We start from the raw sequence: 144179 nt of genomic DNA, 5'->3' as shown, positions 1-144179 counted from the left end.
TGCCTCTAGAAATCAGTCATATCTGCCCAAAGAGAAAAATGTTCAAAGCAGAGCCACCAAGTGATTTATAGCTGGTGGCATTACTTCATTTAAATAAAACACTCATTTAACATCCCAACAGTGATTCTTTCAAGCTGAACTTACTTTTCTGTAAGAATTATTAACCAGAGAAAACATTTTCCCCCCTTTAACCATACTGCCTCAATCCACTTTTTTTATTTGTATTTCGTTTCTGGTGGGAAAGAAAAATCTCCTATAGACTAAAATTGTAGGAAAATAGAAATTTTCCTATAGAAAAAATATTGTATCAGCAAAATACCAGCTATCAGGTAATGATAGGAGAAGAACTCAAGAGGAACATTAACCTTCACTGTCTCTGAGAGTAGGTTTCAGAAGACATTTACCTTCCATCTGTTATGGTGTTACCTTAGCACCAGAGACAAGGCAAAACAACAGATTATTCAGATTATTATGAATAACTAGAAAACAAGAAGCTGTGCATAGGAGTTTCATAGAGTTTAGGAGAGTGTGGTACAATACACTAGGAAAAAAAAAATCACATTCCCATCAGAGTATTATTTCTTCCACATTAATGAACGTGGATAAAAAGTTTCCAAGTTGAATCCTTGCTAGTGCAAGTGAAAATTGAATTTGGGGGCAGGAGAAGGCACACAGGGAGTGTTTTTTGTAAAGTGGACTTTTGTCACATTGGAAGTGGCCCAAAAGGCCAAGTACAAGCTGTAAGGAATGGCTATGGCTCATGTCCCTGCTTGCCAGAGGATGCCAGGCTCTGAGGGAAGAGTTCAGTGGGAAGAATTCAGTGCTGGGATCACCATTTTCCATCCAGGGGTTAAAACAGAATTTGCCTTATGGGACTGTGAGTTCTGCATTTTCTCCTGTTTTTTCTGAACCCAATCTGAGAAAAGTTTGACCAGAATTCTCTTTAGTCACTCACAGTGTGAGCCAGGATCACAAACACAGCAAAACAGCTCAGCTCTCTCAATTACAGAGGCAAGAGACTGAGGATCAGGTGAGTGTGCACTGCAGAACCTTTTCAACCACAGCATCTGGAAGGCCTCAGAGCGCTGCCATCGATTCATTTCTTCTCAGAAAGGTTCTGAGGAGGGGAAGGAGTCAGCACACAAACCCTACACAGGCAGCATAGGTTTTGCTGGAGAAAATCCAAGTGCAGAGAAGGGAGCAAAATGCCTGTCGTGGCACCTGTAACACTGACCCCATATTCCACCCGAGCTCTGACCCTGTGCATAACATGGGTGCCTTCAACAGCTGCCACAAGCCTCAGCACTCGGGCACTGTAGGCAGCACTGGGAGAATTTTCTTTCTGAAAAAACCTTTTCATGAGAAATTTGCCACTTGAACTCCCTCAGACTTCTGCTATACCTGACTGCTTTATCTGGACCAGCTCCAACAGGGCTGACAATCCACACTGAGCAATCTGAGGTGAAGCATTACCCCAGGAAACAGAATGTGGGGGGTTTATGCCTCCTTTGAAGAAGCTGAAGCAGTAAACTTTATTCCAGGCAAGCCCCAGGTTTATAAAAACACCAAGAAAAACTAACGAGCAGCCTGTTAACACAAACCACTGCTGCAGTCCAAAGGCACAGAGCACTCATTTGGAGAATGGAGCAGCTGAGAGGAGCTGAGCCCCAGGAAATGCACTATATCCTTCATTCCTTCTTGTGCACAGCCCAGCAAACACAGAGCACTGCAGGTGCTGCTGGCCACGGAGATCCAACCCTCCACACACTCCGTGGATGGGGACAATTATTCAAATAGGTCTGCAAGAAAATGACAGAAGGGGCTGAGCAGTTCCCATATACAAACAAATCTCATTCTCTCCAGTCACTCTCCCCAGGATCAGACTTTTAAAACTCATCTGCACTATGGCAGCTCTTCATTTTCCCTGTGCTTTGTCACTCCCTCACGAAGCTCCAGCAGTGGCACATGCTGCACCTGGTGTTAGAGCCCACAAATCAACACACATCCCCCTAAATAAGAAAATAACAACTCACTGTTTAAAGAAAACACACGTGCAGCCAAATTAGGAGAGTATTTTCCATATTCCCATTGCAGCCCTCTTGCAATAATTGTATTTCACGTACTGCAGGACCCTAAGGAAACTGAGCTCCTTATCTATAAAAACTACTGTACTTCTTTTCTCAAAGATTTGTCTCCAACAACAACCAAACGTCACATGAGTGAAAGTCTGAATGATATTGTGCTCATGTGATTCTGTTTCTATGCAGGCTAAACCTCTCTTTTCTGTTTTGCATGACTCCACAAGCTTTTTTGAGATTTAAGAACTAATCCTATTTCACCAAAACTTTTTTTTTTTTTTTTTTTTTTTTTGCCTCAGATCCAGTTCTCCCCTCTCTCCTTTATTGGCAGTGAAATTTTGGATTCTTTTCAGTTTGCAGGCAGAGGAATATGGGGAAATGCATTTACATTTTTCAAGAACTTTTGGAGAATAAGTAAAGGACATTGGTTAAAGCTCTTATGAGAATTTTAAGTCTTTAAATCTGTCTCTGTAGGTGTTGTGTTTTGGAGATGAGGCATTTCCAGCAGTGTGGCACATTAGAGGAGGGTTATTTCCAATATTCATGAAAAAGAAGTGTACCAGCATTTACTAGAGCAAGCACTCACTGCCCACCACACACTCGTGCCAGGGATTTTTTCTGACAGCTTCCACTTCCAGTGTTTGACTGTGGGGTTTGGGAAGATTATACAACTCCTCTACACTTCCCTTACAATCCTGTTGCTCCATTCTTTGTAATTCCCTTCCACCACAGAGGCGATGACAGCAGCATTTTGCCATAGCATTTTCTGGGTTATCTGATAGAGCTGGTAGTCACCCCTTCTCTCTGTAAGGCCTAGAGGTGTCTGGGAAATATTTCCTGAGGTAAATTCTAATTCAATCTTCTAGATAAGTCATTTCTCCTTTGCCTTTCTTGTGATAGTTCAAATATGAAAAAACAAAAATCCTTTTTCTTTTGGATCTTGGTGTAAAACATACCTGCAGAGTCTGAAGGTACCAGCAGAACTCTGATTTCTCCCATGTATGACTGGGAGGCAAAGTTAATTGGATGGCTGGGTAAAAAAGCCCTGATAGACAATATTGATCATCTGCAGGAGTTAGCCAGTGGGCTTCAAGGGGTGTGGAGAATTCTCAGCAGAACTTTCTCTATACCATTTAAACTATTTCTCCTTTCTTTCATATTTGGAGACCTTGAGCTGATCCAAGGATGAATCATTCTTAGAGTTGCAGCTACATTACAAAACTGTGGCAATCAGTGATGCCATTTCAGTGATTTACACAGGCAATTCTTCTCCAGAAGGAACAGGCAGAGGAAAAGTGCTGTGATGAGCTCATTGCACAGCAGAAGATTTTAATGAAAGGAAAAGAACGAGAAGCCCAGGCTGAGCCAGGAATATGCCCAGATGAATATGCAAATGAGAAACTTGTGGGCAGACATTTTCTCTTGATTTTTTGACAAATAGTATCTGGCCTGTGAAAAGCCTGCTTAAGAGCAATGTTAGGCAGGGCTGTGGGAGAGCTTGGAGATCAAAGCAGGCAGATTTTGCATTTAAAACCAGGAATGATGATTAACATTAACAGATGAGCATTAACAGACACAGAAGTCTCCAGAGCAAATAACAGAAATGCCACTGAGCACCATGGTGCACCACTGGTGTGCAAGAGGAGACTGAAGCTCTGTACATGCACCTCTTCTCATCCTCTACCACCTGAAATTTAATTCCAGCCACTCTTCATAAAGTATTTCAAAATTAGGCAATTTTAATCCAAGTCTGCAACAGCAGAATTTCTAACTACTGTAAAACAAACAAACAAAGAAACCTTTAAGACTTTATCAGATAAAAGCATATATGTTGCTTTTCTGTACACATCATAAATAGCATATACAGCTCCTGCAATAACCAGCTGGTGGGAAATGTCCTGGATGAAGAGATAGCTGCACTTATTTCAGATGAGAGCCCCTGCCACAGAGCACAGGTCTGCTCTAATCTGAATTATGGATGTGTGCTTTTCTTGATGAACCTAAAAATAATACACACTCTAGACTTTTAATCCATTTAGAGAATTAGAATATGAACAAACAAATTCAGACATCTTCGATTTTCCTCCTTTCACTACTTAGGAAAGGGGCTGTCCATATCACTTATCAAGCAGCATGCTGGAAGCAAATGGGCTGAGCTTTCTTGAGAAGTCCAACTGCAGCCGACTGCAAACCTCAGCAAAGAGCATGTCACTCCTCCAAATGGCATTCACTTAGCACAGGAACATTTTGCAGAAGTCAGTGGGATCAGTGATAATACAGCCAGCAGGAAAAAATAGGGTTGTCTTGGGGAGAGCTGGGCAGAGCAGGAGCAGGGGAGAGAGGTCATGACAAAAACCAATTCCCGTTTAAGTCGTATTTGAGCAAGAGGCTAAGCTGGAAAAAATGTGAGAGCAAAAGTCGCAGAATGTAAAAGATGTCATTTTGAAATCCAAGCAAAATGCTTCTTTTTTGACAATTTAATATTTCATGTTAAAATCTTATACGCTGTTAAGTTTTCATTTCAAAATTCACCTAAATTCAAGGAAATCTGGAAAACATTTAGTTTTAATTGAGCTGGTAAATATTTTAGGCTGAAAAGCAAATCCTTATGCAGTGTTTTGCCAACAATCTTGTAATTGTCGTTTCAGTTCAATTCTGGTTTTGTTTCTTTCAGAATTTTTGTTTCAATCACTATGAATATGAAAGCAAACAAAATTTACCAACTTTAGCTGAGGGATAATTCACAGGGATTTTAGTCCAGTGTGGAATGCAAGTCTGCTCCTCATAGCTGGGTAAATTCATCCACTGACATCCTGCAGAGTTAGCACAGGAACACAGTCAGTAGCTGGTACCTGTGGCAGGCAGAGCTGACAGGAATATCAGCAGGAATATCAACAAATAGACAGGTAAAAGTATATGCCAGGACTCAGGTGCATTCACCTTCTCAAACCCAAAGCTTCAGCAGGGATTACTAAGGCAAAGGACTTTCATTATTAAGAACAGTCATTCCTAAGTAGTGATAGTAGTGAAAGGGCAAAATATAAAGGCTTCAGCCTCTAAGCTTTTAGTGAGGAATCCAGAGAAAGCAAGGGCCAAGGAAAGGGCTAGAGAAGGGACAAGAAAATAACCAACATTGCTGTAGGTTTGCTTGGTATAGCGAGTTCAGAGCTCTTCTTTCACAGCCTCCTCCTTCCCCAACAATTAGCATTTGTACTTTGATTCCTTTGCGCATAGTTTGGAATGCTGGCGAGAATTAATATTTCAGCAAGGCTAAAAGGTTGTACAGCCTGCAGTCTCCCTCTTACCTAGAGCAGGGGCAGTCCCCAGAGGGCAGGGGTTCCACAAAGAGCCCTCCAGCCCAGGAGGGGAAGGGCCCCTTCCAAGGATGAGAAAGCAGCTCACTCATTATTCATTTTTATTGCAGTGGTACTCATGCAACACATAAATATTATTCTTGTCTCAGTAGTCTCTTGCTCAGCCTACAGGATGCCCATTAGTGATCACTTTCTAATATTATTTTTAGTTCTCTGCTTTAAACATCTATTTACTGGTAAACTGGCCAGGGTCCCTTTACCCACTGAATGGGGCCAACATTGCATTTCATAAGAGCTATATTATATTTATTCTTTCTGTTAATGGCCTTGAAACAAAAATGTGAAAACCCAAAACAGATAAGAAAAACAGAAATCTAGATACACATATACAAAAGTCTATGTCCACACGGAAACAATAAATGTGCACAGTATTTCTATAGTGTCTAGGCAAGATAACATTTTTAATCATGGTGCTGTATATATAAATGCCAAACACTTAGCAAGATGCAAGGGAGACACACAAATCAATCTCATACAAAACAAAAGATTTAAATTCTAACAAAGTGTAATGTATTGCTAATTTTCACAGTCACTTCCACTATGTTTTTTCTGTGCTCAGACATGAAATGACATCTTCCAGAAAAACACTTAGCCTACTGCCCCTAAAACAAACCAACAGAAGAAAACGTTCCTTTTGTGCCCCAGGGCACAGAAAACAGGAAGATTATTTGCTCTGGGTAGTAACTGGATGATACTAAGGACAGCATGTGTGTGTTTATGTGCATGTACACATTCACCACTTACCCCAAGTGTAGTTAAATGATTTCGTGTTTCTGTGCACACACACTTATTTGACCAAATCAAAGAGCCCTGAAAACCAGATCAAACAGACAGAAAATCAGCTAAGAGCAAGACCAAATGCATCAGGTTCTAGGCTTTCCTAAATCTGTCATGGTTGAAAAGTTTGCAATTAATACTTGGTAACTCTTCAAAAAACACAGTCCTGCCTTGGCAACTGTAATTCATGAGGCCTTTGGGTCATTTGAACACTTCCATAGAGGTTTATCCCCTCTGCTCATACAAGCCATAATTCTTCTCATTCACATCATTTCCTTGAAAACTTGGCATTTCTAAATTTGCCCGCGACGCCGTGAAACATTTTGAATCATTGACGTGGGGTTAACAGCAGGACTGGAGCAGCACTAAACCAAACTAAGGTTACAAACTTTGCTAAAAGGCACTGACAGATTTACAGCAACCCCTAAAGCTTTGCTGTGCTGGGACTGGTTGCACTTCTGAGCCAGTTACTCCTACCCAGAAAATCAATTTGAGAGTCAACACACAGCATCGAGTGACTCCATGGAGAATTCCTGTGTCTGTCTTCAAATCCATTTATTTATACAGCAATTAAACATCTCTATAATTACATTTTATAAATGTTTATAGCTCATCTTGCAAAACAGCTACATAAAAAGGAACTATACTGAAAATTAAAGGTACTTAATGCACACTAAACAGCAGAAATTGAAAGGAAAGTTTATTTTTTTGCAAGAACTGTTAAGGAAGGAGAAACAGGCTGTCCATCTGTACAGACCCAGAGATCAGGTCACCGTTAGAAATAAGATGTATGGAAAATTCCATTTACATAGTCAAGAGCTTGGAATTGCATTCAGCCATGATTGCCATGTTCCCACCCTACTGTTGTTGAATAACTGTCTTCTTCTCTGCTTCTTGGTGGGAACTACAGAAGATCACATCATCAGGAGGGTGGGCAAAAGGAGAACAACATACTGAATTTCCTAAAAACCATTTGTAATTAAGATGTGATTTTGACACACACTACTAATGTCTCTGCCTAACAATATCATGGTTCTTGGTAACAGTGCTTATTTTCAGGTAAGTGTTTTTCCCCATTGTATACTTTATATACTAATTATTTGTCAAAGGTAACATTTACTCGTATTACTTTTAATTAATGCAATAACATGGCAGTAGATTGTTAATTTAGGCTGCATATTGACCTTCTGATGACTTTATAAACTACCAGATTAGAAAAACACTTCTGCTGACAAAAAGCACTGATTTATCAGAAACATCAAAGCACGCAAAGCACATATTTCAGTGAGGAGATACCAAGCATGCCCACCCAGTTCAAAGGCACTTAGGAATGTGCCTTTATCTGCATTTTGCCTGCAGTTCCCAGAACACTGAAGAATAGGAAAAACCATACCTGGAGTGAGTCTGGAGACGCAGACAGGAGAGCAGCTGCAATGCACACATTTCAGCTCTGTTTGTCATTCTCCCCACAAAGGTCTCTTAAGCAGTTGCCCATCTTCAGTTACACAGGAAAAAGAAAACCCAGCACAAAAATAGCTGCAGATAAACCTCTGCCACTCCCCTCTGCTTCTGTGAGGGATTTTTGTGGAGTTTTAGGCATGATGGCCAGAGAAGGCTTTGCTTTGTCAGCTGCCTCTTCCTCTTATTCTTCTCAGAATTTACTCATGTCAACAATTCAATAAAGACATTTTCAAAAGGTTCTCAACATCTATGACCTTATTTTCTTTTATCCAGATCTTGGAGTAATTGGGCTATCTTCTATCTGAGTTGAGATTAAAAAAAAACCAACAACAACTAACATTTTCCACCTATCTTAACACCACCTACTTTCTCTTGGTCAGGGCATCTCCCTCACTTGCCCTGGCCTGGCTGCCTCGGGTAAATACTCAGCTCCTGTGGCCTATTCAGTCCCAGCTTTCTAAATCCTGATTTTTTCCCAGTTTGCAGTGCTGCAGGTCAGGGGCAGTGAAGCTGGATGCTGAGGGATGCAGACACTGAACATACTCCTCCACACCTGGGAGGAACTGCAGGCTCCAGGATTTCCCTGCACGCTCCTCCGAAGGAGCCCTGGGAACACAATTCATTTTTTATGCCTTCATCCCCTTCACACAGTCATCAGAGCTGAAACTTCTCCCAGTGCAAAGACCCCCAATGCACTGAGCTCTGCTGTCTGCAGACATCCTTGTCGTGCTTGGAGCACAAGCACACACAGAAATCATCCAGGCTGTGCTGCAAAACCAGCTCGGCTGGGATCCTGCCACCCTCGAGGCTGCCCAGAAGACAAACACTATAGGGACTATCTAATTTATACCCTTATTGCTCCCTAAAAAGTATTCTGCATATAGAAAATGTTATTTTTAAAAGGTGAATCCTTTGAAAGTTTAAGAGTTACTGTCAGGAGGATTTATTCCAACACCAGTTTCTGCTTGCCATAATCACACTGAAATTCCCTGTAACACAGCTGATAAGAATGGTTTATTCATGGGGCTTCAATACTAAGTTTGAGATTACCTAACAGAACTTGGGATTTAATTTCTATAGAAAAGAGCTCTTGTTTTTTCTTTTTAAACACAGGAAAATTCTGAATGCTCCTACATGATTTCTGTAATCTGCTCTAGTACAACAGCACCACAGAGCACACCAAGGATTCAACTTAATGTGCAGTTTCTTCCTTTTCAGCTACTTTTCTCAAGTTTATTAAATGATTCTGTGTCTGTAAACCTGCTGGCAACTGGATACTCCACCTTCCTGCACTTCCTGCCCCAGTGAGTTTAAATGCTATTTTTCACTCTCAATTGAACATTAAAAGGGCAATGATACACTCTAGGAATTTCATGCAGCTGTATTAATGCTGACTACTGTAGCAGAGAACTGGCTTCCAAAGCAGCTCCAGAATTATCTTGTAAAGACATTATTATCAAGAAATTAAAAAAAAAAATCCTAATCTGGTCATTCCTTATAAAAAGGAGGAAGAAGGAGGAAAAAATTGATGGTTTGTTTCTTTTTAAGTCAACATCTGAGGCATTTCAAAACATTTTTCTACACAATTACAAAGGATTTTCTAAAAGGAAAGTCAAAGAAATAAAAGAAAAATCTGTTTTTGCAGTATTATCTGATTCCAGGAACTACAGCTTACAGGAAAGCATCACATATGATGGAGATGATGCAGAGAAATTCTTGTGCCAGAAACAGAAAATTAATCAATTTAGTAATCTGTGTGTGTCATCAGGGCCAAATACTCATCTATAAAAAGCACCTCTTTGGTGCCTCATTGGCTCCAGAACTCCAGCACCATCCTCACTGAATCTGGTGTCTTCTAAGATCACATCTCCAGCCTGCCTTCCTATTTATAGCTGGACAGGGTTTCACAAATATTTATAGATAGGAAGTGCTTCACAGAAGTTCCTTGTAATTCCTGCTTCAACACACACAAAAACTTATCTGCCCTCAGAAAGCCAAGACATTATTGTGCATATTAATAAGCATCTTAGGAAGTATACATTTAATATATGATGTATTTAAATATGTCATGACCTTATAATGAGCTGACACAACTATTCATATGAATAACAAATGTTATTTATATGATTAGTTATTTAACAGCAACAGTGTTGTGTTATTTCTATGAATCCAGCAAAGATTTCCACAGCTGGACTAATCTGTGAAGAACTTCAATTCCAACCCTGGTGGTGCTAAAAATCATCTTGGATAACAAAATGGAAAAAAAAAACATTAAAGAGAGAAAGGAAAAAACCCAACTTGAAAACACACTGAGTTTCTCAGACCAAAGCTATTTTGAGCACTGTCACTGCACCTTCACCATCTACAAAGCTGCTGGGTGAGGATGAGGAAAGTGAGTACAAGCAGCTGCCATCCATCCTAAATCCTAAAGCACGAGCCCAGCACAGGCACACAGGAGCTGGCACGTGAGTGTGGCCAGAGGAAACCTGCCTTCCACACTCAGGAGGAATTGGAGATGAGCAAGAAAATTGCTCTGAGTTGACAGATCCATTTTTCCTCCCTCAGAACTCTCTTTGCCTGCTGTTGCCATGCACAGCCCTGTGTGTGCACTTCCATAGTCCCTTGTAGGTCGTCTGGGACAGAAGGGAGGGATGGAGGGAAAAGCCAGGGCCCTGGATTTGGGAGAGGGGGAGCGCTCATGACCAAGCTCCCAGGTCACCACTGCCTTGCAAGTTGATCACTGAACCCACCACTAATCTGCTGCACAATGCAATTTGACTTCAATTTCCCCAGGAGCTGGAGGAAGGGAGAGAGGAGAATGGATCCAGGTGATGAAGCCCTGCTTAGGTTAAAGTCTGCTGAAAGCTTTCTGCAGGTGAAAATGCACAGAAGACACTGCAAAGGAATTAATGACTGATCATATTTCCCCAGTACTTTTTCCTTTATTAAATATTTTTGTTAACGAAATAAGCATGACCATTTTGTTCAATTTGGTTCACAATACCCCCTTAACACATAAAAAATTCTGTCTTTGAAAAATGGGGGTTTTTTCCCTAAAAAGAACAGAAGGCAATTCCATTTCTTGGATAATTTTTCTTGATAAAAATTATGACCGCTTTTGTATTGAAAATTAGTAATGGTACTTTATATATAGCTTAAAATATTTTCCCTTCTCCTGGAGGCAAGACTTGAAGGCCTCTGGCACCACCATTGACCAAATAATGAAATAATTTATTTGCCATGCAGCTTTAACAAACCAGCTCCGGAACATTTAATTAAAAACGCCGCAGTTCTTTTCAGCAAAGAGGAAGCCTGACAGAGAGTTATACTTCGCAGAACTCCTTTGCTTCATTGCATGCACATTTCAACATCAGACCATCAAATACTTCATCGGTTTATTTCCATTCTAATCCGTCATTTCCCTGGCAATATCCTACTGGAAGTTACTCTCTCTGCATATTTCACAAAGAGCAGCTCATTAGTTTCTTGTCCACCAACCTGCTTAATTACATCCCATAGTGAAACTCCATTCATTTTAACAGAAGTTATGTGTCATTCTACAGCCTGATTTTGGTGTTTTGATCAGTTTCTAACAGACGTTTTGATCCTTGGTACAGAAAGTGTCACTCACACAGTTTGAGGCTCACAGAGATAAAGCCCATTTTGGGTAACTCAAAGTGCCAAGTGCAGCCCATGGAGTCAGAGCTCATCCTGACACTGGCCAGGATTTGTGTCAGCCCAAAATGGCCCTTCCTCAATCTGCCCTAATCAAACAGAATGCAAAGCAACAAGGGACTTTCACTCAAATATTTACAGAGGGGTGGTTTTAATTATAGAATTGAAAAATTTCAACTATTACACTGGGGAGATTTACATGAGCTTATTATGACTTTATAGACTTGATCTGGTTTAAATTATGAAAGCCTTTTATAACTTCCTACATAAGGATCCAGATTAGAATTTCTTTAATCAGCTCAAACATATAACATTTGAATTAACCGTTCTTACAGTGTGCTTTTCCTGGTAGAGATTTAGAGCACCCCCACAAAACAGGTACACAGATTTTCCCAACAGAGAAACAGTGAAGTAAACAAAGCCCCAGCACTGTGACTGACAATTAGCACCAGGTATGACTTGGGCTCTACAGACTTCCTTTTAAACAGCCACAATTCTTCAAAGAATAGTTTTGAAAGTGGTCTTTTAGATCCATTTGACAGATACGTGTGTGTTTGTGTGTGTGTGTATATATATATATATTTATATCCACTAAATCATCATGGTAACTCTGTTTCATCAAAACATCCGAACACTTTTTGGTCAAACATTTGCTTCATCAAAAGTCCAACCATTCATTAGTTCAACCAGATTTCCATTGGAAAGAAAATTTTTCAGAATTATCCCAGTTGTGAAGGTGAAAGATAACCAATATTCTGAAATGCATTTGGGGAATCTTGGGCTGATTAACTTTGAGTGATCTGAGATGTGAAAGCTGCACTGTCAGACAGAGCAGGGACTCAGGGCAGGTTTCTCAAAAGCCAATCTGTACCTCTGAATCCCTGATGAGGGACTGACACACTGAAGTTTCCATCTCAGGGGAAATAGAAGTTTTACCACCTTCATACTCCTACAAATGAAAAAAAATGTCTATTTCACTGTATATGTCCATGCGGTAAAGAAACAGGATATATTGTATTTTCATTATTTTCGCCTGATTGAGATACAGTTTCTAATTCTCACTTTCTGATGGATCCAGCCACAACAACCACTGTGGAATTTCTGTGGAGCCTTTCCAGAGATAAGCTGACTAAAAATAGCTGTCAACAGTCAGGATCCCTGTAGAATAGTTGTATAGTGGGCAATACTTTGAAAAACTGAAATGGTAAATTAGATTTCCTTAGAAGAAAATAGATGGTATTTTTTTAGAAATTAGGCCTTTATAAGAGATCTTATGTAAGCATCTCTAAAACTGAGATCCAAATGGTTTTTAGATGTACCTGAAGACTCCTTGAGGGTGTCAGCTGGGATCCCTGGATGGAGAAGCCCATGCTCTGAACTCCTGACTGCAGCTGCCTCGCTGATGTCAGGAGGAAAATCCTCATGCATCAGTTTCACAAAGAAAATGGAAATTCACTTCAGTGGATAATACAGGTCCTACTATCACAAAAGCAGCAGTTATCATTAAGCCTGATCAATTGGCAAACAACACAAGAACACAATTGTTGGAATATCAGAACACAAATGCTCTGCAACACTTCCATGCCCTGCAGTTCTCCAAGTTAATTGGTCAGTGCACAGCGTCAGAAATTTCCTATAAAACACTGCCCCACAAAGGCTCCCAGCACACCAGGGGCTGTGGGGGAAAGCACCCTTCTCTGGGGTCAGAAATGTCCTATAAAAGGCTCCCAGCACAGCAGGGGCTGTGCAGGAAGGCACCCTTCTCTGGGGTCTGCGTGTCCCCACAGCCCCTAATCCCACCCAGCACTCAGGCCTGATGCTCACTGCTTTATTCCAGCAGAATCCAAGTGCACATGTAAGTGCTTTGTTGAACAAGGAGGGATTTAGGCATGTGCTTAAGTACTTCACTGAGCTGGGACCAGGCTGCTATTTATAGCAAGCTTTTGGTTCCGGTTTTATTGTTCAACACTTAAAGCCATCCTATGGCTTTTCCTGCTGTATGCCCTCCCCTCACACAGCAAACCTTTTAGGGCTGCAGTCTCCTTCCAGAAGTCACAGGTTTCAAATCAGAATGGATATCATAAGCTCCTCCACAATTACTTCTTTTTTCCATCGTATTTACACAGAAATATGAAAAGAAAAAAAAAAAAGTTAAGCTGAATGGTAGGAAAATCATGAAGCCACAAGTTGCATGAATTAACAGGATGAAAAATCCCCTCCCACCCCACCCCACCCCCAGGACTGAAGCACCCACAGAGGAACCAAACACTAATGTGTGCACCCAGAACTCTTGATTTCAACTTCCCTAAGTGTCCTTCGCTGGGCAATCCTCTGTTCCACAGAGAAATCCAGGCAGAGTCACGTCTGAGGCATGGTTTTATTGAGCTTGAGAAGCCATCAGCGCTGAACAGCCCTTGCTGCTGCAGAGGCAGAGTGCTAGCAGGCGCTGAGTGCTGCTGGGAGGGTACAGAAACACTTCCAAATGACTTCCAGTGCAACACCAGCACCTCTGTGTTTTCACTTAGAAAAATAAATCTCACCACTGCAGAGGCATCTGGACCTATCGGCTCATCTTTCAGTGTTAATGAACATGTTTACACCAATCCTCGTTTTGATTAATTAATGTCTTTTCACAGATATTGGTAGAATAACAAAAAATCCACATCTCCTCAGAAATCCCACAATATTCCATCTGCTGTTTTAAAAATACCGCTGTTGTTTCACAGATCTTGCGTTCCCCATAAAAACGCACACGGGTCTTGTGTTTTCTGTCTTTGCACACAGATCACCCGGAGACAGCGCTGTGCTCCTGGGATTCCTGACAACCCGGCTGGAGAAAAGCGGCAGGGTCAGCTGGCAGCCCGGAACGGCCCGGCCTCCAGCCGGAGCGGCAGCGAACGGGAGCGTGTGGAGGAATGGAAGGGGTCACCGGGAAAGGATCGGTGCCGATGTGTGCAGAACGGAGGGAGACGGGAGAGGCGCACGGGGAGAAGGAGCGGAGCGAGCCGGCGGCGGCTGCGGCAGCGCCGTGCCGGGGAGCGGCTGCGGGGACGGGATGGGATGGGATGGGATGGGATGGGATGGGATGGGGATGCGGGGATGGGATGGGATGGGATGGGATGGGATGGGATGGGATGGGATGGGATGGGATGGGATGGGATGGGATGGGATGGGATGGGATGGGATGGGATGGGATGGGATGGGATGGGATGGGATGGGATGGGAGATGCGGGGCTGGGACGGGGGCAGGGGGATGCAGGGATGGGATGAGGGATGTGAGGGTGGGATGGGATGGGATGGGATGGGATGGGATGGGATGGGATGGGATGGGATGGGATGAGGGATGCAGGCTTGGGATGGAATGAGATGGGATGGGATGGGATGGGATGGGATGGGATGGGATGGGATGGGATGGGATGGGATGGGATGGGATGGGATGGGATGGGATGGGATGGGAGATGCGGGGCTGGGACGGGGGCAGGGGGATGCAGGGATGGGATGAGGGATGTGAGGGTGGGATGGGATGGGATGGGATGGGATGAGGGATGCAGGCTTGGGATGGAATGAGGGGATGGGATGACGGGGCAGGGGGATGCAGGGATGGGATGGGATGAGGGATGAGAGGATGGGATGGGATGAGGGATGTGGGAATGGGATGAGGGATGCGGGGATGGGATGAGGGATGCGGGGATGGGATGGGATGGGATGAGGGATGTGGGGATGGGATGAGGGATGCGGGGATGGGATGACGGGGCAGGGGGATGCAGGGATGGGATGGGATGAGGGATGTGGGGATGGGATGAGGGGGCAGGGGGATGCAGGGCTGGGATGGAGGGGCAGGAAGAAGGGGATGGAGGAAGAAGAGGGATTACAGGGAGCTACAGGGGGGATGCAGGGCCTGTGCTGCACAGCAGGAACAGCCACTTCCCACTTCCCAAGGAAATCCACTGCCGAGCTCTGCCTGTGGAAGTCTTCCACTGAGAAACTCACTTTGCCTGATTCCTCCTGAGCTCGGGAGGACAGGATCTTAGACATCCCTGAAAATACTGGCACATGAACAGCAATAAAGAAGGCTCCAGCATCCATTTCTCCTGTAATTCGTGACTTTCAGTTCTGACTGCCAAGATGCATTGAAAGGGGCAAAATCATCCCTCAAAAGCACATTATTTCATCAGTGTCCAATAACCCAAAGCCACTAAAATCACAGAGAGAAGCTTTTCACCATTTTCAGGAGGTACTGAGTCCAACTGCAATAACCTCCAGCTGAATTATTAATGGTAACTTGTAAGCCATTATCATGGAAAGATCTCTATTAGTCACCAATTTACAGGGTTATTTTCAAAAACATCCAGCTTAGGGATGCACAAATCCCATTGACAAGCCAACAGGACTTAAAATTCCATTTGGCTTCCATTCTTCCCCTTTTTAAAAATCCTGCCCTTAATACATTAAACCTTCCTACTGCATTATCTATAACTTATTTGACAATCAGGCCCTAAATGTTACTTGACAAGAGCACAACCCTTGGTGCTAAGCCTACGAATTCTCTCCCTAGGGCTGGATGGAATTTTAACTACAGTGCATTTGGTGCTAGGCAGGTTCTTCTACTTGAAATGCAAAGGTTCTCAGAAAGGTGTCCTCAAGAACAGCAGCAAAAAATCTCAATATTTTGATGTACAGGATAGACTTGGTTGGTTGTGTATGTGTAGAACATATCACACTCCACTTCTACATAAGTAAATGGCTTTAATGCTCTTATTGAATAACACTACAAATATCTTGCACGTACAAACAGAGCTTTGTGCTTACAGCAGCATTTCCTATCCAAAATTCCCAGCAGCTTTACAAGCAGTGATTAATTAACCCTTGAAGCAGGCAGGTTATGTGCACTCTGTAACAGCTAAATGGTGAATCTAAAGCAGCAGCCCACAAGGACAAGCAGTGTGTATGGAGGCACAAAACGTCCCCTAACAAAGCAGGTGACAACACACGATTTGTTCTCCCATCCCATGCCACAGCCCTCACACACCTGCATATTTTTAGTCTTTCCTTGAGGAGGAAACACGGGATATCATCGAGCTGGAGCTGTGCTAACGGGATAAAGGTATGAGCACGGAAGCGCTGCTAAGGCTGCAGCTGCATTTTATTCTGATTAATGGGAAAGCACTGGCTGGGATCTTAAGGGCAGCAATACATTTCAAGTAAGCATTGTCACAAGCCAAGGGAACTGACCAGTGACACGTTGAAAGGAAGATGTGAAGGAAGCACAAGAAAGAAGTGGAATTCAGGGCAGCAGCTTCAGCAAACTCAGTCAAATGATTTGTAACATTTCTTAAAGAGAGGATCGAGGAATTCAGGCAAACTGACAATTACCAATGAAAAGTGCATAAAATAGTGCAAGAGATTATCCCAGTGCAGGGGGAATACAGGAAACACTGGAAGAGACTGTTACACCCAGAATCTTCGAAGGCTTTGACTAGCAGAAGAGATTGTATAAAAGGTGAAACAAGAACATTTAACAAAGAACAAGAATTGGAATGGCACAAATGGCTCAGTTCTGATCCAGATGAGCCAACACACAAAAGGATCAACAGCTAATGAGGGACATAAAAAGGCAATAGGAAAAGGATCTATAAATACAACAGAAGTAAGTGGGAGAAAAAGATAAGCAGATTCTAGTATTTAATGGGGAAGGAGAGAAAATAACAGATGGCAAAGAGAAAGCTGAAGCATTCAGTACTTCCTTCATATTCTTTTATGTTTCCATCTAAAGGATAATGAAAAGCAAAAATGTTTCTAAAGTGATTTTCACTGAGAAGACAGGACCAGAGGCCTGAAGAAAAGAAAGAACAGGCTAAAAAGTATCAAAGGAAGCCAGACATACTCAGTGTGCTAGAGAATGATGAAGTTCACCACAGAGTGCTTAAGGAATTACCTAAAGCCATCCCCAAACATTAGCTATTATATTCAATAATGCACAAAGGGAGGGTAGAGTTCCCAAAGGACAGTGGAGATGCAAAAACAGTGTGCAGCTCCAAAAGGAGAAGCAAGGCTAAGCTGAAGGAACTGCAAACCCAGCCACCTCCCTTTTATACCACAGAGGACACTTGAACAAGTGAAATTACCATGTAGGTACCTCCAGGATTAAAAGTGCCTGAAAATAATCAGAACATCAAAGCAATGAAATTTCCTTTTTGATATGGTAACTGGGCTACTACAGGAGGAAACCCCAGCACCAGGCAGGTTCAACTGGCTACAGTAAGGCTTTCTGTAACAGGCCAACATGATATTTTCATGGGGTGGAAGGACTGATAGGAAATTGCAGTTTAGGGGGTGCAGTTTCTTCAAAAAAAAAATCAAAACCAAACAACCCCCCAAATTAAAAGTGATTACTAAAACTCATTGCCAGTGGAATTCATCTCACAACTCACCGCACACATTAGAAAATGCCAGGAGAGAAAAATGTGAAGGAAACAGGTAGGGCTCATATCACCTCCAGCTCACAAGCAAACAAGATCAAAATTCACACTAGAACTTGAAGCATTGAAGGACCTGTTGAAAAGTGAAGTGTAAACAGAGCAAGTGCAAATCTAGACATCAAGAAAAACACTAAATAGAGATCAGCTGAGCTCTGCTGGAAGGGTTCTAAAAGCCACAGTTGACTATAAGTAAAAGACAGTATAATGGTATTTTTAAAAAGGCACATTTCATGCCAGGATGTCTAACAGGACTGTCACTCAGACAATAACCTTTCCATTTTTCTCCACTGTCCAGAAACTTGCACAACATGAGTGGGGGAAAAAAATCACAAGAAAATTCACAGTAAATGCAACTCTGTCTTGTCATCCTATTTAGCTGGGGAGCAATAAATGTCAGCAGTGCCAAGGGGAAATATGAGGGGAGCAGTGCTGGGTCACACAAAAAGCAGTGTAATAGTGCATCTTTGCAGGGAACACACCCATCAGCACCAACCTTCTCAGGCCATAATGGCATTTTCGTGTTCCTGCTGCTCTCAAAGTCTTTAGCACTTGACACAGAACCACCAGGGCTGCTGTATATAACACATTAATTTTTCAGAGTATTTAACCTTTCTAGAAGAATCATTCTACATCTTCCAGATTGATTCTTGTGACATTTTCAAGCTTAGCTAAAAAATGGGCCTAGCTCTTGTCAGCGCTTTTGGACACTTTCTGTAATTAAGAAATACCCAATGATGTGGAATAGATCTTTTCCAGGTAAAATTTTAACACTTTTTTCTTCATGTAATTATTATCTACTGTTCATAGGCCAAAACTCATGCCAGCCTTCTATTTTTACTTCACATAAACTGATTTAAAGCTTGTAAAGCACTTCACATATGAGAAAAAATGCTGGTGAACATGCATCTGTAGACTAAAGCAATGCATTAACACTGCATTTGAACCTAAGGCCACAAATTCAATGCAGCAAAGCAGTTGTAAATACACCAAATAATGCTCCCAATTAGTTGTAAATAATGAAATTTCTTCTCAAAACTTCCACTGTGCTTTTCCTGTAACTGTAGGCCAGCACCTAAAAATGCACATATCCATTTCCTCAGATGGCAAAGAATGTAATTCTTAATTCTGCTGGAGTAATTACTTTAAGATTCAGCAATTTCAAAGAAATCTGATGATTAATCAAGCATATCTTGATTATCATAAATCTCCTCAATCACACTTCTGCTTAAAAATATTCTGAAATGCCTATTGGGGTACTTTCTAGGAACCCATCATCAATCTATTGGAAGTTTTCAGTATGGGTTACAGAGAACATTCCCTGAAAACACAATTCATATTATTTAAATCCCCTTAAACAGTACTAACCTCTTCAAATAATAACAACAGTACAAAAAAGTTTAAAATACCAAAAAATTACCTGAGTCACAAAAAATGGAATGCTGGATCATCTAAAACACGGCCCTATTTTGTCTTCTGTGCTGAATGCAATCATACCTTCCAGGAGGGAAGATTTCCCATCAGTGGGAATAACTGCCCCTAATGAAGAATGGCTGTTCAATAAGCAGGACAGAATACACAGGATCAGCAAATACTTTCAAGGTGACTTCTTCCGCACAGGAAAGCTATCCAGAGGCTTGGATTCTCCTGCTCATAATGAGATAACAAGAGGAATGTGCTGGGCATTGGGCTCACTGATAAACCATCAGGAGAAATCCTGTTCACCAGAAAACTCCTGAACCCCAAAGCATCCCATGAAGAGATGCATCTGGAGTGGACAGCAGCTGCAGTATCTTGGAGCAATCTTCACCCCTGGTGGATGATTTTAGAGGAGGTATAATTTTCATAAGTTCAATACAAGCTATTTGAGCCTTTTTAATAAATAAATCAGGCTAAAGGCAATTCCCCAAACACTGTGGAATTAATGATTTATCAATCTTAGAAATAGAAAAACTGAACAGAGACAGCTGCAATGTTCTGGCTTCACAACACACAAAAGGTTTTCAAAACTTGAAATGTGCATCCAAGGTCACTCTGCTGTGGAGAGTGAGGGGAAAATGTGATTCAGTCTTGCAGCTCCAAATCCCATCCCTTGAACAATTAACATCAATCCTTGATGAAGGTGAGAGCCCCTGTGACAGTTTCTGTGTTTACACACAGTGTTTACACAATCCCACGGGCTACGTGCAGGCAGAAATACCTCGGAGCACCAATGAAATCAGGCAGGTCTGCCTCTGAAAAACCTCCCTGCTGAGACCTTTTAAAGGCATTCCAACACCCAGGGAACAAACTCGCTGTGCAAACAGAGGTTCCTGTATTATGGCAACTGGAAAACCCAGCACACAGCCCCACTGCTGCTCTCTCATGGAGGTTCAGCTCTGGCACCACAACCTTGCCTTCCCAAGCCTTTGGCACCCCAAACGTGGCAGCCTCCGAAGCTGAGCAGTTCTTGGGATGTGAATAGGAGCAGGAGTGATGGAGGGACTGTAAAACCCAGCGGTGCAAGCCTTTGGATCAGGGGAGAGAAAGGCTGGAAGCAGATGAATAAGCATCCACAGGAGAATTGCTCTTGAGGTGCTGAGGGCACTGACCTGAGCAGGCTCTTCAGAAATGCCTTTTCTGCACAATTAAAGGTGTTCAGTGAACTCTCCAAAACACACTTTCTATTGCACTGATTAAAGATGTAGCAACCTCTGCCTCCTAGAAATATTTAAAGCTTTTTTGGTTTACATTCCAGTGCGTGGAGGGCATCCCTGCTGCACACCAGTTGTTTTATTTAGATGTTACAAAATACTCAAGAATTCTGAGCATAACTTCCAAAATAGGTGAAAACACAGCCTTTTACATAATAACCCTTAGATACAAGCCCATGCTGCTGGATCTGGGGTCATCAGCAATATGGGAGTCACACATCCCTGAGGAGGTGCTGTCTCAGATCACATAGATGTGAAAAATTGGTCACACCCATAAAATGGAAGTCTGAAATATTTCACTACTAAATAACTCTGTTTATGAAGATGAAACTCTTTCTCAAAGTAGGCTTTGGCAATAAACAAGTCATTCTGATTTAACTGATAATTTTGTAGCATGAATATACTGAGGCCAAACTGGATCTCAGTGACTGTGACACTCATTGCTGTCACCTCTGTCATCCTATTACACACAAATATTTCTTGTTCATTCTCACTTTTCCTTTCTCAAATATTTGATATTTTTCTTTTCCGATAATTAAAACTATTTATCCTTTTGCATTTGCCACTTCTGGTCATAAAATAATCTGCATTGTTATTTAATTTACTTTTTACAAACTTTTTCTTTCCAAGGACAGCTTAAGTTCCACTCTGAGCTTTGCAAATTGCAGCCATTTACTGCACAGTGTACATTAAATGTAAAGCTGTTTGGAAACAGAATTCTTATGTCTGACGCACACATTCCAAGGATAAGCATCACCAGAAGTTTGAACTTTGTTCAGATGTTTGTTTTAAAAGATTTCAGCAGCCACACAATTTTGTTTAAATGTAAACATTCATTCTGCTCCCAATTATCTCCTTCACTATCATCTCCCATCAGACTGCCACTAAAACAATCGCTTATCTCTTGTACAATTACTCTGCTTTTTCCTCTGGTCAACGCAGATGACTTTTCCCCAGCTGCAGTCCTGAACCTATCCTTAAGTTACAATCCAAGTTTTAGAGTGCTTTGAGTATCAGAATTTCCTTTTCAACCTCATGTGCTACCCTTCAAGCTGCCTACGATAACCAGAATGCACAGGTTTTGTTGGTGCAGATAAACTCCAAGCACTTAGAGGATTATCAATATTCAGGCAAACGTCCAACTTCCCAGTCACATCACTGAAGTTTCTGTGGCCTGAGGTGCTTTATTGTTGGATAACCAAGGATAAGGAGCCAGACAAATGCACCAGGTTTGACTCAGCCAGCTCCAAAAAGGCAGCAAACACTGCCAGAGGTACCTGGTACGTGACATGGGACACAGTGGAGACTCACAGCCCTCTGAAACAGAGACAAAGGCCAGGAGAGGAGCCCTGAGGCATCTCCAATAGCACCAAACACCTCTCTGGGGAAACCAAACCAAACCCAACCCAGCCCACTGGCTATGACAGTTCTTCATTCAGCCTCCTCCAAACCAAACCCATCAAGATGACAGCACCACAGGACACCATATAAATATCCCCATTATCTCCCCACAGAGCTTGGCAAAAACAGTAAAAATGTACTTTGCATGATCAGGAAATAGACAATTGAGTGGTTAAAAGGTGTGGTTGGGATAGTGTCACAGCTGAGATGGCCACCATACACAGAGTATCCCCCTGCCATTTCAGAAAGCTTCAACCCATACACAGTAACAGCATGTCTCTCCAGAAGGCTTCAGGCATCTGCCCATACAGAGTAACATCATTCCACTTCAGAAGGCTGCAAGCATCTGCTCCTCTTGTTCTTCAGCCCAGCCTTTTATCCCCTCCTGTTCCTGCAGTGCCCCTGTGTGCCCTCTGCTCCCGTTGGTGGTTGCTCAGTGCCCCCGGGCACTCCATGGCTCACTGCTGTCAGTGCTGCTCACCTGCTGCTCACAGCTCTGCCCACTGGGGATGAGGCTCAGCCCCATCCCAACCACCACAAACTATGTGCCTACGGGACAGAGAGACATGCCAGACATTTGGATCAATATCACACTCAATAGCCTGGATAATCAAGAGGTTGTGGTCCTGGATTTACGGCATGTGAGCAAAGGACAGTGCTGGTATCAAATAGGAATTCAAGGTAACAGAATACTCTGCATTCATTCCATTAAGTGTTAAAGTGACTATGTTAATATTGACACTAAACTGAACATTTAATCCATATTGTTTTGCTTTAGGAAGAGCTTGCAGCAACGTTCACTTTGAAAATGGAGCTTAACGTCAGACCATGAAGTCATTGCAGGGAATACAGAGCTGCTTTCCTAGCAAGATACCACAGAGCAACCACTTCTCCACAGAAGAGTCATGAAAATGCTGAATCCTGTTTGAGTCAGCACATGAAATTTAGTCACATGTAGGTGAGGGGACAGGGTCAGAAACAAAGTGGTGCTGAGAGCACGACAGCGTGCGTGCAGACCCGCTCAAAGAACTGCTTATGCAATCAGGGCTCACAGTATCTACCAGCCACACACAGAATTCCTTAAAAGATTCCCTTTTACTCTTTGGGAGTTGAGTTACAGCACTATCAACTTTCACACTGTTTAAAAACTTACATTTTAGCTTATTTTGGGAGCAGTTAAGTCCTACTCAACATTGCTTTCAGCTCGCCTATCTTCCCAGCACCTTATCTTGGTCCCCATGCTTCTCAAATAGCACTTTACTACAAAATACGCTTTAATTAAAAAGAAAGTAAAGAAAGTATTAGCACAGAATCGGGTTGGTGTAACGTGATAAAACTGCACAATAGATGGGGAAAAAAAAAAAAAAACACAAGCAAAAAGAATCAGCAAGAAATACACAGAAAGAAATAAACTTTTGGACAGTTTAATTCAGCAAAGGAGAGGTTTTCTCCACCTACAATACAGGAGGCCTTTCAAAGATACAGAACGGAAGACAGTGCCCCTCCTTTCACGTTTCTAGTACAGTCTCCAAACCAAGATTTTAGCAGAAGAACCCATTCTGTTCAGTGACGGTAGGAAAGCACATCTTGACGGCATCCGTGCCAGGGTGGTGGCGACCGCGACTACAGCGGCCGCCTCAGCGGCATCCCGGGCACCGGGGCTGGCGCACTGCGCGACCCGGGCAAAGTTCCCTCCCGCCGCATTCTGCTCGGGCTTTGAGCCGCTCCAAACGCTCCGCTGGAGTACTGCGAGGCTTTGGAAACTACTGCTTGTAAAACATTTCGATCCCCCCCGTGGAAAAGAAGAAAAGAAGAAAAAACCCAAAAAAGCCCCAACCCGGCCGCGGCGAAGCTGGGCGAGCGCCGGGGACGCCGCTCCCGGGAGGGCTTCTCTTCCATCAGCGCCGCCGGGGGAGCGGGGCTGCGGGCAACCACCTCCTTAGGACTCTCTGACATTAATATTTCCAGGAGGAGCGGCGCCCCGGGGCCGCGGGCGGGCAGCGCGGGGCTCCGCCGCCGCCTCCCAGCCCCCGGCCGGGGCAGAGCGCGGCCACCGCCGCCTCCCGACCCGATCGCGTCCCTGAGAGCCCTCCGGGCTCCAGCCGGGCTGCGATCAGAGGCTTCCCGCAGCCGCTGCCGCCGATCCGCCTGCCCCGCGGAGCCGCCTCCATCCCCCGCCCGAGCGCATCCTCCGGCCGCATCCCGCTGCCCCGGCACCGCGCCGGGATGGGCTCGGCCCCGGCAGCGCTCCCGCCCCCGCCGCCCCCCTCAAGGTCACCGGGCCGGCCCCGGGGTCGCCGCTGCCGCTCCTACCTGAGCCGGCGAGCGGAGCGGAGCCGCCGGGAGCGCGGAGCCGCCGCTGTCCCCCCGCCGGCGGCAGCGCCCGGGGACTCGGGCCGCGCACGGCGCCTCCTCCTGCGCCGGGGCCGCTGCGCTGCGCCGGGAGGCGGCGGCTCCGTCTGACTTAGCGGGGAAGCCCTGGGGGGGGCGGGCAGCGCCTCTCCCCACCCCGCGAGGTGCCGGAGCCGAGCCGAGCCTCCCCCGGCGGGGCTGGGGCTCCCCTCAGCGGGGAGAGGCTGCGCCGCGCCCCGCTCCGCTCCGCGGGCTCCCGCAGGGCTCCCGCAGGTGCGCGGACGCTCCGCGGGCTCGGGGGATGCGCGGCGGGGCCGGAACCGCGGGAGGCTCCGCGCAGGTGAGCGCGGCTCTGGGGCGCCTCGGCGAGACGGGGCTCGGCTGCGTCTGTTCAGCACCGAACGTTTAACACCACCGCCTTCCTTTTGCTTTTATTTTTCCTCAACACGCGGCAGTTTTCTGACAGAATTCCGCAAAAATCTCAAGGGGAAAGCCTGGCGCGCATTCTGAGAGATGAAGAGTCCCGCCCTGGGACACAGCGCCCGGGGAAGTACGAAAAACGGAATTATGATGTACGGGTGATGTGCATTACACAGACTGAGCATCAGCACTCAGATTTAGAAAATTGGTAATAAAACCCCACCCCGTGACTTAGATTTGAAGATACTACTTTTGTTCGCAAAGAGGATGGCATCTTTGAAATGTTGCCAGAGTAGTTAACGCCGGGTATTTAGCCAACACGTTCTGGTTTTACACATGGGCTTAAGTTAGATTTCATAACAGTTCTCTTGTGCAACAAAATCTTTTCACCTTGAGAGTTAAAACAGGTTAGCAGATGTCCCCAAAGCTGAACGGCGACAGAGGGGATTTTGAAGAGCAGAAAAGTGTATTTGGTAGGTGGGGTGGGGGTTGTGTGGTGTGAGGGATGCACACACATCGCACAGCACCTGCAGACTGCTACAGCGAGCAACACCAGCATTTTACTTGGAAAACTGGAAGTATTCCACCGCTTTCTATTGGTGAATAGCAGCACTGCCCAGCCCTGGTTGTTTGACAGATGATACACTGTTAATTATATTCTGATTATTATCTTGGCTTCTTCCTTAACACCATTTAAATTCCAGTTTTAACCTTATCTCAGCAAGGACTAAAGGAAAAAGTAGGACAGGTAACATGAAAGTACAAATCCTTCCACATCTTTTAAAACTCTTTTTAACTTATTGAAACCCAGGAGAAGATGTTACAGTATATTTGTAGAGCTTTCAGACAAGCTTGTTAACAGAATCCAGACTTGTAGGTCTCACCAAGTTCAGTTACCAGCTTTGGAAGAAAATCAGAAACCTGTAAGTATTCTGCAAATATCTAGATTGGTTTTCTCATCTGATCTTAAAGCACATGCCTACTGTCAAGTGAGAGTGAACAAGGGTGCTTTTCCCTGCTACATTTCCCTGGGTCATGAGGAAGATCAAACCAACTGAGAAAAACTAATCAAGAATAGCAGCATTTTTTGTTTTGACAATGCTTAGAAAGATGGCAGAGAAAGCCTGAATGAAAAGTTTACAAAAATAATCATGCAAACATTAGGTAAATGCGGTGCTATTTTCAGCTCGTGCTTATTAATCATTTAAAGCAGATGATTGGAGTGTCATTTGAAAAGCATTAGATGTGCATCCTTACTAGCTGCCTGCAAATGCATTTCACTGGTAATTCTGTGCTGCACAAAAACATTACATCCCCCAGACTGTTTTCACAGAAATACTGAATTCCACACACAGCTACACCTGTTAAACACCCAGGCTCACAGTGCAGAGCTCAGGGTTTAAATGTCACGCAGGAGGACAGTCTCCATCATGTGATTCTCACATCAGAACATCCTCAGCAGGTCGGCTACTGCAGCTGGAATTAACACCACCAGCAGCACAAACAAATGACTGCTTTCCTTGCTTCCTCTCCATCTTGAGATGCTTCGCTCCTACAAGTGATTTTGTCAATCATGGTGAAATAGCAGAAGTGTCTGGCTGTTTATCACTTCTGATAAGCAATGAATGACAGAGCAGATTTCTTCATTTTAAGATCTCCTGCCTATGAAAATCTCTCCCCATGCAGACAGTGGGGTAGAATTTCGTACATTTCAGCCAGCTTTAGAAGCTGTCCCCATGTTTCTGTAGAGTACATGACAGGGGTCTCAGCACGTCTTTTTTGTTACTACAGCATTTCTGGGAACTCAACCTCTTGCATACAGGTTTTGAAAACACTTAAAGTGTGATGTTAACAGTAACAACATCAACTAATGACTAAATTTAACACTTCTTATTATATTTTAGAGATTAGGACTGTTTGTGTTATGTTTTTCCCTAAGTTCATTGCACCTCCTCTCACCTAAGGTGATGCAGAGATTCCTTTAAATTCTGCTCATTTTCCTGGTTAAGTGGGGGATGTGTGCATAGTGGGGGTCATCTCCTTCACCAAAAGAATGCAAAGGAGCAGAGATCATGCAATCACTAAACTCTGGCACTATGCTTGCCTCAAGTTTGAATAACCCAACAGTGACTTATCCTTCCCAGACAGTTCTTCTCAGTTTTAGCTTCACATCATTTTCACAACCTGGAGCTTAATTTCCACACTAACAGAACAGGAGAGGATTTTCAAGGGAATTCCAGAAAGGAAGTGACAATGGATGCCAGTTCAGCAGCTCGGATTTTGGCTGCATTACGTCAGAACGGAGCAGCTATTTGTATTTCAGCCTCCTTTGGGAAATTTCTACAACTAGATGTGTGTGTGAAAGGACACAAGTATGATGTCTGGATACCATATAAACAGAACATCCTCCATCCCATGAGCCCTCCGGCACTCACAGAGTTTATCTTTGAACTGCTGCTGGTGCCAAGAGGCAACACTGAGAATGAAAGGGAAGAACACTGAGTCTGCCAAAACCAGCAGTTTGTGCAGCAAGAGAGCAAAGTGCAGCCCTAAAAGCTGTCCCCATCCTTCAGGCACAGAGGTGCTATCAGGAGTGCTATCACCCAGCCCTGAGTGAAACACAAGCATCAGGGAGGACATTTGGGGTGCCCACACTGGACTCCCAGCCACCAAACTGGGGCTTCTCCAATAAATTGGGACATTTCATTACCAGAAGGTTCAGACCCAGCCATGGCTTCTATTGAGGAAAAACTCCCATGGTATCAAATGCCACCAAAGCATGGCACAAGTCCAGCATCTGATAGAGTAGAAAATGTATCCCTGTGAATCGCCAGTGAGATCTCCTGCAGTAATTTCACACCCTCACACCAGCCTGCCAGTGAAAAGCCAACCAGCCCTAAATATCTGCTGGTTTTAAGAGCAAAAGTAATGCCAGACAAAGGCTGTGTCAGTAAAACGCTCTGTGATACTGCCATGATGTCTTATAGCAACCAGCGTGAGGAAATTGATTTTTGCATTTAATGGTTCAGCATCACATGCACTACAGAAGATAACAAAACCCTGCCCTCTGCTTTGTTTGGAAAAATACAGGTTGACCAGAGGATTATTAGGTATTCTGGGATATTCGGGATCCATCCTTTTGCTGTTCTAACTCAGTATCAAAGCAAGAAGAGCCAAGTGCAAGGGGCACATTTTGTTTGCACTCACATGAGATGACCTTGCTGTGGCCCAGCTCCAGCCCCACAAAAAGGAGAGGCACTTCCACTTCCACCTGATGTTCAGCAGTTCTTCAGGTCAGACACAGAGCTCCCATGCTGTTGTCACTGCTGACCCTGGCCAGAAACACGACTGACTAAACTTACCAATTGATTTCTCTACCAATGCTAACAAATATCAAAACAAATCTGGTGCTTCCCTGACAGAAGCAATTCTCAAGCTGTAATTTGTTAAACATGACATCAAGTTGATGCTCTTGCAACCAAAAGCAGGAGCAGCATAAAAGGCCATTTTCTCCCATATTTAGAACTCAAAAGATGGAGGTCTCCACAGCTCCTTTATTCTAAAAAAATTTAAAAATTAAATTAAATACCCTGAGCAGTCAACCTGAAACCACCACAACAAAAAAGTCAGAAGAATATGGTGAATAGTGACAACATGATATTACAATTATGTATTTTCTGAAAGGGCCACAAGTTAGTTTTGCCAGATGCATAATCTGACTCGGTTTGTCATAATCTGCTAATTATATGTACATAAAAGGGGACAGGATAACTTTTTTGACCCCTGCACTCCTTAGCAGCCACACAGTTCTTTTATATGCACAGGGTCAATTGTGCAAAAGAGCTTTTTGCAATATCCAAACCTTTTTGCCACACCTGGACAATCCTCTTAAGTGATGCAGTAAGACTGCTGTAAAAAAATCCCAAATTTTATATACCACCCATCCCACAGAGTATTGTGAGAAATCCATTGGCAAAAGCAAAAGCTTTAGAAAGGATGACATCACTTTGAGAACAACATAAATATTTTGTTTTATTTATTATTAACATTGAAGTACACGAGGGAAAATGCTCAAGTGGACCCAGTGTTGGATTAAAAACTCTGAAAACACTCTGAGAGCCAACAGTGGTGAATTTACCAAATGTGAAGTCCCAGCACTGTTATTTTACAGTTAAGAACAGAAAAGACAACTTCAAGTTGTATAATAATCACAAATAATCTCAAACATAGTCCTCTCCTTTTGATTTTTCAACTATTTTTTTACTTTGTTTTCCAAGAAAAACCCTGATAGATTGAAATAGGCACCAGTTTGCAAAATTAGTGCAAGTACCAAAGATCCTCAGAGTGGCAGAGCATTAAATCCTTGGACATGGGATGTAGGGCATTTCAGAAACAAGAGTAAAATCAAATTATTAAAAAAAAAAAAAAAAAAAAACACAAAAACCAGCAGTGAAAACAAAGCAGCAGCTAAAGGTCAGTGCTGGAAAACCAGCTGAGTATTGGCAAATTTGTCTCAACATTCCTATAAATTTAAAAGTCAGTCCTTGCTTTCTACAGCAGCTTCCCAAGGGGAAGCAGAATTTATTAAAATACTTGTTGTCATCAATGGTTACAGCAGAAGTTCCCAGGAAAAATACTACACAAAAATACCTAAAATATTTATCAATTACATAGAATTCATGCTGCAAATGAAGTGAATGTAGCAAGGCAAACCAACCTAGATGTGGTTCCAGTGGTCATTTAATAAATCCCAGATTTCACTTGCTGCTCTTTGGGTAAGAATAATTCACTTGCTTGGAGAGTAACAACATTTCACAATATCTCCTTTGGACTGAAGGCTGTAAATTACAATCCTGCTATTTTTTTAGGAAGCCCCTTTACCTTTCATTCTTCAAGTCTTAATTAACACCAGCACCAGGGCAAGGCAAATCTGTCAGCCTGCATTTTTAGTGATTGCTTCAAGCCCTAGATGCCAGGAAAAACAATCAGGAAGCCCTTGGATGCACTCAGGAGACCCATGCCACTGCAAAAGGAAGTTAACAATGCTGTTAGGCTGCTCTGCAATTTATCAACAGTGAAATCTGCTCCTTCACTTCTCCAGCTTCTGGCCAGAACTCCTGCTAATGAACCCAGTGCTTATTCTCACTGCATTTTATAAAAACTCACCTTGGCTCTCCTCACAGGCGCTGCAAGCCAGCCCTGAGGGGAGATGGACACATCAGACTCAGGTACAAAACATCCCCAAATTAACCCCAAAATCACCCAGCATTCCCAAATTAACCCCACAATCACCCAAGCCCTGGTGGGCTGAGCTGTCCCAGGGGTTGGTGAGGTTTAACTCATGTTACACAGCAGCAGAGGGGCCCTGCATGGCTCAGCAGGGGCAGACCTGGCATTTGTGTGGCCTCACCTGCAGCCTTCAGCTCTGAAAAGAGTGGGATTTATATTTATATTTATATTTATATTTATATTTATATTTATATTTATATTTATATTTATATTTATATTTATATTTATTTATATACATTTTGTGGTTTAATATTTATATTATTTATATTTATGCATACTCACAGACATAAACCAATGAAAAGATAAATAAGCACACCCAGATGGCAATTCCACATCTCCTTCAGTATCCTCCATTCCACCTCTCCATTATCTGGAGAGAGAATTCAAGGTGCCTACACACTTAAATTATGCACTTAAGGATTAATTAAGAATTAACCTCTGATATTGTTTTATAATTAAATCCATATATCTGTCTAATGATCCTGGGCATAAATTATAGTGATGAGTGCAAACAGCAGAAAGGCAAAAGTGTGCCTGTGGATGACATTACAGATGGATGAATTACAAACCTTCTCTTATTTTTCTTTCAGCCTTCTGCATTATAGCATTTCAGCAACATATTGATTTATATTGATCTAGAACTTTTAGACAAAAAAACTACTCCCAGCTAAAAAGCACTTGTCTTTTTTTTTTCCCTCGGCCAAAAAGTTCTGATTCTTTCCTATTCCTGTAAATATTAAAATTGTCATTTAAACCTTTAAACCTGAACTTTGTCAACAACAATATACTGACAGAGTGCATCCCAACCACAGTTTTTCTGTCAGTATAACTTTCTACACAACTTTTAATTAACCGTGGATAAACATTGGGATGAATTTTATTTTAAAATGTTTTTCTGGAGTGGCCTGAGTTTCTGCAGACTTCTTGATCTTGAAAACACTCCCTTATCTTTAGTGCTTCCCAATGATAGCTGGATCAAAATTACCTCAGGAATAGTGTTTGACACAGAATGCCAAGGCATTGTACAAAAATATTCCCCCAGCCCCTGAAGTTTTAAGATTTAATTACCTCTTAGAGATGGTTTCAACTTTTTTGTTCTATGTAAGTGAAATCCCAGGACAAACAAGTTCTTGGGAGAAGTGTTATTCTCTTACAATGGGATTATTTATATATACATATATATTTAAAATTATATTTCTATTTTAATATTTATATCTTATAAAATAAATATTTAATATAACATATAATACATATAAATTTACTATATTTATATATTTTATATATTTATTTTTATATATATATATATATATATATTTCAGGTTTCTCTGCAAAAGGTCTTGTCCTGCTGGGCTGCTCTCACTCCCAGGCTGATGCACACTCTGTGCTCATTCACAAACTCTTCCTAACGAGGCAGGTGTCACTTTTATAGATCATTTTACCATTTAAGACTCCCACCAAAATAAACAATAATTTTTGATTGAGTAGGAGGATTTAACAGTAAAGAAATAAACCTGATGTCCCATCTCTCCTGGATGTGGGAAGCAGAAAGGCTCCTGACACAGCCAGCTGTCCCAGAGATGCACGGGAAGCCTGGAGCTCAGCACAGCAGTGAGCTGGGATGTGCTGGGAACAAGAGCTGGAACACCGGGCTGCCAGCGCTCCCATGACCACTCTCCAGAACAGCTCTGGGGTGACTGCTCACACTGAAAAGTCCCTGGGTCTTTCAGAAATCCTCCCCCTTGCAGCTCCATCATTTGTTTTTGCCGGGAAAGAACAGGCTGGGATAAGCACCATCACTTTCTCCCCAGCAGCTCTGGTTTCTCCAGACTTTTTCCTTCTCTGTGAGGAAGAAGGGAGTGAGTTCTTTGCACAGAGGGAGGTCCCAAAGATGGACTGTGCTGTTCCCAGAGGAAGGAGGCAGCCAGGCCTTGGTCCTGGAAATTAAGTTGTCTCTGTTTCCTCTTTCAGTTCTCTCCTGTCTCTGGTTTATTTCTTGGTTAAACCAATGCTCATTAGTTGTGTCTGCATTTAGTCTTGAACAATTGGCAAAATTGAAAATACACATTTGAGTCAGCGTTAGGGGAGCTTCAGCAGGGAAAATCCAGGAATTTCTGCACTAAGGCAAATGTTCAAGGTTTAGATGAGGCAGCAAATGAACTCACAGAGTGCAGAGCAGCACCTGGCCAGAGGTCACACCCACCCTGTAACCTGCCTGTATGCACAGAGGACAGGCTTAAGGGTATATTCAGTTATTTCAGATAAAAGAAAGGGAACCAGGTATGAAGATACAATGTCTTTTAAAAGGTTGTTTTGTTATACAGAAGTAAACCCACATCAGAAAACAACCACCTTCCATAGCCCAGCAAAAAAAAACAAACAAAAAAAACAACCAAACAAAAACAAAGCCAACAAAGAAACCCCTAAAACCCCAAGAAACCCACGAAAAACAAGCCACCAAAAAACCAGGAAATCTTCATCTACTCCTGAAAACTTCTCTCAGACTACATACACACGTTACTTACTTTTAATGGTCTGCACTGACATATATTAATCAGAGAGTCTCTGCTAAAGCAGTAATTATTCCAGTTCTAAGGGGGTGTTGAGGTAGGTGTGCTTAGTACAGATTAATATTCCTTTAATGATGTAACTTACTGGGATCTGTGAGTTGCCAAGGCTGGTGGTTTCTCAGTGCTGGGCATACATGACGAAGCTTCACCAGTCTCTCATATTTTCCCCCCTCTCTCCTTTTCATTTATCATATGGCTAGATGCAAACAGCCAGGAAATGAATTATGCATGGTTTTTAGCACACTGAGAAGTTAATAAAAAGTTACATACAACTCACATGTGTGATTGCACAAAGCACTTCTGTGACCTTGCTAAGCTTGAGCAGGCACTCTAAGATTAGCCTGGCATGGATTTCAAGTGTATGAAAAACAGAAAATTGCTTCTCAAAACACTAGTACAGACTGTTTCATGCCTAAATCCTCGTTATGTGCAGTGTATTTATAGGACGTGACTCAACTTTGAAGTGTGCAAAGACAAGCAAAGTCTCCTTCCTCATGGCAAAGTGGGGCTCACGTTCAGATGCTCCTCGCCAGGCTGCAGCCTCCAGTAAATCCTGGTCTGCACTGGGAGGAGCAAAGACAAACAAAGGTTTCCAGATACAAATTTTTGTCATCATGATTGTGAAATATTGCAGCATTTTGTAGCTGAGCAAATGGGAGGGAGGGGACAGGAGGAGGTGAAAAATGGGAAGGAAAACCCCAACCCTCTGACCCTTCTCAGGTTGAGGGTTTGCACACAAACCTGAGGGTTCTCCTGCTCACTTTGCCTTTCCACCATTTGTTACAGCTCATTTTAATGTTAGGCCTGATCAGCCACAGGGCAAAGCAAAAAGTAAGTGAATAGAGATACCAAGGATAGAACAAAGGCCCATCCCAGCACCACAAAGAGAATGTTTTATTCCATCCTTCATTCCCTGTCCTTGCCTAGCAATGGAGAACGTGACAGTGCAAGATCTGACACACCAGGAACCAACCCTCCATGCCCACAAGGAACACCATGGTAAGAGTTGCTTCTGTTTATCCATTTGTGGAAGAGGCAATAGTTTAAGGAGTTGAAAAAAAAATCACATTCTTCTTTAGCAATACCTGAAAAAAATGCTGTGTTTCCAGTACTAAAAAGTGACTTCAGTAACGGAGCTCTGCTAACAACTCCTGGACAATGCTTCACCCTCAGCTGACAGAAGCAGATCAGGTTTAAGTTTTCCTTACAAATTGATGCAAACAATGAGGATGAAGGATGTTAGATGGTTGTCTCCCAAAATGGTAAATACAGGTAAGCTGTGGGAAGTGATTTTTAATACCATTCTTATATTGGGGAAAACAGACTATGGAACAGAAAACCATACATGACACTCAGACAAGTGCACACGTACCAGTAACCACTGCTCTCAAGTCCTGCACCTCTAATCACTAATTTTAAAATATTTTTAATTTGTGGAACTATTCATTTTCCTGGACTTAATGTCTCCTCAACTGTACAGTCTCTTTGTTTGTACGCATTACTGTGTTGTGTTGCATCATTACAGAGCTCCTGATTTCCAAAGGATAAACTCCTGGTCAACTTACGTAGGTCTGACCACCAGTTATAAAAAATTATTCCTCCAAATGCACCTCTTTGTATCCTGCTCTCTATTTTTGTCATGTCTGAATTAATATAACACATTGCAGCTTTTCCGTGCTTTTACTGCTGGGGAATAATGCATTTTTTCAAAGTGATTATGCCTTGCAAGAAAAGGCTTTAAACTGGCAATACTTTAGGCATGTTATTACAAAGGTGTAAAAAACCTGTTTGATATTATTGCCCCACATAAATTACTTTGGCCTCTTGCAACTCTTAATACCTTAAAAAAGGAGCTTAAGGAGACAACCTTGCAATGAAGAGACTCCATGCACTCTGTGTTTGGTGCCCTTATCTTCCCTTTCTCTTTGTTATATACACTTGCATGAAAATCTTTCACTTTGCCACCACTTCATTCCTTTTCCCTTCCCTCTCCTGTTGTGATGGAAATTATTCAAGAATTAACCTGCTGCCACTGACTCCCGGGTCAGTTTCTCTGTTGCTGTTTTTACATCATCTAACAAAGATTAATTTGGATACAGGCTCTGAACAGCAGCTCTGGGAGGATCCAGCAGCCAGAGCCTGCACTCTGCCACTGAGCTAAGGAGAAACAGGACAAGTCTCACAGGCTTCAAGTTCCTGTGTTCACTTCTGAAAGTGCAAACCTACAAAATAATCAGCGTATTTCTTTGCCTTAAAAGAAATCCTGGGTTTGGATTTTTCCCCCTCAATGAGTTCACTGTTTATGCATGATGTAATTAATGAGTTTATCAACTTTTTCTCTGCACATCACAAAGGAAATTTGAAAGTGGGAATTGCCTTGGGACAGACCAAGAGCCTGATCTTCAAGGAGACACTTCAATGTTTAAAAATACAAATACACATTATTGAACTGTCAGCTGCAGCAGGCCTTTCTGGAAAATAGCAAAGTAAAATAAGTACCAGCCTTAAGAAGTTCTAGGTGTGTCACTGATGGTGGGGAGAAAAAAACCAAGGTGTTAAAGCTGGACCCTCTGGCAGCAGTGACAACGTTTGTGCCTCTCTGTGTCAGGACAGGCAAGTCCTGCTTGGCAAATGAAGCTTTCAGTGAGAATCCCTGGAGTCCACACACAAGAAATTGGAATGGAAAGGCAGGAATGAAAATCCACTGTGCCAGAAGCAGCTCAAAGAACAGCATTCCCACGTGCAGCCAACCAGCCCAGAGAAACAGGGAAACGCTTTGGGATCCTTAGGGCTGTGCTGTGCAACCCCAGGTCAGCACATCTATCAGATCTACCCAAGACAGGCCTGTGCATCCACCAAGAGAGCAGAGTTTCACACAATAATCCAAGTCAAACTAAATATCTGAGAATTTTGTGCAGCTCTGTTTTCTGAGACTGCTCTTGCTCTTCCCAGCGAGCCGTTTGTGTCTCGTCCGTGATGGTACCCACAGCAAAATGGGATTTGGAAACAGACCATTAAGTCTCTATTTGCAGAATCTTTTTGTAGGTTTTTCCATTTTTAAAATGATGAATGTCACTGGTTCTTTGCTGTTTTCCTCAGGGGGAAGAAGGCATCTCTTTGGAATACGTATAGCCTGAAATAGCCAGTGTTTTTTGGCTAATATACACAAGTGCTAAAAGCTGATGCCTTAGCATTTTAGCTTGTCTATTTTTCATCTCTTTGTACTCCTGCAGTTCTTTAGTGCAGAACTCCAAGCCCCACACCCAGTGTCAACTGCAGCTTTGCCATTTTGGGCAGACACAACAATTCCTCTCCAGGCCTGGCAGTCAAGGACACCTCACTGCCTCAGGCCCAGAGATGGAAACAAAAGGGACTTGGGGGGAGCAACCTTGGGGTCAATGACTTCATCACCTGCAGCTGGAATTGGCAGATGAACCCCCAACATGCAAATGGACCAAACTTATAAAAGTGTAAAAACCATGACCTGTGGTCCATTTTGGGTGTAGGCAGGCCCTGGGGGATTTCATCTGCCCTAAATGTTGCTGCAGACCCTTCAATAAATAGAACTGCTTTTATTCCCTTAATTCTGGCTGGCCTCTGATTTTAGGTAGTCCCAAAAAGGCATCAAAGCAAAAGCACAGGTTTGCAGGGCAGTGGCTCAGCCATGGAGGGCAAGAGGTCCAAGGCATTCTGTAGAACTGAGATTCAGAATTCTGTATTGTAAAATTCAGGCAGTGGAGCAGCAAACAGAGGTGAGAAAAGAATCCAAGTGCTGCCCATCAACAGAGCTGGACCAAGTCAATAGAGATGTGCTGGTACCATGGCACCCGTGCTTCCAGCCCCCACCATCGCTGTGGCAGACACACTACACGGCTGCTTTGGGACTTTTTTCCTCAAAGAGATACTCAATTACTCCTTAATTTAATTTTAGGTGGAGGAAATAGAAACACCTGTGGCTATTTACCAGCTCATCTCCTCTGTTAGTATTGAACTGTGAGTTTATGTCCCTGAGATGAGGGCAAAGCAGCAGAAAGGCATTTTTTACAAAGACCATTAAAAAGGGGGAACCTGGGACACTTCTCTAATTAATTTGCAGAATTAAGATCAGGAGTAAGCTCCTGCCAAAAAACTAACTAGTATAATTTACAAACTAACAGTATCATCCAGGGATTTGCAGCATAAGGTAAATGTTCCAGTTTGGGTTTGTACCCTCCACTGCCCTTTGGGGCAAGCAGTCATCACACACAGGAATAAATATAACCTGTGTTGTTCTGGGGTTTTCATGCCCTTTCTGTGCTTTATTTCTGTTACTTTGATTCCTCTTACAGAGCTGGTCTAAGTTACATGGTGTTTAACACCAAGTGGCTGACAGAATCTTGAAGGTACCCAAACATTGCCAGCAAAATCTATTTTTGCAGCTGGCTTGTACGTCCAGTAGGATGATGAGGATGCCACAGGGTACCAGAGGTGTTCAGATATCAAAGTCATCAACACATTATCGTAGATCTCCAAACAAAACCACATTTTAGAACTAACAACCAGTTTCTTTCCTTGTATCCAGTAATTTTTATGGGTGAGCTAATGACAGGCTGAAATTTGTCAGGAATTTCTTTTTTTGCAATCCATCGTTTCCTTAAGTGACAAAATTAATTTTAAAAGTGAGTCAGAAAAATCCTGTCACTTTCTCAGGCCACCCATCCTAGGGAGATTAATTCTTAGGCTGCTTCCCCTCATGTGTGGCCTGAATTCCCATCCCATTTCACTGCATGCCTCTTGAAAACTTGTTCATCACTATTCTCTTTCCAATTAGTATTTATTTACTGGAAGACTCCTCACATCTCACCCTCAAACTTCCCTGCTGTAGAATAAATCTGCCAATTCTTGCAATCCTTCCCAAGACATCTTTGCCAGACCTTATTCCTGATTCTCCTCACGGGCCTCCCTCCAAATTGTCAACATCCTCCTCATGGCAGGACTCCCAAACTTGGACACAGGGCTGCAGGAGGAGCCTTATCAGCAACTGAGTGGAAAGATTACTTCACCATCTCCCAGACAATCCTGTTTGTGCAGCACAGCACTTGCTTTTTTTGGTACTTGTGTTCTTTGGCAAGAAGATGGAATTGTTGGTCCTTGTTTAATTACTAATCCGTGGCAACTCCCTTTGCTGTAAAGCTCTTGCTTTCCAAGAGCCTGAGCTTGGCTTTTGGCTCATTCAGCTGACACAGTGAGCAACTCCTCTTTTTCATCTTACAAACACTGCCTTCAGGAATATTCAGGAGCCTTCATTCTTGTTTAGATTGTATCAGCAGCAAGATTTGCAGTCTAAGATCTCAATTTTTCCAAGTTGCCTCATCTCCTCCCCCTTCACTGCCTGGCACACGACAGCCATAAGCAAAGCAGTCCCAAAGATCCCATGATTTTGGGGGGTGCCAGCACATTAATCACAGAACACATGTCCTAGGTCTACATTTTGATAGTCTTCACCTTTGCAAAACTGCTGACTTGAAAACTAAAGGATATTTGTCCCCTTCAGGCAGAGCACAAACGCTATCCCATGGCAGCACCCCCTGCACAGCTGTCCAGCTGTCACACTTGATCAAACACAGCAAATTTTAAGTGTCGGGGTACATTTTGCTTGTCTGCAAGGTCTCAGCTGTTTTCACTGTTTTGAACACTAAAGACAACTAGAACAAATTGCAGAATTAGGACAGTGTTTACAGAACTCCCAAAAAAGTCTTTAAAATTAAGTATCTTTAGGAACAGTTTTAATTCCATCCACAAGGATCTTCAGAAGTCTTCTGAGGAGCTTTGTGACCCCCTAATTAGAACTTTCTACAGACACAGACTGGAAATTAACTGAAATATCCAGACATATTGAAATAGGAACCTTTCTCCCCCCTCAATTACATAAAAGCTATAATTATATTTGTTACATAAACATTTTAACTGGGGAAAACATTAGATAATTGACGACAGTCCCTCCCTCCAACCCCAGCTGCCCACCACTCACAGCACAGCAAGAGTAAAATTAACTCAGCAAAGTTGTGTTCCCCCTGCAAAGCTGCTCCTGTGTGTGGATGGTGCTGTGCTGCTCGTGCTGGGGAAGAAAGATGTGAAAGGAAATTATCTGAGGCTATACTGCAGGCCAGCTTTTGTAATGCAGCTGCAGACAGTGTATTTTCAATCTGTTTCATCAGTGTTAAGAGTCCAGCTTGTAAGAAATCAGATAAAGAGTAAGAAATTATTTAACAGACTCAATAATTGCTTTGTACTTAACCAGTAATGACAAGGACACTGAACTCCACTGCTGCTGGCAGAAATCAGAAAGATTCTGAGCTGCAAAAGGGCTGAAAGGTTGATCAGCTGCCACTCAACTCATTGCAGGATGAGGAGAAACCCGTTTATTTTTTCGCTCCTTAAAACCATTCTTCTCTCTGGAAGTTACCTGCAGAAGGATACCCACAGTCACTGCCTTTCACTGCACCTGGGCAGGGCAGAAATGCAGCTCTGACTGCTGCATCCCACCCTGGGGAGGCAGGGCACCTGGGCAGGGCACCAATGCAGCTCTGACTGCTGCATCCCACCCTGGGGAGGCAGGGCACCTGGGCAGGGCAGAAATGCAGCTCTGACTGCTGCATCCCACCCTGGGGAGGCAGGGAGGTGACTCTGGCCAGAGCCAGCCTGGCCCACGCTCAGTGATGGGTCCTGAGGAGTGACAGGGACTGCAGTGACAGGGAGCAGTCCTGCTGCTCTCCTGCCACAGAACTTGGCTGGTTCAGCTCAGCCAAGCCCGAGCATTTCCCCTGTCCTCAGCCTTGCTCAGTGCCAGGCCCTCCCCTTGCCAAGGGTGCCAGTTGGGACCAGCTACAGAATCCCAGCCCGGTGGAATGGGGCAGAGCCAACCCCTTGGAGCTCAAACCAGCTCCCAGAGATTCAGTGGGGAGGGACACACCTCTGTGCATGTGTGGCGGGGGATGTCCCCATTTTGCTGAGCTCCAGCACTGATTTTTGGATATAACAATGGATCTGGGTTGTGTCGGTACCTCCTGCTCCCCAACAGCACAAAGCTGGCTCAGCAGCCCAGCTCCTGGAGGCTGCACACATTCCAGGCAGGAGGAGAGCTGGAATGCCAGCAGGTGAGAGGCAACATCAGGATTCAAGGCTCCAAACTCCTCCAGGGACAGCAAATGCTGTGACACAGCTCTGGGAGTGCCCTGGTCATGGCTTCTCTAGGCAGCAGTGGTCTGGGACCTCCTTTGTGTAACAAGCTGTTTAAGAGGGAAGCTAATTGAGGTACATAAATCCTCAAGAATATCACATCAAGCCAAGAGACTATTATTAGCCCAACCTAGATAATGTTATAGAAGTGCATTAAGAAACCTCAATAAAAAAATTACCAGGAAACATTCCCCACTTCAAGATCCCAAGAGATAAATTCTCTCATGCAATGATTAGATATTATCCAGAATAATAAAAAAGGTGTACTATAAATGGATGTGGAGAAGGAAGGTAGAGACAGCACAAGTTCACCCAAATGGGTCACAGCCTGTTCCTAACGTTCATGGCTGTGGAGGTAGGAGATCACAGCCATCTAACAGTGGCACCTGAAAGGAAAATTAAACCCTAATTCTGCCTCCAAATTATTTTTTTAATTATATGCTACTTATGTTGATGTAAATGTTGATGTAAAGTTAATGGACCCAGAAGCATTTCCAGCAGTGTCCTCTGATCAACTCTGGTCTTGTTCTTCCATTACATGTCCTAAGCATATTGAATTTTCCCCTCTGCCAGTTTCTACTGATCCTACCAGACAGAAAGAGCATCTATGGGCATTTCCATCCTTGTGATGTGAGCAGGCTGGAGCACGCCTGTGTTTCTGTCATCACAACCCAGGAAGACTGTGCTGATGTGGACAGAAAGCAGAGAGACTGAAAGCAACCAGGTTAAAACAAACAAACAAAACCAAAACAAACTACACATACACACAAAAAAAAAGGAAAAGGAAAGGAGAAAAAGGAAGAGTGACGTGGTGAAGTGTGTGCAGTGAAGAAAGGAGAGTGACATGAAACAGGACAAAAGGCTAAATCCCAAATAAGTCTTTAAAAATGCAAGCAGTGTTGTGACCTTAGACTGGGTCATTAATAATAAGGTTAGGTTGCCATCATTTACCATCTCCCTTTATTCTCCATCAATAATAAAGCAAAGTTACTTTAGGAACAGCAATCTTGCTTTCACAGAAGATGAAACCCGGACCTTTTTGATGTGACAAAGCAACCCCACAAACCAATACAAATTGGATTTCCATGTCAGTATGTCACTAAAACCCAGCTGACTTCCAGGTAAAAGTAGAGGGCAACATCCAGTATTCATTAACCTGAACAGGCCAGTGATTCAGGAGGCACAGCCATTTTTAACACTGATAAAATAGTTTTCTGTAAGCTGAGTGCCAGGAAGTTGGTTCACTTCAAAGGAGTACTTACAATTTTGGTACAGTCCACTAGTGCACAGGAGTTACACAGAACAGCTATTTATAGTTATTCCAACTAATACAGAGTTATCATGAACCAGCTCTGGGTTTTGCTCACAGTGTAAAGAGGAAACTCACAGAGCAATGGAAAAACGTGCTCAGAAGCCTCTGCTCTGCCAGGCTGTTGCTCCACTGTTTGCAGTGTGTGTCCTGCTGTTCCCAGCACTGCAGGCAGCAGCTCCTGCCCAGCACAGGGCCAGGACAGCCAAGGCTCACTCTGCCTGCCCCCAGGGAGGTGCAGAACCCCCAGGTGTGCTCAAACCTCCAGCTGCACCAGGCAGAAACACCCCAGCACTGCCAAAGGTGGGCTCTTCCTTCCCCTGCCAGCAGGTACACGAGTGAACACTGAAACACTGACAAGCTGTGCTGGGTATTACAACTAAAACCCCAACTGCTTTCTGTCTGAAACTGCTTCTGCACCAGGACAGCTCTCCCCCAAGCCCCAAAACCTGTCAGCACCACAATGCAAACAGCCACTGTCACATCTCAGGTGTCTCTGGCTGCTCGTGATCCACATGGAGCTCTACGAGGTGTCTTCTTCAGAAATCCTGAGGAAGCAAAGTACTCTGAACTCAGGGAAGCAAGAGTCAGGAGATGAAGCAAATTTATTGTTCCAAGTGTTGAAATTAGGGAGTATTAGAAATCAACAGCCACACACTTGATGAAAACCCAGCGAGTATGAATGAACAAATCCATTTAACCCTTAAATAAGTTACAAAGCTGTTGTGGGAGGGTGGGTTTATATCAGAGAGCCTTGTAGGTAAGCCATGGTTTAGAAAAGATGCCCTCTGCACAAAAGGACAGGCAGAGAACAGCATCACTGAGGTACGAGTCCCATTTCTCTCAGGCAAATTACTGCATAGATATCTAAGGTTTCTGAACAGCTTTTACAGCAGATTAAGATAACATAATGAAAATACATTGTATTTGAAACCAAAGAGCAGCATATTAGACATGCACTGGTAGAAAACATCCTGTGTGTGCCACTAGAGATGTTAAAATACCAAACACAACTTGGATGTTCATCTAAAAGCATAATAATTTCCTTTGACTTCATTTTTTGTGGAAAACAGTCTACATGGTCATAAATCTGGAATTCTCAACATTCAGCTGTGGTGGGTATGACATGAACATAGAGGGTCTTCATGTTCAGGTTCTTCATAGAAATGTCCTTTGTGATCTCTGAATGAAGGAAAGAAGAGAGAAACAACAGAGTTAGTGCTCTTACTTACCAGGAGAACTATAAACTTTTTTTTTTTTTTTAATTTGCTTTTATTCAGACATTTTTGCTGGTTTCATCACAGTGGGACTGGGACAGAAACTGCTCAGCTCAAAATTCCTTCCTGTTAAAGCCCAGGGCATGAAAGGAAGGGTCACCATATGTCTCCTGCAAGAGCAGGAGAACTGTTTTATGTTCCAAAGTAGAACTTTTTGGAAGTCTACATCAGCCCACAGCTCTCACCTTCATATCCTGACAGAGCAGCACCTAGTTCAGAAAACTGTAACACCGTGATATGAAGTCAATATGAACAGTACAACACAATGCACTGAAAGCCAGAGTCCCTCATAAACAGTTTATATGGAAAGCAAGGATTGTACCAGTACGTGCTGAAGAACTACTGCTGGAATCTTGCTGAGTATGCCTGAAGACTTTCTTACCATACAGGATAATTCCCTAAGTCTTCTCACAGCTACATGCCCAGAGTTTGGAAGAGGAACAGGATAAAGTCCCAACAAACCTCTGAAGGACAGAGCACGCTTCCAACAGGCTGACTCAGGGGTTGTAAGTACTCAAGAAACACAAACACAGAGTAATCCCACTTGTGTCTAGGGAAAGTTACCTGCAAAGCTTGCAGGACCTGGAAATCTTTCACTATTACATTGTGAAATGTGAATTTTTTCCCAAGAAGTCTGGTGCTTGCTGACTTGGCTTCCAGCATCCATCAGCTGCCCCAGTGAGAGCAGAGTGTTTGGAATACTGGGAGCTACAGCCTTGGAACAAAAGTCACCCCAGTACCAAACACCCCCGAGGCCTCTGCACTAAGAAAGCTCAGAGTGATAAGAAACTTGGCAGGTGTAAGCACGGAACACTGGTGAAACCCAGATTAACAAGGACTGACTGGGGTCACAGTGTCACTGTCACCCCGGAACCCCTGCAGACAACCCCAGCGAACGCAAGATAATATAAAAGATCTGGCACCAGTGTCAGCACAAAGGACACATTAATAACACCCAGACTTGGCTGGGGGTTTTCAGGACGAACCCTTTTGCAGTGTCCTGCCCCATCTTGCTTTGAAAAATGTTTCATTTTTAGACTAAACACACAGAATCTGCAGTGATTGTAAAAGCCATCTGTTAATTAGACAACTGAGAAGTCCTCATGGATCACAGTGTTTTTCAGGGGTTCTCTTCCATTGTAACACTACCCTTTAAGCAGCTGAATATCCATCCACAGAGCTATAATCCAATACAGCAATTAGGGCTTTATTCCCTCACTAACCTTCCTTCCCAGGAACATGTTCCATCAGGATGTAAAAGAGTCTGGTCTACAGAAGCAGCCAAACCAATTATGAACTTGGGTCTCCAAGTCTTTTAGTACATATTTATTTATAAGATCCTGAAAAATTAGGAACTTACATGAACCTATTTCCAACAGTATTTATCACAACAATTAGTTTTAAAAACTGGAAATTTGATTTATCAACAGACTGTAGGGACACCTTCCTTTCTGTGCCAATGACTCCAGGGAAAGGCTTTGCAGGGAGCACGTGAAGTGTCCCCACCCTCCCCAGTGAGGAACAATCAGGTACCTGGAACCTCTGTCTCTCCAGCTCAGGAATAAGCAACACTCACCACTTAAACATTTCTTTTTGGAATGTTTTCCAACATTACAAAGGGGGAGTGAAAACCACGCTTGTTTCTGAAAAGCTGGTGAGTTTCTGTGCAATTGACAGCAGATGCCCAACTGCCTAGACCGATAACATTTATAAAAATAACTCTTCAAAACCAATAACTCATTTTCCACCAAGTGATTGTTTTTCCTTTTTATTCAACAGGCAAAAACCTTCCAATTCCTGAGTTATTTTCATCAAACGTTTCAAACTGTTAACAGCAAATACATTTTTATTTTTAGAATAAACCACAGAAAACCTACTCAAGAGACTGAACTTTGTTGTTCTGAAGATAAGACCTTGAACAGATTGATCAGAAGATGAATGGGAGATTACAAAGCTGCAACAATATAGATAAACACTAATTGACCTAATGTTTTCTAGAGGCATCAAAGTATTTTATGTCACACAAAGATTTGTGAAGATAAAATACAGCTATGCCAGTGTTTAAAAAACGTTATTCAAAGAGGTGAATGCTGAGAATTAAATCTGAGATAGCAGAAGTGTGGCAACAAGGCATTAGCTGCACAGATAAACCTCTGGGACCAAGCTCTCAGTGTTCTGAGTTTAAAAGAGACCAAATCTGTTGTTTTGGCCTTGGAGGAGTTATCTTTCAAATCACTGTGAATTGTCACTTCATACACTTTAATTAAAGTTAAAACAGTTCTAGAGAATCCATGCTACAAATGTTACAGTGATTTAACCCATTTTCCTTAAAGGCATTTAAAAATCCTCACTTCAACTGAGCCTAAAAAGCTGTTTTACCAGTCTACATTTTCCTGTCCCGTCAGCTCCTTGCCTCTTCCAAAGCTCTGCAGTTTCCTACAGTGGTTATTTCAGTGTCTGAACAGAATCATCTGGTGCTAAACCAAAGAGGAACTGTGCCTAACATCTCTTGCTCCTGAGTGCCTGAATCCCCAGGTGGGCAAGGCTGCACACAAAAACACTTTTCAGTTTATGCAAACCAAGTGTGGTGCATCTTCTTGGTTTTTACCCCTTGTGCTGAAACACTCCAGGCTCCAGTTCTTTATTAACACTACTCAGCACATTATTTTTGGCATTTGCTCAAACTATCACTACAAAGTTTCATCAACATCTGAGATCCATTTGAATTACAAAAATGGCTTTTGAATAAATACACTCCAGGTCATATGAAGTAAAAAAAACAAAAAAAAACCCCAAAAAAACCCAAAACCAAAAAACAAACAACCCAAAAAACCAACAACAACAACAACACCCCAACAACAACAACCAAAAAACCCAACAAAACCAAACAGCCAAAAATCCACAACAACCCTCCCCCCACCGCTCCTTGCTCAGATTTCAATGTATCCCACCTGAATCCTCATGGGCAGCTGAGTGACCCCAGCTCTCAGCAGCTGCACCAGAGCTGCCCCCTCCTGCCCTCCCCCCAGTGACAGCACCTCCTGAGGAAGCTCAGCCCACACTGAGATGGGCAGTTTGAGCAGGATGTCCAGCTTCTGGACAGGTAATGTGTGATAAGCCAATAAATGTCATGGATCCCTCCCAAAGAGCCTGTAAACCACACCACTGTGACACACTGCAGACAGAACCCTGAGCACCATTTGACTCAGAGAGCTGAATTCTCCTGAACACAGGAATCCCTGTTTGGAGTTGTGTGGGTTTTTACCATGTAGCTTGCAATCCATTCTCTCTGTCAAATGAAGGCCTCAATCACTCTGGTCCAATTTTTCAGCACCACAGATGGCTCAAGCTTCACTCACACCTTCCTCATGAATCAGAGATTTTTGTTTCCCATCTGTCATTGGGTTTGGGGGGTTCTTTAGCATTTCAGACCTGTGAGCATGTGCTGAAGCTTCCTGGTTCCCAGGTATCCCATATGGCTGTGCCCTATGGAGTCTGACCTACCCACACTGCTCTAACAGAGATCCAACACTCTTTTCCACCCACTCCGATCCTCCAAAACAATGCAACAATTTGAATGTTACAAGTTTGAACAGATTCTTAAAATATTCCTACTGTAGACTCACTTCCAGGAGGAGACTCCCTGTTCAGTCTCTCAGCAGGGCACTGCCATTCCCACTGCTGACTGACCTTTACTGCAGGGGGAAAAAGCTTTCACAACAACTTGCCTTGGCCATTTCATGAAGGGAATGCATCACAGCTTAGAACTTCAACATCTGTATGTTTGCTTAAAGGATTTTGTTATGCTAATATTGAATTACTGGGCAAAATTACAAACCAGTGTGTGAATAGTGTGGATTTAGTAATTAAACTGGATCTCAGGTTATGTGAGCTGCTTCTCAACATCAAATTCCAAGGATCCTCAGATGAGGAAACTAAAGGTTTATGCTTACCATGAGTTAGTGCTTCATCCAGGAACAGTTTTAGCCTCCTGCTTCTGAGCCCAAAAACTTTTGCTGTCTCATGCAGAAGACCTTTGTAGGTTAATCCATTCTGACCAACAGGGTTTTCCATTAGGAGAGTTCCCACTGTTCCTTTCTGGCATTCTAGACAAGATAAAACAGCTGAGTCACTATTGGTGAGAAATGAAATTACTTCATTTATCTGGGTAAATTGAAATTTAGGATTTCTTCTTCCATTTCACCTCTACTTCTTTACGGTACTGAGAGACAAATTAGCAATACCAACCTACAGATATTCACTAAGTTTATGAACTATAGAGCCAGAATGTAAGTGATGGCTGACAGCTTGACCAACAGAAGAAAACTTCTTTACATGGGTCAACAGGATGACTCAGAATCTGGGAAACATGAAATATTTCAACAGGACATAGAAACCACTGTGTGCAGAAGCTCACCAAGCACGTACTGATGATCAAATTCCCTGAAAAAAACATGGTTTTGGCTCCTGCAAGCTCTCAGCAGTGTCAGAAAGGGCTCATACCAGGGCACAGGGTAAGAGCAAGTTACTGAAACAACTCAGCTGCTCCCACGTGAGCTTTAAGAGTGCCAGAATAGCAGGTGGGAAACAGAATTACACACACATATATTTATACTCCAGACCAGATGAATAATACAATTCACTTGGCTTTTAAATAGCACTAAGAAATGTTTCACAGGCTGTTTCCAATGTCCTGGTGAAGAGCTGGCTCTTCATTCAAACTTGGTCTGTTTCAGACTCAGCCTTTTACAATAAGCTGCACAGGTGAGCTGATGGTCAGAAACAGGGAAACAATGCCCAGGGGCTCATGTTTAACTGCTGCCCCTTATCTCAAACTGGCTCTCCTTTTTCTCGCAGGAGAAGAGGGAGAAAAGCTAAGTGCAAACATTGTTTTTATCAGAAAGCACACGCTAGGAAAAAAAAAAAAATAAACAAAATCACCATGTACCAATGAAAACATAGAGCTGTGCAGCAGAACCTGCCTGACAGCAAGGCCAGGCTGTGAAGGAGCAGCCCAGCAGCCCACATACCTTGTGGCTTGGCATTGATCAGCTGCAGGTTGATGTACTGGCAGAGCAGGGCACTGGGGGAGCTGGGCAGGGCAGGGGCTGACCCCGCTGTCACGTGCAGAGTCTTCCCACTGAGGCCCAGCAGGTCTGTCTGCTTCAGCAGCTCTGCAACACAAAGTGACACCAGTCAGGCCAGCCCAGGAGCTGACAAGGAGGCTGTCTCACTCCTGCCCCCACTGCCTCCTCTTTCACCATCCTGTGCTCCAGAAAGAGCTTCTCTGTTGGAAAAATGGGATTTGTGCAGAAATATTTGGTTCTCATAATAACACAAAGAGGGTGCTTCGTTTGCTGTGGAAATTAGCTCCTATATAACACTTCTTATGCACATAGTGACTTATGCAATAAAAATAGTTAGCTAACTTCAAACAAACAAGAAATTATTCACTAAGCCAACCTTTCAGTAGCCATTATGGGCTACTTCCATGAAAGTTGAGTGCAAGTCTACAAACTTCCCACACAAGAAGCTTAGAGAGTTTTCAGCAGTCTAGAGGACAAAAAAGTCACAGACAACTTTTTTTACCATCTGACTTGAGCCCAGCTTCTTCCCTTTGAATTTAATTTTTCTTTAATGTAGAAAGAGACAAATTTTATTTTCTAATTTCTATTCCTATCTCATTACATGAAAAGCTGTGATCTTTGCTTGCACCCAGATTTCCCTGGCTAAAGCAGAACTGGGAATGTGTTACTATGCAACATCATGATATTTATTAATATTAAATATATTAAACTCCAGAAAAAAAACAAACCAAAAAATTTCAAGTCATGGCTCATGAATAAAGCCCCCTAAACGAGTATCTGTGTGCAATGCCAGCACAGCTCATGATCCAACACAAAGCTCCAGCCAGGCAGATGGAGAGAATGGGGGAAGGCCAGGCCCAAACCAGGAGCCCTGTCTCCAAGGACATCAGAAGCAATCCCTGGAAGTGCTGGGAGGAGAAGCTGATGAGGTTTCTGTGACAAAAATGAATCCTGCAGCACTGCCTGAGCCTTGAGGTCAAACAGAGCCAATGATGGGCACGATATTAAAGATACACAGGAATAACATCACTCTGTGCTGCAAAAATCCAGAAATCAAATCCAGGGAGAGTTGATGCATTTAATTTCTTGTCAGAACTGTGTGTTCCTGTACATATGGAACAGGGACACCTGTCAGCTCCAGCCAACAGGTTTTGATTCCACAGCAGTCTTATTCACATGTCAGGGAGCCTAAGCTGTACAAAGCTCATTTTCTATAGTTCACCTGAAAATCTCAAGAGGAATAATTTATAAATGTATATTTTTTGCAGGTTTATAAACTTATAAATTAAAAAAACCCTAAACCGACCACCTTGCTCCCAAAAAAAGCCCCAAACTCCCAAAAAACCTAACCCCACAAAAAGATGAACAGCAATGACAAGCTACAAGCTCTCAAATTCTGTCAAGTGCCACAGAACAGAGTGAGATGCACTGGGAGCATTTACAAGATTGCTCAAGAAAGTAAAAAGAACTCAGGCTGCACCAAAGATTCTAAAATGTGTATTTTAAATATCAACTTTTATAAATTTGTATATAAATTTATAACAGTTTAAAGAAAAATGAACCAAAAGCCAAGCACTGGTCTGACCTGTCTCAAGCACAGGAAGATTTGATTTTGTTTTGTTTTCAGGAAAGCAAGGAAACAACTGAATTAACAAGTGGAGAGGAATTACCAAGATTCCATCCAATGGAAGGGAGCCATTTTCCTGAACCAGCACAATTTCAGGCCACAGGAAGAAAGAGCACAGGGGGTGACAGAGCTGGGAACACTCGGCCCCAGTAACTCCCAGTTTGCCATTGCCCAGCTGGCAGCATCCCTGTGGATCCACGCAGGGCAAGGAGGCACAAGCTGCAGTAATGGGGGTTTGCCCAATTAACAAATGAGCATTTAGCATTCCAGGAGCACTGACATTTCCCAGGGAAGAGCTCAGGCACAGGGCTGTCAGAGGAGTCTGTTCACAGAGCGCTCTCACAAGAGCAAGAAAAAATGGATCATTTCTTCCTAGATGTCAACAGACTTGAAGACAAGCAGGTATTACAAGTGCTCATCAAAATCACTTTAAAAGTCAGTTCTCCCTGCAGCTGGGGTTTAAGTGCTAATGCTCTCCCCTAAGGTACCTTACAGCCTCACAGCCTTTTAAAAATTGAAGATGAAAAAATTCAGCCATCTGAAAATCATGAAGATGAAATAAGGCATGGATCAAAAAGTTTATAGGGGGATTTTTGCCCCACCTTCCTTGCCCCTCCCTTTTTTTTAACCCCTACATGATCTACAGATGCATTTCTTCCCATAAACATATTGAAAGTGTTTTAAATAAATCTTTTTCATTATGGGCTACTTCCATGAAAGCTGAGTGCAAGTCTACAAGCTTCCCAAACAAGAAGCTTAGAGAGTTTTCAGCAGTCTAGAAGAAAAAAAAGTCACAGACAACTTTTTTTACCATCTGACTTGAGCCCAGCTTCTTCCCTTTGAATTTTATTTGTTTTTTTAATGTAGAAAGAGACAAATTCTGTGTTCAGTTTCTGAAGGTCAGTACAAGTCCCAGAGCCTTGTTTGGGGGGGTGCAGTTCCTCAAAATACATTGACCCAGTATTGGGGAGGAAATGTTTATCCCATTCTTCCAATGCTGCACTGCAAAGCAGGGACAGGACCCATCTGAGCCTCCCTTAATACAACTGCCTGATCCTGTTCCACAGCACAGCCCTAAGGAAATTGTCACTACAATTAGAGAACAAGATAATAAATTACTGCAAGTACAGTGGACAGCCCTAGAAACCACAGGAAGGGAATGAGGAGCCAGAAATATAGTTTTACTGGGTCCCAATTTTATTAACACACGTGGGAACTATTCAGAAATTGTTTGTCGGGAGTGCACAACCTTCCTCTGCAATTCCTCTTGGATACAGCAGCTGATTCCAAGCCCTGCTCACCTGCAGAGGCCCTGGAGTCACCATGAGACCTCACCCGAGGTTACCCACACCAAAGCAGATGGATTGTACCCAAAGCAAACACTGGAATTCTGGTTCTGTTCTCTGAAACCTTTCAGGACTGTTTTCCTGGCTGTGGCTCCCCGGGAAGTCACATGTGCTGACCAATACTTGTTTGAGATATGACAAACTGTGCAGTGACAAACTGCCACAAAAGCCAATTTGATGATCTACTCTTTCCAAGGGAATTTCCATATGGTTAATAAGTGGGCAGGGAAAACACCCTGCTCTGCCCAGACCACTGACCTCTGAACACTGACCATACTGAAAGGGGAAAATCAGCATGCCAAGATGAAGTCCCAAAATGATTCCTAAGGAGCAAAAGTGACATGGAAAGGGAAAGGAATAAAGCCTTTGTTACTCCAGCAGAGGAAGAGGGAAGGTTTCAACTTTCTCCACCACGTCCCTTCAAGACTTCAGCATTAATGGGCTTGTGCTGCGTCTTTTTGTCCTTTAAATGGCAAAAAAACTCCAAATATGGAGTCAAACTACTTCTAAACTTAATAAGATGGGAGTTTCCCAGCTCTTCTGGGCCTTTTGAAGGTCATCTCTTACTATCTGTGGTGACAATGAACAATACAGGTACAGACTCCCCTCTGCAGGCACAGACCACACTGTTATCCCTCCTACTTGGAAAAGGATTAAAAGGAAAACCATTTTCTTCTTCAAAACACAACTGGAACTGGAGGAAGATACTGAAGGATTTCCTCTAAATCCCCTCTGACTGAAAGCAAAGATTAATCCTTTTGTATGACAGGACTGAGGACTTTGTTCAGCTGAGCTGAGCACAACCTGAAAGATTGATCACAGGGAGCTAATGAATGACACCAGATGGGAAACCCCAAAAATCCTCCTAGAAATATTCTCAGGACAGGACAAGAAGGAAACTAAGGACTGCGATGGCAACAGTGGCACAAAGACTATTTCTTTATGGATCTCATTGGTGGACATGAACTGGTGATCCTCAGCAGCCCTGGGGCACCCCAAATCAGCCAACTCAAGTACCTCCCTCTCAGATGTGCTTTAGTAATATTTCCATGAAAAAAAAAAACACAAATAAAAGGTTTTGTAGCCATCCAATTAGCATTTTTATAGTGTTCTGGGGGTTTTCTTTACATTATTTTCCCTTAACAAAGTTCAATCTGCAAAAATATTCAATAGGTTTTTCTAAAAAAAGAAGAAATGCAGAGCTCCTCAAGGTTCTCCAGGGTGGAAAGGCAACATTTTTCTTCAACAGATCACAGTTTGCATTCAGTTTAAGTTCTCACCCTGCCTACTGAGCCATTAGGGAAAGCATGGAAAGGCTGATGGCAGCTCGCCATCAAGATCCAGCATAGCCTGGGCCCAGTGGAAACACTGAAATAAATCACATTTTGTCCTGATGAGAATTGCAATGGAAGCAAGATAACAGATGAGCACCATTTAGCAGCAGCTTTTGGAAACATGTTGATGTGACTATAAACACAGTCTCATAAGCTAAGTGCTATAAAATGGAATATTTCCTTACCCATTTTCTTGTCAATTTGATCTAGCTAGCTAGATAGATATAAATTACACAGTAAATAATTATACAGTAAATGACTCCTAGCTGGTGCTAGAAAGACTTTCAATTTTCCTTGTCATACTCCATTTACCTGTGTTTCCATTAAAAACTGTCAGTTTGGAATTTTTAAGACCAAAAATGCAGGAGACAGCATCTACAAGTCCAGTGAAGTTCAAGGTATTATCTCCCTTTGGATTTTCCAGCAGCAACACACCATCTAAAACCAAAATTAAGAAATTAAAATGCAGTTTGGAAGCAATATCCAAGTTCTAATGATTTTCTAATGATGCTAATTACTTCCAGTGAGTTTCTAAGCCAATTTAAAACTGGCAACACTGCATCTTTCCAAAATTTTTTAGTGGGAAAGGGAAAAAAAACCAGAGAAATGGACTGATGTGTACTTCAGATTTATGGTGCAGAAGTTCTATGTGCTTTTATTAACAAGGCAGTCCCATTTGTGTGTTACTAAGGTACAACCCAGTATTATATTGGTTAAAAGCTGAGACTGTGTTCTCTAGATGGTCACCAGCTTTTCCAGCTGGATTCCTTCTCACTCAGGGAGCAGCTCTGTGACCATGTCCAACAGGGAACACTTATTTCCATACATAAACTGGCAGTACATGCAAGAAAGGACCTCCCCAAGTGCATTTAGTTTTCTCCCTTCTTAATGTATAAGTCACCCTTGTAACAACATCACTGCACCCATGTCCACTGCCCAAGACACAGTCAGGCCATTATCTAGTTTTAAGTCTTCTTTTCATCTCTGCACTTCATATCTGAGCTTTTCAAACCATCTCCTCCACATCCAGGCCTCACCTCCTGCACAGTGCTACAGCAGGGATTACAAATTCTCAAGCACACCCCAAATCCAGAGAGTCACTCCCCACCAAGATACTGACACACAAACTCTCCCTGCAGCAGGAATAACAACTCCTGTGCACACGGGAGCGTTTCCCTCAGAAGAAATCATGGACAGGTGTGGTTTCACTTTGAATAAACTTATTTTCAAGAATTACTTAAAGCTCCTATTGGAGGGGAGGCTGCACCATCTTTCAAATGAATTCAGGCTCCAGCATTCACCACACCATTTCTGAACTCTCTCTTCCAGCAGCCCTGACAAACCCAGCTGGAGATGTTCATTCCTACCTTGCTCTGTCCCATTGACACAAACTTTGAGGTTGACGTAGGCACAGGCTGGGCCAGCAGACTGGCACACGCCCCCTCTGACCAGTGTGATTTCCAGCTCTGATCCCTTCAGCTGGGGAAAGACAGAGATTAGCATTACTTCAATGCAGCTTATTAAACAAACACAGCAAAATATTTTCCTTCAATAAACAACACTAAGATCTTGCCTTGTTATACTAAATGTGATTTACCATAAACAGGGATTGTTCCTACATCTGCCTTCGGACAGTGTTTCAGACATCAATCTGCCTGTACCAGATGTCAGGAAAGCAGGGAACAAACAGCCTGACTTTCACAAGTGATGAGCAGTGATGACACCCTCCCAAAATACAATCCCAAAGCCAATCTGCCTGAGAGGAATACTCTTCCAGAGAAATTCAGATTACTGACCGGGCCCTGCTCTCAGTCACTGCCTGGAGAAGCCTGCACTATCCCTGGGGACCACTGAGAACCCCTGGGTCACAGCTGCCTTGGTACCTCCGGCCGATGAGTATCTCCCCAGGAGGCACCAGTGACCCTGTCAGACCTGGAGGCACTCCAGGAAATCCAACATGGATCTTGCAAAAAAGATCCAGAAATCACCCATATGAACAATTGGTACTAAAAGACCATTTAAGCCATTTTGTTTTGTAAATTTAGAGATGGTCTTTGGCAAGAGACACAGTCCAAAGGGTGACAGACAAATTTGGAAGTGTCATTCTTTACTGAAGTCCTATTACAAAGTAGGGAAAAACACTTATGCAGCAACAAATGCCATTCTGTGTTTATCCATTCTACCAACAACTCAAAATTCATTTTTCAAGTACCTACTTTTCTCCCCCAATAGTTTCTGAGAAACTGCTTTTTTGTTGTTGTTGTTGTGGCTTGCAGCAAGTCTTTGGGAAAGGAGTTCAGAATTAAAGCCTTGTATCAAAAATTGATGCAGGATAATTTCCCAGAAGTAATGACTTGAATGCAATCACAATAAATGTAAAAAGAACAGAGTGCATTTAATTTTTGTTCCAGTCCTCACATATATTCAACATCATGCAGACTCCCGTGACTCCTCTGAATAAATTCCAGAAATTTGGTGCAATGATCCTGCCACAACTGACTTAACTCACACACTCACATGAAGGATTACTCAGGAAGGGCTTTCTCATGTCACTGCTCTCCATGTGACAAAGGAGCTGCAGGAGAACAGAGTCAAGCACCTGCCCTAAGCAATCCATCTCTGCAGGCCCAGCAACAGAAACTCCCAAGGAGCACTTGACAGTTGCACTGGAATCTCAGTCATCTGTTTCTCTCTGCAACATCTATTTTAAAGGCTAAGTGTGTGACAAACAGTTCAGAGGCACAGCCAGCCCGTAAGCACAGAAAAGGCTGCAGCAGGCACAGAGCTCCTCCACAAGGAGGTTCTCTGGGGTGACTGTCCCTGTCCATGGTAGGGGCTGGAACTACACGATCTTCAAGGTCCCCTCCCAAACCCAACCCAATCTGTGACCCTATAACTGAGACTCCTTAAAATAAAATAATAATAATGAACAAGGGCATTACTTCTGTTCTTCTGTGCCTCCATTTCCCACACACAGACTGCACTCCCTCAGCACTCAGGACTGGCAGCATTTCACAGAATCCTAAAGTGGCTTGGTTGGAAGGTGCTTTACCTTGGTGACCATCTCATTTCACTCTTCCTGCCATGGGCAGGGACACCTTCCACTGTCCCAGGCTGCTCCAAACGCCATCCAGCCTGGCCTTGGACACTGCCAGGGATCCAGGGGCAGCCCCGGCTGCTCTGGGAACCTGTGCCAGGGCCTCCCAACCCTCACAGGGAACAATTCCTGCCCAATATCCCATCCATCTCTGCCCTCTGGCAGTGGGAAGCCATTCCCTGTGTCCTGTCACTTCACCCCCTGCCTCAACTCCCTCTCCAGCCCTCCTGGAGCCCCTTTAGGCACTGGAAGAGGCTCTGAGCTCTCCCTGGAGCCTTCTCTCCTCCTGAGAAAACAACAAGCCCAATTCCCTGCTCACGGTTTTGTGTGAAACACTCCCTGCCAAGGTTTCAAGGTGGCAGGAGGGCCTCTCAGCTGGCTGCCCACAACTGCATTTCTCTAAACTGAGCTATCAACACCCCACAGAACTGGCTGGCAGAACAGTGCTATTTGGTGAAGATTTCTGTAGATTTTCTCTGTCTGAAATTCAACATTTGTGCAAATGCATGGCCTGACCTACAAACCTCTCCCAGGGTCACACACTAGCTCATCATCTCCACAACAGAAAGGACTGCCTGGTTTTTGCTGACATCCAGATGACAGCCATCAGTTCTATCCATGAAAACCAGGTCAGGTGCCTGCTGTCACGGGAGGATTTCATCTCTACACACAGAGCATTATTTATGACTAAACCAATACACCAATCTTTCCACAATGGTTTTCTTCACTGAAATATACTAAATTAGATTTAGGTAAGAGCAAAATAAGCATGTGGGTAACCATACTTGCACAAGCATTGAAGTTTTCGTGGAAAGCAACAGTGACCAGCACTAAAGCTCAGGTTCAGCTGATCTGAGGCAGGCAATCACACAGGTGATTCCCAGCACTGTATTTCCAGCTGCTTTTACATTCCAATTCAGATTTGATGTTGTCCATCAGAAGTATCATATAAATACTTAGAAGAAACTTAAAGATTTTCAGTGATTTCTCAACCACAGTATTTCATTAGTGTTTTCCCCCTGTCTGTCACTAGATGAAACTGATAGTTTTGAAAAAGGCCAAACAGGGCTTTGTTTCAAATCTGTACAACTTCAGAAGTGCCATTAATAACTATAAAACATTTCCTTTACACACACTATTAAGATGGATGAAATGTGCCCTTTCCTTTCAGCTATGCTCTGCCTTCCCAGCCATTCTGTAAATCAAATTTCAAGTCTGATGGATCCTACACTCTAGTGTGAATTAATCTTTGTGGTCCAGCAGGTTATTTATATTGTTCATTCACAGTTCTGCTAGGAATGTCTTTTGAATACAGCGAGTTTCAGTAAAACCATGGCAAAACTATCATCAAACATGTCAGAAGCAGCAATCAAAGAAAAGAAGAGAAATTGCTGCTGATTTGAAATATGAAACTATACTTTTACAACAGACAACTTCAGCAACACAGGGCAGAGGGAAAAACTTCCTTAAATATTAAACAAGTTGGTCGTAAGCCAAATTTAGCCTCGAAGGAGTAGTTCTAGTACAAAAGTCTATTAATCTAAGAAAATCAGAGCAACAACATTTTGGCTGTTCAAACAACACACTAATCCAAGTACAAATAACTGTGTATTAAGTTCAGACAAACAACTGCCTCAGTTATTTACTTTGGTATCCAAGCAGCTTGATTTCCAAAATCACCACACATACAGAATCCAACTCCTTTCTTTTATAAACCAAGAAAGGCTAATACAGAAAGTTATAAACAGAAAACACTATCTGCTCTATCCCACAAATAAATATTGACACCATTATTCTTTAATTGGAGCAGCTTGTTGGGTTAAAAGCAAATAAGATGAACTATGCAAGCAGTGCTTTTCCTCCTTACTTGTGTTGTTTCCTGGATGAGAACTTCCTTTGAGGTAGGCACCGGGTAAGGCTTCAGGTCTGCCTTTATTGTGGCAAAAATGAACTCAGCGTGCTGCTGGATGACAGTGTCCAGGTATTCCCCCTCTGGCAGGGCCCTGTAGTACACTGTGATCTCATCTGTGGGGACCAGGTTCCTCTGCAGGACACACGGACACCATTACTGACAGCAAAACCATACACCAAGAGAGCAATACTTGCCAAGTTAGAAAAAAAAGGTATTTATCAAGCAGTTGTTAAAAGCTTCCACAAAAGACTTAGAAAAAAACAATCCTTCTGCAAAAACACCAAGAATCTTAAAACATGCGAGTTTAGGTAAGATTAAGTATATTGATATTCATTATAGTGAAAATAAATTATGGTTTTATGTCATTACAGAACTGAATTTAAATCCAGTAATATATGGGAGAGTTTTCATGGCCACAATCCTTCCTGGTTATATTTTATACAGAAATAAATCCTCAAGTTTTTATATATGTAAAAAGCATTAAAACATATAAATCTACATAGGTGTAGATATATATATATGTATATATACATTTAAAACTACGACATAGGTGAGTGTATATGTGTGTGTGTGTATATATATATATATGTAAAATCTACAAAGATTTTTTTAAATGTACATAATGCAAAGAATCTATTTTGGTAAAATTTGTAATTTTTCAGTCTTATGCTGAAGAAAGGTCCTTTCCAACCCAGACTTTTCTATGAGTCTATGATTTATGCAGCCTTAACTGCACAGATATCGCTTCCAAAATAACATGTCCCATGAAAGTTTTCTCTACACATCTTTTAGAGTTCTTGCAAGGGAATCCAATCAGAAAGCCATACATGAGGAGTAAATGATACAGGCTTCATGTTTAATTAAAAATGCAGTCTCTGCATTTTGCCCAGACTGCTGGAAAGGGAATGGAAATGCCTTGTCCCACCCCACTGATTGCTCACCTTCTTGCGAAGCTTCTGGATGCGATTGATCACTTCCCGGGCCACTCCTTCATCCACCATGGACTGGTCTGGGGTCACATCCAGCAGCACCAAAACCTGACCAAATGCACAAAACATTGATGAACAGGTGACAAACTAGAAACAAGGTGGAAGTAACACTGTCAGGAGCTCAGGATGTCTTCAGAGAGCTCCTCACATACAAAATATGATGGTGGAGAGAGAGGTGAACAGCTCCAGGATTCACACACTCCTGGAATGTGCTGAACTACCTGAACTAACAAACCCAAGCCAGCTTTCACCTCACCATTTTCCTAATGCTTCCTGAGGAACTCTTCCCTTAATCAAAAAAAGAAAGAGAGGAAATAAACAATAAAGTACCTGAGCATCGGAGTGTGCCTCAAACTGGGCAGATCCCTCTGTCATCTGATACATGAGACGGAGATCTTCTCTATGGAGTTCGTGTCCTTCCACAACAATGCTGCCTGCAGGGTTGGCAGATAGAGAGCATCTCTTACCATCCATGTAAGACCCCCAATTTTAAATTCAGAAAGCTTTAACCAAGTATCAGCCTTCAAACATGTGCAATGTATATATTTGCAATGCAGTCAAACAGCAGTTAAGCACTAGTAAGCAGCACTGAATTATGCCACATTTCCATTTTTCACATAAGCACTTCTCCAGGCAGCAGAGCTCACTAAAACACAGGCACTTCAGCAACTGTTTGTGTGGAACCATCTGAATGGAATAAAACTTAAAAATAACCTGTATACTCCACCAACTCCAAATTTCCATTTAAGCAGTTTGCTAAACAGATATAGCTGCAAAATTCACACCCACTTGTAACTCTGGAATCAAAGGAATGCTTTTAGAATAAAAACTACTGCACAAATACTCAGTTCCAATCTGATTCAGTCTCACAGAAAGCTTATTCTCTGCTTCATCTTGGCTTTACAGCACCACTTAAAATCAGAGAACATCCTGAGCTGGAAAGGACCCAGAGGGATGACTGGATCCAAATCCTGCACAGACACCCCAACAATTCCACCCTGAGCATCCCTGGCAGCACTGTCCAAACTCTCCTGGTCTGGCAGCCTCTGGGCTGTGACCATTCCCTGAGGAACCTGGGCAGTGCCCAGCACCCTCTGGGGAAGAACTTCTTCCTGTTATCAACCCTAAACCTCCTCTGACAGGAAGGAAGAGTTTAACGGGAGAACACTTTAAATTCAGTGTCCATGACCATTTCTAAACTTTCTCTGTCCAAAAAATAAAAAACAGAAATAATAAACACAAATTTCCTCCTCATAACAGCTGAAGAGGGATAACAGAGGAAAGCAGGCCTTAAGCTTCCCTAAGGCCACAGAAGGATACCCCGCCATCCTTGAGGGGTCTGTCCCACTACAGACCTGTCTCCTGGAACCTCTCCAGCTGCTCGCTGCTGAGCTCCTTGATGGCAGCCATGAGGGGCTTGAAGGCGCCCTTGAGGCGGCGGCCCAGCACGGTGTGCTCGGGCTCGGCCCGCAGCCGCACGCCGTACTTGCCCTTGTCCGCAGACAGCGTCAGCGCCCGCACGTTCAGCTCCTGCAGGGACACACAGCGCACCGGCTCAGCAGCAGGGAAGATGCAGGTTCGAAGTGCAAGCTTTGTACGGCCAAACCAACCCCGAGCCCACCTTCAGCAGCAGAGCCCATCCCCACCCTCAGCCTCCAGGGCGTTCTTTGGTATTAGCAGGCAGCCCCCAGCTCAGCAGCCCTTTTGATTTCCCCCTCACAACCGCCCAAGAGCTAAACCCATTCCCTCTGTGTGCAGCAGTGGAGCCAACGGCCTGGCAGAGCTCAGGAGAGGAAATTCTGCTGGAACAGTCCTTTCAGAACACACAGAGCCAGGAAATCATTACCAACCATTTTACGGTTGAGGTTGTACAAAATGGCCTCATTTTGTCTCCTCCTTACCTGTTCATTCCAGCCCCTCGCTGCACAGAAAACCACCCTGCTCAGAAAAGCTTCTGGCTGTGTCCTGCAGCCAAAACAGCTTTATAAAACCCACATGGACTTTAGGAGGGGCCCCAGACACTGCAGGAAGGTGTGTGCCCATTTTTATGATTTGCACATGCAGATTTTGTTCCCATATCTGACACTGCAGGAAGGTGTGTGGCCATTTTTCTGAGTTGCACATGCAGATTTTGTTCCCATATCTGAAGGGAACATAGTGGTGCTGTGGGAAGTTTTACACAACTGATTGAGAGGACAATGTTGCTTTCATATGAGCAAAGACCATGGCTGGAAATCTTTGGAGAGAGGAAAGCTGAAGGGGGAGATGGCTGGGGTTGAAAAACATGAGGCACAGACCTACACATCCATTTCACTGCAATCCAGCAGGTTCTGTCTGCCAGGCTGCCCAATACTTGGAGCATTTGGTGTTTAATGCCCACTGGATGGTGGTGAGAGCTCCCATTACCATCCTACAGCATCACCAGGTGCACTTGGCAAACGAACAAGGCATTTAGGAAGCAGAAGTAAATGGCAGCATCAGCATGAGAGGACTAGCAAGTAGCCAAACATTTGGATTGAGAAATAATGCTTAAATACAACCTCTGAGCTGCAGCCTAATTCCCTAGGAAGTCCTACTGACATGAGGAGCCAAGAACACAACTGAATCTAATTTTATTTAATACATCTTTTAGGAAATCTAATGAAAATTACGCACTTCAGAAATTCAGTTTCAATGGGGTGCTGCTGGAAATGAGCCCACGAGTTGTAAATGACAACCTCGTGGGGGAAAAGAAATAATAATCCAAAAAATAGCACAAATTGAAAAATTACTTTGGGCCTGATTAGATAAATCAGAGAGGCCAAGTCCATCAGGACAAGTTTTCTGTACTAATTAGATTAGGAAATCATTCTTTTGTACACATTACCCATTTAAAAACCCAGAATGAGTCTTAGAAAAACAGGCAAATCTGTATCTCAGGTCTGTTTACATCAGAGATTTGACTTAAAATAATTCTTAAATTTATCTTCCTAATTACTCAAAATTAGCTCCCAAACACATCTTTCAAGTCTCATGGGGACATACTGAGGCAACTAGGTCTTCCCATGACCAGCTGAAGAGCTGAACATGGAATGCCTGAACACAGAAGAGCCTTCAGCTGGTGCCATGTGCCCCAGCTATGCCCAGTCCTCAGAACAGAGACAGAAATGTCAGAAATGCTGTGCTTCAGCTGGACTGGGCTCTCTAAGCAGGCAGCCTAAAAAGGAAAATAAGAACTCATTATGTAACAGTGTAAGAAATGAAAAACTGCTGGGCCCCCCAGCCACAGCTCCTGTCAGATAATTCAGCCCTGTCACAGGCTCGGTTGCTAGGTTTGATGGAGAAGTCAATTTTCTGTTTTACAGCAGCCCGACACAGGGCTGGGGGTTGGAGGGAATACAAAGGTTGGATGGAAACAAGATTCTGACTGTGCACAGAGTCAAATTTACACAGAGAAAACCTTTCCCTGGAAGCAGCTGGGAAGAAAAGTCCTGACCCAGGCTTGTAAAAGGCCTCAAATAGAAATGAATAAAATGCAACTGTGTCCAGTTGCTAAAAGCCTTCTGGGTTTATTTCATTTCATGAGCTTGGCTATTTTTGCATGACAACTCTATAATCTGGCAAGTTCTAATATTAAAATCCAGTTATTTAAATGACTTGCTGTGTTCTGAAGATGAGAGAGGAGCACTGCAGATCAAAGACTACAGCTCTTTCTGCAAAAGCGATGAATGAAATTTCTGAAGAATTGACAAGTATATTTTTCCCACTCTTTTGTCAGCAACTACACGAAATTAAATGGTGTAATTCTCCTTACCCATTACCTCTGGCATCTGCAAATTTACTCCTGGCAATCATTGAAGGTTCTAAAGCTCTGAACAGGCAGGAGGTTGATGAACAAAGCTGCAAATGCAGCCCGAGCAATGCTGCCCAGCCTGCCTGTAATCACTGACCTCTTTAGCTCTGCACCATCCAGTAAACAACAGGATTGATTGCCATGCAGTACAATAAAACACACACTAAGCTCCAGCAGCAGCTTGTTGAATTTTAAGACACATAATAAAACCAGGACAATAGACAGTACTTTGTGTTTGTGCTTCCACAAAGGCATCTGAGTTTGTTTTAACTCATCTCTTCAGAAGAGACACTTTTGTCTGCAGTAGCAAAGGAATACAAATCAAAACATACTAATGTACAATCCAATTAGGCAATAATTTTAAAATTGTTAGCTTCTTTTGTTACCTTTCATTAGCTGTAGAAGCTGACAACAAATTCCAGCAACCACTCTTTTGGAAGTAATTTGGGGAAGCAAACCTCATCTCCCTTAAAACTGGATTCTCTAGAATTTAAAATCCATTTTTCAGATCCAAAAAATGGGACAGACATTAGCCTAAATTTCAAAGAATTCTGCTATTGAAGAGACTCAGATATTGAGATTATTATAATTAATAATAACAGCAATTCTGAAGTGAGGGATCATAACTGCCAAGTCTAAGAGCAATAATCAATAATTTAACATGACAGAAAAGCTTTACAGTCCCACTTGCAAATCAATTATTATTTTTTGAATTAAAATTCCTCTAGTGAATAATTCTTAGGCATTTAACTTCCACAGTAACTAAAAGCAAGCAGCATACAGCACTGATGTAGAGGCCCTGTGCACTGAGCTGTGACTTCCTGAGCCAGCGCTCATTCCCCCAGCAGAATTTTTAGAGATTTTCATAGATGTGTATTTAGGCTTGGGGAAAGCTCATGTTGCTGGAATTATAAGTAACACAAGTTTCAGAGAGATGTGCTTCAGGAGATGTGCTGCATCTCCTGAATTCTCTGACTCACATGGCTACCCTCACCAAGACAAGTGAGCTGAGCTGATCCTCATTGGGAAGATGCACATTTTTTTGTTCTCTTTGTCAAGGTAAAGCAGCTGACCTTGGCAATGGCAACTTCAACCTCAACAGGATGGCATATTTTAAGCACATGAGCAGATATGCTGTTACAGATGCTTCACTGAAGGGAAGAAAGGATCCTTAAGCTGCCAAGAACAGGGACAGGATAAGGGTCACACTATTTGTACAAGGGAAAACCCCCTCAGATACTGTACTGCCAGTATTCAGTGGGAACAGAACAAGAATTTTATGTCACTGATCCTTGAAGATGGATTTCATGGCTTTAGAGAATGCAAACAGGTGAGATTCTAACAGCCTCTCAGTCCAGTGTGGTCAGTTTGTAGGATTAAATATTTCTCAACACTTAACAGCCTATCCTACTGACACCCCTTTCATTACAGCTCTCCTGGAAATTCATTTCACCCGTGAGTTGTTAATATGGTCAACAGGAGACGTTGTTCAGGGAACCAACAGACACAATCCCCTTAAACATGATGTTCTTACCTCGAGCACATACTTCTCTAAAGACCTGATGCTTTCCAGAGCCTCTGGATCCTGGTGGATGACTACTACTTCTTTCAAAGGATACTGGGGGGAAAAAAAAAAACAAAAAAAAACCAAAACAGAAACTTAACTATTCAATTTCTCCAGGTTCAGCCCAAAGTTACAAAGCTGTTACACATTCCAAAGGTATGACAGGAGATGTGAGGAGTTCTAACCTTGACTGGGATGGTTTTTCTGTCTCTGATCACTCGTCCCAGCTCAATCACAGACTGCAAACAAGAAACGGCACTTTCAATTTTTTTGTCGATGAGATCCTCCCTAGATTAGAAAGGAAACATTATAATTGCTGCATTTTCATCACATCTCTTTGAGCAGATGGAAAACATTTTACCCCCTTCTCTGACATTTCCTGCAACTGACTCAATTATGCCCTGGTTGGGGCAATTTGAAAAAGGAACAAACAGGCTTTTCCTCTCTCTTTGTGGAGAAGATGAGGAGGAAATAACTTGCTGAAAACAAATAGCAGAGCTATTTTTACAGCTTTTGTTAGCACCTCTCACAAGGTGCAGAGGATTGAGTCATACAACCTGTTCTAGTAATAGCCAATAAAAAATACAATTTACATTAATAATATCATAAGAAGATGCAGAAAGATATTATAAATAGGGTACTTATAGCAACAATGAATTCCCTGTAACAACAATTCACTGGATCTCAATTTATCCTCTTTTCCAGAAACTGCTGATATTTGAGCTTGATGTTTTAGAGTTTTAACATCTTTCTGGGCTCAATAATTTTAACACCCTTCCATTTTGAGGCTAGGCAGGGTTGGGGTGGGGTTTTTTTGCCTTTTGGGGTTTTTTTGGGGGTGGGGTTGGGTGGAGAGAGGATTGGGGTTGAATTTTTGGCCTTTTTGAGGCAATTGACATTTACATCTTGTTTCAAATGTACAAGCAGTGAAATGTTCTGAAAGTGTTTCTCCTGATTTGTTGAGTAGATGCACTAATTGGGCAGCTCCTTTAAAACCACTCAGGTATCAAAGCAAGAGCAGAAGTATTGGTTAAAAAGACAGATATGAATAAAATTAAATGAACACAGATACTTGCTGTAATCTAAGGAGCAGAAGTACTGGGACAAAACCCACAACTCCAGTAAGGACTGGCCAGAAAAACAGAGCTGGTGAAGCAAAACTTACAACTGAAATATGCCCATTGCAGCATTAAAGCTCTGAGCTGCTTCTACCTCTTTTGAAGCTTTTGTTCTTCCAAAAGCCAGTCTTGAGGATGATCCTCCAACAACTTGGAAATGTGGAAATTACAAGATGGAATATTTTGTTCCCAGAAAGCTTCATACAGGATTATGTGACACTATTCCAGTGTCACTGAACAAGATTGCAGAGCCACAACACAAGAGTATTTTTCAAAGACTGAATGCAAATCCACAAAATTTAATGCAATCCATCTGTTCAGACGCTGAGCAACCAAGCACGACCTCAGTGGGGTTTTAACACAGGTGTTGAGTCAAGCTCAGCTGTCAAAGTGGCCAAGTCCTTCAGCTTTATCTGCACTCCCCATACTGGGTAAAGAGGTATTTTCTGTAATTGCATCCAAAAATCTCTCTTCCTATTAATTGACAATGTTGTCCTTATGCTGTATCAGAAAACTTTTGAAAGTAAATGCAGGGATGTGCTTTGCAGCTCCAGGTGAAACTCCAACAATACTCTGGATTCAAAAAGGCTTTTTTCTATGGGACAAGGAAACAACTGATACATAGGGGATCCAATAAACTCCACAAACTAGTAACAGACAAAAACCCAAACAAAATGCAATACAGAGAAAAGTGGTGCAAGCCTCAAACACATCTCACATTTGCATGATGCAGCAGCAAGTCAGCACAACCTGCAGTGAAGAGTGACTAAGCCACTTTTAAATGCTCGTGCTACGCCCATGCCTGAACTGAGCCCCTGCAAACAGCTCCCCATCCTTCCCTGACTCCCTTCCACAGGAGCCCAAACCTAATCCTGGCAGCTCTCTGATGAGGGTGGCATTCCTTGATTACATATTCTTCACAGCACTTGCCCAGGGAACAGAAAATCAGCACCATCATTATGTCAATCTCCAGCTCCCTGTTGCAGTGACTCTCACTATTAAAGCTCACAAAGACCATGCAGCCTCCTCAAAGCATGCAGCAGCCATAAAAAGATACACCATTAGAGAAGGCTTAAATTTTTAAACTGAAAAGTATCAAGGTCAGGTCCCCTGTCCTTGAGGGTTTTCACACTGAGCTGCAATGCTGAAGGGAAGTTTTTTCTTTTATTTTCAGATACTCAGAGCAGACAGTGCTGCAGAAACTAAATCCACTGCAATACCAGTGATCTCTCTGATCCTTCAGGGCCTTTCACAGTTAGGCACTACTGCTTTGAGACAACACACAGTTTGAGGGGTAAAAAGGATATTCCTGCCCGCCATTAGAAAATATTATGAATTGAGAACATGCATTCCTCCTAATCTCCAGTCCTTTAAGCTAACACAAATCTACTGCCTAAATATGGAGGGAAAATTCTCAGCTAAAATTGAGGGTGGAGTGTGAAGTGTACTGCAAGGAAAATGTTCTGCTACAGCAAAGAGACTAAAATTGATCAGCTCTTAATCAAAATATAAACATTCTGTGCTCATAGAAAAGAACATGTTCACTAGCGTCCTAAAGTCTTTTCGGAGACAAAGGAATATTTACATTATTAAAGCAGTTTGGTTGCTTGTTATGCAGTTTTAAACACAAGTGAGGGAGCACTGTTCTGTGAAATAAAAAAATTAAAAAAAAAAACAAAGCCACAAACCCCAAAAATGAACAAAAATCCCCCAACAAACAACTAAACCCCAATTTTGCCACCTAAGAGCTGCCTCTTACCTGACTTGAGGGAGCATGAGGTAGTGAATGCTCTCAGTGTTCTTCTCCTGGACCGAGGCTGGATCAATGAGGGTTTTCAGATTCTGGTACATCAGCTCAGTGATAAATGGAGTATATGGTGCCTGTAATGTTGCATTCAATCACCAGCTTTCTTTTATTGCTTGAACATTATGAATCAGTAATACCATGAATTACATAAGGGCAGTTCAGCAAAAACAATGCTTACACAGTGTCTGCAACTGGGATGTTATTCAAAATGCAGACTGAAATAAATAATGGAATTCAGACTACTTATTTACCTCCTGCCTGATGTTATTCAAATGTTATTTTTGGGCATCAGGGAAGAAATTATAATGTGTCGTTACCAATAAGGTGATACAGGCCTTTTTTTTTTACTACCATGGGGCAGATAAGCAAAGAAAAGGGTAAGATAGAAAATGAACTGTGCTACACAAAGATGCTTTTATATAAACTGCTTTAAAGTGTTATTGAGGGTGGGGTGTAATTCCCTTACCATGAGTCTGCACATGGAGAATAAGACACTAAACAAAGTTTCCAAGGCCATAATGCAGTCCTCAGTCCCATTCTCGCCCTAAATGAAGAATTCACCAAGAAAAATAGCCAATTTAGGATCAGAAAACGCTCTTCAATAGGCTTCAAAAGTTTCCTATCTTACTACAATACACTTGTTTTCCAAACTGTATTAACTTTGGTCGATTCCACTGAGCAAGTGCAACAGAATTATTGGGCATTTTGGTTGGTTTTTCCCACAAAGCAGAGAGGAGAGAGAACAGTTAATTTTTGTGCCACTCTCAGGCACAAAGTGACAGCATTTAAAGCCAAGATCTTGTGTGGAGCTGCCATGAATGCCATTGCCAGGGACTGCCAAGACTTTGTTGCCAGGGCAGGAGCGCAGCAGCTGATCCCTACCTTGAGCCTCCTGCGGTTCATCCTGACGTACCAGTTGGTCAGAACATCCACAAACTTCACCAGCCGGGGCACCACTGTGTACAGCCTGTAAGCTGCAAGGGAAAATGGGTCCTGCAGGTCAGATCTGCCCTCTGCAAGCTCCTCACTTAGAAACCACATCATCCTTTATAGTTCTAGTGTTAAACACAGCAGAAAGCTCCAAAAAGTGACTAAATATTGATCATTTTACTGCTGTATTTTGAATATGCACAGCATCGCTCTCATGCTCAAGACAAACACTTTCCCCCCTCCCAAACTGCTTCCCTAATCCCACACAAACAGACATTATGGGAGCCTTATGCTTTTATCTGACTGGTAAAGAGGATAGTGGATAAGAGACTATTAATGGCAGGGGATTGGGCAAATCCTCCGTTTGCACATGCTGCAAACACAGCCAAGGCACTGCAAGCTGAACAATAACTATAGCAGAACCAGAAAATAAAATTTTCCTCATTACTGCCAACGCTTCCTCCTTCCGCTCACCAGATTTAAAATGAGACACCTACTTCAACCAAATCTCCCTGAATTAATTACAGTTTTTTCACTATTTTTCTAAGTAACGGGGTAAGGTAAAATGTGAAGTAGCAGCAAGGCTGATGAGGTAAGAGATAAACAGAGCTGTATGTTCAAGTTCTGTGTAACTGAAATCATGGAAAGCTGCCAGCACCAAGGTCATCCCCAACATCACTATGCAACAGGGAAACAACTTTCAGCTGTTCCTGAGAAAATTAGGGCATAAGGGGGAAAGACCTTACACAGGACTCAATTTTCTAAGCAAAAACTTGTATGTAACTTCTCTAAAAGCCAAGAGCTTCTTGAGCTCCATTCTGAAGCAGTTTCATTAATCAAGCAGCTACTGAGTAAAATGGATCTTGGCTTTAAAAGCTCCACCACACTTTTCACTGTGTTTTGCAGAGCAGAAGTGTTTTTAAAGGCAGAGAATGGGGTTTTAAACCTAAAAAGAAATGCCCAGAAGATTCACAACATGGTGAGGAAGACATTATTTATGGGGGAATTTGTATTTCTAAAAAATCCTAACCTTTCCTCTAGCTATGCATTGTTTAGTTAGGAGACCCGTTATAAACAAAATTTTAAATAACCAAAAATCCCACCCTTCAGGGACAGTGTATCTTTAACAACAAATACAGTATTAGCCTGGAAAAATGAATTTCTGTTCTCAACGGCTGTGACCAAATTGTGAAATCTGGTTTTTTGTGACTCAGGAAAAAGCCATGGATGTATATGGAGACATTATACACTTCTTTTCATTTCAGTCATCAGGAAAAAAGATGTTTCACTAAAAGAAGTGCTTGTATTGGGCACTTTAGTAGAAAATAAAAGCCTAATAAGGCTTATTGATTTTTAATACAGAATTTTAACACCCCTGAAATACATCAGGTTTCAACACAATGTAACTTGTGCCATTTTCCAGGAGTATTGGGAATGGGGCTGGGCCTCCTCTTCTCCAGCTGCACACACTCCTGGAAGGCAAAGCCCTCCCCATGCAGGACCAGCAGAGAGTTCTTCCCCCTCTCTGGAGTTTTTCCAGGCTCTCTCAAGCACCCCAGGGTCGGAGGGGGCACAGGCTGAGCCCCTTCCCTGCCCCTCAGCCCACGAACGTGAGGTCAATCCCACACTGACCTCAGCTGGGCTGACACTGCCACCTCTCCAAGAGCCAACAGAAACTGGGGCAGAATTACCAGAAGTTGGACTTAATGGAAACATTCTTCCAGAGACAGGAGCTGGGTGTAAAATTCAGCTCCACTCTAAAAGACACTGGACAAAATGGAAGAGGCAGAGCCAGCTGCAGCATTTCCCTGGTCACTGGGGTCTCCTCAGCACTGCCAGCTTCAAACCTGTGTGTTCTTACACCCCATGACCTCCAGCTGCAGGAATTTATATTTTTATTTATCTCCTTTATCGAGCATTTGACAGCATCAGTCACCATTATCATCTTCCCTTGTCTCTTCCTAACGTTTTTCCTACTTGAAGTGATACAAAGTAGAAAATATTTTCCAAAAAAAAATATCCCAAAATAGGTTTGCAAAAGAGATTAGAGTATCATGTCACAGTACACAAATTCACTTCATCTCATTAAGATGAACTGCCTGACTGAATCCAGAGTTTATGCAGAAAAATAAATTGAAAAATTCTGTTTATTAATCCCTTCCACATGAGACTGCCACTCATTTGCTCAGCACATGATGTTATCTTCATCTAACACAAGACAACAGTATTTCCTACCAACACTACTGCCCTGGAAGTCTTTGCATTGTCATTTTCCAATAGGGAACTCTCTTCTGCTTGGAAGGATCTTCTTACTTTATAAAGATGGCCACTGACACATCCCTTCTTATCAGCTTCATCTTCCTCTCAGAAATCCAGAGCAGATAATTCACGTTCCTACCCCCATATTCACCTTCCTACAAATATTTCTGTTTAAACCATGCACTAATCCAAGATCCCAGGTTCACAAACTCACAAATTCATTTTCTGCTGTCCCTCAGAGTATTTTCCTCTTCACAAGCAGCACATAAACTTGCATAGGCTCTGCTTATTTCTGCTTGGCAACACACAAAACTCAACACAAACCATCATCAAGTTTCAAGGACAACAACTTGCAGGAAGAAGTCACATTTTCATCAATGGGAGCCAGCTTTTATCATATTGCTAGGTTGGGTAGTTTGAGGACTCCTTCTTCCTTTAATGAAATGTTCTTAGATGAGCTCACATGAATTCTGCTGGTACCCAATGACCTGGTTCACCTGTCACAGCCAGCTAAACTGCACTGCTCTTGGTGACAGTGACCATCACACCAGTCAGGGGGGAAACAAGAGATGAGTGCAGAGCAGGACTATCCTGTGTCCTGCTGAACTCACATCTGCCATTCAGCTATTTCCTTATTACCTGTTATCTCACTTAACACCTTCCTTCCCAAGCCCAAGGCTGCTAAAAATTCTTCTGAGGGCAATTTAAGATCACAGGTATTGAGCGGGGTTATTTGTTTTTTCATGAACAGGAGTGACAAAGGCCAAAGCCACCTTCTTTCCAATATCTGGCTTCCAGTGCCCTCAAATGCACCAAAACCTCTTCAAATCCCATCTGAAGGTTTATCAACTACTTCAGGGGGTTCTTGCAGCATCTCCTCTTTGCAATTAAGTGTCCCAATGTAATGGGAGCATCAAGAGGTATGGGATGATGAAAAAGACATCATGCAGGAAAAAAACCTGGACAGTATCTTCTTACAGCTATCCTAATACCATCCATTCTGCTGCACACACTCCCACAGCATGATTCCAAAGAAACCCTCTCCATGTACCAGGGAAAAATTTATTGCCAGTGCTCATGTACCCATCAAAATTATTTTATTCAGCTGACTTGAGCACTGCCCATTTTATCCCTTTTTTACAGCTTCTCCAAATTCTATTTGGCTTCCTTTTCACTGCTGTCTTTCAGTGACTATTATAATATTATTAATTGCTCCAAGCACTGCAGACGTTGTTACAGCAACAAGCTCCATCACTGAGCTCACAAGATTAGCTGTGACAAAAAAAAGCCTCATCACTTTTTGAAATCTCATGAACAAGCATAGCAAAATCTGACTAAACACCCATGGAAGAAGCATTCCAAGGATTATGGTAGCTGGTTAAAGATTTCCTTCCTTTTATTAAAGTATCTCACAGAATTTGGGAATCTCTGTATGGAAAGGCAAGTTCTGCAATCAAACATGAAACTCCCCCCAGAACCCCTGAGCAAAAATGCATACCTGCCATTTCAGCTTTGAAGAACTGGATGAGGGACTGGGTGAAAGAAAGAATCCATTTATCCATGATGTTATTGCTCTCCTTAACTGTGTTCTCATTGTAAAGGAATTCTCTTCCCTCATCCTATCATCAAAACACAAAGCAGATTTCCAAGTCATCAGGGTATATAATCAAACCTCTGTATCCAATTACCTGTCAGCTACCACTATTTTGGCATCTTCCCTGAGTTACACTGGTTTCCCAGCAGCAAACATTACATTCCAGACACAGGTATGTAAGAGAAGGAGCTGTGGAGAACCTGTGTCTCACTGCTGCCTCTCCACCACCTTTAGCTGCAAAGGAGGCTGGCGATTTGGGCCTGTAAAAGCAGATAAAAAGCAGCACCAATCCTTTCCCAGCCTCCAGACACAAGCTAGGATCCTGGAATTTACACAGCTCCTTCATCCACCAGGGTCTGAGGCATTGCTAAGGAATTCACTGTGCAGATGGATTCTATTTGGAGAGCAGGCCTAGAAACAAGACCATCACATTTTTAAGAACATGGGACAATCTCAACACACTGAAACACAGATGAATGAAGCAACCTGAAAAAACAGGGAATTTTTAGCATCCAACATGCACACAGTGCACTTCAGCTGCTTTCCAGAGCACTGATGTTTGCTGCCATCTGAGGAATGGCATCACTTTGCTAGTTCTGCAGGGCCTTGCAAGCAAGACCATGTCTGACTCTTTCCCACATTCCTCCAACAGGCTGGAAACAGGTTTTGGGGTTTTTTTTTCATTTACAAACAGTATTTAATAGCTGGTTTTAAAAGCCTTTAGACTTTCCCTTCCCTCAGAGTCCAGATGAAAAAATCTGTTTGGATTATTAAACCCAGACACTACAGATCCACTTTCACAGTACAGAGAAGATTCACAGGAAAGAAATGCAGAAGAGGAACAATCCCAGTGTGAGGTCAGCAGTCATTAACCAACTACAATTAAAGGTGGAATTACAGTAAGCATTAAATCATTATTATATCTGATCCAGGACACTGGGATTTTACTTGCACTCTTGCAGGAAGCAGAACACAATGAAGAAGTTGCTTAAACCTGTGCATGAAATCTAATTTAAGCATTATCACATCCAATAGCACATTCTATTGCCTAATATGGTGCATAGGAAGGATTTTACTATTTAGAAAGAAAAAATCCATCTACCAAAGCACCTGGATTTTCCACTGGGGTTTTCCATCCCCAGTTGAGCTGACGTTGCAAGATTTAATGGGATCACAGCAAAAAGCTATAAAGTTCACTTCAGACAATTCAAAGGTCACACAGAATAAACAAGTCTATTCTGGGGGTAACATCTAAGTTTGTCTGATGAATGCTGTCTAGGGATCCTAAAAATAAGACTTGTTGAATATCAGGATCGGGAGTTAGCAAACTTTCTTCCCCAAAGAGATTGCTAAAACAAATAAACCCAATTGTTTAAGTCAGCTGTTTACTGTACTGATTTCTGAATTCAGCTGCCTTTATTGATTCAAATGGCAGCTCTCCAGTGACCAGGCTGCCACTGCAACTGCACTTGTAGTACAAGGTTTGGACTTTTCATTTAGCTCCCACTCTCCCATAAAAGTCTGCACTAAACCTGCTGTCATTAATTTCAGCTAAAAGATTAAAATTGGTTTCAATAGAAACTGTACAAAACACACATCAAATCTTCAATTTTAATGAAAAATTACTATAAGAAAGAAATTTTAATCTTGCTTTCACACTGAAAGTGTAGAAACTGCTGTCACTCATCCAGCATTTTTAGCAGACTTCAAATGTAATCTACAAGTCTAAAGCATTATTGCTTTTGTGATTTGCCTTTCTTTCCATTCTATTTCTGAATCTTTTTTCTAAGTTGCATTTAAATATAACTTTAAAAAAAATTACTGTCATGTTACAGAAGACAATCTCCTTGCTGTGGCTAATGTATTCAGGACTGAGTATTCCCAAGTTAAGCATTTTAATGCAGATTCATAATTAAAGTTCCTGTAAATGAGTTAGCTCAAGAAACTGTCACAGCAGCCACTACTGCAAATAACTTTGCTGACTGATCTGCAGTTCTGCTCAGTGTGTGTGGTGCTGAGCACTGCTCCCAGTGCAGAGGAACTTGCAGCCCAAGTGACAGATCCTGCTGGACAGATCCTCCCGGACAGGAGCTGTGCTGGCCACATCACACAGGGAACAGCAAGGAAAAAGCAGCAGCACTAAGGCAGGAACAGTGGGAACTGCTGCCTCCAGCTGCTCTGGAAACACCAGCAGGAAAACCCACCCAGGTTCAGCAGGGACATCTCAGAAGGATCCCCTCCAGCACACCTGGCTTTAACTGGTGCCCCCAGGGGGTGAGGAGCAGCAGGTAATTGCTCAGTGCATCCTGACCCCACAAACACCAGGTCTGGAACTCCAATTTCACAAGTCTGAATGCAGCAGCAGCATCCCACAGATGTGAAACAAAAGGGACTCAACTGCACTGTAATCTGAGAAATGAGAGCTGTCATGCCTTGGCAGTCCCTCACCTTCCTCTCCTCCTTTCAATTTAATAAGCTTGGTCAAGAAGAGAAAGATGCAGGTGGTTACAACTTTATAAAGCATGGTACAAACAGGTACATGGTACAAATAACAAATTAAGAGCAAGTATAATATACAACCTGATCTAACTTAGACCAAGGAGTAAAGATCAGATGACCTCCAGAGTCCAGACCTCCCTTCCAATCTGAATTTCCCTACCATGCTGATTCCCCTGAACCCTGAAGGAGCAGTGCCCTGCCCTCAGCCCCCAGAGCTGTACCTTGTGCTGCAGGACCTGGACGTTCTGCACCAGGAAGCGATAGGCGTTGTACCAGGGCAGGAACACATCCTTCAGGATATCCCTCACCCCCTCCTCCTTAAACCTCAGGTTTTCTGCTCTTACCACGGGAGAATTGATCAGGTACAACCTGCAAAACAAGAGAACAGTATTTCAAAGCTTTAAACTTCACATACTGATAGGGTTTCACAGGAAAAACTCCAAAGATGGCTATATGGTAGGCATGTGACAAACTGAACATAAAACCATTTACTAGTAACTGCTCCAGGAGTTTTTCTAAGATGCTGCATACAGGATTTGTATTGGAATTTTCTTTTTCACTCTCTGTGCTAACACATGCTCAGGTGCCATCATGATGTGAAACAAGCAGAGGTTGTGTGGGTCATCTTTAGGATTGTACCTGTTGTTTTGGTAATATTTTTAATTCCTTAACCACTACCCAGTATCCTTCTATTCAATCTTGCTCACCTCCTCAATTACAAAAAGCTTTGGCAGAACTAAGGAGCAAAACAAAGCAGGCAAATCCAAGGGAAGGAGCAGAAATCAACATTTTCAGGAAAGACAGCCCCAGAAGGGAACAAAGGGTGTACCTCCTGCAACACAAACTGTATTGCATCCAGAGGCAACTCTGAGGGACCCAAAGCAGAGGATCCAGGTGACACCAACTACTTATACAAGGGACAGAAATGTCCCTCAGCTTCTTTGCTGTCTCTGAGTTAAAAAAAAAAAACCAAAATCCCACCTTCTTCCCCAAATAAACATTCTGTCTTCAGAAATAAACTGGAATCTATCAAGTTAACTCAAACAGAAACCAGGCCTTACTCAGGTGTCAAAAAAACTTGAATACAAACTTGATTTAGATACACTTCATTTAATTTTCCAAATATGAAAACCAAACCAAACATTTTTTCGTTTTAAAGATTATGGCATTTTTCAATCCAAATTTGTTAACCCATTTTCTCACATTTTTAAACTTTTAAAATCATGATTCTAAACTAATATAACTTTACAGGCACTTCCTTTAAGAAGCTTTAAAATCTTAATGGGGTTTGACACAGCACATTCAAGAATACCAGACCATAAATTCTTCAGGAGAGAGGGCTTCTTGTATTAAAACTAACAGATAAAAATAGAGCTGCCAGAATAAACAGACAGTAATGCAGCACAGAAGTGGGATTTTTCAGTACTGGATTGAAAAACTAAAAAAAAAATTAACACAGATTTATAGAATGGCTTGGGTGGGAATGGACCCAAAGATCACCCAAGTGAATTCATACCTGAATTCAAATTATAAATTTACAGAAGTACAGAACAATTAATGGCAATGAACTAATAAGTCCTTAAAGGAAACTAGAATTTAGGTCTATCCTTAAATCACACCTTTCTTCTACCACAATTATTTATGTGCCACAGTTTGGTGGTGTTGTAGTACGGGGGTTTTTTTGGGGGGGGTTGTTTGTTTTAATAAAGCAGCCTTACCCTGCCTTACAATATGTAAATGTTACAAGAAGAGCAATTCCCTCAAATACTCCAATTAAAAGGCACATTTATTGTATGGAGAGAAAAATAAGGCCCACAAGAAAACCAGAGTTCCATCAGTTTAGTTACAGCCATTCAGTTACTCCCTGGGCAGAAAATAAAACATTTCTCAGATCAAGCCAGTGTTACTGAGTTTGCTGACAATGCACAAGAAAAAAGGGAATTATCTCCTCCTCCCCCCTCTGAACCAGCAGCTTGTTGCATTATTTCTCCTGCATTTAAAGACCAGGTTGAGAGGAGGATGCAACTGCTCCCTTCTAAGAGCAATCCTCACCCCAGCACAGAGGAAGGCAAAGGCTGAAAATACCAGGACCAGCAAATTCTTTCTGTCATGGCTCAGCTTGGACAGGTCACCAGCCCAGGTCTCAGCAATATTGAAATATAACTGTTTTGGCCCTTCTAAGAGATTTCACTCAGGATTCAAATTTCATGAAGCCTCAAGTTGGGCTGTTAAATTTACTGTGCTGTTAATTCTGCTGTTTGCCCTTTCTGCTCAATTCCATATTCATTTCACCAACTTATATCTATATTTTCCACTGATCTATTTATCAAGCTACTGCTGAGAATACTTCAAAGCTGGAGTTAGAATATACATATATATTTGTGTACTGCAAAAGCTAAAGTAACTCTGCAGGGAAACAGTGCCAAGGAAAAAACCTCAGTTGTAGCTTTTGCTATAAACAGAGAACATCAAGCACCTCAGAAAAGGCAGAGAACTGAATTGCAGAGCTCCTTCCAGAAATGAGCCCAGGCTGCAATGCTTTTTTACTCTCTGTGTGGGTGTAGGTATAAATAAATGTGACATTAAAGAATGAGTACACTGGCAGAAAAATGAATTAGCTTCTTAGAAATTTCAAAAAAAACCCCATGAATAATGGAAGTGCAACTTCTGGTGTTTGAGATTTTTTTGGTTTGTTTATAAAAAAGGCAGGAGTTTTTTTTTCAACAGAAACATCACCTGTGATTTAAAAATCTCCACTATGAGTAACTCCAACCCTTCTCACTCTTATTATTGCAGCTACCAGCTCAGTGCTACCCTGCTACCACACCTTGTTTATTTGTAAAGAGCAACCTTGATTAAATTTAAGAACTCCACCCAACTCTCCATTGTAAACATGCACGAGGTCTTTCAAATGCTAAAGCTTGAAACAATTAGAACTTCACATTGATTCTGTTAAATTATCTGGAAGCAACAACCATCCTCCCCCAAACAAACACTCAGCTTCCATTCAGCCCATCAGTTCTGTGTGTAGCTGTAATACACAATGTGTGAGAGCTGAAGGGTTTCTTACATACACAAGAATTACAGGGCTCTAGAGAAATGCCCAAGTAGTGCATTCCTGCGGTTATTAAAATGTCTTTTATGTATCTTTACCTCAAGGTACCACCTGATGCATGCAGTCAGTGCACCAAGCCAGAGTACCAAGTGACTGTGGAATTACTTCATGTGTTCCTGTAATTTTAATGAACCACTTGAACTGTATTTAATCTCTGTTTGACCAGGACAATTTATCTACACACATTAGGCTGCTCCATTTCTGCTCTTGTGGTGCCACTACCATTAGGTGCAAATGATGTACTTACATCCCCAAACACAAAGCACTTTCTCTTTAGAAAATGTATAGTGCAAACAGAAAACAAATGCTTTGTGCATTATCCATAGACCCTCCTGTAAGCCAATGATTTAACGGTGACCTTGTAGCGTTGTTATCAAGTATTTTATTCCCATTTTCACTGGCTCAACTCAGACTATCAGTGCTGGAAGAAGCAGATCCCTTGGGCTTTAGGGAGGGAGACATGCACTGCATCCATTGCCAGTTCTTTGGAGTCATCCACTCTTGCAGCTACTTCTGTCACAGTGGTCTAGAAGCTTCTAGAATTAACTTTCTTCCTGCTGCTAATTGTCAAACCCCCCCAAGCAGCATCTTGGTATGGATCTGCCATGAGCAGGGAGCCAATACATCCCACACAACATCCACCAGAGAAACCCCACCTGAGTGCATCAGCTCCATAACTGTTCACAATGTGCATCGGATCGGGGTAATTCTTCTTCCTTTTGCTCATTTTCTGGCCATCACTAGAAAATACCAGATTGTAGGCATCAATTCTCAGAACTCTTCTAACACTTTTAATAATTATTTTAAAGGATAAAGAAAAAAGGCCCTTCAAATCCAGCTCAATTTTTCTGTCCTAGTATGCTCCTGGTGGCACAGATATAATCATATATGAGCACAGATATGAGCACATCATTTCTGTAGGACTGTTGAACCTACAAAAACAACTGAAAAAAACAAAACTCAGCCCAGGAGGCTCCCAAGTTACAAATCTAAGCAGGAACTCTGTCCTTCCTACCCAAGCTGAGGAAAGATGCACTTGTTTTGAATCGATCCCTCCAGCCCACTGGCAAAGCTTCATTTGAAAATGAAGGAAAACAAATATAATTAACTTTAAATTACATCTAAAACTACACTTATTATCCCCTTTACTTTGCATAACAGGTAAAATTTCTTTCCTATTCTTGTTATTCAGTTTGTCTCTCCAGGCAGGACTAGCCCTGCTGGAAAGATCCCAGTGCAGCAGATGCTGGGATGTGTGAGCCTCTCACTCTCAGATGCCTCTTATCTCCTGCAGCACAGATATCACCCTGGCAAGTCTTAACAGCTCCGAAGTCCATTTCACATTCCATTTACAATTTGCAGGTCTTATCTGAAACATTCTTTGACTAAAAACCTGCTCAGAAAGGAGCTGATTGACACCAACCTGGCAAGGACAAGGCCGTTCACAATGACATTCTTGAAAGGAGGCTTCCCAAAAAGAGCAGTGGACAGCACCAGCAAAGTGTAGAACCTGAAACAAGAGACAACACACATGTGACTTTATAAATACACCAAGCTAAAGCCTGCATGTCTTCATTACAAAATAAATGTTTCATTATGCTGCTCTCCTCTGGCAAAGGTAAATTTTATGTCTGGGGAACATTTATGTGGCAAAGAGTCAGAAGAGGAGCTTATGGAAAGCAGATCTTCCTATTTGAAGCATATCATGCTGTTTGCTCAGCTGGGATCTACTCACTAGTCCAGGAAGGCAGAAAAGTTCTAATAGGAAGCATTAGGAAGATCATGAGGAAGAAAACTGCAGCATTTTCCCTCTTTAGCAGAAAAAAAGGGAATTCTGCCCCTGAACAAGTTTCTTATTTGCTCACTGCAAACCTGTGAGCACAGATCAGTCAGGACCAAACAGAGCACACAGGACCAGCACACTTTTGTGTGGGTTTGTGTGTTAATTGTGTGTTCTTCAGCCTGACAGACAATGGAACAGTATAAAAGTATAAAAGCAAGTTGCTGAAAATGGGAGAAGCCTCCTTCCAACCCGGCCAAAGGTTTGATTGGAAGGAGGCTGTGGTTGCCTTCTTTAATCAGGAATCACTAGGAAATAAGAGAATGTTCCCCCAGCAAAGGGCAGCAGCCGTTCCTCCCCATTCTATTTGATGTGTTTACAATCACTCCATAAACTTGGACACTCTGGAAATCAGTGCTGGAGCAAGCACAGGCACCTCTTGTTCATAGGCTGATATATGATTATATCTGGGAAATTAAGTGGAAGTGCAGGATGATGTGATAATTTCACACTCAGGAGCCAGAGCCTGCACCAAAGGAGGGCTGTGTGAGCTGCTGGAACTGCACTGTTGGTAATTACTTTAAAGAAAGTAACTGGAGGGTGGGCCACAGCTTCCCTGGCTCAAAACAGGCATCACACTGACAACTGCTTAGCAACCTTCAAAGAGAAGGTGATTATAAAAAAGCTATAATAAGGCACAGGAGGTTATGTCTCAGAACTATGTGTTTGCATGAAGATTTAGGGGAGAAACACTTCATGGGGGGGGAATCCATCTGTATGTTCCAAAGTTGTTTTCATTATCAAAAGCAGCCTATAATTGCAAAAGCATTATTCTGACACTTGAGGGTCCTCTGCAAAGGCTGCAGTGTGCATTTATTAAGTGACTTCCATGACAACTCTGATGCTTATCTCAGACAGGCCCCTAACCCTCAAAATCACCTCAACTCACACTGCAGGATGCAAATTCTCTTTATTAAACTGCAGTTTAATTTCATGAATTTTAACCAATACTCCTCACCTGCACACAAACATTTGCATTCAAAAATCTGTCTTAATTTATAAGAAAGCCCCTAAATACAAATATCTGACTATTTACTCAGGTGACTGACACGTCAAGCCTACAGAGCTGAAAGTTCATTACAAACACAGCAGTTTTTCCTCTGTATTTACTAAAAAGTTCCTCACTGACAAACTCCCAGCTCTTTCTGCAAACTGGTCACAAACTCTCCTATTAGAGCACCTGAATTTGCAGGTAAAAAGCACAAAGCAGAACCAACTAGGAGAGATTTCAAGGTTCTTTAGGAATTCCTAATTCCCTGTATTAGGAAAGTTGTACAGGCAGACTGTGGGCACTGAAAAAATGCATCCAAGGATACATCACAAATTTTATGTTCAAATTGTCAAACCCGAAGAGCCTCAGCATGAGGTGCCTTAGTTGATGACAGCTACAAGACTGTCTCTGAAAACCTGTGATCCACATATTCTGATGGAACTCTTCTGATTCTTCCTCAGGTTGTGCTTTTAAAATTCACCTCATTCACTCTGAATATTTTAAAGCAGTGTCTTTCTGCACCTTATTTTTGAAAGATGTTGTCCACAGACACATTTGTTTCCTGAAAACTTCCTCAATTTCTCTGCTGCTTCACCTTCCATTCACTAAATCTCAGACTGTTTCTAGCTATGTCCTTGCAGATAAATAGCTGTCAGTCAACCAACAGTAAAAAAGCCATAACAGGGAAAGAAATTCACTCCTTTGCTCTACTTTCCATCAAGGAGAAAACAAGGAGGAAATCTTTTCTCTTTTTTTTCTTGGACATCTGTGGGTAAATTCATGATTCTGTGGTTCATGCCAAACCCTCCAGCTGTGAATTCCCTGTGGGCCACCACATTCTGACCATGACCATAAATCTTGCTACATACTTCCCTGTATAGAGGCAGAGTCTATCCTACCACTCTGCCTGGACTGTCAGTCTTGCAACCCAGTCACTCTAAGACTGTGTCCTGCGACTTTAACAAATACAATTCAGCTGGTTCTCCATCCATGCAGAAAGTCATCAAAAATATCACTTTACTGGACATTCCCCTTCATCACACTAATTTTCCTCTTGTCTCCCTTGATTTTTTCTCCTCTTCTGTGGAGTGAACCAGGAGCCACCAGACCTGCACCTCCTGAGCCTTTCCCCACCTCCCAGTCCTCACTTCACAGCAGCTGCAGTCTCTGACCTGACACAAAAGCAATCTCCATTCTCAATCTTCACACTTCCAACAGGATGTGCCAAATACAAATCACATCCTCTGCTCGCAGCACTTCAGAACTCACCTGCTCCTTGTTCTCTTAGACCTCACATCTTAATTCCTCTCGTCTCTCACAAATCCCAAGTGCTCTACCACAAATCACTCAAACTTGCTGGTAGCAAAGCCCCAGCTCATTAATAACCTGGGAAAGGTGGGAGCAGCAGGAATTGAGGAGGGTGTTTTGATTTCCCAGCACGAACAGGTGAAACACACCTGGCTCTGGGTAAGAGTCCCAGGAACTCTTACACTGATGTTAAAAACAGAAAGCAATCTGCCCCAGACTGAAAAGGGAAAGCCTCCTCTTGCAGCTGACTATGGCACACGAGCCTGAGGGCTCACAGCAAATGTCTTCATCCTGTGTTCCTCCATTAAAAAAGAAAAAAGCACTGTTTTCTAATTTTTTCCAGGTAAAAAGAATAAAGATGGAAAATTAAGTTTTTTATTCTCCTTCTGCTACCCAACAGTATTTGACTGTATACTGAGGTATTAGATGATTTTTTGCATCACAATTAAGGGGTTGGAAAATGCAGAGATTTCACTACAATCATGAAATTTAGTTGTATTTGGCATCCTGCCTGCTTTGGTTGCTTGGTTTGTTGGGGGGTAGAGGAGTGGGCAAAGGGAAGTGCCAACTGTATTCCAGAGGAATTTATTTAGCTCTAATACCTCAAGTTACTGGATGGAAAAGTTCTGCTTGGACACAGTCAAACTCACTAATCCAGAAAACACAAAAATTCATCTTAATCTGTCAATTTTCACCGTCAACCTCAAACTTCAGACATGGACTAAACACTTTGCAATGCTAGAACTAAAGCTGTATGTAGGCATACAAGTATGTATGAGAACATTAACCACAGAAAATCAGACCAAATTTTTCACCGATGATTGAAAAGGATTTATCCAGAGTGAAAGAAGCAGATGTAGTTTACAGCTAAAAACTTTGACTTTTCTGCAAACTATATAGTCTTAACAACGTAAGGTTTGGTCTAATTTTTTTCTGCACTCATATAAAACCAAAATTCAAGCTTAATCTTGGGGTAAAAATTACCAGGCTATACATTGGCTTGAAATCCTCAACACATTGACTTCCATTTCAACTGACTCAACTGCAGGTCTGTCTCTAGTAGATAACTCAAGTTCTGTGATCATTCAGCTGCTGAGATTTTTCCTTACCGGGCCAAAGATGTGCCCTATTGCCTAATGATGTCTTTCCATAAAAGCTGGGAAGTTTTCTTGCTAATACTGTAATTTCTACAACAACTTTTTTGTCACCAAGCATTAGACTACCTTGTGTTTTAGTTTAAAAACCTAATTATACGCTTACCTGTACAGAAACAATTAAATTATCTGTACAGCATTAAAGATGTGAAAGTATTGAAGTAAATGCATTATAAAGTGCTGTTAAATAAATGTATTAATTCATAAAGTAGATAGTAAAGCATTGAAGTGTTACACACAGGGTGATAACTTGATGTCTCAGGTTTAGCTGGGTGTGTATTCTATTTGCCCTCTGTTAGAAGTGGGGCAGTTCTCTGCTGTTCATGGGGCAGTTTTCTTTATCTGTCCCACAAACCAAGCCTCTCTCCAGGAGACACCTTCTGTCCATGGGCCAGCGAGTGTCCCTGCATGGCTGATCCAATTCCATCATCCCACTGGGAGAAGCTCCACCATGGGGAGGAGCCAAGCATTCCTACCTGGATACAATTTGAGATTTTGGGACACCAGGGCAGCCTTTTCCCACTGCATTCCCAGAGGAGCAGCTTTCTTCTCCAGTGCATTCCCAGAGGAGGACCAGGCCCATCTACAGCACTCCTGGACTTTCAGAGGAAATCTCCACCCCTGTCCAGGATCCCTGCTCCAACAGAACCACAGCTGGCACTGCAGGAGGGCTGAGCCACCACTGAATGGGACTGTGCCACCACTCTGAACCACAGGGTGCCAGCTCCTGTCCTGACTCTGGCAGTGGGGTTTGTTTTGTATCACTGCATTTTATTTTACTTTTCCCAGTAAAGAACTGTTATTCTTATTCCCATATCTTTGCCTGAGAGCCCTTTAATTTAAAAATTATAATAATTTGGACGGAGGGGGTTGACATTTTCCATTTCAGGGAAGGCTCCTGCCTTCCTTAACAGACACTGTCTTTTCAAAGCAAGCCACCTGAGATAATAAATGGCAGGGAATTACCATCCTCGTGTCTGGTCGATGCCCTCGGCGATGAAGTCGGCGGGGAAGGCGTCCTCGAGCTCCCTCCTGTTCTGGAAGGGGTAGTGCACCTGGGCGTAGGGCATGCTGCCGCTCTCGAACCAGCAGTCAAACACCTCGGGCACGCGGCGCAGCGCGCCCTTCCCGCAGCGCGACGGGATGCTCAGCTGGTCAATGCTGCAGGACAAACACCCCACAGCAGGGGAGAAACCACCTTTAAAATTCACTTTCAAAATTTAAAAAGGTTTATTCAACCTTAACAGAAATACAACAGAAGGACTAAGTAAGGAAAAACAGGCCTGGGAGCTGCCCTCGCAGTCATCTGATGAACCAACCACGTGGTCAGTTCATCTTCAAGATGGATGCTCAGGCTTTTATACCCCTGGAGGTTGCATCAGCCAGCCCTGGCCCCTCCCAAAATCTGTCAGTCTGCTCTTCTTTGCCATTTATCTTTCTTGACACTTGACCGGAGATCAGGTGTTGCCATGCCACACCCCCCCAGCCACAAGCTTTTCCATTCCCAACTGCCCCATGCAAGGGACACCTGTGCACATCTTCTTTTTTACCTGTCCCAGACAACCCCGGCTGTCTGATGGTAACAATATGGGGGAAAGGAACTATGGGGAGAACAGAGGACATCTAAACTACAATAACATAACTGTACATCAATAAAGCTTCTCTTAACAGTCACACAATATTCATCCCTTAACTGCGAGAGCCAATCATCTCATTATCCATCTATAACACCCAGCAACCCCCAACAAAACCAAGTTAGGAGAAGTTTATGTCATGCTGGTATATTAGGATGACAGCAGTTGTGGCTTTCATCTTAATGACTCTTTAAAAAGGTCCTTCAAAGCGTTTCTTTTGACAATCTGTAATTTTTGTATTAACAGTGTTCAACAAGTGTTTTTCAACAGGAAAAAAAAGAAAATTTATATTTGTTAATCATAAATCCTGTTACAACTTTTCTATTCCCTAAATCTGTTTCCCAGACTTGGGGCAAAAAAAAAGCCAAGTTTTTTTATGTCTGCTTATCTATTTCTAATACCCAGTGGAGAGGTTTTGTGACCCACCTTTCTCGATGCAGATCTGTCACTTTCACTCCAGACAGCTCCTCCAGTTCTGCCATTGAACCAATACAAACCACCTGTAGGAGAAGTTACAGAAATTTAGCCACTTATTTGTACACAGCAGCTTTTTTTTTCTTAATATCAGACAGGAAACTTGCAATATCTCTTGTAGTAGTTGACAGAGCTGAAAAAAAACAATACAGATTTTGTACAAGGGTCTCCTTCCTCAAATGATGTTAGAGACCACTGCCCTGATTTAATACAATTCACATTACAAGAACTGGAGACTTGGAAGCAGCAGCATCTTGGCAGGTTATCAAAAAATGTAGGATTGGTGGGGGGCTTCTCCAAACCAGACACAACCAAAAACCTCTGAAAATTCAATGACTGACTTTTTCACAAACAGGAGTTTCAGATCCCAGGTTCCTCCCCTAAAGTAAGCAGCTCGTTATCCGTAAGGGTTCTATCCCAGGTAGACAAAACTGTACATGTTAAAGGCTTTTTATTTAAAGTGAAGAAAGCATCACAGCTACCAAAGGGGCTGCTAAGAAAAGAAAGACTTTTCTTGGTTTTGTTGCACCAACATGCTATTAAGAAGAATGCTGAATTCCACACCAGACTTGCAATGACATCATGAAACAGTGATTCTGAAGAACTGTATGAGAAAGCAGAAACACAAAAAGCTTTCTTTGCTTTAGGTTTTACTGAAATGGAGCCCTCCCAGAGCCCTGTGGCCTCTCTCATCTGGCAGGACTCGGGAGCCACAAGCTGCAGTGCAGGCCTGGATTTGGGAGATGCTCTCCCACATGCCATCCTTCCCATTTAGAATTGCAACAGCAAAACCCCAGGGTCTGACAAATCTGACAGGGAAGGAGTTAAATGTAGCACCATAAAGAAGCTGTAAATAGGCCAGACATTCTTCACATGAAATAACTTTGGAAGTTGCTCTCAAGATACAAAAAATCAGAGCACTGCTCAATTCCTTTAGCTAGTCTTAAACATATGCATATGTATACACATGGAAATTGTGACTAACTGAAAGGTTTTGGTGTATTTAATTCCAAAAAACTGTCATGAATTACAGAAAAGACAGAAACTCAGTCTGATTTGTGTTTTAAGACATGATTTTCCCAGGCTGATTCCAGTGCTGATCTGCATTACTAATCACCATTTGCTATTGTTAAAGTACTTTGGAAATGTGATGTTTTCATTGCTTATCTGTCTTTTCTTTTCTGTAGGAAATGAAGCAGGACAATGATGCCACTAGCCAGGTACAACAGGCTGCAGAATGCACACAAACTACACCAAGGGATTGATTCCAGGTAAAAAAACATCTTCATCAACAAACTTTTTTTAACCCAGACCTGTTCTTCATTCATGTGGCCCCATAAGTAAACACACATGCTCAAGTGAGCAGCACCAGGTGCTTAGTTCAGCACTGCTGGAGGAAGAAAAGGTATTAATAGGAAAATGGGTAAAAAATGCCCTTGGATACACCAATTACTTCACCTTCACTAACCTCTTTATTTGAATATGCTTTCACACTAAGCTCTGGGAGAAAAGCTCCTCATGATTTGGTGCTTTTTGAACAAGTACTTCACTGCTAAAGCAAAATTCTGAATATTGATGCAGAACTTCACCCAGAAATCACTCATGGAAGAAAAAAACCCAAGTTCACATGAAAAATCCACTAACCCCCAGAGTAACACAGATCTCCCCCACTGAGTAAGACTGCCTCTGTCCGAGGCAGAAGGAAGGAGTTCCTCTGTCCCAAGGGGAGCTCATTAGATACTGAGAGGCAAGAGGAGAAAGCAGCAAACAGATGCTAATCAAATTCCATCCCTCATTAGGCCGCACCCCTCGTTTCTGCAAGGAGCACACACAAGCTGATGCTGCCCAATTAAAGCTCCTGCTCTGGATCCATCCCTTCAGGAGCCATGGCTGCCCCAACAGCCTGGGCCCTCTCCTCTGCCTACCAGGCATTTGCTCCTCCTCCATTTTGCTACAAAAGCAGCTCCACCACCATTTAACAGCAGCTCAGACTGCAGCAGATGGGCTGGGTCAGCACCACCAAGGCCTAACGTGAAACCATGGGCCAAGGTTAACCCCTGTAACAAAATGAACATGAGATCCAGGATTATCCATGTCCATAGGAGCACAAATCCATCCAACAGCGGTCATGGATCTCAACGTTGCTGTGGCACAGCCCTGCAGTCCCTGATAAATAAAAATGTTTGTTTTTGTGGGTTTGCCATTTCAGCTCTGCTCAGGACCACAGCTGAGGAGGAAGGAGTGCCCACAGAAAGGATGAAGCCTGCAGAGTCTGTCAGAGAGATCTCTGGGATCTCCAGGAAGCACCTCATGATTATTAAACAGGAGAATAAATGAGTGCTACAGTCAGCCAGAAGTGGCTCAGAAATGCACCTGGAGAGGTTCCCTCACCCTCAGGACAGCAGAGGCAGAGCCCTCTCCTGCTGGACCAGACTGAGGGCACCCAGCCCAGGGCAGGGTTACCATGGCTGACAAGCCAGGAAATAATCAGGGAACTTCCACAACATCACTGAATACTGAACACTATATAATTTGTATGCAAAGTCCTATAAAATGAGCCCATATCTGCTTTACCAACTTGTGTGTTATATTAAAAATTTTTATTATCTAATCCAAATGAGATGTGTTCCTCCACTGAGGAAATCATTGGAATTTGAAAGCTTAAAATGATAAACTGTCTGCAAAAATGTGGCAATAAACACAAGCTTCAGAATTTAACTTCCATTATGTGTCTCTACCTGATAATTATGCTAAAAGAAAACTAAAATAAAACCGTGCAAAACCAGTTATTGATCTGTAATAAAATTCACTTTAATACCAATTAATTCACCTTACTGTATATTAAATAAGGAATTGTTATTACTTCTCCAGGATTTAATATGCAAGGCATAATTGCATGCAACAAAGTGTTCTTCTGAGAGCAAGACATGAAGAGGCTGCTGTGCAATCCCACACCAGGCTGCAGTAACACAGGAGTCAGGGAATTCTGAGGGAATATCATTACTGAGAGAGCAGATGTCACCTAGGCTTTAAATTCCACATCAGTTCCAGCCCTATTTGTTTTTCAAGCCATATCTCACACACAAAAAAACCTTAACTTGAAATTTAGCTCAGTTCTCAAGCTGTACTCAGCTATTAAAGCACAATATTCAGACTCTGGAGCAAACAGAAATGTGTAACATCTATGGACAGAAATAATAGACCTGTTGGTATTTCCATCATTATTCAGAACACCGAGCCCTGAGGAATATTTGCAGCTTGTTTCAAAGGAAAGGTCAATCTTCCAAGTTAGACATCATTTTGTTATTAAAAACTAACAAATCAAAGCTAGAAAAGCAAAAAAATCGGTACACCCAGGAATACAGATATGGGGAGACTGGACAGAAAATGAAATATTATTAGAGGCAAGGAGTGGAAGTAATGAAACCTTTACACAATCTTTTTCAGCTGTAGAATGAAATACTCAGCCACAACACTGAAAGCCTTTTTATTACCTAAAAGAAATTGTTATATCAAACAAGGGACTTAGCAATGTTGGATGAATGTGAAAAAAAGTGTATATAAATTGTCAGTCCTCAAACTAAACTTGAACTGTTATATGAGAGACAGAAGCACTTGGTCTGTCAGTAATTTACAAACACACTCACAGCACGAGTAGAATCCAAATGCCAAGGCTTTCTTAGATACTTAAATCCTAATTGCAGGAGTAGCTCCCTCCCTCTCCCAATATCTCCCTGCTTACCAAGATTCCCACTGAAGAGGAAATAAAAAATGCTTTATGGTGCACATCTAAGCAATGGCAAGTTAAAGATCATAAAATACTTCTCTAGCAGACGTTTTCCTACTCGAGGTCTTTCAGGTCTAAAATGAAGAGAAAAACTTTTTCAAATCAAGAGAGAGAAAAATAAAGGCTTGGGGTGCTGCCATCAGTATTTACCTTCCCTGCACACCCTGACACTGATTACCACTTCCTACTTCTAGCATGAGGGAGGCTTTTCATGTGTGTCTAATGGAACTAACCCAATGCAAAAAAAATAAATAAATAAACCACGCAAAAAACCCAAACCCACTCTACCTTCAGACAGAGTTGTAAAACCATCAAAATTGTGTTAAGTGTTCACTCGTGCCCTCTGCATTATGCCACCACTGCAGGGTACCTTACAACTTGACAAAGCTTATTTCCAGCACTACCATCATACATTTTCATCATTCCTCTACATTTGTATTTTTACAGTTTGCAACATTCATATTTGTGGCACTACAAATATGTATCTTCACTGTTCTGCTGTGGTGGACTTGCTTTTATGCCTTCAGCAACTCATTTGGCTTGAAGTAACCAACCACCAGAATATCAAAAGCAGACTTCAAGGAGTTACAAAAAAAAAAAAAAAAAAAAAAAATCTCTTCCTTGCCATTTTCTCACTGCATTTATTATTTCCTTTAGATTTGCCATCACTGCAAATTCTTCTGGGAAAGACAAGATTAATTTTAATGTAAAAGACAAGAAAAATTGCTTGCAGTTCTCAAGCAAAAACAAAGAATACCTGTAGAGGCACACAAATGCACCCATAAATATGCACAGATCTATCACCTATTACACACATATAGATGGGTTATACAGATATGCTGTTAAAACATGCAAATAGGACTTCAGGCCACAGCAGCCAAAGATACACCAAAATAAGCAAACAACAAGTACAGGCAGGGATTTTGCCAGCTGGGAGCTTTCACGTTCCTCACTCACCTCTTCCAAATCCTCGCTGACCCACAGAGGGATGGGGGTGCCCCAGTAGCGGTTCCGAGAGATGGCCCAGTCTCGAGCGTCCTTCAGCCAGTTCCCAAAGCGCTTCTCCCTCACAAAATCTGGAACCCTGTGCCAAAAAAACAAGTGTTCATGTATCACTAGGTTCCACTTCAAAGAAAGCTGGTAAGAATTGGTTATATTTTATTTTATCCACCAAGAAGTTCATTTCAGCATTGATTGACTTGGAGCACGTTCACGTTACTGTCACTGCCATATTTTCTGAAAAATCCCCTTGCCCAGGATTCTTCTCCTGGGAAGCTGAGAAGCCTCAGAGAAAAGGAAAACTATACTATCTCATTTGCTTCTCCTGTGTTTTGCTGCTTTGGAATGTGGTTTGGAGATTGTTTATCCAACAGGTGGTTGTTTGATTGGTTTCATGTGAATTAATGACCAATCAGAGTCAACCTGTGTCAGGACTCTGAAAAGAGTCACAAGTTTTCTTTATCATTCTTTGTAGCGTTCTGTCTGCATCCTTTCTCTATTCTTTAGTGTCGTTTTAGTATAGCATTCTTTAATATAATATAATATCATAAAATAATAAATTCGCCTTCTAAGAGCATGGAGTCAGATTCATCATTTCCTTCCTGCCACAGGGGACCCAGAAAATACCACAATGTTACAGCTCTGGCTGCTGCAAGGCCTGTGGAGCTGCTGCCAAAAAACACAACACTGCCTTCTTCTGATCTCAGGTAAGCTGCAGAAGTGAAAAACACCAGACTCATTTTACCATAAAGGAACTCAGGGAAACATGGCAACATAAAATAGATTCCTTAAGGATAAAATAGATTCCTTAGGGATGAAACAATGGCTGAAGTCCTCAGGACAGTCCAACACTGGAGGATTATGGCTAAGGGTGATAAGCTCACTACTGCTTAATTACATACAGAAAAAGGAACAGCCACTGATTTTGAGGTTGAACGAAATTCTCATGGCTGAAAAGCCTGGAGCAATAGCATCAAAAGGCACCTTGGATTATGTGTGGGCATCCAGGTACATGTACATTAATCAGGCTGATACATCATACAAAAAATCCTTTCCAAGCTATTTATCATCTCACTTTGAATTACCCAATTAAGAAACAAAACACGCCCCCAACCACAGAACCCTATCAATGCTTGCTAAAACCTCATTTTGAGCACTAATAGGCACTGAGGGATGTTAAAGACAAATTTTCATTGTATGAAAGTGTCTTGGAGCTCAAAGGTTAACCCCAGAACCTGATGCCCTGCGAGGTTCCTGGTTGTGCTAAGTGGCCTGGTGGCTTCATTAGAACCCTTTTCTCCCAGGATGTAAACAATCAATCAACTATTTACCCAGTAATTACACACAGATGAAGGAAAGCAATGGGTTTCACAGTCAACAATATGCTCTCCTCATGCCTAAAGGGGCATTCAAATGAAACTCACAGAAAGAGCAACCTTAAGACAGTGTCAGACACACAGAAGCTGTGCATGAGCAGCTCACAACAATAAAGCAGCTCTGGAACTCAGCTTTTAGCAACCCGTGGCAGGTTTTGCTGGGTTTGTTTTTCCAGTCTAACTAGAAAGGCCCTTCCCAAAGTCTGAGCTGGATTAGGAGAGCCACGGTTTCCAAAGGGGGAGCAGCCAAGCTACAAAGCACACAGGGTCTCTTCCATCTTTTCTTTCTGAAGCTCTTGGTCCTCTTGTCAAGTATTTCTTTTTGAAGAAGATTTTTAATCACAGATCAGTCCCAAGAGTAACAAAGATGAAAGGCTCCTTTAGAGGAAAAATGAAAAGAATGGATTCATATGACACATTGAGGTAGGATTTGGCCCAGTAGCAGGATATTTATGAAATAAGTGTGAACAAAAAAAAAAACCCACAAACTATTGATGAAAATAAAAGCCACTCTCTTTTAAAAGTTTTACCCATGATCATGCCAGGTGGAGATCTAAAGGCTTCTTGATGCCAGTGTTGTCTCAAGTGGATAAAAAGTACCCTTAAAAGCCTCACTAAATATCAGCCTGAGGTTCCACAGCTTCCCTTGCTATTTCTGGAGTTACTTTCAGAGTTGTCTTCTGTAACACTTCTCGAACAAAAATCCAATATAAAAAAATTTTAAACAAACTCAGTGACTCATGTTTCACATGACATCTGTAGCCCTGCTTTGAAATGTAGAATGTATACATGCTTTCCCAATTTGGTTCAGCGTGGGACTCATTACTATTAACTTTCTGTGCTGACCTTAGGAGACCCTCTCTCCAAACACAAGTGGAAACTGTGCAAAGTTCATTAGCATTTGCCCAACATTCCACTAATGTGGAAAACTTCTCTTTACATCACTCCTAAACTAGTTTCCATTTTTCAGAAGTTGTTAGACACTGATTAGCTGAAATTATTAGTCCCATTTAACATAGCTAGAGGCTGAGACAATCCCCCAATGACATTAAAATGCTAAGAGTTTCAACTCTGCCTCCTCAAAACACGCCTGAAAAATTAATTTTATCCCCAAAGTGGACATTAACCACAAAAATGTATGTGGTGTGATCTCTCTCTCTGAGCTATGAAAGCATATAATTTACCTCTTCTGGTAAAATTGCCTGACCCTGCTGCCAGTTTTCAGTGGAACATAAAACACAAACCACTTCATCTCCCATGAACCACATTTGCAACAATGATCTGTGGCTCTTCAGAGGTACAAGGCAGGGATACCAGTGGCACAGCCATCAAGTCAAATAAAAAGAGCCTGTGTCTCACACCCATTCTGAGCCCATCACTCAAAGGAAGTGTTACTTAAAGCAGTTGGGTTTTGCCTCTGCAGAGATGCTGCCCATGGGTGCTGCCCAGGGGCAGGCAGAATCTCCAGCTGGGATCTGCAGCAGGAACACCATGCCAGGCACAGCCCTTCCAGTCTGAAGCCCATTTCTTTTACTTCCTCTCACTAGGTTTAGCTCCAGATAGCTCAGCTTAACACGTATCTACATATCACAAGGGAAAAAAATAAAATCAGAGGCACCTTCTACTTAAATATTTGATCAGGCTGGGAAACAAAAGAGTATTCTCAATGATGTTGTTATTAACACCTGATCTTTATTTAAACCAATTCCAGGTTAGTGTTCTTATGGAGTTTTTCAGTTTCTTTTCATCCTGCTCTTAGGTATTTTCTTGGTATATTTCTCCTGTTAAATTTTCCTAAGACACCATCCTGCCACAGGCATGTATTAGTTGAGGGAGTGTTTTTTACTCTTCCATCTACACAAAGCAGCGGGAAGATAAATGAAAAGCCCTCTCCCATATGCCAATGCACACGTTTTTTATGTTTAACCCCACATCCACCACAAACCCCCTTCAGGCTGACAGCACAAACCTCAGGTTCCTGCTGGTGACCACTGAGTTTGGCTGTGACCAGAGGCTGCCCAGTCCTGCCTGTTCAGAGCCCCTGGACTGGCACTGGACACCTTCACACCTCAGAGGGGATCAAGCCCCAGCACCTAACAGCTCCATCAGGCTGCAAGTGAAAAATCAAAGCAGCCCCATCTCTCCCAAAGCCATCGTGCTGCAGCTCCTCAAACTGAGCTGCGAGAAACAGGGTTTTTTATTTCCCAACTGGCCTACAATTTGTTTGACCTTCAAATTTCTCTGCAAAATGACACAGATAGGATTTCATACTTCTTTCTCTGACATTTAGCAAGGTTAAGGAGACTGCTGCCTCAGCAGGTCAGGGAGCTCTTGATTCATGGGTGTGGAACAGTGTGGGACAATTGCAATTTCTCCTCTTGGCACCCAGGACAGGGCACTAAATAAACTTCTGCATGCAGACACTGCAGCACTTGGAAAGTTCAGGGAACTGAACTCCACAACACAAAGGAATAAATATTCTTTTGCAAATCATAAATTAGGAAGATTTTGAATCAAAGTACATCAGTTCCAACCTGTTTGAATATCCATGTCTATCTTACTTTCCCAACATCAAAACTCTATCGTACAAGTTAGAGATAATGAAAATTATTCATTTGCTGCAAATTTCCGTGTCCATTTTTGACTGTTTGTTCCTATTTTTGAAGCAGATGTGGGGTTTTGCTTAATTCATGCATTGCTAAGTCCTCTGCACAGTCAACTCCCACATCCTTTCTTGGTAGCTACTCATTTTCTTCGTGTCTAAAATAAAAATTTAATTTGACAAGCCAAAAAAACCCATGAAGAGCAAAGTAAAACCCAGCTTTTTAACAACATTTATTAACTTATTACAACAGGAGCCATCTTATTTGCCTTCTCAGCCTATGCACCACTCAGCAGCCAAGTCACACAAGCAATGTGGGCATGGAATTGAAAACAGCAAATACCGACCACCTTCAATCCCAGAGCAAAACTGAGTCTGCTGACAGTGAGCTACCACAGGCTGAACCAGTGCGTTCTCAGCACCAATAAACACTCAAGAAACAGCATCAATTAAATAAAGAAATTTGCCTTCTGACTCTTGTCTCCAGAGGAAAAATGCACAGGATGCAAATAAAAAAATATTCTAAGTTATTACATAATCCAGAAGGAAACTTATTAAAAGGATGAAGACATCTGCTCCTTTTCTGTAGATATATTTTGAAGCATATTTCTTGTGCTCATAACACAATTGCAAACACTGAACTCAGCTCCTTATTCCATCTGAGAGCTCTGATGTGCTCTGAGCTGCCTCACCGTGCCCCAGTCACGGGATGCAGGAACTGTCTCAAAGCAGCACCATCCCTCTTCTCTGTAAACAGAAACAGCACTGCCAAAATAAAACACTGCCCCTGCACAAGCCTCGTGTTTTATCATCAGCTCAACATGAAAAGCTGTTTCAGATATTACATAAAGATAGGCTAATCCTTTCTCACTCTTCATTGTTCTCACCAGCTAATTTTATTCATGATATTCTCTGCAAAACCACAGCACCTTTATGTATTGGGCAAGATTTACTACATAATTGCTAATTAAAGGAGTTAAGACTGTAAAGTTGATAAACAAAATACTACCTTAAGCAGTGGGAATTAGGAGACCTAATACCAGATTAAGAACTCTAATACAGCTTTGGTTCTGAGAGGATGGCCCCAGGTCTGTCCTGTCCTTTGGCAAGCTGGTAACTTTTTAAGTGCCACCTGAAATCAAGAATCAGTTTTAAGTCTGGAAAGAGAAAGTTACTCTTCCAGAAGATAGCTGAGTTGTATCAGCAACACTAAAGGTGATGAAGTAGTTATTCTATGTCATCTAACCAAATATGTACAGATTTATTTAAATTCCTAGCATACCAACTGGGGGGTTTATTTTAGGTGTAGAATTTGGCTTTCTTTTTAAACATTAACCAACTCTTAGAAGACAAAGGCTTAAATTCCATTATGTTAATTTACTCTAATAACAAGCCTCCTTCAACATGCCCTCAAATTGATTTTTAATGGTTTTTAATTCAAAGAGATAAAATAAGCAACTATTCATGCCCTTTTGACACTTTAATTAGCACCAATCTATATCATGGACCTAATTAAACATGGGGGGAGGGGGGAGGGAGGAGAGGGGAAGGGAGGAAAGGTCAGTGTGTGCTGGGCAGAATTTCCACTGCAGCAGCTCTGCTCCTCAGCCTGGGAGAGCTGCTGCAATGGTGCAACCCCACACACCCCACAGCAGCCTGGGCTGCCTGCACCGCTGCACCTTCTGCTTATGGTGCAGCTTACAGGGGCTAGATGAGCTGTGCTTTCAATCATTTTGATCGCCCAATGTTTCTCTTGCCTCTTTTCTCCTGGTTCCCATGGCAACCCCCACGTCGTGGTGTGACTGCAATGCTGCTGCAGACGCAGCCCCGTCACCGTCAGCGCCGCTCCCGGCCGCAGCCCTGACCTCCAGCGCTGGCACGCACCCCACTAACAGCCCTGCTGCACCCCCCTCCCACAGCCAGGCACCCTGCTAACTGCTGCTCAAACTCCTCATCTTATCAACAATCCCTGCAGCCCCAAGCCAGGGAGAAGGGAAGCTTCCACTCTCCTTCCCTCTGCACAGTTTCCTTGGGAGTGTTCTAACATTTACTGGCACAAAGTACTTTTGTAGGACATCAGCACTCAGGATCCATTTCAATCCACGTGTAGCAATACATTTGCATTCCTGTGACAGCGGCAGACATTGAATACACTGCTTATGTCACAGATTTATCAGCTGCTCACGAAAATCATGCCGAGGTGCTTAGTGAACTGGCATTTGGGGGGTGTATTTCATAAGCTTTTCCTTGAAGGAAAAAACAAGCTTTTGGTGACCCTTCAGTGGGACTGGAGAGGTACCTCCGCATTCACGGCATCATCAGCAATCTCTGCGCAAGAGGCTCAGAGAGGAAACAGCAAAATTAAGGCAGAGCAGAACAGAAGCCATCAAAATCCAGTGAACAAGCCTCCAAATGCACTTGTAATCCTCAGCCATGTCTGATAACAGACAGTAATAAAACCTTCTCTAAATTAGACAAACACAAGGCTAACCCTGCAGCAATTTTTCCACCTCCTGCTGTAGGCAATGGCACTAATTTGGATTTTTCCTCGGGAAACGTTGCCATCTAGTGACTCCACATTGCTGTACACATCTCAATTGCTACTAGAGGGAGGATCTCATTTGTAGTCACGATTCCCCAGTAAGAAAAGTGTGACTGATGACTCAAAAAGAAGTTACAACTGCATGGTGATACTAAAGAAAAGAAAAAAATGAAAAAATCTACACACACCATACCTTTAAAACTGTTCAGATGAAATGTATTAATATTAGCAAACTAAGAAAGAAAATGTCCTGAGACTTTCTAGAACACAAAAATAAGCAGCAAAAGAAGGAAAAAGGACTCACTGATTTTCTTCCATTACTCTACAATCCTGTTATGATTTAAAATTCTGTTGCCCTGCTACAGACTCAGATTCCTCATGTGAGCAAAAATGACAAGTAAAATAATAATAATTTCAGTAAAATAAACATTTGCTTTCTAGTGTGGATGGGCTCCACAGCCCATCCACAGCCTTGGGGTTTCTGACACAAACACGCATCATTCCTGATCTCATCTCCCCTTTCCACAGGTGGGAGACAGTTTTGTGGTCAAAGAGTAAAATGACCAGGATGAAAAGCTTCTCCAAAGCTTGATGTGCTCGATGGACACATAAGAAAACACCTGGGCTCACCCAGGAGCTGCAGGTAGTGAGTGCAAAACTCTCACTTTAACTTCACTCACAGAAACGTGCTGTGGGGGGCATTTCCAGCAAGAACAAACAGCTTAAGTGATGGACGTCAGGAAAATAATACCTTCAACCATACATCAAGCCCTTTATTACAGCACCTGAGCTCTTCAGTGGTGAGAAGATGCCAGAACAAAAGGTTTGGCTTCTTTGAAGTCCCTGACTGTCTCCCATCACTGCTTTCCTTCCAGTGATGCTCATTCTTCCACTCCTCCAAGTGCTGCACATCTTATGCAAACAATGTCAGAACTGCACAATGTCTTCAACATTAGAAACCTGGCAACAGTTACAGGTCAATGTTTCAGGAGTTACTGAAGGAGACCTTTAAGTGAGGGAGGTTTAAAAGAAATAAAAAAAAGAGTTCAAAGCTGAACTTTAAATACAGAGTCTTTTCTATCAGTCTGCAAGAATGGAAATATAACATCCACTGGCAGAAGGATGAGCTACAACAGTCTGGAATTCTCATTTGGATTTATTGCTTACAGTAACTTATAAATTTTCAATTTACACCAACTTTGAACACTGATGGCAGGAATTAGTCCTATACTGTAACTATAATCTAAGGTGGCCTGGTTTAGTCTGTGGGTACATAAAAAAAGCTCTTTCAACAAACCATTTGAGAAAATGATGGTGACAACAATTAAGGCTGAAATCCAGACGGCACCTTGGTGCTGCATCCAACTCTCCTTATCAAGAGAATAGAAAGCCAAGATCTGACAAAGTCTGGATTTTACAGCAGCCAAATCTGCCCCTGTTCATCTCAAACACAGCAGTAGTGGGTGCCTGAATGCCAAACAGAAGATAACATTTTCAATTTAAATTTTCTTTAAATAAGATCTCAGTTACACAGCAAAGAACATTCAGTAAGGGAACTTCAATTAAAGGCTGAAGCACAGCCCCCTAAATACTGTTCCAATTGTGCATTTTCATCAACATCCAACACAAGTTAATTCCCAGTCTGACTGAAATAAGGATGCGACAGAGCAGAGAGGGTTTCTTGGCTTCTGGTGTTACAGAAATGCTGGCACATTACTCATGCAACCATTATTGGAAGTGATAGTTAAATTCATTTTGAAAAATGAAAATAGAGTTACTGGTTTTAATCAATTTTGAATGACTGTGGCCTTATAAGTTGGGTAATTCACTAAAAAACTAATTAGAAATGCAATCAGGTTGCTAAGTTTGTCCAAGTATGTTTAATCTATTTCATCAGAAAGATTTCTATCAAGAGGGCAGCTATTCTTAAGGGACAATATACCTATCAGTCATTTATAGGAATAAAAAACGCAATGCAGTCAAACCCATTTTGTAAAGGTTAATATAGCCTGAAAAGCATTTATCCCAAATTTTCTCATTTTCAGGACATGCTGAAGCCCCAGAGAGTCCAAAAATAAATTTTTAAAAAGCTACATATTATTCCTGTGACACTTTCAGAGATCAAGTCTCTTCAAAATCAGAAAAAGTAGGTTTTGGGAAGGAAGGAGTCCCCAAAATTTAAATAAATGAATACTGCAGAAGGCCAGCAGTCTCAATGCCAACTTCAGAAGCTACAGTCCAAACAAAACTGGCATCAATAAAAAACACATGAAGAAAAACCTCAAAACCACTCCCTTATTCTCTATAAAAACTGGATTTTAAAAGCCAACTTCAAGATTACCCAGTATTCAAATTACTATGAATTCACATACTGGAAATACATATTATTTATTAATAATTCTGTGATCATACATCTCTACTTGTAGCTACATTCCCAACAAAAAGCTTCCCAAAAATCCTTAAGACTGTATGGTTTTAAGGGGAGTCCTGAGGAATCAGTTTGATGTTCAATTATGGACTTGTGTTCAAACTCAGGAACTGCCTAAAGGACAAATGGTTCCTGTAATTCCAAGCATTTTGAAAATTGCCAAATGATGGCATTGTCTGCTCTTCTCACCCAACCCCTGCAACAGCAACTCCAACGTTTGCTTCCACTTGTATCCCCACTACTCAGCACTTCCAAAAAGCACCAGGGAAACCCCAAACATGTGCATGAGGCAGGGCTCAAACTGAGCAGCAATTCTTACTAATTAGTGTCTCCTGGATGAATGGAGGTCACTCAGCAGCTTCTTCCTGAAGCTCTGCTTCTGGAAAAGCAAAACCCATCCATTCAAGCACTTCTTACCAGGATCATTACATTTCTTCTTCTGTTCATGTGAAAATTAAGTATGCAGGTCTACTGTCATCCCAACAGTGAAAGCATCTTGAGGAAGCTAATTAAAGCTAAGAACAAACACTTTCACCCCCTCTCCAGCTTATTTTTGCCCCAAAGGAGGATCACAGTATGTTGTGCTATGGAAAACAGAAAACAGCACTTACTAATCTCTAAACTCTCCTGACACAGGCAGACTGGGCATGTGCTGCTTGGCAGAGCCAGGCTGCAGCCTTTCTGGGCAGGCTCCATTCTGGAGCACTGACTTTTCCCACAGATCCCAGGATTTACACTGCCTGCACCGCGTCAGCAGTTATGCAAAAGCTGCTCATGGAGAATTTAATTGCCAGCCTACTGTCCATGAAAAAAAGGCAGCAGAAGCTGTAATTGCTCACTGAAGGTTGAGTCACCTTCTTTGCAAGAGGCAAATGAGGTGGGAGAGGGGTGGAATCCCAGCTCTCCCTGCAGCCCTCATAAGGAAAGACTGAATGAGGTTGTAATCTCCAAGTTTTCCTCACTCACTGGGAGGTCTCAGCCTCCCAGGCACAAGTGATGGATGACAGGAAGGGAAATAAAAATGCAGCTTATGAAAATGCAGAACATAAGGTCCTTTTGTTACTAACACAGCACAAACCTAGGACTGACTCCCTAAAAGGCCACCAGGACCAACAGTCCCCTTGTACTGCACTTAATAATGCATTTGAGTTGTTATCTAAAGCCCATCTGCTGTTTTCTACACAATCTCACACAAGTATTTTCCACACTCCCTATATACATGTCAAGATTTCATTTTTGCCATTAGCAGAATCTTTTTCTTTAAACCCGTGTAACTGAGTTTACCTACAACAATTAGGGCAGCTGGGTTGAGCTTTTTGTGGCTGTTCGGGGGGAGAGTGGGAGTGGATTTTTTTCTTCAAATGCATCTATGATGAAGTAATCAACCTTATCTGTAATAAGTAGATGAAAAAATCCACAACTTGTCTAAAAATTAGTTTAATTTGGAACAATATATACACAGCACTAAGCTGCCTCTATTACTGTCTCAGGTGGAGCCTCTTCAGAAACACATCTCTGCTTCTGCAGGATGATTCTCCTCTGCAGTTTCTCTCATGTTGAATTGTTTAGGTTTCCACACCATGATTGGAGGGCACTTTTAATGATCCTGTAGTGTATTTCCCTGTAAATTACTAGGAAATATTCAACCTTGATAGAACTGTTTAGAACTGGTCCCAGTAGCAGTGGCTGAAAAAGAGGGGAAATATGAAGCAGAGTGGGCGTAGGAACAGGGGAATAGCTTTGGAGAACTCCAGCACACACCCCAACTCCAGGGAAAGGAATAAATCCGATTTCTGCAGGACACATTACCAGTAGCACTGGGCATTATTCTCCAGCAGCTTCTCCACCATGTGCTCCACCCTGACAAACCAGCTGGGCACAGCTTTGTAGATCAGCGGAGTGTCTGACCTGTGCAGGGAAGGGAATAAAACAAACACATTTTTAAATGCTACATCATTTATAAAGTGCTCTTTAATATTTATTTTTGCACATGACAGTCTCTTTTCCACAGACTGAGTTCACTGCTGCTGAAATATTATCACAGTTAAAGGTTGGGGTTTGTTTGGTTTGTTAAATTACATAAACTGTTACACTTATGTGAGCTACTATTTTGAAATCCAGTCTTGAAAATATATTTTACAGCCTTCAAACCCAGTTATTCAAGGAATTTGTATAGCAAGAGCAATCATGAGAATGTTCAAATGATACTTGAATTTGAAATTTGTGCTCCTACATAGTACAACATGATGAACTTCAGTAACTATTAAAATGAGTCATGTTTCAGTCTTCCACATGAGCTCATTCTGCATCACTTTTTATGTGTACGTGAGCCTGAAAAGCCAGGGAACATTATGCTGTGCTTTTACTACTTGCATTTAAAATAATAATCCCAAATCATAAAGAAGTAACAGCACCTAGGGTTAACCAGAAGAAAGTTCTATTCCAGGAGGAGAGGGAAAGCAAGAAATCCAAATAAGCATATAAAAGAAGTTTTAAATATATCTCAACATATTCCTTACTTCAATAAGCAATAAAAGAGAATTCTTATGGGAGGAGAGCAGTTTCACAACTTGGGATTGCTTAGAAATGGAAACAGAACTGGCCAGAGCAGATTGAGCAATTTCCCAAATTACTTGGGAAAATCAGTATCTCCAAGCATCTGGCTGCAGTGTCCCAACCCAGTCTCTGATTTATCAGTTCCATAATAACTGCTTAAAATCTTGAATAACTGTTCAGGCAGCACATCCTTCTAAAGGATCCTGGGATCCAACAGTGGGCACAGGTCACTAGCAGGAGCTGAGACATTTCTAACCCTGCACATCCATCCCATTAGTCCATTATGAGGAGGGAGAAGAGCCCCAGGGGATAGGACCTGTCTGTGGGTACAGAGGAGCAAACAACACTGAGACAAGAAGCTCACTCTCCTTTAGCATCAATCCACCCCACAAAACGTTTCTGAAAAATATTACTTTTGTTTAGGTCACTTTGGTTCAGAACTTGGCAATACACAAGAATTCACCAGCGAAGACCCTGAGAAACTCCTGTTATCTCCCATGTGCAGTGAGCACTGCAAACAGCCAAAGTTTAATTCATTTTACTTCTATCCACAGCAGGAACACATTTGAAATCCACCAACTACTGCAGATTATGATGTAAATTAAAATTGCTACTGTGCCAGCACTTGCTAAAGGTGCACCTGCCTGACCCACAAAAGAAAGAAAACCCACAGCAAAGGTTGTTCAGACATTAAAAGCTGAACTCACAGTGCACAAAGCCCAACAATAAAAAACACATTGTTTCTTTTAACACTATATTTCAAAAGACTTTTAACTATAACCTGTATGTTTCCATGTGCTTAAGTGCTAAAGTACCTATAACCTTAAAGGAAATGGTGAAAGCTCAAAGTAATAATAATGTCGTTGTGTCCTAGCTATTAAATGCAAACCTCCTGATGGTTTGCTACACAAATTTAAGTGCTAACAACTGAAAAATGGGAACAGTTGAGTTCACTGCTCACACAGCAGCAAGATCCCAGTAAAAAAGAAAGCATTTCCCAAGCTGCAAGGTGTTCTGATTTCACTGAGCATCTTGTTTCAGATGTGCTGAAGAATGATGAATTGCCATCACAAGATCTTGAGTAAGCAGAAACAAGGAGAATAAAAAATTGATATTAAAAATTTCTCACATGGTCTTAACATGTTGGAAAAGGAAGGCTGGGATAATGGTGGCAGCCCAGCTCTGTGAGGAGAGCAGCAGGTGGGGCTGGCTGGTCCAGGGGCAGAGTGGCTCCAGGCAGGGAGATTCCTTGCAAAGGCCCAGCAGGGGAACCATTTCCCACCCAACACCAAGGTTGTAACACCTGATAACCACTCCAAGCACTCACAGGGCTCTGTTCCTCCTAGCAGTGCCTCAGCAGGAGACTGCAGAGAACAAAACAAAATCTGGCCAAGCAGTGACACCGCCCACATTTCTGCCCCCCATGACTGGGGAGAAGGTTGAAGAATCCAGATTCAACTGGATTTTACTGTAGAATCAAATGAGAAATACTCATTGCTGGGCTTTGTTTACCATTAACACAAGGGGAAAACCACCCAGATAGACCTTAAAACAAAGTCTGATGCTCACAAAGTTCCTGCCTAACCATTCCTCTCTGTCCCAGCTGAACAAAGCTTTGTTCCCCTTACAGACAGATCCTTTAGAAACACATCAGAAGAATCAAATCACATAAATTGTGATCCTGTTCCATTTTCTTCTAATTTAGGAATGAAATTATCAATAATTGAGCCCATGTTATAAAGATGCTTCTTGGCTTTGCCTTCTCTGGCTTGGAAAAATCAAAGCTCCACATTTGCCACTGGAAGAGCTCCCCAACACTGTCCCAAAGGAATGGCAGGCAGGAGCTGCGAGGGACACCCCAGCTGTCACATCCAACAGGTGCTGAACTGCTGCCCAGACCCAGACAAAAACTCCCAAGACCTCCAGTTCTGACCAACGTTGTCCATTTTCAGCAGTTCCAATAAAGACAAATTCTAACTGAAAACTATCTACTGTGTCCTTACCAAGCTGTTGTTCATATTTTAAAGTTTAGTTGACAGAAAGTTACTACACAGAGAAGGATCCTGATTTCACGGTATGTAAAAAAAGAAGGCAAATTTCTCAACATCCCAAGGATTCAACAACTGCTTGGTTTCGGGGAAAAGCAGTAGTACATTAAGAAGAGTCTGATTGCAAAGTTTTCTTCCATTAATCAAAATAACTTATAACTATGTTCAAAGTTAAGAACTACTCTTCTACTTTTAGCATATTCCAATTATGGTTTGATTTGTGATGGCAGTGAAATGAGCTTTTCAAGTAGAATCCATTGTTCGGTTCTTCCCACCGGATAATTTGCTGCTAGGTGCTGCCTGCAACTTATCATCCATCAACAAAAATGTCAACAGAGTGGCAGGATTAAGGATCTTCTACAGAATCAGCACTTCTACATCCCTGCTTTTGTCTCAGAAGGCCATGACTGGATATTTGAGCTGCCGCACAAGAAAAACACAAGCGTTGCTTGATTTTGGGCCTGCCATTTTTCAAAAACTGTCCCAAATCATCAAGGACGTAACACCTGAAGAGCAATTTCCCTTCTTCCTCCAGGCAGCTGCTAGAAACAAACCAATCCTGCTGTTCAAGAGCAAGCAAAGGTTATTTTTGCTATAAATTAAAGATAAATGTACCCTGTTAGAACACTTCACCTGGCAGAGTAAGAGCCAGACAGAGAGATGAGCTTTTATCACAGCTATTTCAGTACAGGTGCTGTATACATCAGATAGGACTTAAAATCTTCAAGCCATTTCAGATAATTAAATTAGATATTTTAATTTAAGTGTGCCTTTGCTCATAATAAGAATTTAATACTCTACTAAAAGGTTACTGAAGAGTCTTTTTTTTTAATTTGATATTGTTTGGTGATTTTTTATAACAGCAACTGTGGAAATTTCAAACCAGGGGGGACACTAATAAAAACAAGCTTCATTTCTAGATTAAATCTGTCTAGCCTGTATTCCTCAGAACCAAAACTTGTTTGTTCACTGATACTGAAGGCCCATGGAGAATTCCACATGGAGACTTCCCCCAGAGACATCCACCTAGGGAGATGTTTCCACATTTTATTTCAAAGAAATAAGTCATCTTACAAGGTTCAAACGAGCTGTATTTTAGCCATTTTATTCAAAACATATAAAGCTTTAACACAAACATCTGAAGACCTTCTCTGATATGCTTATTTGGATACAATTTAAAGGGTATCAAAAAAATCCTTTCCCATCACTCAGCTGCTTAAAAAATAAACTTTTTTACAAGAGGTGGTTAGGAGTTAGGAATTCTACGCTGAGAAAGGAGCAACACAAACTACAAAACCACACATTTAAAATCATAGATAGAAACTAAATTTCAGCACTACACCTAAATTCATGAGTTTTATGGCAAAAAAAGAAAAATTCCTTGATGACTAAACCAAAACTGGAGCTCTCCTGAATTAATCATCTCGGTTTGTGTTACTTTCAGTTTTGTCAGGAAAATTAAGTAAGGGAGGGGGAAATATGGGAGAAAGCTGAAGAATTTCTCTGTTAGAAAGCTCAGCTCAAGGCAGGTGCAGGTGTGTGCTTACCTCCAGCAGAAGGGGTAGCTGTGCTGGAAGGTGGTGCTGTGGATCAGCCGGCCCTTCTCCTTCAGCCATCTGATGATGTGCTTATCTGCATCCTAAAAACACACATTTGCCTTGGAATGCACATTTCACTAAGCTACTACAGGATTTGTCCCAGATACTCAAATTAATTTTTAAAAAAAATCTATGTATAACCCAGCATTCACACACACACACACATACACAATTGCTATCAAGTTTATACATTTCCTGCAGGGGCACTGTAAAACACTAAATTTGCAAAGTTATTGGCTCTCCAAACCCTGTTTATTTACAGTGTTCTCAATGTGTCTCTGCTAAATGGATAAATTAAAATTTATAAATTAAAGCATCGATCCTTTTATACCCTTAACTCTCTTTCCATATACACACAACTGCGTGTAAAATTCTGATTTTCTGAAGCACCAATACAAGCCAGAAACCACATTATTTAATATCCTAATGACCGAGTCTTCTAATTTTGTGGCAGGAAATCACATAGTGCTTTTTACCTAGTATTTAAACTTCCTGATACCACATTCCTCTGAAGTGACTGAATTTCACAATTTGAAGCATATTTCACAGTACCTCACTACCTAACTGGGATTTACAAGCCATGCTGGAAGTGAAAGCTGTATATGGATAATTCAAGACTAATCTGCTGAACATACAAGTATCAGTACAACATTAAGGAAAAAAAAAATATACAAATATCCACGAGTGAAAAATTCAGTATCATAAGAAAATTTTCCAAGAGCCTTAAATTCAGATTTTTACTAGCAAGAAGCTAAACATGGAGCCTCCAGTGTCCTCTTATTTGCCTTAATGCATAAAGCAGGAAGGAAAGACAGCTGATTGAATCCTCAATCAGGAGGAAAAGACTGTAAAATCTTGTATTGCATTTGTTTACAGGAACATGCTTTGCTATCAAACTGGAGCAGCAGGGCTAAAAGCAATTTGTTTTCTCAGGACATGGAGTTTAAGAGGCACTCCCTGCTAGGGATTTGTATGTGGAGCAATGTGGAGTTCCTGTGGGTTCCTTTTCCAGGGATTCTCCTGCATCTGCTGGCAAGTGAATTCCCACTGCAACACAGCCCACAAGTGGGGAAATGACTGAATTTCTCCTTTCTAGGGGGTCACGTTACACTAACTGGCTGGGAGAAACTTAATGATGGCACCTGGAAATTCAGAGTCATCCAGGGGTGAGGGAGGCCCTGCACATGTGCCTGGAGACTCTGGACATGACATTTCTGTCAGGAAGAAGCTCAGAGTGAGTGAGAGTCTCTCTGGAGCAGCTGCAAACAGGATACTCCTCTGCCCTCTCACCACAGATAGACAACATTACTTGAATTTCAACTTTTTTCTCAGCTGCTTAATAAACAATTCCAACCTTGATGCAAATGTTGAAACACATTTTAATTTATCCAGATACCAGTCACACATTGAAAACAAAGCCACACAGGGAAAGGAAAGAAAGCTTCTACCATATTTAAAATGTATCTTGAATAAAGTAGTAATTTACTGTATCAGGCCCACTGACCTTCACATACTGCCCAGCAAAGTCAGTCACTTCTGCTGTGAAGCAGCCTGATGCATCAACAGGACACACAGGCACAGAGTCCTTCTGAATGATATTAAAATCCATGCAGACTCTGTAATCATCCTGCAAAACAGAAAAGCACCAAGCTGTAAGAATACAAAATACTGGCTAAGATATCCATCCCTCAAAACAGAAATGAAATATTGAACAAAAAATGTGATGACTGGACAAGAACAGCAAAATACTCAGGCTTCACTAATCCCAAATACTTAAGAGAAAGTCCCTTTTTACAGGATTGTAGTTTTAGTCATGCAGAAAATTATGATTTCTTCAGGCTGTCCCCTAGTACAGGGGATCTGTGCATGTGTTTCTATGCACATCAATGCATATACACACAGTTTATGTGTCTGAGTACACACACACCCATGGAGTGAACAGCTTCAGGTAACCATTGCATGGCAAAGGAACTGCAACCACTCCATCGTGCTCCTGTCCCAGCCAGAGCCTGGATCTGCCCAGCTCTCCAGCCAACAGGGCCCTTTTCAGAAAGCAGGATGTTTTAATCAATCTAATTCTGGCATTTCACATAAGCAGTCCCATTTTTTGAATTTCTTAACGATCCAAAGCCTTTAAACCTGTATTTCTCAATCATTTTTGGCCCACAGGCAATGCTACTGACCAAGAACCACACATGGACAACATCAGTTTTTTTCCTGGCCAGTCTCCATTTAAATTTTTAATTTCCTGTAGCAGTAAGGAAAAAAAAAAAATAGTTGCTTCAGACTTTCCTGAACACGACTGAACAATAATGGCATCAGAGGAAAGATTAAAACAAAATAAGTAGGGGGATAGAAAAGTTTAGATTTTACCTTCCAGTCTAAAGTGTCAGTAAATCTGTATCTTACCCACTCAGAGCACTGGCTGACAGGACACACAGCAGCTGTTTCACAGGAGCTGCACCTAAAGCACCCTCCGAGGCTGCCCAAGGACAGGGTGTAAATTGTAAATGCACATTTCTCAGTCCAGAGCTCCACAGCTCCCCGAGTTCTCCTACCCTGGCCCTAACCAACACAGGTGAGCCAGCTCTGGAGTGCCAGGGCAGGGCTCCCATGTCCTTTGTGGCCTCATTCCGTCTCTCCAGCTCTCCCCACTATCCCTGAGGCTCCCAGCTCCCCCAAGCCAGACCTGCTGTGTTTTACAAGGATGAAATTCATCCACAGATGGGGAAGTTGGCTGCTTCATGGACCAAAGCCTTACACATAGAAACAACAAATCCCTGCAGCTCCAGCACTCCCACCAGAGCAGAGCCCTGTCCAGCAGCTGCAGAAAGCATCACACAATTATTCCCCCTGCCCTTGTGACCCAGCTCCTCCAGTCAGGACATGAGTGAGATCAGCCCCTCCTCTGCTGGCCTTCCCTCAGAGGCACTGGGAGCTGTGTGGTTTAAAATCCAGGCCAGATGACAGAGCTGATGGCAGCCCTGATGTGGCAGGGAGCGTTCAAGGCTCGGAAGCAGCAGGCAGCACAGACCACAAAGGCTGGCACACTCAAAGCCCTGCGAAGGAAGGCAGCACAGCAAAGCCTGCCTGGGCAGCACCCTGCTCAGGAGGGGCTCCTGCTCCACCCGCAGCACTGCTGCGGCCAAGGGCACCCAGAGGCTGTGCTGCTCTGCCTGCCTGCACTCAGCTCCCTGCTCCTGAACAACTCAACACCCATGGAAGCTCTCCAGACTGAGCTGCCATGTGATTGCATGAAGAATTCCCTCAGGAAGCACGAGGCAAGAATATATTCAGGCATATAAGGAATCCACAAGTGCTAAGCTCTAATAAATCTGAGATCAACATCAGGTTTTTCCAGGATAGGAGTTACAGTGGTCACTCTTGTACCTCAAAATCCCTCAAAAGATTACACATGGGAGTTGTAATACACAAAATTAATAAGTACAGCTCATTTGTCAGAAATCAAAAGCTTTTTTATGTGAAATTTTAACAAAACAACAGAAACACAAAAGCAAATGTTCACCTTCAGCACCTCTTAGCAAAAAAAAAAAAAAAAAAAAAATCACTTTTGCCAAAAGTGTCAGGTACTGAAAAAAAGTGCATCAGTAACAGATCTACGAAACTTGTGTGTCACAGCCTGAGCAGGCACTAGAAGTATTGCAAATTAAAAATTTGTATGCAAATTCAAGTCTTACTAAAGCTTTTTAAGTTGACTGCAGGTACATCTACATATGATGAAATGCCTGAGCAGCTGAATTTTAGTGTCATGTTAATCTGGAGGTACAATGAGTTTACAGCGTTTTTAACACAGGTTTGTCTTGTTCTGTGAGCTTTAATTTTGATGTCTTTTGAACTGAAATAATAGAGTGCTGCGATATGGTGAGGCAGCTTGTATTTGGCAAAGGCATCACACAAGACAATGAAACTACATCTGGAACTAAATGAAAGTGAATTTTTACTTTCAATTTTTTTTGGAGAAGGATACATTGCTGAGCTATCAGCAGTACAGAACACGTAGCAGTAAGTAGGATTTTAAATAAATAAAGTAAATAAAATCCTGACTTTCCAACTTTATTTATCAAAGGGACTCACTTATATTGATGGGAAGGAACAGAGACAAGACTTGAGGCTTGCTGTGAAGGATTGTGCTTTATTTCTTCACCTCTGACCATCCTGGTGCAGTTATTCCTTTTCTATTCACCTTCACCTCAACAGGAAGGTGCAGAGGAGCCAATTAACCAGGAACACAACCCTGTCTGCTACCATGAACCATCTCCCTTCTTTCAGCTAAGCCTGTCTAAAGGCCAACGAGCAATACCAGCAGGATTCTATACAGAGCCTACTGTGTAATCATGAAATCCTGAGCTTACACCAGCACCTCTGGGAGCTTTTCTGTACAGAAATAATCCAGGGGCTATCAAAATTAAATTACATGCACCCCAAAAAGAAGGCAGCAGCTCGAAGTGCAGCATCCACTGTGCACTTTGCTTGTGAAGGCAGCACAGCCCATTGACTCAGGCCCCTGCACCAAAAGTTATCCACTCAAACCTCTCCTTAGGTGATTGCAAGGTTTTCTTTGTGATCTCTGTGCACTTTTTCCTCACACAATGTTTCATGTATTTTTTTTCTTTGTGAAGGATTTAACTGTTACTCTCAGGTTTTTCCTAAAAAAATGTTTTACAAGTAATTGCTGATTTCCCAGGGGAGAGAGAGAGAAATATTTTTTCCTCTGTGTTTACAAAACTCAGTGGGCTTATTAAAAAAATCAAATAAAAGAGGACAGATAATGCTTTCTCTAAGAGGCCAGCCAAGCTTTTCAACAAGCTGTTTCCAATAAGTTCAACTGGACTCTGCAAATACACAAACCACCCTCAGGGCAGCCCAGGGAAAGCTTCTTCCAGAGCTCCTTCCCTGCTGGCAGCCTCTTCCCCTCCTTCCCTCCATCTCCCACAGCAAGAGCTCCTGACTCTAAATCAACTCTCACCCCTCTGGAACATCCAAGATTCAGCTCCAGGGGAGAGCCTGAGGAGCAGAAGTGGGACAGAATTTACCCTCCTCAGGACACTTGACCAGCCACCATTTTCTTCATGAAGTGCTAACACAGCCCACTCTAATGTTCTTTATTCAGAGCTATATTAAGCTGGAACATCTTTTCATATCAACTATCATCCTGACAAGGGAAACACCACCACAATGGATGTTCCCTTCAGCAAAATGCAGGGGGAAAAGGATGGAAGAGGATGGGCTATTTGACATGAATACAAAGAGGCCTGTTGCTAATGCCAAGTTTCTCTGGAAATTATGACAGAGCTCGTGGTCCAGGGATTGCTAATTGCTAGGCACTGCAAGTTTTTTGAGGGCATCTTTGGATAATGGCTGAAGACAGGACACTCTACAAAAAGGACAATGAGCCTAAACTAGTGCATTTAATTCAAGTGTCTAAAAACTGAAATGATTAAATCCATGACAATTATTCCTCTTAGCCTTAAAAAAGAACAGACTGAGGGACGGGACAATAAAGACAGAAAAAAAAAAAAAGAATGGAGTGCAACAAAATCCTTTCACAGCAAGGGATAAAGTCTCAGGACAAAAGCAGTGAAAGCATTTTCTCATTCTCTAAAAGCCCAGTGAGTAATGAAATTGAAACACTGAAGAGGGGCAGTGTGCTGAGCAGAACTGCTGCTCCCAACCAAAATCATCACTTAGCAAAGCAAAGTTTTCACTACCAGTGCCACAGACCAGCCCTTCCCAAAGCTCCAGCTTCAGTCTCTGAGAAAAGCTGAGCTCAATGACACCCAGAAGATCCAGGGGGAGTTCAGCTCACACACCACAACACCAAGCAAAGCAAGGGACACAAAAATCTCCAGCCTAGCACAGGCACTACGTGGAAGAGCTCATGAGAATACAAAGCTACATGATATTCTTACACTTTAAAGCAGCAAATGGGAAGACTGTTGAACATCAATCGCCCTGAGAGAGTCCCCAGGAGCTGGAAAGCCAAGCAGTGTGTGCTGGCCAAAATTAACATTACAGATACACTACAGTGTAGTCATACTTACAGCACCAAAATAGGGAGCCTGATGGACAACCCCTGTGCCTTCCTCCTCCTTCACATAACCATCCACTACCACAGTAAAGGCACCTTTTTCTTTGCACTATAACACAAAAATATCATTTTATATAGATACTTACTTACACACATACAGCAAAACAGAGCTGTTCAGAAACTGGCAGAGCCACGAGCCACACAAAAGAGGAAAGAACTGCATCAAAAATCAGTGACACAGTAAAATGTGACATCCCTGACATGACTTAATGACTTCCCATAGCCCAGACAGCTGTGTACTTCATTTAAAGAGTGTCAAGTGTGATTAAATCTCACACCTCTCCAGAAGGCCTCCAAGTCAATTACTCTTCAAGCCACAGATCTTCACACAGTTCTGTGCTTAACAGACTGCAAATCAATACACTCCTGAATGTGAGGACACAACCAAGAAAGGTACAAAAGTTTCCCTGCATTTTTGTATGTCCCCTATACCTCTGAATTTAAAACAAAGTTTGCTTTTATAATCACACATTTTCCTTATTTCCTCCAGAGAATAAGAGCATGGTAAATACCAACTAAAAACAGAGAGAAGAGAAGAGAAAATCCAGAAAAAATTTGCTAAGAAAAGATATGACACTTTTCAGTGTGTTCAGTATACAGATAATGAAAAATAAATACTATTCCTTAAAACAAAAATAGTAAAAAAAAAATTACTGCAGTCACAGCTGAACCAAATCTGTTACAAAATATTAGGTTTGGCTTGTTCTGAAGGGAGCTATTTTGAGATAAGATCTCCATTCTAAATAAAAAATTGTGGATACCCCCATCTGCTCCTTACAAGTACAGCAGGACTCACAAAATTTATCCATTCCAAAGCTCAGATGCACAGTCCAATATTCCAGATTCAGCTGTGTTTGACTTTCCTCTAGAAATATCAGATTGCTCCCTGCAGAGGTTTTCCCACCTTTGCTGACTCCTGCACATCTTTCAGAACAGGAAGTGTCTCAAATGGCCAATTCCCTTACAGGAGTTCCCAGCTGCCTGGCCAGCAGGGCTGCACCTCTCCTCTTAAAAGAATGTCATCAGTTTTTAATCTGATTTTAAAAAAATTTTTTTAATTCTCTAGGCACTCTCCTATTGCTACATATTCTTTTATCATCTATGATGCCAGACCTAATGCAGTGCTTAAAAGCTGCATCCAGATAAATCTGATGCATCAGTAGGTTTTTAGCAAAGGCTTTTAACTCTTCAGTGGGAAACATGACATGTCTGTGATTGTTATCCAAGCCATTCCCTTGGGAAGACAAAGCTTCTGGACTTAGGAGGAAGACAACACTCACCAGATGAGAAAATGAGAGAATAATGGTTAATATGTACTTGTTAATAGGTATTGAAGTTTCTCTGCAGTCTGAAATCAAACTTCTATTTATCATCCAGTATTTGCTCTGAGTGTATTTAAAACTTAAAGGAAAAAATGAGAGAAAAAAGTCAACACTGTTTTTCAAACTTCCACTAGGATTTTAAGGTAACTTAATACAATCTGGAGTTTGTTATTAGAACCTAAGATCTTCTTATAATATGAACAAGGAATACTCATAATGGGTTTTATTTTTGCCTTTATATCCTGTATCAAACACCAAACTGGTTCATCTTACCTGAATAAAATATTCAAAGAGTGGTTTGTATTTCTTGCCTTTAAGAACAATACCAGGAAACCTGAGGAGAAAGATTTACAAGAACGCAAATTAACAACTTGAAAACTGCTTTTTTTCCTATTTGCTTCTTCACCTCCCCGACAGAATTTGATTTCAGAAGATGAAAATAATTTCCTTAAGTTTACTTCCCATCTCTGTGGTAACTTGGAGAAAAAACAACATCTTTTCATGCATCTCTGCTACCAGTCAACAAATGATGAACTTCAATCAAACAATGTAAATTAATAAAGGAATTAAGCATTAATGACAAGCTCCTTATGGTAAAGCTGGGCAAGAATCTTCTGGATAAAACACAATAATCATTACAACAAAGCCCTAAAGCTCAGCATGTCCAAGAGCACTGAACAATAATCCAAAACACCTGAAGTTTTATGTACAGAAGATTGTGACACAGCGTATTGCAGCCTGTGAGGCTCAGATGCCTCATTCCTTATTCTAAACTGGGCATCCAGACTCTCCACAGGCATCTCAGGGAATGATCCCACACAAACAGGGCTGGCTGAGGACCAGCTGAGCCAGACAAGGCACGGGAGGCAGAGATGGAGCCTGGCTCCCTTCAGGCCCCTGACAGCAGCTGACAAAGGCAGTGCTTAGCTTGGGATTTGCAGCCCAGAACTCCCCTGAAAGTGCTTAAATCGTCCAACTTCAGGGGAAAAATCCAGTTAAAACATAACTTAATGTAATAGATGGGCTGGCTCTCTGACTGTGTCCCAGCTGTGGTCTCTCCCTGCTCTGTCCTTGATCTACAACTTCCCAACAATGGTCAAACCATAAAACACTCGACTCCTTCGAAGTGGGGGACTTTTCAAAGCTGTTTCACTGCACAGGAAGGACCTGCAGCAGCATTTACTGCCAAGTTCAAGAGCACAACTCCTCAGCTCAGCACATACAATATCCTCTAGGAATAGGGGAGATTTCTATTTTAAGCCTCAGCTCTGCAGATGGTTTATATGTTTTTATATTACAAACAGCCTTAGGAATGTTTGAGGTGCTTAATCAGGATCAGATAAGAGAAAAGCATCCCAGTGCTCAGCCACACAGATGTGGGAATGCTCAGATACAGAATGTGAAGCACCAGAATTGGCTTAAAAAAAAAAAAAAGTAGTTATATTCTTATTTAACACAAGTCAGAGAAAGGTAAAGGTTGTGGATCACATTCCTGATTTTCATTTTGGGATCTGAAATTTTTTTTTGTCAAAGTCCTGAACTTCAGGTTGAAAATTTATACAGTGGTGCCTTCTTGTGACCTAAGTTATAGCAGTAAGATTTGTTTAAAATCACTTCAGCAATCCTTCACTCTCAGGAGATCAGAAATCTCTGGTTTGGATTCTTTAGAATCCAAAAAGAGACAACCAGAGAAAACAGTGTGAAGAAATTAAATGCTTAATATGCCAAAGGACTGAAATCTAACACAAGGGGAGGGAAATGCTCAACAATCACATTCTACCTCTGCTAAATAAAACAGGCAGCCACTCACTGGCCAAAACTGGGGTAACACACCCAGACCAACTCATGAGTGCAAAGCAGCCAGTGCAGGGGACTTCAGACACTGAACATTTTCATCAGACCATCCCTGACCTCAGCCTGAGGCCTGCTATAGATTAGGTTGCATTAATTTCTCCCTCAAGGGCCTGACTGCTTGAGAATTTAAAAGTGAGCTAAAGGAAGAAAAAAGTTAAGAGCAGAAGTGGTGAAATTCATTTCCATGAACTTAGATACTCGTAGATCTAAATCTTTCACACATCCATTCAACTACCAGCTACCTTTTAATTGTCTCACATTTGAGAAAATTAATTATTACATGACAGAAAAACTGGAGCATGACCAAAACCAGAAAAGAAATCAGCTTGAGAAGAGACCATAGCACTGATACAAAAAAATTGAAATATACTGCTCTGCAAAGAGATTTGCTAGCAGCCTTATAGAGAGGCAGAGGTTAAAAAAAAAGGGAAATTTAAAAATTAATCAGAGATTGGTGGGGGTGAGTGATGGTGTTAGAAATACCATTAGCCAGGGACATAAATACAACACCTGAAATGTGTATGATTGCCTTAAAGAGCAGGCTCTTCAAATGTCTGATGAAGACACCCCAGCAAAAGAAGGCAAAATGTTCTGTGCACTCCTGCTATAGAATGACTGCAGTCACACTGAAGTTAAATTTGCAGTATTGCATTAAAGGAAGAATGTGGAAACAAAAGGCAACAGATCAACAAATTTAATATATGAGCTAGCTTGCTTCTTTTTTCAGCCTATAGCAAATGTACTTAAAAATACTTAAGAACATAAAATGGTTTTGATAGAAGTTTTTAGACACTCTGAACAGGTTTCAAAAGACCAAAAAGGAACAGAGTATCTGTATTTCCCAAGAGAACTGAAACACTGATGGACCTAAAAACCATTGAGACAGGTCTAACAACCTGATTCAACTTCAAGTGATGGACAGTCTCTAGTAAGAGAAGTGCTAAAGAACACACAATGTGAATTTGTCAAGAACAAGACACACAAAGAAAAAATTTTTGGGGCAGACTTGCCAGCTTAGAGAGCAAGCAAGCAGATCAAATTTAGGTCTTAATGTTAGTGAGAGTTTTGACACTTTATCATTCCAACACACACAAATACTGGAACTGGAGGATACACCACCACTTCGAGAGAAAGGTGTTGTTAATTCAGAATCAGACCAAAAGAAAATTCCCAGTGGTGGCCTGGCAGGACCATCCTGACACTGCTCAGTGATTCCACTGATGACTCAGAGGGGAGGGAAAAACTCCAGAGACCAGAAGTTCAGCCAAGCCTGAAGAATGACAGCACTGAACATCATCTTCAGAAACTGAACACCAGCTTAAATTGGTACAGACCAAGTGACAGATTAAGAGCATTCTCACAGAGGGGGGAAGGATGGAAATCAAAGCAGAAATATAAAATTATTCAACTGTCACAGTATGAGCCATCAGAATAGAAAACATCTTAAACATTCCAGCTCTGTATCTCCCTAATTTAATGATTACATGCAACTGCTTAGCTGAAATATCATCTCTTTTTTCAAATTAAAGCTTTCAACTGCTTGATAAAAAGCCTAAAATAGAAATAACTGACGCCAGTGAAGAAGGGGTGTTATTCTCAAAAACATTTCTTGTCTTTATTTCTTTTATTGTGGTTATGTGTGGTTTTATAGGGTTTTCTGGTTTGTTTGTTGGAATAAAGTGAACAAGCAAATATTTGTTGTATTTGCCCTCTTTAAAAGGCTGCTGGTTTGTACAAAATGTTTAAGAGAAGCCAAGACAGACATTTTGTCTAAAAGAGCTACAGAATTTAATACCTGCACCCCCTGCCCAGCCTGACTTCTTAAATAATTCCTCTTTTTCCACCTAATCAAGATGAGTAAGCCCCCTGCAGAAAGCAATGACTGCCACTAATTAGAGAAGTAATATTTATTTGCTAAAAACAATGGGATTGCTTTGCCTATTTCCCTTTAAATCTTTATATAATGTGTAGAAGAAGGCATCTGGACCACACCTCCAGCATTTTCTCCAACTTTTACCTTTACATAAACACAAAGGAGAGGGGTGGACTATGGAACCTTTTTTCCCCCACTACAATACAGGGACCCAGTGAAACTTTTTTCTGTTTGTAGCTTCCCATACAAGACCAATTTGTTCCAGAAAATTTCAATTCCTTTTTTAGATTTTTGCAATATAAACACAGATGCAGGGAAATCCATCTTCTTAAAAACATGTAACTTCTCATTTAAAAAAACACTGAAAGCTAGCAAGTATAGTAATTGATGTACTTGCCTGTCAAGTATCTGATATTCACTGTCAGATTTGTACAGTGCCACCAGCCTGGACTCCATCAAAATGTAAATCTTCCCTGTGGCTTTATCTAGAATATAAAATAAAACAGGAGTTTCACAAATCTGTTTAATCCCCTCATTTGCACCATCATGAAGCCTTTCAATATATGCAAGATATTGTAACAATAAAACTCCCCAGAATAATCCTTTACTACTTTCCAACTACTTTTTCCCCACACAGCCAGTTAAGGAACACTTTCCAAAGGCTAAGTTTAAACAGAAACCACAGGATAAAACCCAGGCCACTGATTTTCAGTGTGTTTTGTTGTTGCAGAGGCAGAAGTATCTTGTCTATTATTGCTGAGTCAAATAAAAAAGCAATTGGGAAGTTCCAGTAAATTGTAACTGAAACAGAGGGAAATGACTGGAAGATGGGCAATGACTGCATAAAATCAATATTATTAATTTGTAAGGTAATGATTGCACTTCATGCAGCCTTCCTGAGATCTACTATTTCAATTTCATGCTTGGATTTTTTATAAAAGTAGTATATACCCACAAAGGAAGTTAACATCAAAAATGAGTGAAATGTTATGAAGAAAACTCATTTTCTATCCCAAGCCATCCTGATTTCCTAACTTCAATGAGAAATTTTATTCAGGTTGCTACCCTGCCAACTTAGGGTCACTGTCCCACAGCAGTGAACCAGAGACATCCAAGCCCATCTCAGGGCCTCAGGCAAGTCAGGTTATTATCTCTGAAAATACCCAGTATTTATTTTTAAGATGACCAAATTTATGTTAAAACTTTTGAAAACTGAAACATACTTAGTTCTCTTCAAAGAAAGAAAACCCAAACACAGTGAAGTGGAGTTCACTAAAAAGGCCTGCACAACCTCATGTTTAACACTCAACAGATTCATGTGGTTATGCTGAAACTGGAAATTCCTACTCACTATTTATATAAAAAAGGGGAGAGGTGTTTGTACATGAAGGTATAATTAAAGACTACAAACACACACACCTTTTTTTATTATTCTTTATTTCATCTATCAGTATTTCGTAAGGAATAATCCTCTCAATTCATGTTAAATAACAAGAGCAGAGCAGCTGGAAATCATCAGACACATCCAAAGTGGATCTCATCCTTCACACTATCACCGGTTCGACCCCAGAAAAGTTCTGTAAATTTCACATAAACCAGTGTAAAATACGAAACATAAGTACATAGCCACAGGCCCTGAAGGAAGAGGTGTTCAACACTTGCCTCTCAGTTTTACATATTGCAGTTCTGGGTTAACACAAAGGGCCAGGTTGCTGGGCAAGGTCCAGGGAGTCGTGGTCCAGGCAACAAGAGAAACACTTGGATCTTCTTCCAGTGGGAAGCTCACGGTCACTGAAGGATCCTGAACATCCTGAAAAACAATTTAACATGCCATGTTCACCTGTGATGTATAAGGTGAAGTGGCAGCATTAAAGTCAGAATAGAGCACCAGAGTCCCTCATTACACCAGTGCAGTCTGCCACTGCAACAAGGCCACAGGGTTAAAATCCCCCATTAGCAGGGAGATTTGGGGGATTTGCTGCCAAAATACTAAAGAAAGACAAGTGCAGTTCCTATAGGCACCTCTTATAACCCTATTTTCAAAGTTTAGAACCAATCTCAAGAGTCGGGAAAATGAGCAGGTTCTCTGATACTGCTAAATAAAGCCTTTTCCACATTTTCTTCTGCAGACAGGGATTAGGAAGAACAGCCATCACATAATATGATTCATCTCTAATTAAGAAGTTGTTTTTAGTAAGGGGGAAAAAACATTTAGGGTACTTAAAAACAAGAGTATGTCAATATTTAAGAGTAAAGAAACCTCAGGGAAGGAGACCTTTGTCAGCTACTCCATAAAACTTCACCTTCAAGTGAGTCCTAAAAATCCCCTGAAAACAAGTTTTTCTTTCAGCCAACTACAACCCTATTCAGTCACTTCACATTTCACATACGATGAAAAGCTGCTTGTAAAAGCAAGCCTAGCCCTGCAAATGGGAAACTTTCCCTATGAAATTCCACATGCCAGCTCAGAGGGTGCCATGCACACCAACCCTCAGCCCTAAAATAGGTCCCGTGGCCTCGGCACGTCTCGTGCGAGGCGCTCTGGTTTCCATCCAGCATCATGGAACAATTCATGGCATCATGGGACAGGCAGCTATTTATGTCTGAGCTGAGGGCTGCTCCAGAGGGAATTTTCTGTGAACATCTGGTGCAGTGAACAGTAAAACATAAATATTACATAAGCCATGGCCCAGGCTCAATACCAGGCAGAGATAGAGCTCTCGGTTCGGGCGGTACCGAGCGCGAGGCAGCACTGCAGGCTCCTCACTCCTCCCTTTGCTTTCTGAAGCACTGAGCTCACCAAGGAGATAAAAACAACCGGCAAAGCATAAAAAATATCACCCAGGCTGACAGGTAATGGTACAGTGTAGTGTTTTAGCTGTTAAAATTTCACCTGCAGACACCATTTCCTCAGTTTAATGCAGTACTAGCTGCTGGCATTGATAACTCAGGTGTGCCTTGGACACCCAGCTCTGGTTCTGAACGTGCTTCTTGTGCTCCTGATCTGTGTCCCAGCTCTCAGAGCATCAATAAACAGTAGCCAAAGGCTGCTTTCCACTGTGAGAAAGGCAACAGCTGCCTCACACCCAGAAATTACTGAGCTCACCAACTATAAATCCTGTCAGCTCACAGACCCAACTTCCAAACACCATTGCTGGCAGATGAGAAAGGTAATTTTTGCATGGAGTGGCAGAGCAGCATCCCACCCACACACACCTCTGGTTCTAGAGTAAGAAACAGCATCTAAATATTTCATTAAGACTCAAGAAAGAGCTTCAAGCTTTATGGAAAAAGAGAATATAGATACACATATTCACAAACCCTCCAAAATAGTCTTTGTTCTAAAGAAAACTCATTTATCTGAGCCTGTGTGAAATGCCAGCCCATACAGGCAAGAAAAGTAATTATTTCAGTTGTCAGACAGTCACAAAAAGCAAGGTATCTTTGCAAATCTCTCATAAATCTCAAACCATTTTTTCTTTAGTATAAATACCCTTCAGCAACATTGAAAGCTCTGGTATCTCTCTGATATCTGTGGGCTGCATTGTACTCCAAGTCTATTTAAACATTTGTTTTGAAAACACTACTTCTGGCCAGAAAACTGGCCTTTTTTAGGCAAGATATAGAGACCAGATGTACAATCTGTGCTAGCTCTCTGCTCTCACAATGCAAGTGGAAGATTTACAATATAAGGATATGGAGGCCTGGGTCAGGATTGGAGGGGATACAAAACCACTATCTACAAACTAATGTGGAATTTGGAAAATTGGGACACAAGTTCTGCCTTCACATACATGACACATGAGTTTGTTGCAAGTGAGAAGCTGCACTTGCTTCATCTTGTCACTCATTTTTAAAGGAACATTTTATAAACCACAGTAAACGCTGTATTTTCTGGTGTTTCCCAATGTAAATTAATGATTCTTAGAAGAATCATTATCCTACAGCTACAGTCTTTGACACTCCTTACAAATCTCCTCACAGAAGATTCAAACCCTGCCAAAGACCCTCTTCTTTCCAGATGTGCACAGACAGGGACAACCGCAGCTCTCCTGAAAATTCAGCATGAAAATCCACCACTGCAATAAAGCCTTGAGAGCACAGAGAGGGAGGAGTTTACCACAACAAAAAAGTGTGTACTTTAAACATCCGTAAGTAGTAACCAATGAAGAACTCTAAAGATCAACTGATCCAAACAAATACAGCAAAATATGATCAAAATTAACCCATTTGCCTAGATTTTTCCCACCAATTTGGACTGTAATGGCATGTTTAGGTACCATCTAGAGAAAAGTACTAAAGCTTTACAGGAGAAAATAGAGAAATCTGATTGCAACTTACCTTGTAGTTCTGATGGGACTCAAAGTTGGACAGGGGGGTGTTGCATGCAGTTGAAAAAGGCATCACCTTAACCCCTCTGTACACCAGGCCTTTGTCATAGAGCTGCTTGAAAACCCACCTGGAAGCACACAAGGAACAAGGAATGACTTGGTGTTTCACATTTAGTAAATAAACTGCAAAATGGGGTTTCTGCTCTAGCTGGAGTTTCTTTCTGAATAACACCTTTTTTTTTTTTTTTAATCCACCACAAACTTAAGACAATATTTGCAAGTCAAAAGGCAGAGAGATAATTGATTGCAACTGCATTTCTGGCAGATTTTAGCTTTGGCTGGTACTAGCAGCTTGGTATTCCATGCACTGGCTGCATAGCACAGACATTACCCAGCAATATGGATTTGTGTTCCATCCAAATACCTTCTCAGATTTCCTGAATACAAATCACCTGAAATTTGAACAATTAACAAGGCTGAAATCAGTCATAACTTAGAGAAGAGCTGTAGTGACATGGCTGCTCACTTCTCACATGATCTTAATTTTCTGCTGCAGCAACCAGTGCTACAGCAGAGACACAGATACAGGCCAGAGTCACCTGCAACCCACCCCAAGTAAATCCTGATCATCTGAGAGCTTTCACAGGAGGCCACAGTTAACCATGAACTCAGTGGTGCAATTTCACATTCTACTTCGAGCTCAGATCCTCACACCAAGGTCTAACTCTGCTTAGGAAGTCACCAGTTCAGCCGGGAGCATAGCTGGATCCTTATGTTTTCTTGAAATAATCAAGACAGCACTTAATATTGCAATGACAAATTGAGTCAATGCTGAAGGTGAATGGAAGCTGGAAGAGAAACTCTTCACACAACAACTCAAGGTGTCTATGTGATGGACAAACCCTGAATGCTCCAGGGTTTCCTCAAGGATCATCAACATTTATCAGCTTCTCATGTCTTGCTGACTTGCACACTCAGTGGCACAGCCTGCAGGCTGTAAGGCACGAGAGGGCAAGCCTTAAATAATCCTGCTAACTTCAACTCACAAATCAGAGCTGCTGCAGAGCCTCCTCACTTTGAATTTCACAGCAAAACTGCTAAACTCTGCTGACTTTAAAAGCTCCTTTATTCAAACTATGTTTTCAAACCATCCTGATCCCTTTTCTGGGTCCCTCTGCAGATAAATAGCTCATTGCTAAGCAACCAACCCAGTCCTGGCAAGCAGCACTTCTTTCTGCAGGCTGTCATTTTGTGCTCGAGAATCTGGACCTGTATTTCAGTCAGTGTCTTGTCTTCTGTGGTTGAAATTATCATCTTCAACAAAAAACACAAGTAGACTATTGCACTGATTTTATATGTGGCCTAAAATAAGACTATCAAAAGATATGCCCTGGCTTGCTGACATGGAAGTCCTGTGATGCCTTAATCAGAATAATTATTACACTGCAGATTAGGCAGCTGGAGAAAATACAGACTGTCACACAGAAAAGATGTGCAGTCCAATCAGATTCATCCATGGGCCTCCAGCAGAAGTCCAAAACTCCCCTATGAGTGGTCATTAACATCAGAAAAATTATATAATCCGAAGTCTGAGATGGAAAAAGCCTCTGAGACCTTCAGCAGCATCAAGTGCTGCCACAGAGGAGCCAAACCCAGGAGTTTCTCAGAGCTGTGCACTCCTACAAAGGTGCTTACCTTACACACAACTCGAAAGAAACCTTGTTCAACCAACAAATGTCACCAACAGGCAAGATGTGGCTGCCTGACCCCCAACCCAAATCTGAAACATAGCAGTGAGTGACTATTTTACAGCGGAGATTTGAAGTTTATCAACTTAGACTTTATAAATCTAGATCAGTCTTTTATAAAAATGATCCCTGAAAATAGTTTCAGCAGCTTTCAGCATATAAATTTGAGCTGGCTAACTGCACAAGTTTTTGTGGGAGTTAAAAGTAACTTTAAATGTATGCTTACCCCCTCAGAGCATAATTAATGCAGCCTGTGACAAGTGACAGCATTCCTACTGAAGGTGTTCTATTTGCCTTTTGACAACAGTAACTGAAACACTATAGAAAAAGGCTCCACTTTACTTTCTATAGAACACTGCCTACTAACAGCACACAAAAACTACTCAGAGAAACACTGAATATTTAATTCAGCTGTAAATATAACTGTAAACTCAGGGAGCTGCTCAGGAAAGGTGAGCACTAGTGGAGCTGCCAAGCTCCCAACGCAGGTCAGCATCTCCCTCCTGTGGCAATCCCATCCCACTGCACAGCCCAGGCTCCAGCTGTGCACAGAGCAGGGATGGGCTTCAGAGGAAATCCCTGCCCTGAGCACCACCAGCCTCCCTGCCCTGAGCTCCTCACTCTTTGGAGTTTGTCACAATCTGTCCCCTCACACAGCCATTTCATAGTTGAGTCAAGACTGCTGTTTGATGCCACAGCCCTCATTACCACTACACAAGCTCTTTTGTTATCTTAAAAAGCACCTAAAATGGTTTCCTGAAGAAAAAACCTGCTGGTGTGTGACCAGCAGAGCTGCAGAGATGATTCCCAAAGAGCTCCCTGCAGCAGAGCCCACCTGAAACACAGCACCTGCCAAAGATGAGATGGCTCTAACAGTAAGAGTCACTTACAGGTGGAGATCAAGTTTTGATCAAAAGGTCATCACAATATTTTGGACCATAACCTCCCAAAACATGGTCTAACCCTTATGTTTGAAAAATGTTGACACTTTGCAAGAAAGGGACCCAGGTTTGTAAACCAAAATTGAAAATGCAGTGCCTTCTGGAAAAAAAAATAATAATCTAAGGAAACCACAGAGCTCCTTTCTAGTGACAAACAAAACATTTACTCACAGAAGTGAGAAATCAAATCCTGTTCCTCTAATTCTGCTACATTTCTCCTCACACATAAATAAATTTAGTTGCATCCTCTTGGCTGTGGGAGCAGCACTCAGACCTTTACTGAAGAAAAATGCAGTTTGGGAAAAGGTGAAATTCAAGATGCCTATTTCAGCTTCTTGTTAAGAGAGAATCTGGTCCCTAAAGGTGCAAGGAATGTTTAACTTCCAAAGTGATAAGAGTTTGTTGTTCCTGAAGTGTCATGAGGTTCGAGCCCAGTCACTAACAAAGCCTTGCTCTCCCCAGAACTCCCAAAAAAACAGAACCTTCCTGCAGAATTTGTTCACCCAAGTCACACACACAGCACACAAACACCACATGGATATAACCAAACTCCTGCAAAGGGAGTTTTTCCTTCCAAAAGACCCTGAAGCAGTCAATGCAGCACTGCAAACACCCCTGGCATCCCAACAGCATCCAACATCTCTCACTACCCAAAAGCAAGCTGCACTTCTCTAACACCTACATCCAGCTCACATCAAAGACAAGGGTTTGATCTTGGAGCTTCCCAAGTCCTTAATGCCATTCCTTTGAGGGATCAAGGGGTTCTGTTTGCAATGATCAGTATCTAAGGATTTTCTAAGGGTTTGAGAACTCCAATCTTTCCAGAGAACTACCTCCTAACTAACACTGAGATTTATTTTCAAGCACATATAAAGGGCTTTCCCCCCTTTTTTCCTCTTTAAAGAAAAAACAGCAGGAACTGTAAACAGGTCTGTGGCCATTGGGACAGCAGGATCTAGAGGTCTATGATTTCAACATATCCACAGTACTTTAGGTAAATGGACAAATTTTTGCTGTGTGACCTCACATCAGTTCACATCAAGATAAAAGGACAATTTTATAGCCTCTGTAGACCTACCAAACAAATCCAGGCACAAACACCACCCTATGTAAGAAGCCCTGTCATTTTGAAGTTCAGCAAACACTGCCTCCTGACAGCACCACAGGAAGCAAAGCTTTGAGGGAAAGGTTTTCCTACAACTCACGGACAGCACTTGGAAAACAAGAGGAAATTAAAATGAAAGCAGCATGCAAAAACAGATGCTTGGGGACAAAAAAAAAAAAAAGAAAAAGAAAAAAACTACTCAAAAAACACTGGGTGTGAATCAGAAAAAGCATAAGCCCAAGTGGAACATGAATTCCAATAACAAACACAACCTATCTTTAGAATAGCAGCTTGGGAAGACAGCTCCTGAAGAAAGTCAGGAAAAGTATTTCTTTGTTCCAGGGCCTAGGAATTGTTGAGTACAGAAGTTGTCAACTTCTGTGTTGAACTACCACTGAAAGCTTTAAAATCCTGGCATACAGAGATCATCCTGTTCCAGGTCTACCCTCCAAGATGTAATCTTCAGAACAGTGTGATTGTTGAGAGATTCTGGATCAAGCCAGAAATGCAAAATAACAGTAAATTTGAATATCTAAAACTCATGCTAGACTTATCCCAAAGGTCAGCCATAGGACTGCAGTGCTCTCCTCCTCCAAAACAGAGGTAAGGAGACACAAGAAGACTGGAATGGTGAGAAGGTAACAACAAGGGGACTAGAGAACTTAATGCACAAAAGAAATATAAGAATGAGGGAAAAAATGCAGGTAGCTCATACAAAAATGGACAAACCACACTTCTTATCACCAGTATCTCTCAAGAGAATCATTAGTCATGGAATACACAGAATACAATGGTGATTTCTATTAGGAGAAATCTATTTCTAGAATCTGCTGGGAGAATTTCAATTCAGAGATCTGTTGCTCTGAGATCATTCTGGTTCAGTGCTGAGTGCTGGGCCTGTCTCTGGGCAGGCTGGGTGTGAGCCCAGCTCTCCCTGCCACCTCCTCGCAGAGCTCTGTCACCAAGGCTCAGCCCGCAGTTGCTCATTTGGGCACTAGATGGTGACAGGAATCTGCTCGAGCCACCCTTCAGAGGAGCAGAAGGAGAGGCCAAGCCCCGGCATCACCCTGTGAACAGCAGAGCATCCCCTCATCCCACCGGCTGCTTCCCAGGGAGAACTCACACCCAGCCCACACCTGAGCAACAACCCAGCACTGAGCACAATCATTTAGAGTTATTCCAACTCCCAAAGGCTTCTTTCAGATCACCTCGGTAAGAAGTTTAAGCTCCCATCACACTCCTCTCCATTTCACTGGATGTGTTTTGTGGCTGTACAAAACAAGGCAAGAACACATTGCATGTTTGTGCCATGCCAGCTCAAGAACATCACTCACTGCACTGTCCCAGTGAAGGGCACTTCTTAATTGAGACCCAAGCTGGCTGCAGGACAAATTGGACAGAATTAGAACTTAAAAGTTCTATTTATGTTATTCAATATGTGCAGAGCTGACTGGATCTTAACATGCAAAAGCAGTGCAGTTTCACCTCTCACTGACACCAACTGTCAATCCTCTCCTGAAAAATTCTGCCAGGATACCACCATTCTACCAATGAATGTTTTGTTGTAAGTCAAAATTTAGCAGGCTAAAAATTCAGTTTAGTCAGTCATCATATGACAGCATCAAAATGCCAACAAAGTAGTCATTTCCACCAGACCAATTATAAAGATGAAAAAGAAATGCTCTCTAGCATTCTGAGTTTATTGTTTTGTAGAGATACTGTACAACAGATGTATTTGGTGTCTGAGTCCTAAACACTTCAAATCTAAATGATCTGGATCAAATCAGCCACCAATGAAAACAATATTTATTACAAGTATTAGATTATCTCACTGAACTCAACAGAAACAAGGAAGAAAACACCACATGTCACAAAGAAATTCCAGGTGAGGCCACTCCAGAGCTGCAGGAAAAGCTACAGACCAGAAAGAAACAACCTGAACAGACTGGTTTAGCTGATCATATGACTAAAGACAAACTCCTCATCATATTTTAACCACAAAACCTACAGCTGCCATGCTCACTCCCATTTTCATAACCATTTTTTTTTTTCTGGGCTTAAAATCAGCATTGTACTCCCACAGACAGAACAACAAGGTCAAACCACTGGACAGGCAAATATGGTCTCCAAGGCAGTCAATGCAGAAATGAAGCTGCAGTTTCTCTTTTGTACATAGCTGGACACTAAATTTTAAAACTTTTTAAAAGAATTTCAAAAGGAGCTGAGAAAAAATTGAATCAATTGTGAGAGAAGCATGCCAGAACCTACAGCTCAAATTAACACTCCTGAGGGACACGCAAAGTAACTTCAGTAACACCTTGTGGGTCTGATGATTGCCTGGGTAACCATCCAATTTATTTAATTTTTAGGAAATTGGGCATTACCCTGCCAAAAGCACCACTCTAAGTGCAGTGACAGGGCTGTCTTTAAGCATCATCTCCTTCAGCCCTGAGACAGTCCTAGGAGACTTTCCAAAAAAACTCCCCAATTTTTAAAAACAGAAAATGTGTTTCATTACATGATTAAACAGAAACTTTAGAGTATAAGGAAGCAAAAAAAGTACAAAATTAAGAGGCTGTCTGCCTACATACTTCCTGAAATCTCACTGAGTTTTTAGATCCCATATAATTTAGAGTTTGTATCAAAGCAGGCATTAGAGGAGGTGATCTCTGTAACACAGATGAAAGACTAGAAACTGCCTTTGTAAGAGCTGGTGAGAGAAACAAATCACCAAAAAAAGGCTTGGGCTGCTGAGAGAGACCCTGCAACTAGCTCAAGGCAGGTCTGGTTTTTAAGCTGCCAGTTAAACAGGATTTGAGGTGCCACTAAGTATTTTTGTAATTTACAAAATGAAAGTTTCTTGTCAGTTTTGGCTTTATAATTATGCAGGGTTTCTTCAGCTGAGTGAGTTAAACATCTGCTGCCTTCCCACCATCTTTCCAATGCTCACTGAAATCTCGCTGGCACTTCAGCCCTCTGCAGTGGCTTCAGGGACATCTAAAAGGTCTGTCAATCCAGCGTCCTAACTTTATGAAACTAAACATACAATTAAAGCTGGTTAGTAACGTTAATATTACCAAATATTCAATAATACTTTATTATGCACATTATTTGCTTTTCAATGGCTTTTTGTCAGCATATACTCTGCTAAACCTCTCCCTGCAATTCACTTTGTCATTCTGTCACCCAAAGGACTCACAGCTGCCATTTCTTCACTGTGTTAAACCAACCTGATCATCCTTAACCTGTAAGGTTGTCTTGTCTTTTGAAATCCCAACAGGCACCCTGAATACATTGCCAAAACACCCAAACTTTATTAAGCTGTGCACCAGGAGTCCAAGACAGTTGTCAAACTGTGCTGCCAAGAAAAAGATAACAGCAGATTCACAGCCTCTAAAATCAGGCTTGAAGAAGAGGTTGGGAGCTAAACTGAGCTTGGACAGTTTGCCATTTACAGCTGACAGTGTGAAGAACATCAGAATGCAGAGCTAGAATGTAATTTCCTAAATCAACCAAGGACCGTATTAATAGATCTTCAGAACTGCTTTTAAGTTGGCAGGGAGCAGTAAGATTTCAGGGCTCACTAAAGGCAGCATTGGTGCACTTTATTTTGCAAAGCCCTGCTACCCTGGAGAAGAAAAAAACGGGACAATTCATTCCATCACCTGAACATCAAGAGATTTCCCACCAGTTTAATTCCTCTGCCTGATGTTTTATCTGCATTTGGCATTTTCTGAACAGTTCTAGTGATACACGGACCAACATGTTTGCAATGAGTGAAGCCTTTCTCACATTTCAAATCCCAAAGCAATGTGCGTTCACTTACCACACAGACTCCATGAACTCAGGGTAAAGAGTTTTATAGTCATTTTCAAAGTCAATCCAGCGTCCTAATCTGGTAACACTGTACTGTTAAGACACAAAAACAGAGATTGAAAGGCATCTTAATAACGCATCATCACAATACATTACCAATGTTTATTCTGTAAAATAAACATCAGCTGGGTTTTAAGTTCATTGTTTGTCCCACCTCAATGAAATACATCTACAAAGTATTTTAGCCTGATAATAGTTCCAACCAGTGTACTCATACAGGAAGGAATGAAACCATAAGCATGGTTATTTAGAACCAAGGTCACACAACAGGCAAATGTGTTCAACACAGCAAAAACAGTAGATCAACTTGGATCGTGCATCACATAGAAATGGTGGATCACTCAAGGTTCAGCCAAGGTTCAAATGCCTGAAAATTGCTTTTCATTACAGTGGTCTCACTTCTATTTTTAAGACTACTTGTTGCAGAGACAGTGAAAACCCAGAAGTCTATCAGCTTTCAGTTCCATGAAAACATGATGTAACTTGAAGACAAAGCAATGCTGAAAGAAAGTGATACATGACAAGTTATCAAACTCTGCCAGGACCAGCTGCCTTCTCTGCCTTCCCAGAGCCACGAGAGGGCTGCCAAAGCCCCAGGAGTGACAGGTGCCAGCCCCTGCCTCAGGACAGGTCATGGTCACATTCAGACACTAATGAGGAATGAGCCAGCTGTGGGATTCACTGGGACAAGTGGGATTTCACAGCCATGCAAACCCCCAGCTCTGCAGACAGCCCAGGCAGGGACACCTGTCCTGACACTGTTACACACAGCCCACACTGAATGTCAAACCAGCCAAGCGAACACAAAACACATTCATTCCCTCACCTCGACATTTTCATGCAACACCTCAGATCCTGGCATGGATCAGTTTCCATCCTCACCTTTTTTAAGCCACTCTGACATTCCACTAATAAGATCCATAGCCTAGGACTGATTTTATCACAAGGATTCACAAAGTTGGAGCATTATGTTTGGTCACAGCATCGTAAAATCTCACACAGCCAAGGAACCTCTTCTATTTTTCATAAGGCTCAAATATTTGCTAACCACTCCAGGCAGAAAATAAACACTACCTAACAGGAATGTTGGTAATCCCTCTCCCAGCACTATTCTAAAATATTTGAGTTTATTACAAGTCAAAAGATATTTAAACAAATTTCATTATTTTTATTTATCATCTAAAATACACACATACACACACAAGTTTATGAACAAAACAAAATACAAAATCCATCCACCACCCAAAAGATCAGGTGCAAAAGGTATGGAAAATGAACCACAAATGTTCCAGTTGTGGCTGGGATAGAGTTAATTTTCCTCTTCATAGCTGGTACCGTGCTGTGTTCTGGATTTAGGATGGGAATAATGCTGTTAACCCACTGCTGGCTTAGGGGCTGCTGAGTCGTGCTTGCCCCAAGCAAGAACTCCCAAGCAAGGAGTTCTCAGTTTCCCAGGCTGTGCCAGCCAGGAGCTGCACAAGGAGCTGGGTGGGAGAAGAGCCAGGACAGCTGACCCCAACTGGCCAAAGGGACATTCCATAGCACAGGACATCGTGCCCAGCAGAGAACTGGGGGGACTTGGCCAGGAGCTGTGAATCACTGGGCTGGGCATCACTTGGTTTTCCTGGCTTTTATTCTTCCCTGTCCTCTTTTACTATTATTATTATTATTATTATCATTATCATCATAATATTTTGTTTTGTTTCAATTAAACTGTTCTTATCTCCTCCACTCATTGGTACTTGGCTGCCAGCTGGGGTCAAACAACCACAAGAAACCAGAATGAATCTTGCTCTCTTTATTTCTAAAAGCGACAAAGAATTATCGATGATGGGTTTGAAACTCAACATTTCAGAGTGTAATTTGAAAAAAAAAAACAAACTGTCTGCTTTTCATCCAGCCACTCACTGAGGTTTAGGCCCCATTTACTCTACCCAAGGCACCTCTGGTTTCTTCATGCTCCCAAAATGGTCCCGAGGGCAAGAGGCAAGTGATAATCAAGCAAAAAACTCCTATTTCCATTAAAAGAAATACAGCAGGACTAGAGACATGCAGAGGAGTGTGATGAAGTAGAAGAGCCTTTTGCAGGAGGAAAAAATTAAAATAATGAGGACTGTTCTGCCTAGGAAAAAAAAATATGGTTAAGATAAAGCTTTATTGGAAATAATTTTAGAGAACTACCATTCTTCAGACTTGCAGACACCAACACTCTCCCTGTATTCCTGGGATGCAAAGCTGACACCAAAATTCTCTGGGAAGACTGAGGGTTTACCCACACCTCCTGTGACAAAACCAGATGTGAGAATTTCTGTTCTTCCAAAAATACAAGCTGCTGCCCTGCACTCTGGCAATGAAAAGACTGTGGGGAAGGAGGAGCAGAAAAGCAGCAAGATTAATGTTAATTTTCCTTAATGGCTCCATTAGAAAACCAAAGACAGATCTTTCAATTTCCTGTACAAGAGAAGACACAAAGAGACAATGCTCAACATATCCATTATTTGTTCAGTGTAGCTCATTAAACACTGAGCTCCAGGTAACCTGCAAGTAACCTTCTCTTGACAGCACAGCAGTGTCTGTTCCGAGCCACACAGGGGCTCTTTTTGTTCCCCTTCCAGGATCACAGGGGAGAAACACAGGAGCTTAAAGACACGAGATTTATGCACACAATCACACAAAAGGACAAAGTTCCCCCCACCTGAAACACTTCTGCACAAACACATTTAGAAATGCTCAGCAGAACATGGACTGAGCCCCCACTCACCTCCCACTCCTTGGCGTATCTCATCACAATCCCTCTGCACTCTCTGTTGTAAGCTTCAATGCCCATCTTTGCCACATCCTCCGGCCCTTTAATGCCTAAAGTCTTGTCAATCTCATATTCCTGGGAGCATGGAAAACAACCAAACAAAACATCCTGTTATCAAAAGCTTTCAGGATTGCCCTGGATACTTTATGTGTCCTACAAGTTCTAATGAGGCTCAGGGGCCTCCTTTAACCTTTTGGGATTTCATGAGAGCTGCACCTGAACTAGGCAGGGATTCCAAAGGCTCACCCTGGAGTGACTGTTTCTTTAATTTCTTTAGAAAAATAAACAAAACACCAGTTGCTGAAATACAAACCAAATAAATACAGGTTCATAGCAAGGACCAGTAGGAAGCTCCTGAACTCACCACACACAAAAGCCAGAAATGGAAAAGGAACTTCCATTTCTCTTTTAGCAACAATGTCAGGTATAAAAGCAACAGAAATATGAGTGATAAGCAGGGAACAAAAGGGAAAGAGGAACCCACAGAATTATCTGCAGGTAAATTCACGACACATACCACAGGCAAGCCGTGGCAATCCCAGCCAAACCTTCTGTCAACATGAAAACCACTCTGATGAGCAAATCTGGTCACGATGTCTTTGATGGTTCCTGCAAGAATGTGGCCATAGTGGGGGAGCCCCGTGGCAAAGGGGGGGCCGTCGTAGAAGTTAAACCTACAACACAAAACATTCCTCATTAAAGCAAAAACTGAGCAGCAGGCTCGGTGACAGGGTGACTCCATGCTTACACCACTCGTGTTTCACTTGGAAAATGTCCATTCCTTCCTCTTCCATGATCAGTCAGCACAGGTGCCACGCTGGCAGGGGGACTGAAGGGAACATTCCAAGCTGCTCAGCTCCTACCAGGATTCCCATGGCACCCCCCAGCACACTGATCCACAGCTCCACAGTGGGAAGAGCTCTTCGCTTACCTCCCCATTTCTCTTACAAACCCACCAGGCAGGAAATTTACAGGTTTATTAAACTGTTTGAACACTGCTGATTCTTCAGCAAGTGGAATATAAAGGGACAGCAGCATGAGCCAGGCCTGCTGCTGGCAAAGGGAGCAGCTGCTGTTTACAGAACCAAGGAAAAACAAAGAGTAATGACAGCCCAGCCAACCCTGCCCTGCCACATACAGTTGCTACAGCTTTTAACAGATTCTTACCTAGGCCTGTTCTTTGATTGCTTCAGGCATTCCTTGAAACAATTCAGATTTTTCCAGAGCGTCAATATCTTCTCTTCCTCATTTGGAAAATTTATGTTTTCTGGAACTTGTTGAACCATTCTTTCCCAACAAGGATCAAGAAGAGAAAAATTCATATTGAACAGAAGTGAAAAGAAAAAAAACCTCCATAAATACAACTTTTATCTTTCAAATCCCTATCACCAATCCAAAGAGCCTGATTCACTGCAGGCATGGAAGCAAGCACTCCATTCTAAAAAAAGCCTCATTTTGACTGACTCACACCAGAGTTTAGGAACAGGAAAAGGATTCTCCATTCATTCAACTATGATTGTTCCCGTTTTTATCACGTTTTTATTTCTGTTTCCCAGAGAAAACAGTCAAAGGGTAAATTATGTTTTGGTTACAGATTTGGGGTTTTTGCTTCAGGAAAAGCTTCCAGGTTCAAACTGACTCTTCAGCACCAGTTTGTATCACAGAGTTTCACTTTAAACTACTGAAGAAGGGGCTCCTTTTCACTGCACATCTATTCACAAACTGTTTGGATGTTTAAAAGAGCATTTTCCATCAGGCTGTGCCAGCAATCTCAGATGCCCCTAAAAGCAGCCAGACTGCAGAGAGCACAGTTGAAAAACTGCAAAGATGAACCTGAGTTTTATAAGTATATTAAAACTAAGCCCCAACAGGCCACTTCCATGCTGTACAAGCAACACAGGGAAGAGGAATTCTCAACATAATTAGGAACACACAGCAGTTGCCTGGTTCCAGACCTGCTATGAGATGGAAAGGGGTCAGATTTCAATAAAATGCCATGGCAAGAAAGCTCTGGCGTGTTTTAAGACAGCAGCTCCCTAACAGGAGAAAATTGGTTATGAAGGGTCTAACTGATGAGGCCAGAGAATAAAAGGGTTCTTCCACCTCTCACTCTTGGCATTTACTCAGGTTTGTAAATACTAACCATAAAGCAGCAACAAAGGCAAATGCATGAAGACAATTCTTCCAGTTACAGCTGATGCTCCAAAACGTTTGCTTAAATGGAGCCCAGACCACCACAAAAACTGCCAGCTCAAGGCTTGAACCCTCATGAAAAAGTGTGCTACAAACTCCACCACTCTTGTATTCATGACAAACCATTCTCTCCACTAATAAACCCAAATTATCATTTATCATATTATTATAATTGAGAATCCCACAACCTGGTGCACAGGCAACACAGCATTTGGAGGGGAAATCAGGGGCTGACAAGGAACACGTGGACAGGGCCTGGATGTATTTTGAAAGGTAATAACCAGCCTGAGCACAGTGAGTTACTCTACACACAACCTGTAGGAGAGTTTTCATCATTCTGCCTCAGAGCACTGATTAGGCTGTGTCCTTTCTCAGTGACTTGATCACAGAGACAACGGAAATGATAAAAGAATTCAGCCTTAAAGCTTTTATCTCCCACAAGCCAGCTGACCTGAGGTTTTAAGGATCTGCATGTTCTACTTAGCTCCATGTCACATTCACATTCTCCAAAAAATCCCTTTGCCCAGGATTTTTCTCCTGGGAAGCTGAGAAGCCTCAGAGAAAAGGGAAACAATTTGTATCTCATTTGATTCTCCTGTGCTGTGCCTATGTGGAATGTGTTTGGAGATTGTTTACCCACAGGTGATTGTTGCATTGGACTCTGGTGTGAGTTGTTTTGACTCTTTGGCCAATTAGGGCCAAGCTGTGTCGGGGCTCTGGACAGAGTCACAAGTTTTCATTATCTTTTGGCATTCTGTAAGTATCCTTTCTGTATTCTTTAGTATAGTATAGTATAGTATAGTATAGTATAGTATAGTGTAGTGTAATGTAGGGTAGTGTAATGTAATGTAATGTAATGTAATGTAATTAATATAATATAACAAATATAATATAACTAATATAATATAATATAATATATATCATATAATAAACACAATATAATAAACATAATATAATAAAATAAATATAATATAATAAACATAATAAATATAATATGATGAATATAATATAATTATAAATTAGCCTTCTGAGAACATGGAGTCAGATTCATCATTCCTTCCTTCATCTGGGGGGAACTCAAATACAATAGCTCCAGGACCTGCAGGTTCTACTCAGCCCCAGCTCAGCCCTCCCAAGTCAGTGTAACTACAAAGGGTTGGAGCCTGGCCAGCTGGGAGGTGCGAGGAAGCAGAGGCAGGCGGGGTTTGGGGTGTGCCTGCGGCAGGGCTGAGGAGGCTGCTCACGGGTCACAGCCTCCCTGCGTCAGCCACAGAGTCACTGTGGGCCCATCCTCCCAACCGAAGCACTGCACGGGCACAGCAGTGTCCAGCAACCACAGGGCACCAACCAGCCACGCTCTCAGCACCAGTTTACTGCATCAGAAGCAGGGGAGAATAAATGCTGCTGGGGATTAATGTGCAAGCATCGCTAGCGGTTATTTTTGACAAGTTACAAGCCGGAACTTTATGGAAGTTTAGAATTTTAAACGGACTGACTTAAAAGGCAAAAACACTCTGAGAATCTTGCCATGGCTCAACCTCAGCTGAGAAAAAAAGGCAAGATCTAACAATCATTTTACAGAGGCATGAATATCTCTACAGAACAGAAAAAAGCTCGTTATAAGCAATCTAGGTATTTTCAATCACAAAATAATGAAGGACAATTTCCTTACTTTGAACACAGACTGAGCAAAAACATCACAAACCATATTACAGAAATTATACAAACACATCTAATAAAACCCCTCTTCCAGACAACCTTTCACATCTACAGAGATCAATAAACACATGAAGGGTTCTCTGTGCATTTTCTGCTGATAAGAAGTGTCAGAGTTTAAGACAATGCACCATTGAGCAAGTTTTTATTAAGTACACTCACTTTTCTAGAGGATAACAACATTCACTAGCAAAGGTGTCAAAGTTTGGAGATTGCACCACAGCAGTCTGAGACTCAAGCTGGGCTTCTTATCTACAAGAAAAAAAAACAAGCATTAAAAGCATAAAAACAAGTTCCTGTGTACTTTTTTGAAATATTACTTTTTTAAAAACCAATAAAAATTAAATTAAAACACTACTATGAATGAAGTGAACCCACACTTGAGAAATATTGTTGTACTTTCCATATATCAAATATATGATTAAAACAAACTGGGTTTCATTATATTAATCGTTTTGTTGACTGAGAAATGATAAGTATAAAACACAGGATGAACTAAAGGTGTACAAAAGGCTTCTGATTTCCAGAGGTTTATGATCAGTCTCTTACTCTTGTTCCAGTCACCCTCTCCCACAAACTGTTCTGTGAAAGAGACCAAAGCTCCTTCCAAAGACAAGGAGCTTCCTTCCTCCACCTACAGCTGCTTTCTCCACAGTTAAACAATGTTCTGTTTTCCATACACACCTGGCCCCCCATTTCTGCCTTTTTAGGTCCTGTTCTGGGGTAACATCAGTCTGAACTGTTCACCTGATAGCCAAAACTCTCCATTTCTAGAAGGGGTGGAAACAACCAAGTTTAGAACAAAAGGAAGGAAGGATGGGAACAGAATGCTAAACTACAGAACAAACATTGCTTCTAAAAATCCTGTGCTAGTGTCTTATACAGGGGATGAAACTCCACCACTAGCCCAGCTGTCCCCCTGCTAGGATTGCCTTTAACACTGAAAGGCAAATTAAAACATTCCTAAAGCAATAAGCACACTCATCAATTAATGCTCTCTTTAGATACAAAAGCTTCATGCTATGCAAGAGCCCAGTTTTACACTGTATCTTGTGATGGCTTAAGAAATGTTTGTCGTCATCATGCTACCTCGATTAAAAATGTAACATATTGTGGAAAAAAAAAGAAATCTAGGTTATCTTGAAATAACTTTGAACTATGTCTTTTGAATAAAAACTCAGAAACCAGTGCCAGCTGATACTGAACACTGCTTTTATGTGACAACCGAATTCTATTACCTGTCAGCTGCTTTCTAAGCATGTCACCACCACACCGAATTAAAGTCTCCAAAAGGCTCCCGGGGTGTGGCAGTCAAGGTTTGCTGAGATATCAAAGTCACCGCAGCTGCAGCAATAAAAAAGGTGCGTTCATCAACCCCCCCATTCAAAGGATGCTGAAGGGAATGCCAAAGACATACTACACGTTGTAAGGGACCTTAAGTTCTTTGTACAAATAACGAATGAAACCAAGCCTTGCTAAGTATTAAGCCCTGCAATAAGGCATCTGGCTAACCTTTAATAAGCACCTCCTGTAAGTAATCCCTAAACTGCCGAAAAAGCATAGAATCCGCACAGCAGCCAGGCAGTAAAACACGCACATGAACGGGACGCTGTACACACCAAACACGAGCTAACAACGCCAAAGGCCGCAGGGGAGCTGCCAGCCCGGCCGGACCCGCTCCCGCAGTGACAGCACAGGCACGGCCGGGCCACGAGCCGCCGCTCTCCCGGGACACCCTGCGGGTGGCGCTCCCCCGCCAAACGCGCGGGCAGGCCGCTGGAGCCGGCGGCCGTGCGCATGGAGCCGAGCCCGAGCGGCCGGGCCCCCCCGCTCACCTCCGTCCCGCCATGATGCAATCGCGCCCGGCGCAGCATGGCCGGAAGCGCCGCCGGCGCCGCGGCCAATCAGCGCGCGGCTCTCTGCGGCAGCGCTGAGGAGTTTTGTAAGGCGGCCGCCCATTGGGTGCGACCCTCCCCGGGCGGCGCGTCACGGCGGCGCGAGGCAGCTCGGGAAACTCTTCCCGCGTGCCCGCCCCGTGGTTCCTGATTGGGCGGGGCGGGGCCTGGAGCGGGGCGGGGCGGGGCCTGGGGCGGGGCGGGGCGGGGCCTGGGGCGGGGCGGGGCGGGCCCCGCAGTTCCCCTCACGGGCACGGGCTGCCATGAGCCTGAGCCATGCGCCGGGCACACGCTCCGGCTGCGGCCCCGAGCCCAAACCCGGCTGCGTGTCCCGAGAACCCCATCCGGCTCTAACGCAGGGCGCTGGGCTTCTCCCAGTAACTGGATACCAAGGGCGTCTACCGAACTTCTCTCGGGAGCTCGACTTTATCTCCGTTAAAGGGATACTCCTAAATAGCTCAAAATACCAATTCTTAAGGCTGTAACTACAACAGAAGTCCCTCCTCTGCTCCTAAAAAAATTTAAAAAAAACCAATCCAAACTTGTGGATGGGTTCCCCTGGGTCAAAGAAAACCTGAGGGTTGGAAAAACTACTACTGCTGGCTGGCAACCACTGAGAAATTACAAAACATTTCATGATACATTAAAAAACATTTCCTCTACTTTTCCAGTGCTGAAACCAGCCGTGAAAAGGCTCTCGACAGGGACAAATAAAAGTGAGCCAGGAAGGTGAGGGAAGGAGATTTCCCAGCCTGCACACCCGAACCCTGCCCAGAACAGAGCGTGGGGAATGAAGGCCAGGTCAATAAGGGCACAAACAGTTCAGCTGCATCCAGGTAATGATTCCAAATTGCTCTAGAAACTTATTCACTCATAGAGACGTAGGTACCAATAAAGGGTTTAATAAAAGCTTTAGGTTTTGATTTGCAGGACTGGGTACAGGATGAATTCACTGGCCTGTGCAGGGCAGTGTCAGTGTGTGGATTAGAGATAATCCACACGTGGAGGGAGGCACATTAACTGGAATTCTCTCCTGCACAAAGCAGCACAAGGCTCCTTTCTACACTCAATTCCCTACACCCTTTTAGAACAGCTGAAAGAAATGCAGACTCAATCTGCACCAAACTCAGAGACACAGAAGAGAAAATGGGAACTGAGGCCAGAGTGAGCTGGGCTGACCAGCCAGACAGGAGAGACTGGTGCATGTGGTTGCCAGGGCAGAGTCCCCTGTACAAACACAGAGTTCTGGGATGTTCTGTATCCAGGAGGGAAGTTTGGAGCAGCAGAAGTTTATTCAAGCCACACTGCTGCCTAATACATCTGTGAAAAAGCCTGTGACAACTCGGGATGTGGATTCTACCACATGATGTGGCATTTCTTTATAAACATCCTCATGAACTCTGAAAGTGCTGCAGCCACCCTCTGCTCTGACATGCCCTCAGATCTCAGAGGCTGCAGATTTTAGACAGCTGCTGCTTGCTCCAGTGCCAACCCCTTCCATTTTGGCCTTCAGTTCGTAAAACACACAGGTGATAACACCAGCTGAGTTTAAATGGAACGCCATATAATTCCTGAATGGAATTTGAAACAAACACGGCTTAGAAATACACAGCCTAATGCAGTGAAACAGACAAATGTGGGCAATTTGGTTTTGGCAACATTGACTCCGACCTTAGCCCAAATCCAACCTTTTACCTTGTCTCCCCCTGTATATTTTGTACTTCTTTGCCCTTCAGTGTTAAATTGTAATAAAATGTTAGCTGCATGGGAGTTGCTACCCTTGTTCATACACAGTCTTTACTTGGGAGGGTTTGGGCAACACTGAGCTTGTTTTCCATGAACAGGTTGGGAGGCAGTGGGGAGGGGGTGAACGGGGAAATCACTGTCAGATTAGTTACATCCAGGGCAGAAAAGCCGCCACCCAAAACAGATTGGAAAATCAGGGGAAATTTGTAGTAGAGGGACCAAGGCCCAGCAGAAGTAACTGGGACATTCCCCGAATTACAAGAATGAATGTCTCTGCTCTCATTTTCACTCCAGACTGATGAAAAAGCACCGATTCAGCCGGAGAGGTTAAAGGGAAGGAAAAAAAAAAAAAAAAAAAAAAAAAAAAAAAACCAAACAAAAAAAAACACAACACCGTGAAGCCTCAGGAGGGGACTCCCCTGGCGTGAAGCGGCTGAGGGGGAAGGCGCGGGCACCATTTTGTGGGACTCGCGGGAAGGTCACCGCTGCCCGGCGGTGGCGCCGGTCGCAGCCTGGAGCTGCAGAGGAAGGGCGGCCGCGAGCACTGGCACCGAGCGCCGCGGCTTCTCCAGCGCCCGGTGCCGGCCTCCCCGCTGCCCCGCGGCCATTTCACCACCACCCCCCCACAGCCCACCCCAGAGCCCCTCACGGGCGGCGTACGCGGTTTGCGTGGCGCCGCTGCAAGGGACGGGGCCCGTACGCGGTTTGCGTAGCGGTTAGCGTAGAGCCGCTGCAAGCGACGGGTGCCCTACGCGGTTTGCGTAGCGGATTGCGTGGCGCCGCTGCAAGGGGCGGGCGGGCAAAGGTGCTTGCGCGGGGAGCTGAGCGTAAACGGCCTTCGTGAATAGGGGTGAACAAAATGTGCCCGCAGCTCTGAGCCAAGCCAAAGCGCGCCCAAGGGGGAACAGATCCCGGGATAACCCGGGATAACACGGGACATACGAGCGCACGGGCTGCGGTGACACCGAGCCCCCACACTCCCCAGGCGCGGAGGGCCAAGTTTGGCGGGAACAGGCCGGCTGAGGAGCAGCTGTGCGGCCCCGGCACTCCCCCACGGCGCGGCGACAGTTGGACTGCGCCGGAGGTGATAAGTACGGGTCGCGCGGGAGCGCGTCGGCAGTGGGCGCGGGGCGGCGGGCGGTGCGCGCGCTCCCTGTGCGGTCCCTGAGCCTCGGCGCCTTCCCCTCCCCTCCCCTCGCTCGCTTCGCTCCCGGGCCCTGCCCCGGCCCGCCGTGCCCGGCGCAGCGCTGACAGCCCGGCAGCGCCCGGCCGCGGACTAGGCGAGACCATCTCCGAAGAGGCGGCTTGGAACCCGTCAAGCTGCCCCGCAGCCCGCAGCCGTTCAGCCAGGCTATGCGCTGCCAACGGGCTCCGCTCAAGAAAAAAACAGAGCGGATCGTGAAAAGGTAGAGGCGCCCGTAGAGGCCCCCGCAGGGCTCTTGGGAAGCGGCCGCTCAGCCCGGAGAGAAGCGGAGGACGCGCCGGAGAGGCGACGGCGCAGGAGCAGCGCGGCGGGGGCGTCCCGGCGGCTCGGAGCATGTGAGAGGCCGGGGGGCCGCGATGCTGCGACGCGCGGAGTTCATCGTGTGCCCGCCCTGGGAGCCCGCCCGCGGCGAGGGGGTGCCGGGGGGCGCCTCCCCGACGCCGCTGAAGGGCGGCGAGCCCCGGCGGGGCGGCAGCCGCTCCCGTTGGCCGCCCGGGCGGCGCGGGAGGGTCCCCGGCGGGGCGCGGAAGCTGCTGGGCAGCCGCACGCACAGCCACTTCCAGCACTACCAGCACCAGCAGCTGCAGCAGCAGCACTGCCGCGCCTTCCGCCGCTGCCACCGCCCGGCGCGGCCGCGGGTGCTGCTCTCCCTGCGGCCCGTCAATGTGCTGGGCCGGCGGGCGCCGGGCATGCGGGCGCCCCGCAACACCAACCAGTTCCTGATGCGGGAGAAGTACCAGCTCATGCACCTGCGCTCGGACTCGGTGGGCACCGAGAGCGGCGGGTCGGACTGCGAGATGGACCCGCTGGACATGGACTCGTACCTGGGGGTGCTGGAGAACGCCCGCGGGGCGCTGATGGAGTGCGCGGGGGAGCCCGGACCCGCCGCCCGCTCCCCGCCCGCCCGGGCCGGGGCCGAGGCAGCCGCGGGCTCCCCGCAGGAGGAGAGCCAGCAGTACTTCCCCTCGGAGGACGATGTGATCGAGAGCGAGCTCTTCATGGAGAGGGACTTCGACGAGTTCTGCAGCAGGATCGCCTGAGCCCCGGGCCGGGGGGAAGCAGAACCCCGCTGGCTTGGAGCCTTTCCGCCTCGGAGTGGGGGGGAGAGGTTTATTTATTTCTCAGCCATTCCCTTGCGTTTTTGTCAGGGGGGTTGGCTAATTTTACAAATGTGCGTGTGTAAACAGGGGGGATCCCTCCTTGTAAATAAAGTGAACTTTTCTGAAGGCGACATCAAAGCGGATCGCGCTTTTTGGGTTTTGGGGGGGAGCGGGGGGGCCGCAGGGACAGCCAAAGCCGCCGTCGGGGGCACTGGAGAGGCCGGGAGGGAGGGAGGGCACGGGCAGTGACCGGGCACGGGGGCGGTGACGGCCAAAGTCGCGGCGGAAAAGTTTCACGCCTCTCTGGCACTCACCCCGATTCTGGTTTACGACGACAAAGTTGTTTAATTATCGCGCGGGGCGGCCGAGGAAGCGGCCCGTGACACACGGACACGGGGGCAGTGGCAGGAGCCGGAGGAAAACAGCTCGAACCTCGGCAGCTCCGGGCGGCCGGGGCGGCAGCCCTGCCCGGCCCCCCCGGCTCGGCTCGGCTCGGGCACAGCGGGAAGGGAAACACCACAGCCATTGATCGGCCCTGCAGGTCTTTATTGACCCTCCCTCGCTGGAGAACGCTCGGGGCACTTAGGCCGGAGCTCCCATGGCTGCCCCGTGCTCCTGACAGCAGGTTTATTTCTCTTTTACCAACTACAGTAGAGGGAAAATGTTGTAGAGGTTTTTTTAAAGGGCCACCAGCTGAAACAACTTCGCCAGAGCCAGTCAGGATTAAGTTTAAGTGCAGGGAGCAGATCTGATCAACGTTAAACTCACCAGCTCCCTGAGAAGGGAACGAGGAGGCATCAATTCCACTACAAACGGTTAAAAATTACAGCCAGTAGCACATTCCTGGAACTTGTTGCCAGGGGAGGAGAGGGACATTGTTTTAACAGGTCTGAAACAGGAGATGCGGGGCCATCACTTCTCATGGTGCCTCCTGCTCCCTCGGCTCCCTGTCACGGACCTTGTGCTTTCCCCCACGTGCGGACACGCAAAATCAGTGTGTGCCAGAAGGACAAATGCAAGATAAGTTTGCAGATAAAGGTGTCCCTGCCCATGGCAGGGGGGTGAAACTGGATGATCTTTAGGGACCCTTCCAACCCAAACCATTCTGGGGTTCTGTGGGATGCTTCTTGCAATTACAGACACAGAGACAGGAGTTAACTGTTATCCTTACAAAGGAAACTTATTTTAAGAACAAGTATTCGAAATTTGTAGTACCTTAGTTGCAATCCTATGGAAGGGAATGTCCAAAGACACAATTTTCTTCACCCTTCTTAAGAAACAAAGCTGCTGGACACATTAAGACCGACATCAAGTTTATTTTCTTTGGAATTAGCCAAGTGGCCTATACATACAAACTTCAGTTTGTTTGATGCAGGGTTGCATTGCAGCCATGCTTATTCTGGGAATTTCACTCCATGGGAACTTCCAGGAGAGGCACAGGGAGAAATAAACCTCTCACACAGGTAAATGAAACCTAAGTTTGCACCAGTTTGGTCATCAGCAAGTCTGTATTTTATTAATGAATCCAGATCTGCACTAACATGTTAAAGTAATGGTTTGAATGCATGTTTTCTTTTTTCTCCCTGACTCGTGATTTGAACAAGTATGACAAAAACTCCCTTAGGAGCCCTTACTTGAAACTTGGCCTTCATGCTGCTGGTGAATTTGCATCATAATATGGATGTGCTTGGGCACAAGCAAAGTAAAGCAGGAGTGTAAATTAATAAAGGAGCACAGGGCCATAATTACAGGTCACACAGAGCCTGACAGAATTACAGAGATTTTCCACTAGGGAAGGGAGCCCTGTGTTCTCTCCACCAGAGACTTGCCATGAATGATCCATTCGTGTTGAAGCCCTGGAAGTTCCTCCAGGCACCAGCCTTGCTCCCCTCCAGGAGGGAATTCTCTTACAGACCGTACCTTGGTGTGTTACTTGTGTTACTTAGATCTGGCTTAAGTGTAATTTTTTTCCCCTGTTCCCGTCCTTTCTTACTTGAATTAGGAATTTCCTGAGTGTTTGGAAAGTATCTGCCTTGTAATAGGTGCGGACACAAATAACACCTTCCTACTAGATTTGAAAGTACTTAACAGAAAGCTGAAATTCCAAATATAACCAAGTTCCTCAGCATCACAGCTGGGAAAAGAAACCAAAAGCTGTCGCTCCAGAAGATCACCTATCAACCCAGTGGCCAACAAACTTGCTCAACTCGAACTTTACCAAAACAAGTTTTATACATTCCTAGGATTTTTCCTTTATAGACACACTTCTCATACACGTGAGCTTTACAAATTTAAGCAAATGTGATAACCAGAACCTTACATATCAAGTCTTCACATCAGTGAATTTTTGTTAGGGGTCCAGCTGGAAGTCACTTATAAATAAATACCAAAGTCTGGGAAGTCCAAGGCAAACAGGAAGAAAAATTAAGGCCTTTGTTACAACACAAAGGGTTCTGTTGTAACCTGTGTAAGGTATTTTTATGGCCAGTCTGGGCACAGGATGACTTAGGATTTTGTAAACGTTCCTGGAGAAAAGAAGGGTTTGGTAATCTTCTGAAGGAGGCAGCAGCATTTATTATTCATTATTGCCATTTCAGCACAGTGCTGAGCAGGTGCATTAGCAGTTTGAGGGGCTGTTTGAAGTCTCCAGCACGGCAGAAATGCTGCTTTTTGCTGAGGAACAGCGATGCTGCACAATTCCTGAAAGGTTTACAGCCACATTCCTAGAAGAAAAGTAACCATGAGTGGAAGAAAACGGTCAGTCCGTCACCCCTCATCTCCAGCTGTGCATTTGCCACTGTCACAGTGTCCACCCAGTGAGCACCAGGTGCCTCCCTGCTGGCTCTGCCACTGCGGCTGCAGGGGACACTCGGCAGTGCAGAAGGGCGGCTCAGGGTTGTGATCTGTTACAGATGGATCATGAGATGATTGGCCCTTGCAATTAAAAGATATCTATTGTGTGACTGTTAAGAGAAGCTTTATTGATGTACAGTTACATTATTGTAGTTTAGATGTCCTCTGTTCTCCCCATAGTTCCCTTTCCCCCATATTGTTACCATCAGACAGCCGGGGCTGTCTGGGACAGGTAAAAAAGAAGATGTGCACAGGTGTCCCTTGCATGGGGCAGTTGGGAATGGAAAAGCTTGTGGCTGGGGGGGTGTGGCACGGCAACACCTGACCTCCAGTCAAGTGTCAAGAAAGATAAATGGCAAAGAAGAGCAGACTGACAGATTTTGGGAGGGGCCAGGGATGGCTGATGCAACCCCCAGGGGTATAAAAGACTGAGCATCCATCTTGAAGATGAACTGGCCACCTGGTATGCACGAGGGGCAGTTCCTAGCGCTACAGATTTTTCCTTATGTAGTCCTTTATTGTATTTTTGTTCAGGTTTAATAAACCTTTTTAAATTTTCAAAGGGAGCAGTTGTTTCTCACAGATCCCTTTCCTTGGAGAGACACAGCCGATGGCGGTGAAGGACGGGAGTAGACAATCCAGAGGGTTTATAATCCGAGGTTTTATTAGAAGCTCCAGGGAGCTGCCATGGAGCAGCACCTTTTATTCCAGGGTGGAAATAAGGGTGGGATCCTGCCATCCACCAAGGAGGGGATAAGGGGGAGTGAAACAAGGAGTAACTGACAAACAGAACAGCATCTCAAGGAACGTGGCAGGAGGGACCCCTGGCCCTTGGCCAATCACTCAACGCCCTTTGTGGAAGCTTCTAGAGAAAGGCGATGGGGAGCCGAGTGACAGACAAGGTGCCAGGGAGGGGATATGAGGATTGACAGGGAAGTTTTCAGGGATTGGGGAGGAGTGGGGATAGGATTGACATTTCGGGAAGGGGAGGCAACTTAGGGTGAAACCATAAACAAGAGAGAACAGGAACAAACCAAATAATACAACACAACAGTCATGGATCTGAGGATGTTCAATTCAACATGGGGCGATAAAAAATACTTTTTGAACTATCTGCTGTAAAAGCAGTGACCATTTGGCTGTCATATGTTCCAATTACATTCAAATGTCTCTGGTTCATTTTTCTTAGCTCTTGTATTCTTTTCCAGGCAAAACCTGATGGCTAATAAAATTCACAGTAGGTGTAATTTATTTTAGCTGGGTGAGGATACCCTTTTTCACCATGTAGGAAAAAAAAACAAACCTTCAAAACCTTCAATCAAACTGGGTGCAGCTCACCAACACTCCTGGCTGTAGTTCTGCTACATCACAGCCAGCCACAACAGGCCACTTTTAGCTGGGAAAAAGAAAAATAAAGTATCATATGAAGAGAAGCTTCTATCTCCTCTTCAACAAACACTTTTGCATTTCATATTATCTTTAATGTTAATGATCCTTCTATCCTGAAATTTCATAGTGAAAAAAGATCAAGTGTTTTATGCAATTCAGAATAAGGCAATGAGTTCAGAATAAAATTTTGATTTATATGCCACTCCTCCCCGTGTTTCTTCAGGAAAAGAAAACCAAAGTCCAAGAGCAGCAGATTGAAATAAATAAACACACTGTTTAGCTGTTATTCCCAGCCAGTTAAAGG

The 144179-nt window shown here is 42.8% G+C and overlaps 3 protein-coding genes and 1 non-coding gene across 11 annotated transcripts in view; 1 reads left to right on the top strand and 3 right to left on the bottom strand.

Moving 5' to 3' along the window:
- ATP2B2 (ATPase plasma membrane Ca2+ transporting 2) overlaps positions 1 to 24372 on the bottom strand; it is a 397274-nt gene extending 372902 nt beyond the window's left edge. For all 4 annotated transcript variants that reach the window (XR_005258393.1, XM_038149263.1, XM_038149261.1 and 1 more), the window contains exon 1: positions 24249 to 24372. The gene's annotated coding sequence lies outside the window, so the exon portion shown is untranslated. The remainder of the gene's footprint in view (positions 1 to 24248) is intronic.
- A 17305-nt stretch (positions 24373 to 41677) lies between these two features.
- On the bottom strand, positions 41678 to 135594 carry IARS1 (isoleucyl-tRNA synthetase 1). Of its 5 annotated transcripts, XM_038148944.1 has the most exons (35): positions 135524 to 135594; positions 133851 to 133940; positions 130947 to 131066; positions 130297 to 130453; positions 129735 to 129854; positions 126924 to 127006; positions 119314 to 119431; positions 116635 to 116782; positions 115370 to 115457; positions 111519 to 111579; positions 109877 to 109972; positions 105319 to 105441; positions 103764 to 103855; positions 99422 to 99520; positions 88623 to 88749; positions 83831 to 83904; positions 82737 to 82931; positions 77901 to 77987; positions 77134 to 77217; positions 73584 to 73731; positions 70768 to 70888; positions 66963 to 67054; positions 66547 to 66624; positions 66033 to 66154; positions 63341 to 63443; positions 63126 to 63209; positions 59115 to 59289; positions 58090 to 58193; positions 57712 to 57807; positions 56726 to 56902; positions 53129 to 53240; positions 52074 to 52199; positions 47398 to 47541; positions 46321 to 46473; positions 41678 to 42272 (listed from the first exon to the last, which is right to left on the bottom strand). In XM_038148944.1, exons 3-35 carry the CDS (start codon positions 131063 to 131065, stop codon positions 42190 to 42192), a joined length of 3789 nt encoding a protein of 1262 aa, XP_038004872.1. In that variant the 5' UTR covers position 131066; positions 133851 to 133940; positions 135524 to 135594; the 3' UTR covers positions 41678 to 42189. The 5 variants fall into 5 exon arrangements, with proteins under 5 accessions (XP_038004872.1, XP_038004870.1, XP_038004867.1 ...); XM_038148942.1 differs by lacking the exon at positions 41678 to 42272 and having other exon boundaries at positions 46105 to 46473; XM_038148939.1 differs by lacking the exons at positions 41678 to 42272; positions 135524 to 135594 and adding an exon at positions 135286 to 135517 and having other exon boundaries at positions 46169 to 46473.
- On the bottom strand, positions 133181 to 133314 carry LOC119706285. Its single transcript, XR_005258501.1, has one exon. It is a non-coding gene; the product is annotated as a small nucleolar RNA SNORA84 (small nucleolar RNA).
- A 2852-nt stretch (positions 135595 to 138446) lies between the features above and the next one.
- On the top strand, positions 138447 to 139771 carry LOC119706038. Its single transcript, XM_038149115.1, has one exon. The coding sequence runs from the start codon at positions 138890 to 138892 to the stop codon at positions 139571 to 139573; it is 684 nt and encodes a 227-aa protein (XP_038005043.1). The 5' UTR covers positions 138447 to 138889; the 3' UTR covers positions 139574 to 139771.
- Positions 139772 to 144179: the final 4408 nt, after the last annotated feature.

The sequence above is a fragment of the Motacilla alba genome, chromosome 12 (genome assembly GCF_015832195.1).
Source record: "Motacilla alba alba isolate MOTALB_02 chromosome 12, Motacilla_alba_V1.0_pri, whole genome shotgun sequence".
NCBI lineage: Eukaryota > Metazoa > Chordata > Aves > Passeriformes > Motacillidae > Motacilla > Motacilla alba.
This window is presented reverse-complemented; position numbering and strand designations above follow the sequence as displayed.

What these genes read in the sequence shown, in the direction of transcription:
- IARS1 (XM_038148942.1), bottom strand. Translation starts at nt 131,065, where the DNA reads ATGGTTCAACAAGTTCCAGAAAACATAAATTTTCCAAATGAGGAAGAG. An exon ending in CAATCAAAGAACAGGCCTAG is followed by an intron (nt 130,454 to 130,946) that starts GTAAGAATCTGT and finishes TTTGTGTTGTAG; the next exon opens with GTTTAACTTCTACGACGGCC. An exon ending in GAGTTCATGGAGTCTGTGTG is followed by an intron (nt 119,432 to 126,923) that starts GTAAGTGAACGC and finishes GTGTGCTTCCAG; the next exon opens with GTGGGTTTTCAAGCAGCTCT.
- LOC119706038 (XM_038149115.1), top strand. Translation starts at nt 138,890, where the DNA reads ATGCTGCGACGCGCGGAGTTCATCGTGTGCCCGCCCTGGGAGCCCGCC.